This window comes from Drosophila busckii, chromosome X, assembly GCF_011750605.1.
Source record: "Drosophila busckii strain San Diego stock center, stock number 13000-0081.31 chromosome X, ASM1175060v1, whole genome shotgun sequence".
Classification (NCBI taxonomy): domain Eukaryota; kingdom Metazoa; phylum Arthropoda; class Insecta; order Diptera; family Drosophilidae; genus Drosophila; species Drosophila busckii.
Window position 1 is genome coordinate 8,862,747 of NC_046608.1, and position 138,327 is coordinate 9,001,073.

General features: G+C 40.6%; 20 protein-coding genes across 40 annotated transcripts in view; 10 read left to right on the plus strand and 10 right to left on the minus strand.

Moving 5' to 3' along the window:
* The window catches only part of LOC108606614, a 3,705-nt gene extending 3,427 nt beyond the window's left edge, over window positions 1-278 (plus strand). The window contains exon 2 of the mRNA XM_017996884.1: window positions 1-278. This exon is cut by the window's left edge and continues 1,116 nt beyond it. Coding sequence (XP_017852373.1) covers window positions 1-90 — 90 coding nt within the window. The 3' untranslated portion in view covers window positions 91-278.
* A 2,060-nt stretch (window positions 279-2,338) lies between these two features.
* Window positions 2,339-7,620, minus strand: LOC108606774 (DNA-binding protein Ewg). Of its 6 annotated transcripts, XM_017997191.2 has the most exons (7): window positions 6,650-7,620; window positions 6,267-6,521; window positions 5,611-6,132; window positions 5,076-5,201; window positions 4,881-5,016; window positions 4,673-4,791; window positions 2,339-2,827 (listed from the first exon to the last, which is right to left on the minus strand). In XM_017997191.2, the coding sequence occupies exons 1-7, from the start codon at window positions 7,337-7,339 to the stop codon at window positions 2,630-2,632; spliced, it is 2,046 nt and encodes a 681-aa protein (XP_017852680.1). In that variant the 5' UTR covers window positions 7,340-7,620; the 3' UTR covers window positions 2,339-2,629. The 6 variants fall into 6 exon arrangements, with proteins under 6 accessions (XP_017852680.1, XP_017852682.1, XP_017852677.1 ...); XM_017997193.2 differs by lacking the exon at window positions 2,339-2,827 and having other exon boundaries at window positions 3,965-4,791; window positions 5,767-6,132; XM_017997188.2 differs by lacking the exon at window positions 2,339-2,827 and having other exon boundaries at window positions 3,965-4,791.
* Window positions 7,471-13,405, minus strand: LOC108605030. The gene is made up of 2 exons (XM_017994597.1): window positions 13,099-13,405; window positions 7,471-7,840 (listed from the first exon to the last, which is right to left on the minus strand). Exons 1-2 carry the CDS (start codon window positions 13,137-13,139, stop codon window positions 7,471-7,473), a joined length of 411 nt encoding a protein of 136 aa, XP_017850086.1. The 5' UTR covers window positions 13,140-13,405.
* Window positions 13,406-16,692: 3,287 nt separating this feature from the next.
* Window positions 16,693-21,511, plus strand: LOC108607229. Its single transcript, XM_017997906.1, has 7 exons — window positions 16,693-16,778; window positions 17,446-17,623; window positions 17,699-17,920; window positions 17,978-19,183; window positions 19,243-19,649; window positions 19,789-19,960; window positions 20,027-21,511. The coding sequence occupies exons 2-7, from the start codon at window positions 17,453-17,455 to the stop codon at window positions 21,221-21,223; spliced, it is 3,375 nt and encodes a 1,124-aa protein (XP_017853395.1). The 5' UTR covers window positions 16,693-16,778; window positions 17,446-17,452; the 3' UTR covers window positions 21,224-21,511.
* A 734-nt stretch (window positions 21,512-22,245) lies between these two features.
* Window positions 22,246-27,222, minus strand: LOC108607258 (protein rhomboid). Of its 2 annotated transcripts, none has more exons than XM_017997943.2 (4): window positions 26,571-27,222; window positions 23,582-23,943; window positions 23,169-23,511; window positions 22,246-23,102 (listed from the first exon to the last, which is right to left on the minus strand). In XM_017997943.2, exons 1-4 carry the CDS (start codon window positions 26,808-26,810, stop codon window positions 22,794-22,796), a joined length of 1,254 nt encoding a protein of 417 aa, XP_017853432.1. In that variant the 5' UTR covers window positions 26,811-27,222; the 3' UTR covers window positions 22,246-22,793. The 2 variants fall into 2 exon arrangements, with proteins under 2 accessions (XP_017853432.1, XP_017853433.1); XM_017997944.1 differs by lacking the exon at window positions 26,571-27,222 and adding an exon at window positions 24,022-24,094 and having other exon boundaries at window positions 23,582-23,966.
* A 576-nt stretch (window positions 27,223-27,798) lies between these two features.
* On the plus strand, window positions 27,799-32,675 carry LOC108605584. The gene is made up of 13 exons (XM_017995355.1): window positions 27,799-28,185; window positions 28,273-28,322; window positions 28,393-28,588; window positions 28,656-29,691; window positions 29,754-29,888; window positions 29,948-30,159; window positions 30,227-30,298; window positions 30,400-30,677; window positions 30,765-30,945; window positions 31,006-31,254; window positions 31,390-31,842; window positions 31,899-32,075; window positions 32,138-32,675. The coding sequence occupies exons 1-13, from the start codon at window positions 28,150-28,152 to the stop codon at window positions 32,270-32,272; spliced, it is 3,210 nt and encodes a 1,069-aa protein (XP_017850844.1). The 5' UTR covers window positions 27,799-28,149; the 3' UTR covers window positions 32,273-32,675.
* Window positions 32,676-33,645: 970 nt separating this feature from the next.
* LOC108606606 lies at window positions 33,646-55,824 on the plus strand. 8 transcript variants are annotated; one of them, XM_017996869.2, is made up of 12 exons: window positions 33,646-33,692; window positions 34,156-34,416; window positions 39,329-39,475; window positions 40,467-40,538; window positions 45,415-46,195; window positions 47,713-47,809; window positions 47,872-48,787; window positions 48,901-49,413; window positions 50,553-50,651; window positions 51,855-52,130; window positions 52,191-53,420; window positions 53,486-55,824. In XM_017996869.2, exons 5-12 carry the CDS (start codon window positions 45,728-45,730, stop codon window positions 53,544-53,546), a joined length of 3,660 nt encoding a protein of 1,219 aa, XP_017852358.1. In that variant the 5' UTR covers window positions 33,646-33,692; window positions 34,156-34,416; window positions 39,329-39,475; window positions 40,467-40,538; window positions 45,415-45,727; the 3' UTR covers window positions 53,547-55,824. The 8 variants fall into 8 exon arrangements, with proteins under 8 accessions (XP_017852358.1, XP_033150511.1, XP_017852357.1 ...); XM_033294620.1 differs by lacking the exon at window positions 33,646-33,692 and adding an exon at window positions 33,855-33,987 and having other exon boundaries at window positions 34,156-34,420; XM_017996868.2 differs by lacking the exon at window positions 33,646-33,692 and adding an exon at window positions 33,855-33,987.
* A 2,587-nt stretch (window positions 55,825-58,411) lies between these two features.
* Window positions 58,412-59,265, plus strand: LOC108606049 (paxillin-B). The gene has a single exon (XM_017995898.2). It carries the CDS (start codon window positions 58,620-58,622, stop codon window positions 59,160-59,162), a length of 543 nt encoding a protein of 180 aa, XP_017851387.1. The 5' UTR covers window positions 58,412-58,619; the 3' UTR covers window positions 59,163-59,265.
* Window positions 59,266-59,678: 413 nt separating this feature from the next.
* LOC108607242 (mitochondrial import receptor subunit TOM40 homolog 1) lies at window positions 59,679-61,863 on the plus strand. The gene is made up of 4 exons (XM_017997921.1): window positions 59,679-59,999; window positions 60,280-60,542; window positions 60,623-61,040; window positions 61,101-61,863. The coding sequence occupies exons 1-4, from the start codon at window positions 59,795-59,797 to the stop codon at window positions 61,238-61,240; spliced, it is 1,026 nt and encodes a 341-aa protein (XP_017853410.1). The 5' UTR covers window positions 59,679-59,794; the 3' UTR covers window positions 61,241-61,863.
* Window positions 61,864-63,855: 1,992 nt separating this feature from the next.
* Window positions 63,856-69,282, minus strand: LOC108606612 (chloride intracellular channel exc-4). The gene is made up of 4 exons (XM_017996882.2): window positions 68,832-69,282; window positions 64,583-65,092; window positions 64,382-64,492; window positions 63,856-64,314 (listed from the first exon to the last, which is right to left on the minus strand). Exons 1-4 carry the CDS (start codon window positions 68,922-68,924, stop codon window positions 64,237-64,239), a joined length of 792 nt encoding a protein of 263 aa, XP_017852371.1. The 5' UTR covers window positions 68,925-69,282; the 3' UTR covers window positions 63,856-64,236.
* Window positions 69,283-69,480: 198 nt separating this feature from the next.
* Window positions 69,481-72,515, plus strand: LOC108606610 (nuclear pore complex protein Nup93-1). The gene is made up of 4 exons (XM_017996879.2): window positions 69,481-69,847; window positions 69,907-70,087; window positions 70,145-70,987; window positions 71,059-72,515. The coding sequence occupies exons 1-4, from the start codon at window positions 69,687-69,689 to the stop codon at window positions 72,406-72,408; spliced, it is 2,535 nt and encodes an 844-aa protein (XP_017852368.1). The 5' UTR covers window positions 69,481-69,686; the 3' UTR covers window positions 72,409-72,515.
* Window positions 72,454-75,397, minus strand: LOC108606611 (LIM domain-containing protein jub). Of its 2 annotated transcripts, XM_017996880.2 has the most exons (6): window positions 73,714-75,397; window positions 73,618-73,638; window positions 73,205-73,515; window positions 73,076-73,138; window positions 72,845-73,010; window positions 72,454-72,786 (listed from the first exon to the last, which is right to left on the minus strand). In XM_017996880.2, exons 1-6 carry the CDS (start codon window positions 74,969-74,971, stop codon window positions 72,539-72,541), a joined length of 2,067 nt encoding a protein of 688 aa, XP_017852369.1. In that variant the 5' UTR covers window positions 74,972-75,397; the 3' UTR covers window positions 72,454-72,538. The 2 variants fall into 2 exon arrangements, with proteins under 2 accessions (XP_017852369.1, XP_017852370.1); XM_017996881.2 differs by lacking the exon at window positions 73,618-73,638 and having other exon boundaries at window positions 72,456-72,786; window positions 73,714-75,396.
* Window positions 75,398-75,474: 77 nt separating this feature from the next.
* On the minus strand, window positions 75,475-86,847 carry LOC108606307 (AMP deaminase 2). Of its 7 annotated transcripts, none has more exons than XM_017996300.2 (10): window positions 82,543-82,903; window positions 81,184-81,331; window positions 79,521-79,846; window positions 78,897-78,932; window positions 77,846-77,964; window positions 77,694-77,788; window positions 76,718-77,629; window positions 76,359-76,653; window positions 76,176-76,286; window positions 75,475-76,110 (listed from the first exon to the last, which is right to left on the minus strand). In XM_017996300.2, exons 1-10 carry the CDS (start codon window positions 82,757-82,759, stop codon window positions 75,934-75,936), a joined length of 2,436 nt encoding a protein of 811 aa, XP_017851789.1. In that variant the 5' UTR covers window positions 82,760-82,903; the 3' UTR covers window positions 75,475-75,933. The 7 variants fall into 7 exon arrangements, with proteins under 7 accessions (XP_017851789.1, XP_017851791.1, XP_017851796.1 ...); XM_017996302.2 differs by lacking the exon at window positions 82,543-82,903 and adding an exon at window positions 81,452-81,608; XM_017996303.2 differs by lacking the exon at window positions 82,543-82,903 and adding an exon at window positions 86,352-86,847 and having other exon boundaries at window positions 75,477-76,110.
* A 646-nt stretch (window positions 86,848-87,493) lies between these two features.
* Window positions 87,494-88,183, plus strand: LOC108605029. The gene has a single exon (XM_017994596.1). The coding sequence runs from the start codon at window positions 87,494-87,496 to the stop codon at window positions 88,181-88,183; it is 690 nt and encodes a 229-aa protein (XP_017850085.1).
* A 69-nt stretch (window positions 88,184-88,252) lies between these two features.
* Window positions 88,253-90,655, minus strand: LOC108606445 (glycosylphosphatidylinositol anchor attachment 1 protein). Its single transcript, XM_017996559.2, has 5 exons — window positions 90,314-90,655; window positions 89,903-90,253; window positions 89,655-89,849; window positions 88,514-89,592; window positions 88,253-88,441 (listed from the first exon to the last, which is right to left on the minus strand). The coding sequence occupies exons 1-5, from the start codon at window positions 90,489-90,491 to the stop codon at window positions 88,313-88,315; spliced, it is 1,932 nt and encodes a 643-aa protein (XP_017852048.1). The 5' UTR covers window positions 90,492-90,655; the 3' UTR covers window positions 88,253-88,312.
* Window positions 90,656-90,853: 198 nt separating this feature from the next.
* LOC108606444 (dentin sialophosphoprotein) lies at window positions 90,854-94,209 on the minus strand. Its single transcript, XM_017996558.2, has one exon. The coding sequence runs from the start codon at window positions 94,151-94,153 to the stop codon at window positions 90,929-90,931; it is 3,225 nt and encodes a 1,074-aa protein (XP_017852047.1). The 5' UTR covers window positions 94,154-94,209; the 3' UTR covers window positions 90,854-90,928.
* Window positions 94,210-94,681: 472 nt separating this feature from the next.
* On the plus strand, window positions 94,682-97,000 carry LOC108606446 (CG18259). Its single transcript, XM_017996560.1, has 4 exons — window positions 94,682-94,857; window positions 94,954-95,462; window positions 95,531-96,284; window positions 96,355-97,000. Exons 1-4 carry the CDS (start codon window positions 94,778-94,780, stop codon window positions 96,434-96,436), a joined length of 1,425 nt encoding a protein of 474 aa, XP_017852049.1. The 5' UTR covers window positions 94,682-94,777; the 3' UTR covers window positions 96,437-97,000.
* A 112-nt stretch (window positions 97,001-97,112) lies between these two features.
* Window positions 97,113-103,301, minus strand: LOC108606447 (coactosin-like protein). The gene is made up of 3 exons (XM_017996561.2): window positions 103,152-103,301; window positions 97,428-97,751; window positions 97,113-97,363 (listed from the first exon to the last, which is right to left on the minus strand). Exons 1-3 carry the CDS (start codon window positions 103,200-103,202, stop codon window positions 97,247-97,249), a joined length of 492 nt encoding a protein of 163 aa, XP_017852050.1. The 5' UTR covers window positions 103,203-103,301; the 3' UTR covers window positions 97,113-97,246.
* Window positions 103,302-105,930: 2,629 nt separating this feature from the next.
* On the plus strand, window positions 105,931-119,024 carry LOC108605597 (cholecystokinin receptor type A). The gene is made up of 5 exons (XM_017995372.1): window positions 105,931-106,801; window positions 117,067-117,267; window positions 117,337-117,645; window positions 117,724-117,916; window positions 118,491-119,024. The coding sequence occupies exons 1-5, from the start codon at window positions 106,243-106,245 to the stop codon at window positions 119,002-119,004; spliced, it is 1,776 nt and encodes a 591-aa protein (XP_017850861.1). The 5' UTR covers window positions 105,931-106,242; the 3' UTR covers window positions 119,005-119,024.
* Window positions 119,025-119,094: 70 nt separating this feature from the next.
* Window positions 119,095-120,111, minus strand: LOC108605598 (maker289). Its single transcript, XM_017995374.1, has 2 exons — window positions 120,013-120,111; window positions 119,095-119,953 (listed from the first exon to the last, which is right to left on the minus strand). The coding sequence occupies exons 1-2, from the start codon at window positions 120,028-120,030 to the stop codon at window positions 119,198-119,200; spliced, it is 774 nt and encodes a 257-aa protein (XP_017850863.1). The 5' UTR covers window positions 120,031-120,111; the 3' UTR covers window positions 119,095-119,197.
* Window positions 120,112-138,327: the final 18,216 nt, after the last annotated feature.

Sequence of the window (138,327 nt, forward strand, 5' to 3'; positions counted from 1 at the left end):
CAGCCAGTATCGGTAATAACGATCAAGTCGTCAGGCGCTGTTAACATTGGCAGCGGTAGCGGCATCGGGAGCAGTAGTAATGGACACTAGTGCATTGGCTTTAATTATTTAGGCTTAGTAGCTCAGTATTCAGTGCATGGCTGTAGCTTTATTCCCCTTACCCCTCCATACAAATAGACGCCAAGAAACTCCCAGTGCGAACAGAGTACAAATTCAATTTCTTTTTAAGCAATTTACTCATTTAATTTTTATGACAACAACAAACAAAACAAACAAAGCAAGAGACAACATTAGCAAAAGAGAGTGAGAGCGCGAGATTTTATGATTTTATTTACATTTTGTTTTTTGTTTTTTTTTTTTTTGTAAACTAAGTGCTATTATTAAAATAATAATAGTATGTATTAATTGCCCAACTAGCAGCACACACACAGACACAGACACGCTTAGTAAAAGTGGTTTGCGGTCTCGATTTATTAACAGCGCAATTTAGTTTGCTCTTAACTTAAAGAGAGTTTGTCTGTCTGTGTGTGTGTGTGTGTGTGTGCTGTTAACAAGAGAATCTATTTATAACCACAATATTTAATACTCAACTATAAAAAGAACTAACTAACCAACATTTAACACAAACACCCAGCACTGTTAGCTGCTGAGCACTGAGCTATAAGTACACAAAAATAATGTTTTTTAACTAACTATTTTTTTTTATGTATGTTTATAATATTTGATTTATGGCTTTTGTTTGTAACTCCACCAAGTTTGTTCAATTATGTTTCGATTTAAACACAAAAGGCTTTAAGCTTTAACCCTCCACCCACTTTACAATGCTACCAATCACTAGCCCCCACCAACACCAACACCAACCCACTGCCCCACGCTAACACATCCTTGACATCTCTATTAACTTTGTGCCCAATTTGCAATTTTTTGTGTGTTTGCCTTTCCTTTTTTAATAGCAAAATTTTATTTTTGTTTTTACTGCTTTAGTTTTAATATAAATATAAATATTTTTTTGTTTGTTCGTTTTTTCTAGTGCGTAGCCGTAATGTTAATACTAATTTAAGCAAATTGTAGAAAACAAAAACTTATTGTTTAATTACGAGTTGTGCTCTTAAAACACTTTGGGTTAAGCCTATGTATATGTGTGTAATATACACACACATACACACACACACACAGCTGTTCATATAGATATACAACTGTGTCGTTTAGTTGTGCTCTTATTTTTTTTGCGTTGTGTAGAATTTTTGTACAATTTAATTTATAAAAACAATTTAACAACAAAAAAAAAACGTGTGCAAAATGCGTTAAAAAATTCTTAGCGTGTAATTAGTAAGTAAATTATTAATAAACAACAATAATTATTAATAAACATAAATAAACAAAGTTCATAAACTTCAAAAATTACAAAATAAATGGCATATGTTTTATTCTCACTCAGCTAAAGCTTAGCCGATTTAGCTGCTTTATAGCTTTTTATGAGAGCGTGGCAAACAAAATTAAAATGAATATAAAAATATATGATTCATAAATTAATTGGCAAAGTTATGAACAAAAGTGTACACAAAGCAACAATCTTTGATAAGCTCTAACTTAGCGAAAGGATGTCCGATTTTAGAGTTTTATGTCCATCCTAATCGAACTGCATTCAAATTTGGAATATTAAGAATTTTCCGTTTTTTGACAAAATTAAAAGTTGTAGAATCCAAAATGTAATGATGCAACTTTGTTCCCAGCATTATGACGTACATAAAACCGTTAACAGTTAAACAATCGGTTGTTATGACTAAGAAACCAATGACGTTCTTAATTTTATTTTCTTGAAGGGATGGAGGGATTGGCCTGGCAGCTACTTTAATAAATAAGACAGCATTTGCATTTTTGTATACATTTTTATTAATTTATTTTAATTAATAATTAAATTTAAAGTGACTTTTTGTTTACATTGCGTTTTATTTGTTTTGTAAATTTTCTCTTTGGCCTATAATGAAATATTGTATTGTATTCTGTATTCTGTATTTAGTTATTAATTTAAAGTAAATGACTAGATGATAATGATGCGAAATCCAAATGGAATAATAGATTGGTTTGCTTTTGCTTATGTATTGAAAGCCCATAATAACATATACATAAATACAAGTAACTCTTTTACACGTTCTATTATTTATAAATATATGTATGTATATAGCTTTAAATAGTTATATATACTATATATAGTACGACACGTTTACATAAAATTGAGTTGAGAACGTTTTTGCATTTAACTATTTATTTATAAATGTAGAATTCAAACAAAAAATATTCAAAATTAAAAAGACATTTTCATAATTGTTTTCGCTATGAATTATAAAAAAAAATACACATAGCTTGACTTGATGATGACTAGATTTGTTCATAGACTAGTAGACTAAAGCAAGCATATAAACAATTGAGAAATGCCATTGCTTGTTGTTTCTGTTTCTGCTTCTGTTTTACGCAACACCTTTCAGGTACTTATAAAATATATTCGTTTATGCGTTATTTGTTTTATATATGTTATATGCGTAATCATATCAAAAAATGTATTAATACTATGTCCGTTTATATGGTGTGTGTGTGTGTGTGTGTGTTGTGTGTTGTGTGTAGTTTGGGTTTATTGCTCCATGATGATTGTGTCCTCGGCCTTGACATTGCCCGAATTGATCGCCTCCATGGCCTTGCTCAGCAGCGTGGCATCCTTCAGGCTTACGACCTGCACCAGCTGCGGCTCCTGGCCAGGACCACCTTGTATCATCATCTGATGCATGCCAGGTGAAACGGTAATTGTCTCTATTTGATCGCCATTTTCCACCTGAGAAAAGAGTAAGCAGTCATTAGTTAAATTGCAGTTACAAATCGATCAGCAAGCTTGAATATTAAAAGTTTATTAATTGCATGTTTAAAATGAATTTTGAGTTGAGTCTTGCTACAAATAATATTTAAATAATAATGCAGTACTTACACAGTTGGTAGAAAAATGAATAGGCTGTTGTCAATAAATAATAATTGTTTAAAATGAAACAAGAGAGAAACATAAAATCACAACAACAAAGGATTTATTCAATAAATTTGTTGAGGGGTGTGCGTGTGTTTAGGATTTGGTATTAGTTGCTTTTCTAGAGCTTTTAACTTGTTTTTTTTTTTTTTTTATATATAGCAAATATTGCATTGTTTTATAAACGTAATTAAAATTTTAACTAAAACAATTGTAATAATATAAAATAAACATTAAACAATAATAATAATAATAATAATGATAACTAGCATTATAAATCAACATAAAAATTATTTGTATGCACTGCCGATATGTATATATAAACTATTCACAATAATAATTAAGTTTATTATAAAGCTCGATTGGCTGCTTGATACATTTTCAATGCAAATTGACTACAGGGCAGGGAGTTTGGTTGGTTGGTTGGTTGGGTGGGGGGTGTGTGGGTTGTGGGTGACTAAGTTTCAATTTGTTTGCACAACATTGAACATTAAGTTTACGAAAAATAACCTAAAAATCAATTCAATTCAATTAGGCAAAAATGGCTTTTGCGTTTCCCTGTACTAACTACGCTTAACTAAAAATTAAATTACATAACATCTTCGATTGTTGTTTGAAATTGCACACAATAAAATTAACTTAGGGCAAAGCAAAAGCAAAATTTAGCTATGTATGTTGTACATTGACTGTTGTTTAACTAAATATATTTGGCTTCAATTATATAACGGCACGATCAAAACAATAAGTAACTTAAAATTAATGAAATCAAAAATAAACAAATTGCAATTTGTCTAGGAACATGACAAAATTAAATGTTATGCATATTTTTTGTTTGTTTTTTGGTTTCAATTATCAACATGTTTATAAATTTGGGTTTTGTGCTCAAAATTAAATTCATTATTTAAGGCAATTGGCGCATATATGTAAATTGTTTGTTATTTTTGATTGTTTCGCGTTTTTTTTTTTTTTTTTTGGTATTATTTGTGTTGTTGGCATTCACAATTGTTTGTTGTGTAACTAAATGTAAGTATAAATGGCAAGTGTATGCGTGTGTATGCGTGTGTGTGTGTGTGTGTGCGTGTGCAGCGCCGCTTTTGACTAGATTAGTTGTGGGTGGTGGTGCTCTATGTGTGGCTGGGCGGGCAGCTATTCCAATTGCTCTAATTTTATTGTTTTGGCAGGCAGCTGCAGCTGCAAATGCAACTGCGAACTGTTGCCAATGGTCAAACTAGCGCTATCCACACAGCGTATGGCAGCAGCAGCAGCAGCAGCAGCAGCAACAGTTGCAGTTGCATTGCTGCTGCTGGCATCTGGCAACTTGTTGCTGTTGCTGCTGGGCAGCTTGCGTCGCTTGGCACGTCGCTGCGCAGGCGTAGCCGACGGCATGGGCAATGGCATTTTGATATTATTATTATTGTTGTTGTTATTATTATTGCTAACTGTTGCTGTTGCTGCTGCTGCTGGCGCTGTTACACAGACTCTTTGCAGCGGCAATGTTGTTGCTGCTGTCATGCGTCGATTGCCCAGCGTTGGCAACATGGCAAAGCTATGCAGATTGCTACTACTATTACTACTACTATTGTTGTTGTTGCTGCTGCTGCGCGTTACGCTGCTGGCGACTGTGTTGCTGTTGCTGCTGCTGCTATTAGTATTATTATCTACCTGCATGGGTGCTAGACATATGGTGCCATCGCTCGATTGTATCTGCTGCATATTTGCCATCACCGATTGGTACATGGAGACGGGCACTGAGATGACATTGCTGACGGACACCGGATAGCCTGCAAAACGTAGAGAGAGAGAGAGAGAGAGAGAGAGAGAGAGAGAAATTGGCAACTTGCTTTAACACTTTATAACTGCAGCTACTCACCTTGACCATCCTCGGTGGTTATATAGATTTGTCCATCCTGCGCATCTGTCAAATCCACTGTCATGTTCTCATGCCCATTCACATCGGACAGACTTTGTACCGTTTGTATAGTGGCGCCGCCTTCACCCTGATGCAGCTGCAATTATAATAAATGAATTAGTTAAATAAATTATTTGTGTTTTGCTTGCTTGTTACCGTTGCCACGCCTTGCACCTGCGCTGTTGTGCCATCGGGCAGTGTTATGATCGGATTATTGGGATCCACCTGTATGAGCGAGACGGTGCCATCGGCATTCTGGCTGAGCACAGTCTGTGTGGTGTACTGTATAAAGGAAATAAATAATTATTAAATTAATAACATGCAACATGTTTTCGATTTGCTTGAAGCACAAGCACATTGTGTATTACAAATTAACAACTTAAAATTGGCAAAACAAAAATGCAGCTGCAAACAAAAGAAAATATATAAAAACTAAAATTATGCATATAAATAAAAATAGTAGTACAACATACAATATTTAAGCAATTATATTTAACAAATTATAAAAACAATGCAAATCAAACATAGACAACAGATTTAAGCAAAAGCTGAGACTGTCGAACATTATGGCAGCAAATTCTTTAAAAGTGACTTTGCTAATTTTGAGGCTCCACATAATGCTCGACTGCGCTCGCTTGGTATTGGGTTTGGGTTTGGGTTTAGTTACAAAGTCAGACTGATTAGTACGAACATCAACGTCACTGATCGTTATGGGCTCGATGCAAACTTGAGCATTGGCAATCTGTTGAGCGGTAACAGTTTGTGCGGCATTCGACTGTTGTTGCTGCTGCTGCTGCTGCTGCTGTTGTTGCTGCGCAGCTTGAGCGGCTTGTGCGGCGGCACTTACTGCAGCCGCTGTGGTGGGCACAGCGGTGGCCGTCGCCGTGCCACTGGCCGTGGTCAGCTGTATGGTCTGTGGTTGTCCCTGGCCAATTGCCTGTATGTGCACCGTATTCGATCCCTGAGTATGATGATGCTGCTGCTGTTGCTGCTGCTGATGATGTTGCTGCTGCTGCTGCTGCTGGTGGTGCTGCTGTTGCGCTGGTGCTTGGCAGATTTCGATTTTGGTGGATGCCGGCAAGGTGGCCGTGGTAGTAATTTGCTGATTGTTCGTGCTCTGGATGATTGTCGGCGCCGGCGTGTTGCTCTGCGCCGTATGCGTGGTGATCACCGTGCCCGCACTGTTGATCTTCACCACATTCACCTGTTGCGGCTGTTGGCCATACACACACACATGGGTATTTACATATATATATATATATCAATTAGCAATCTATTCCACTGCCTCACACAATTCACAAAAGTTGTGCATTTTTTTTTTTTTTGTTCTTTTGGCGCTCTACTTACTTTGCTACTTACTTGGCTGTTGGCACTGCTGCTGCTGCTGCTGACGGTGACGGTGGCTGGCGTCACATTCTGCACGGCTTGTATGGTGGGCGTGTTGGATACCAGCTGCTCCATCTCCTCGTCCTCGTCGCCGGATTGTGAAATGAGCGCGTTCACCTTGTCGTCCTCGTCGGCGAATGTGGGCAGCAGATCCTCGCGTCCATGATACTTGTAGCAATTGATCACAATCTTGCGCAGCGCATGCGTCCAGCTGATCTGCTAGAGGGAGAAGATAAGAGAGAGAGAGAGAGAGAGAGAGCGAGCGTGCGGGCGAGCGAGTTGGGGGCTCGATTAGTATGGAATTCAACGATTGGGTGCGGCATTTGAACACCCACCCCACCCACCTTCTGCTTGTCGTCCTCGGAGCGCGCATCCATGCGCACATTCGCCCAGGGCAGCTCCTTGGGCCACCAAGGCGGTCGCGTCGACTCCCTGCCCCAGCCCGGCTTGCCACGCCCCGTCGAATACTTGAGCATCAGCGGTATGAAGGCGCGCAGCTGCGCCTGCGTCATCTTCTCCACGGGCGTCGGTATGCCATCGATCACCAGGCCGGGCAGCTCGAACAGCGACGGATCCTCCTGTGGCGGCGGCGGCGCCTGCTGCGCCAGCGCATTGTCCAGCTCGTCCATCACAATGTTCTTCAGATTGCGCAGCACATCCTCGAGCGGCTTGGCGCCAAACACTTTGTAGCTTGTGTTCGGCTTGCCCGGCGTCGCCACCAGCACCACCGCCTGCTTGCCGACGCGGCCAGTGAACTCGTAGATTATGCCGCGCAGCTTGCGTAGCAAGCGATTCTGCTGACGCTTGCGCACCGAGGGATTCGTTTCGAAGCAGTGCGGCCGCTTGCGCTTCTTCGAGCTGGCAATGGCTGCTGCCGCTGCCACGCCCACTGGCCCAGCAGCCGCCAGCTGATTGGCCACATCATCGTTAACCGTTATCGTATTGAGATCAGCGTCATACAAGCTGCCCTCGCTGCTAATCAGATCATCGTCCTCATCATCGGTGGGCAAGCTCTGGATATCGTCGTCGAGCATTTCAATTTTGTAGGTGGTGCCATTGCTTTGGCCACTGGACGATGACTGGGTCTGAGTGCTGCCACCACTGCGCGCAACACCACCACCACCACCAGCAATTTGAGTGTTGCCACTCGTGGTCGTTATTGTTGTCACATTGATGCCACCGCTGCTGGAGCTGTGATTGCTGCCAGCGCCGCCAGCGCCTGCGCTGACTGTTGTTGTTGTTGTCGTGCCATTGCCTGCGGCTCTTTGGCTGCCACTTGGCGCCACGACCAGCCGATAGCTTGTGGTGGCCAGCTTGCTAGCCTAATCCTCCTCCTGCTTCTGCTCCTGATCGTGTTGCTGCTGCTGCTGCTGCTGCTGCTGCTGGTGGTGGTGGTGGTGTTGGTGCTGCTGCTGCAAGTTTTACGTTTGTGGCTGCTTCTCTGCGTTTCCCACTTGTTGTGCAACTCAAACTCCAACTGAACTATCGAAAGCCTTAAACGCATGCGCAAACTGTTTGCATTAGTGTGAAGAGATCTATGGATAGATAAAAATATTATAAAGTTATAAAATAAATATAAATATATACTCATATATTATTTATAAAAGCAATCATAGCTCAAGATATATTTATTTCAAATTGATAATATTTGGTCTTGCACGACCAGTAATTGGAGCTCCTCAGCTATGAACAGCTGATCTAGGCTTAGTATTGTATTTTTAGCCTTGCACAGCGGTGAAGAAAGCTAGCGCGCTCTCTTCTTTGCGCTTGCACTTTAACAAGCTGTTCTTTGGGCGTGCATTCGGCACTGCACTAATAAAAGCTCTAACTTCTTTTGTTTTCGCACTCTCGCTTTCTTTTTATCTTATTTTATTATTCTCGCACTATCAATTATATTATAAACTTAAAGGGCATTTGAAACAGTCGCAAATAATTCTTCGTACAGCAAAGCAAAATCGAGTCCTATTGCTTTTGAATATATCAAGTCGTTGTCGAGGGCACAGACTAATTCGAGTCTGTCCGCCATCAACTTTGTCTAATTCGAGACAATAGTTAATAATTTAACACAGCCCAATTCGGGGCTGTTAGTTAATTATATTCGTCAGCATAATCGAATGTTATGAGTACATATATGTATTAATATGTACATTGAAAATATCGCTCTAGTATAATAAACTCTCGTAATATTACTCTCAAAAGACTCAAAATCTTGAGTTGTTTTTATTCGTAAAATAAACAAAATAGCTAATAAAAAAGCTTATTAGCTCAACAGATAATTTAAAATTTACAAATCTAATTACAATTTTCTTCTCATTATATATACTCAACTAATTATTCATTTATTACAACTTTTAAGTTTATTTTTTTATGAATAAATAAGCTATATTTTGAATTTTTTTTGGTGTTTTAATTTCAAGCCAATTAAATAGTTAATAAATTAAGCTATTTTTGTAAGATTTTTAAAAACGTTTGCTTATTATCCATAAATTGAATATTTTCTTGTGCTATTTATATGAGCACAGCTGCGTTTTTTCAACTATTTATACACTGTGTTGCTAAAATAACGGCACATACTGTAGTGTACTCAACACAAGTGTTGTACACAATGCCGTAAAAAAAGAACAAAAAACAATTAGTGCTGATAAGAGGCGAATGAATCAGGTCAAAAGCGCGCATGCGCAACGCGCTACAAAATACAAAAAAAAAAAGAAAAATAATTTAAGCACATAAAGTAAGCTATATGCTATAGTTTGTAAACTGTATTATATAAGCTATATACACTGATCAGACGCTACGTCTAGCTTTAGTTTATATGTATATTGAATTTATTCCAATAGGAGTCGCTTTAATTTATGCGCTCCTGGGCTAAACAACCCTCAGAAAAGCAAAAGCTTAGCACATAGCGTTGTCTCTTTCGCACACTTACGCTCTCACACGCACACAGTCATGCGTGTGTGTGTGTGTGTGTGTGTGTCTATAGGTAATTCCAACAAGATAACAATTTCTTGTTGGTGCTCAAATTCTAATCAGCAGTAAACATTGCTGATAATAAAATGTTGGCAAAAACAACAACAAAACACAATTAGCAAACAATTGTGCGCAGACGCGACGTCAGGTTAAAGTTTATTGAATCTTGAATTGTTCTAATTGAATTTGAAATGCACACATAGCGTTCAATTAGTGGGTGGGGTGGGGTGGTGTGGTGTGGGGGGTTGGTTCGCTGCCGCTGCACGTGCGCGTTGCATTTTAGGTATGTGCATAAATTTATAAATTTACATAGCTTTAAGTTTAATTTGACAACGTTTGCATTAAATATAAAACTTTGCTTGCCTCGTTTGCTGTTTATTTCACACGCGTTTTATATATAAATTTTACACTTTGATCAGCACAAAAACAAAAGTTTATAAAAAAAAAAATTGAACACAACACAATTGCAACTTTAAGCACAACAAATGGAAACTAACGTTGTTATTGTTTTTGTTATTGTTATTGTTATGCTGAGTGCTGCGGCGGTGTCTTTTCCGCCTGCTCAGTTGAAGTTCTATTTGCGTTTGCTCAGACGACGACGACGACGACGACGACGACGACGACGACAGAACGAAGCGGCGCAGCGCAGCGCAGCAACAAGAATAAGTGATAGAGCGGCAGCGCAAACACAGCGAGAGCGACAGCAAGAGAGCACGCAAGAGAGAGAGAGAGAGAGCGCGCGCAAAAGAGAGTAAGGCGACTAGAGTAAAGCGACCACACTGCGCCAAACCACCCCACGGATTGACACAGCGTGGTGCATGCATTTTCATTTCATTTTCATTTCACAATTTTTCGGTGACGGCGACGACGACGACGACGCAGACGGCGGCGTCGACGCAGTTAAAAATCAATACTGCGCCCATGCGTTGATGTTTGCCAAGTCGGTGAGCGCGCGCGTAAGAAAGCGCAGGCGAGCGAGCGAGAGAGCAGCACAACAGTGTGACAAAGCTAGCTATAGCTAACAGCAGTCTCTCTCTCTCTCTCTCTCTCTCGCAGCAGCACTTGCTGTATATACAACTATATATATATTTGTTTGCATGTGTGTGTGTGCTGTGCTTGCTACTTGTCGTCAAGAGCGCAATATAATGTAAATGATTAAGTAGTAACTAAACTAAAAACCTTTGATTTTTGCCAAAGCTAAGCTCCAATACAACAGCACAAAAATAAACTAAACAGAGACAACTATATTAAGTCTGTTGTGCATTTCTTTTTTTTGTTTCATTTTTAGATACGTCAGCAATGGCAACGTCGACGCTGCGCAGCAGCTAGCTACCCCCAAAAGCGCTACGAAAACATCCCCCATGGACAAGTTGCAACAGCAGCAGCAGCAGCAGCAGCAAAAAGTAATAATAATAGCAACGAGCGCACGCAAACGCAATAATGATTGTATAAGAACAAAGTTTCGAGCTGCATATGGTTACGCATGCACTGCTCTCCAGCTACAGCCCAACCCCAACAATCCACCACCATGACCACCACCAGCTAGTCACCATTCACCACCCCAGCAATAGCAACGTAACAGCTTCACCACCAGACTTGCAAATATCTAACAAAATCTAGTGCACAGCGGGGTAGTTACAGACTCTGGGCACAGCAGTGGGTAGACAAATAGATCACAGCAGCACGCACTTGTTTGCAATTGATAACAAAAACATTATAATATAATTTAATTATATTTAACTAGCAACTAAATTATAAGACTAGCATACATATACAATTTGAACTTCTTTCAACTTACTGCAGTGTGCATATAATTATGAACAGCACTGTTTTACAGCAATCTTTAACTCTTCGTGCGTGTGTGTGTGCGCAAAGTTTGCGCTGAAAAGCATGCTACAAGCTTTAAATCAGGACTAACTGTGAGCAAACGACACTTGAAACATTCGATTTAATAAGTGCATACATTTGTAGCTTTAGTCTATGCAAATTACTAACTAACTGTTTGGTTTGCATTTGGCACTTGGCGCTTGCGCCTTTGGCTTACTTTTTAAATGGCCTGCATCTATTTTTTACACTCTGTTGTTGCTTTAAGTAACTCGCGCTGTTTTGCATTGCATGTGCTTTGTTTTTTTTTTTTTTTTCAGCTGCGTGTTAGTGCATGCGCCCCGCCGCCTAGCCTAGCATATGGCTAGCATGTAGAAAAAAAAAAAACAAACATATATACATAGGTATATATACATCTCTCCCACTGCGTCAGCGTACTCAATGCGGCAAGCGCTCTACATCAAAAAATAATCAATAGCTATTGTCTTACATTCTTACTCTCACTCACTCTCACTCTTGCGCTCGCGTGCGCTGCTCTGCTCTGCTCTGTTGTTCTTTCATTCTAGCCAGGCAAGCAAGCGGCTGAGCAAGCGAGTGCGCAAGCTTTTTTTCTTGCTGTGCTTTTGCATATACATGTGTGCATGTGTGTGTGTGTACTTCACGTAACGTCTACAAACACAACAACAACAACAACAACAAGACGATAAACTAGCAGATGGAACAGCAGTTGGCATAAAAAAAATAAATAATGTACGCATGCGGCGGTCGCGTTGGTGGCGGCGGCGCACACAACAAAAAGCTTAACGCATGCCCCGTTAAACTAATTTGAAATTACAGCATATAGCAGTTCTAATAAGAACTGTACTTCTGAAACAAACAGACTTTAGCCTCTACACTAGCCTCGCTTGCTATCGAATTGCTGGGCGTACGTGTGCTTTCCATCTCTCTCTCTCTCTCTCGCTCTGTTAGCAAGGCTGCTGTGCAGACGCCCACACACATACACACACACATAAATATCTGCCCTTCTGCCAAGCCAAGGGTGGTGGTGATGGTGATTGGGTTTACCACCAACCCCTATAAAAAAAAAAAATGTACACATAGTATACATGGAAACACCCGCATAACATCGAATTGGAATTTGTATATTTCGTATTAGTTTTTCCTCGCAATCCATTGCTAATTGGACTAACTGCATTACGCATACGCCGCGTTTGCGGCCTTTACTATTGCTGCTATGGTTATCTCACATATGGCATGTGCAAAGTAAAAAATCGTTGCGCAGGGAACGGCGCATGTTTGAATTACGGACATTCGCAGTAAAACGTTTGGGCATTATAGCCCACAGCGCCGCTGCCGATGGCAATTGAAAAGTCAAGCCAAGCATACAATAAGGAAAACGCTTAAATGCTTTAAAGCACAAAAAAAGGCTTCTAACAGATTATCTAACATAAGCGAATATATGATGTACATATATACATACAATTCAAATGTTGTCTGTATGCATAGCGACGCCATTTTGTCGCAAGTACGTCCGTTGAATTCAATTACATACATTAAGTATGTGTGCACGTATTTGATTATTACAGACAGACAGACAGACTTGTAATTACATAAATAGCATGAGAACATCATTATTGGGGCAAGCACATGCAAATTTTTGCCGCATTTTCATTTTCGGTTGTTTGTCGCTCAATTGGATTTTGCGTGAAAAACTTTTTGCTTACTGCGGCTGTCTGTCCGCTTTGAAGCTTTTGCGTTGCCCTGCGCGTGCACACACATACATTAACACATTCATTCAACTTGCTGTGCATCGTTGTTGTTTGTGTTGTGTTGCTTGCGTGTGTGTGTGTTTGTGTGTGTCTGGCGCGGAGCAGGCCCAGTGCAAAATTGCAGTGGAAAATCGAATATTCTTCACGTCTGCGTGCCACTCACAAACACATGCATACGCATGTATGTTCAACTTTAATCTCATGCATATATACATATATTAATTAGTACGCACCTGCGTGTAAAGTATATGTTTAAATTGTTGCTCCAACACATTTACGAATTATTCTATTGATAACACATATTCGGCATATACATACACACACATTCCGTGTGCATGTAATATGGATACACGCACATATACACACGCACACACTGACAACAAAAAAATATACACACGCGCGTTAGGTTGCCCGCTGCCGCTGCGTCGTCCAGATTTATAATCACAGCCGCATTTTACATTTGCGCACTGATATATTTTTGGCTATTTATTTGTTGTCGTATTTTTTGTTGTTTTTCATTAAATTTTTTGTTCTAGCTCTAAGAGTTAGAGATGCACAACAACCGATTAGCCACTGTCGATACTATCAATGGCGCTGTTAGTACTTTATTATTCTTCGTAACGTGAGGAGCAAGCGCTTCTCGTGAGGAGCAATGCTGTTAACCAAACATAACTATGTTAGAGACGCAGAGTTGCAACTAACACTCACAGATGCGTGAGGTTTTGAATTTTCAACTGATTCTGGCGCGCGATCTTCTATGGATTACATTTATTTAATTATTCTGCAGTTTTAGGTTGTTTCACAATCACACGTAAGCCCTTCACAAGGCAGCTAGCAATATTGTATGAAAAATCAGCTAAGCAGGCCGAATGAGGGACTGACATGCATTGAGCTCGCACAAAAAAAAAAATAACACTCACTTAAAAAAAAAGGAAGAAAGAATTCTTGAATTTCAACTTGAAATTTCGATGCGGCTTGCTTCGACAAGCGACTTTGGCGACTGCTGCTTAGCTGAGGCGAACAGCGATTTTATACAACAAATCCAAGCAACGACAATTTGTGGCTTTGCATATTCATATTTCATATTTATTTTTACACTTATATGTATATGCATGTACTTATATAATACAGATTAGGATAAATGTACGATAAACCCCTAACCGTCGAGCAGCACAAATCTTTCTAAGAAAATATCAACTTTACCAATGCCGCCCGCACAATATATATAACAAACATATGTATCATACATATATATATATATATATATATAGTGGCTTTTGGCTTATCGGCTATGGCTGGGAGTAGCCCACATGAATAAATTATACATAAGTATTTTAAATACTTACGTTGCTTTGTTTATCGTCTTGTGCTTTCAATGCTAAAAAAAATTCTTAAATATGTTGTAATAAGTGAGTAAATTTATAAGAGTATACATTTGTCTACATGCCATCCTGAGTTATGCTGCTTTGCGTTTATCAGTGACGCTTTCCGACGCGTTTCCTTCAGCTCAGCCTAGGAATGCGTCAAACTGGTGGTTATCGCTTTTTACATACTACTTATGCTTATATGATGGCATGTGGGCTGGCTGCTAAGCTGCCCCTATATTCCATTTGAACATATATGTATACAACACCAAATACAACACACAAATTTTTAAAATTCTGCACATGTTGAAGAAAGCGATATAATGCTTACGCATCTCAAATCTGATACTACCTAAGTGAGCAAAGTGGTGTAATAATGATTCATTGAAATTTGAGAATTTGATTTTGAATAAGTTATTGCCAATTGATAAGTTTAGCTATAAATCAATTTTACAATTTCCATTTCCTTATCAGATTTGTTTGGCATGCTTTATGTTCTAAAATAATACTACAAAATAAAAGTACAGTAAATCTAAAATGTTCTATAATTTGCTAATTTAATAATGCAATTTTAGAGATTTATGTGAATCAACATTTTATTTGAACTTAAAATTATCTATGTAGATTTGCTAAAAAAAATGTATAGCATACTTTTCATAAAATATGGAGATAAAACTTGCATTAATCATAACTACGCGGGCTAGTGAGCCACTAAAATGGACAAGGGGCATGCATTGGAATTACTTAATCATTTTATTATTTTATACTGTAGTGGCATTAGTTGCACTTGCCATAGACAGTTGTGGTGCTGAGTGTTGATGAACGGATGTCGCTCACTGTCAGCGGAGTCTCAATACTTGTTATCACATTCACTTGAACCGATATAAAGCGCAAAAATTGTTATGAAGACAACACCGTAAGATTGAATAGTTATGCCGGCCGGTTACTAAAGCAACGTTATGTGTCAAGCGTGTTGAAAATAACGCGCACTTTACTTTCGCAGCAGCAGCAGCCGCAGTAACAACAACAACCAGAGGAACAAGCCCTTTTTGTGCAGCAAAAAAAAAAATGCGTCGACGTCGCCTCTTAGTCGCTGGCCATATTACAATAACAGGACAGTCAGTGGCGCCGCGAATCCGCTTACAACTTTCGGTTGGATATCGGTTTCGATTTCGGCTCCCTTAGACCAGGCCAGGCCAAGCCGGCCCCATGGTCATGGCCCCATAGCCAACTGGATGTATTGTGTGTTACCCATGCAGTCGACCCAGCGACCCAGTAAGCCCCGGCTTCTCTTTTCCCTTACGGTTGGCATGGCTCACTATCAAGTCAAACACATATACAAATACAAATACAGATACAAGTATCCATGAGGCGTATTACGAGTGAGTACTACGTGTCACACACACGCTTATACACAAATGTCGGCAACGTGGACAGAACTGCGCCTGCGTCTGTTTTGAAAGACATTGTACTGTTGGCACTAGTCCATTTGAATAAATAATGCCCTACTAATGAAAGTTGAAACGAAAATAATGAGCCAATTATACTTAGATATATTTTATTTGACATCATTTAACTTTTGAGCTTAACAATTTTATAAATTGATTGACTGATTGTTTGCAGCGTATAAACTATTCGTTCTGGGCAAATAGAATTCCTTCACGTAGCCTTGAGCTTGGTCCTTTGCACATTTCACGCTGTTTGTTTGGCCTTGGTGCTCAATGTTTGTTATTGTGCACACTCCCATACAAACGCACACGTGCATACCCCATACATACACACAGTCGCTACATAACCTATTTAACGTTATGCTGCCATTATTATTGATTCTTTATGTATATACATTTATTGAATTGCCACACCCCTTTTTTATGATTAGCACTGCAACGACAGAGCTTTTTGCAGCATAACACATTCTGACAGCTACCAAGTAAGCTTAGCACCCTGAAAGTTATTTTAAGATTTATTTCAAAAAGTTAGACATGTAGTCTGTAGCTGATGGTGGGCATGGCTAGTAAACTTAGTGGCCATTGGGTTGTCTTAACCAATGGTACCAAGTAAATTCTTTAATTACTTAAATCAGTTTTGTGCAATAAGAAGATTAAAAATGTAACGGCTGCAATTTAGGCATCCATTGTGCATTGAATGATTAAATTGTCTAGTCTTGAGTTCATATTATTATCTATTATTGCATTTACATATTAATAGTTTAAGAAATCGAATTTGGGTTGCGAACATTGTTGCCCAACATCATTTGAGTTTATGATTTAACAAAAGAAAAAATAAATGGACCAAATTTGAATAAAAACGTATTTGGCTCGATTTGAGTTTAACGTTCACAGATGCTATGTTAGATCCAATCGATATCTATAACAGACTGTTAGCCGCACTGTTAATAAAAGTATCGATAGCTAAATCGCATGTCATCTAGAGAAGCTTGTCGCGAAACACAAAACAGAACGTGTTTTTTTTTGCAATAATTTCGAAGTTTGGTTTTTTATTTGTGCTGTATAAGTTTAAAGCTTACAATAATTGGTGTCCCATTGCAGGTAAGTGTCGGCGCACCAAATACAGCTCAGATATATAGTTAATTAATTTGTATAAGCAATTGCATAAATTGAACATTTAAGTGGTGAGCAGGACGCTATAGCGTCAGCTTTACATTTTATTATTGTACATATGTGTGTGTGAGTGTGTAGCAAAGCACGCGCAAGTTTACAGAGCGCTGTTAATTAATAACGCTTAAAAACGTAAAATATATTAAACTATGCAGTGTGTTTTCAAATTATGCGCAATGCTACATTTGTTTTGAACTCCAAGGCAACAAATTTGCCGGTAAACCGGTGCGCACGAATACATGCATTGTGCGCGCGACTCTTCAGGTACAAAGGCATTGTCTTTGTGTTGTGTGCGTGTCTGCACACACATATGCATAGATAGATATACATGTGTATATACACCGCACGTTTGTATATTCTGGGATTCTGCAAATCGCATTTCCCTTGCACAGCCAAATGTGCATGTGTATGTGTGCATCTGTGTTCGTGTGCAACCGAACGCTGAAACCAAACAAACAACAAAGGCCAATGTAAATAAATAAATGACGCGACTACGTTTGCACTCTGTAAAATTTGTGTATTTTGATAGTATCTTAAGAAAAATGATATTATTAAAAATTTTAACTTTAGTAATTTTTGATCGTAATTTGCTTGACAGGAGCACAATGAGCACAACTGATGATGGTATCAACTCGGACAGCCAATGTAGTCCCCAGCCACACGTTGCAGAGCGCCGACGCGGCTCCAAGGAAGTGGCCTTAGCTGGCTGGAATGGCAACTTTCCCAATCTGTTGTCGACGCACAGTCTGGAAAGTAACTCGGATGTCGAACAAACGGTTAGCATAAAATGAATTCATCCACTTATTATTTATTTATTTTTTTTTTTTTTGTTATTGTTATTTGGTGTGCAGCAATTACCGTTAGATTTAAAGTCCATTTGTGCAACAGGCCTGAGCGTTTTTCCACGCGAGACACCCAAGCAGCCACAATCGCCAGGATCGGAGCCTGCTGTTAATGCAAATGAAATGAGTCTAAGCGGAAAACCCAACGACAAACAGAACAACGAAAACAGTAGCTCAGCTTCAGCTCGGGCGCAAGCAGTGTCAATGGCAGCAAATGATTTTGACGCTTCGGTAAGTGCAAAGGGACGCTTAACTGACACTTCCTACTCAATTACTACTTTGCATCAGTTTAAGTTGAACGACATCATGGCCATGGAGGATGCCTCAAATGCTTCCACGAACTCCAACAGCGGCCGCTTGTCAGCGCGTTTGTCACGCAAACGCAGCTTAACTTCACCTTCACCCAGTGAGCCCGAGTGGTTGCCGCATTTTAAGCGTAACAGACGTTTGAATCAAACAGGTTCAGGTCGCTTGTTGCAACGCTCCCAGTCGCTATACATACCGCTAGAGGAAGAGCCAACGCGTCGCATAACACGCTCACAGAGTTTAATTCTTGCTGCAGCTCGGCAAGTCGCAGACGAGCGTTCCAGAAGCGCTAGCCTTTGCTTACCGCCCATGACGGCGCCAATGGCCTGGCCGCCTGTCAAGGCGACGCCCAATCGCAGTCGCAGTCGTTCCGTTGCGGCTGTAAAGTTGCCGGCAACCGATGAGTTCTATTGCCTGCCCTTTAAGTACGGCTGGAAGCGTGAGCTCGTGATGCGCAGTAGCGCAACGTCAAACCGTCAACGCTGTGATGTCATCTTCACATCGCCTGGGGGCAAAAAGTTGCGTTCACGCGAGGACATTATACCGCTGCTCGAGGGAGATCTGTGCATTGATAATTTCTGCTTTCAACGCCAGCTCCAACAAGTTGGCGAAAAATTTGAGACGCTGCGTCAGGCGCAACCCGCCACTATGCGTCGCAAGTCGCAGGCAGCCAACAAGCAGCTAGCAGCACCAACACCTGCGTTAACACCTGCGCCAGCACCAGCGCCAATGCCAACACCAGCGCCAATACAAACTACTTCAACTGGACCTGGACCTGCTGAGCTGTCTAGGCCGCTCAGTGCTACGCCTGCTACGTCCGCTACGCCCGTTGGCACAAGTTCGCCCTCGCCTGGCTTAGTATCGGGAAAGCGTGTACCCAAGCCCAAGGTACCCAAGGGCGCCAGTCCACCGCCTGAAGGCTGGACCCCCACCATGGCAGTTAAGGGCAATGCACGCGTGCTGGCCGCCAGCAATGGCAACGCCAGCAGCTCCAGCTCCACTGGCGGCAACAGCACACGCAAGCGCAAATCATCTAAGACACCGACAGCATCGCCTGGCGTCGTCGCCGCCGGACGCAGTGCAGCAGGCACAGAGAAGCCTATCATTTGTGTGAAATGCCAGCAGCTCAAGGACAAACAGCAAGCCTACCAGGTGGGCAGTGGCACTGCCAACAATTATATCTGCAAAGTAAGTTTTGCCACTCCTTCCACTCCACGCCTAACTAATAATTAACTTTCGACTTGCAGCGCTGTGTAAAGCCGCCGAATAACAAACTGCCGACTAAGATGGCACCGCTAACCAATGGCAACAGCGTTAAGAAGCCGGTTGAGCAGCAGCAGCAGCAGCAGCCCATCAAGCCAAAAAATGCCAATGCAAAGCGAAAGAGTGAGGAGCTGCAGAATGGAGATGTTGGCGGTCATCTGATAGAAATTGGTGGCCAAATTGAGCTGCCCGGTGCATTGCCTCCCGATCAATTACTAAGCGAAGACTCTGCCGCTGCCGCTGCCGCCGCCGCAGCTGCATTGGGTGCTGTGGGTACTAAGCGTGCTGCTCCTCGCAAACTTATTACGCCCAGGCCTCAGGAAGTAGTTGTCATCAATGGCCGCAAAGCGCTGTCCGTTGCCATTGATCCGCCGCGTCCACGTTATCAAGTGTGAGTCGCAACAGCAAGAACAACAAGAACAAGAACAAAATGAGCCTTAAATATGTTCGGTTTAGTTCCTAGTCGCAGGCTATATGCATTGAATCTATTATCTATATAGAAAGTTTTAACATTTTCTTTTGTTTTTTAGCATACCACGTGCAGCGGCTCTGGAACTCATGGAGAAACACTGTGCCAATGCGACTGCCAATTGCAAGCGCCACAACGAAAAGGATCGACTGCAAGGCTTGGTGGACACGCTGGCTGCGGGACATTTGAGCTGCCAGCTTATAACGGCAGTAATGAAAACACTTGACCTGCATGTAAGTCATCAAAATAGTTCATGCATAAGTCGCGTTACTCATGTTTTTTTCATGCTTGCCTTGCAGGATCGTGTGCGCATGTCGAGAGTGTGTGAAACTTGGGCCATGATTGGACGCGAGCGCAGCGTGTGGCGCACATTGCGCTTGCGCAATACACGCATCACCAATTGGATATTTTGTTTGCGCGATATGTCGCGCTATCGCACACGCGAGCTGGACATGATGGGTGTGCACATGGACAATCCCAAGCAGCGGCTGGAGGGCGATTTGCGTGTGCTTAAATCATTGCGCATCCTGCGCACGGACGCCACAGAGGCGGACTTTATACAGCTGGTGATTAAGCGCTTGCAGCGTCTGCTGGAACTGCGCACCACGTGCACCAGTCGCTCGCTAAGTCTTGCGCACCTGGATAAGCTGCAGGAGCTGCAAGTGCTGCGCATTCGCATGATGGATCCAAAGGCCAATTTGTTGTCGCTGCAGCCGCTGCAAAAGCTGCAGCATTTGCGTGAGCTGAGCCTGCGCGGCATAAGCAACATGATGCAGTGGGACTGGGTGCATTTGGAGTCATTGCCGCAGCTGGAGACATTGGTGCTGGGCTCCTGTCGTGGCATGAATACCAGCACATTTGGCGAACAAGTGCTGCCCAGTCTGAAGCGTTTGCGTAACTTGCGTCTGGAGAATCATCATACGGTACGCTCGTTTAGCATTACCGATATCATGCACGGCTTGGCCACCAGCCAGACTGTGCAGCGCCTGGAGCTGATCAATGTGAATGTGGATGCCGAATTTAGTCGCCAGCTAGGCGCCTGCAAATCTGTGCACGAGCTCTTGCTTATGCCCAATTATCACAATAACACCGCCTACATGATGCACTACATCATGCAGGCCATCAATGAGAACAGCGAACAGTTGCAGCTGCGCGTCTTCCGCCTGGGCCTCACCCTGCAGCTGCTGAGCGTAACGCGCGCCCTAGTCGTCAGCCTGGACAGAGATTGTGTGCCAGTTGCGCTGCCCATACCTGGTGTGCCCGAGAATGACATACTTAATGATTCGGAGGAACAGATTGCCTACCTGCCCGTCGACAGACTCGAGTCCATACTGCACCACATGATGCCGCAGGCCTGGCTAACGGTCGCCAAGGTGTCACAAAGCGAAACGACAAATCTAAAATTCCTGACTGCTGCCACAGCAGCTGGCGTCAATGAGAATGTTGCAGCCGCAGCTGGACAAGGCAGCAATGCGCCGAAGTCAGCTTCGGTTTAATTTTATCTATATATAAAATATATATTTAGTAACTCTAACCTATAAAGGCGCATCAGGGAATTTGTGGGCGTGCCTGTTGCGCCCAGCTGTTCTTTGAGAGAATAGAGACTGAGTCTTCATCATCATCATTACCATCACAAACAGAAACACAAACATACACAGACGACACACATACACACACACACACACACACAAGTATTGGGAGTAATAGCTGTAAAAAGTTGTATTTAAAACACTTGTGCAGACATAATATATTAAGCGTATATTAATTATTGTTCTTTTACAAAATCACAAGCTAAAGTATATAATAATACAATTAAGTGTATATTCAACCATCTTAAAAATTATTTTCTTAATCTAACGTATAGTTGTACTATATACATGTAGTATATGTAAAATCAAACTTGTGAGAATCAAACTGGTATGAATTTTTTCCAAACTAAGCTAAGTTTTTATATAAAATGCATGCATGTAATGAAAAGAGGATTTTAACTTTAACTTTAGTCTACAACTATAAAATATAAAGCGTTCTAAACGCAGCATAAACTGCACCTAACCCTCAGTGAGCATATTTTTGTACCCTTTTTGCTAATAAACCAATATAAGTTGACTTTAATCGAAGAACGTACAAATCATTCGCAGAAATAATATACAACGACTAATTGTATTTAAAATAAAAAACATTAGCAGCACGCCCAAATTGTTTTTCTACTTCCAGAGCAGCTTACCTAACAAACTATATACATATAAAATATAATAATAAAACATAGAGTTTGCTTTGTTATAAAACATAAATGTTTATTTAAAAATATTGCATATAAAAAACTATTAAGTGAATACAAAATGTACATACATACAAAATTCCTTTTTCTTTTTAAATGCTTGTCTTTCAATTCACATATTGTTGTATATAGAGTTGCATTAAAATATATATATAAACTGTTAAGTAAATACAAAATGTACATACAAAATTATGTTTTGTTCAAAATACTTGTCTTTGAATATTTGTGCATTAAAAAATATATGTATACGTTATATTTTTGTTTGCAGTTCAGTTAAATTTGAATTTTAGTTGCCAAGTAAATAAATAAATAGTCAGCACTCTTGAACTTAAAACTAGGACTACAGTAGTTAAACTAAGTGCATTTTTTTAAATACTTATGAAAAGCGTTCCAAAGGCAAGCGGTACACGGTGAATACACATGTTGAAAAGAGATGCAGAGAGTGGAAGAGAGAGAGAGAGAGACAGAGGTAGTTAAATAGAGAGAGAGGAGCGACAATGCTGCTGACTACAAGCTAGATTAACATTTATAAATATGATTGGTATCAAAAATAAAGCTTGCATGCATATGTAAATACATTACATATATGTATGTATATATATATATAAATGTATTTACTTATGTACTGCAGCTAATGGCCTAGTTCAAGTGCACTTTGGGACATGCGCACATAGACAACAACCTGAGGCTTAAATATAGACTTAGATTTAGGCTATGCGCAGCAGCTTAAAGCTAATTTGTTGTGATTGTTCTCCAGGCGCCGCATCCGCATCCGCATCCGCATTCATTCAATTGTACTCGGCCTTGGGAAAATAGTCGGGCACAAAGACGTGTATGATGATGCCGGTGGTCATGAGCGCAAAATAAAAGATGACCGCCACCCACCAGAGTATGCGCTCCCAGCGACGCACCTCGAGATTGCGCAGCACACCAATGCCCACTAGCAGGCCAGCAATAGCTCCAGACAAGTGCGCCACATAGCCAATCTGATCGTGCTGATCGGTTAGATGGCGATATATCGATGTGCCCAGATCGGTGAAGCAGAACACCAAGAATGCCAGCAGCTGTACGATGGCGTATTCCATTTCGGAATAGTTCTGCAATGCAAATCAGTTATCGAATCAGTCAGTTATCATTATCCATTAGTTATCTCATCTACTTACCATAATGATGGTGGCAATGTGTGCTGTGATTAGCGCATAGACGCCGCCCGAGGCGCCAGCTAAAAAGATACGCGGGCTGGTCAGCGAGGTGCCCATGGAGCCGGCCAAGACGCCAGCCAAATAGACCAAAGCCACACGCCACCAATGATGCACCAGCTCCAGAGCAATGCCTAGGAATATCTGTATAATCAAGTTCATCATCAAATGCATAATGCCCACATGGACAAACATGTAGCTAACAAAGCGCCAGGACTCGTAACGCTTGTAGGGATTATAGATAAACAACGTGGCCGCTGGACCATTGGTGCTCTCGCCCAGACGCTGATTGTGGTTCGGATCATCTCTGCAAAGAAATAAAAAACAAAACATTAACATTGGCGGCATGGATTATTAAAGTTAATGCTATAGCTCACTGAAAATAGATCACATCCACTAGAAACATAATAATCTCAATGATCGAGAATATAACCATGGTCAGTGGTGGCGGGCACATGGACATCTGCTTCTCATAGGCACCATCCGGTTCGTCTCCCTCGAGCGGCTTCGGTGGTGGCACCACATAGCGACAGTATCTGGTCAATAGATTGCGTATCATCCACTTGTGATGCAGCGACATGGTATAGAACTCCTCAAAGTCCAGCTGCCCATTGTTGTCCGCATCGCCGCGTCGCAAAATCTGCTCCGCAATATACGCCGGAATGTCACGGCAATAGCCCGTGGAGATTAGCTCCTTCAACTCGTGTGTGCTGATCGCTCCGTCTCCGTCTGAATCATGCTGCAATAGAAGAGGTAAGAAAACTTTAATCAAAATAACATATAAATATACTATTTTATTCTTATATTCAATAGATACAGAAATTTTGAGAAATGTATCTTAGCATAATCCATAATGCAGTTTAGAATATATTTAGTTTATATTGGTAAGGGGGGTTAAACTATTTATTGCTAAAATTGTTCATCCTCAACAGTTTTGTGTTAAATTGAATTAAATAAGTTTATTTGAATACTATTTTTTGTAGCTACAATTCTTTACAACAATAGCAGCCTTTGTTGTTTTGATTTGATTTGCCAAATATTGTTTTTAAAATTTGACTGGCTTTACATCTCGGACTGCTCTTTCTCTACTTTTCTCCGGGTCTAAAAATTTCCAATTGACTTCCACAGCATGTCGCAGTTGTTGCAAGCGAGCAGGAGCTGGCTGTACTGGCTGCTGGGCCAGCAGTATGAGCAGTGCAACTGCGATCTATACGAGGAGGAGGGCTACGAGCAACTATCCTCGGGCATGGGCACCGTCATTGCCATACTGATGTCTCTGGTGGGACTGATAATCGGCACCAATCTTCTTGCCCATCGCATTGACCAAACGGGCCGTACGCCGAGATCGCAGCTGCAGCTGCAGACGCAGCCTCAGCCGCAGCCGCTCCAGCAACCTAAACTAAGTCGCAGCAAATTGGAGCAATCGATGCCACCAGCGCCCGATGTTTGGAACGACGTTTTGCCGCTTAGCGATGCGGAGGAGCAGGAGCTGTTGCAGCAACAAAAACAAAAGCAACAATCATCGCAGCAGCAGCAGCTCAATTTGGTGGAACGAGTGCGCGGCATTTATCACGATGCGTCCAGTGACCATGAGGAGTAAGAGTGAGGCAGGCAATCAGCACATCAGTAAAAATTAACACACAATTCTAGCACAAAATTGTAATAAATGCCAAATATAAAAATAAAAGTTGTTTGTGTTGTTGCAAGTTGCAGGCGGCAACACCAAAAGCAGCAAGTTGCATAAGCAAACTGCAATACAGTTGAAATGCCTTTTTGGGCAGTTGTCAGTCAATTGGCCAACAGCTGACCATTAAAGGAGTCCTAAGCTCATATACTATATACAAAGCCTGAGGCTAAGCTATGAATGAATTATTTATTCTATGATATAAGCTACAAGTTTGCATTTTAAATAGTCTCTAACGCTTAAGATTGGTTTATATTTGCTATAAATGTAATTTAGAAATTATATTGACCATAATAAGTGCAACATGTTTGCGATACACAAACAACACGTGAAGAAAAACAAAAAACAACTGCAAGCCATTTAAACATTTAAGTCTAATCAAAGTCAACTTTAATTATGACTAATTTAAAATGCAGAGACAGAAATAAACATTAGCAACATTTGCTTTAAGTGAATGAGCAATTCGACAGCAAACTCAAAGCTGATAAAGATTATCTGCCATGCCGAACATAAAATAGAAATTACAGCTGTAAGTGCTTATATATTTATAAACAATAGGCAAGTAAAATAATGAGCCGTAGGCTATAAACAATTTAAAGTTTACTCATAGCCAAATGCAGTTGCCATGTACAAATGCACATACATATATTACAGATATATATTAATGTAAACATGTACATATATATGCACGACCATGAATAGTTTGACGCTAGCTTTCGATAAGATTATTTAGCAATTTTTTGTTTTAGATACCGAGGGCAACAACTAAGAGCGCGAGAGCGAGAGAGCGCACTGACTAAGCTAGAAATGTTAATTATTAGAACAGAGAGCGAGATGTTTACATATCGTTGGAACTAAAACTGGTTAAGAAATGTGATGAAATGCAATTGTGTCTGTCGTCTCGGTTGCCAAGAGGCCAATGAACGAAAATGTGCCGGCAAAAAATAAAGAAAGAGCGAAAGATAAAGCAAAGCAGGGAATATACATAAACATGTATGTATGAATGTATGTATATAAAACTAATACGAATTGGTATATTAGCAAAAAAATGATGGGCGGGGGGAATCGAAACACAAACAAACAATGAGAGCTGTTGTGTATTTTTTTTTTATGTTTATGTCTGTGTGAGTAGCGCAACAACAATTACGTGCAAGTGACTAACATATCATAGTGAACCACACAATAACAACAAGTAGGAATTCTTTAAGAAATTTACAACCGGTTCTTTTGCTTTCGTTAAATATTCTCACATGATAATATTGTTGTTGTTGCAATTTTAAGCAAACCCTAAATTAATTTGATCAGCACACAGCCGCTGGGAGCTGCGATAAATGTCTAAAACGTGAGCGCCAAAGAGAAAGAAGAAGCAGCAGAACAGCCTGCCAAGCTGAGACAAGGCAAAGAGCGTGCGAGTGCTTGGGTGGGGGTCACCCCTAAGTCAATGATAAATGTCGCGCAGCCGCATAAAAATAGCAGCCAGCAATTGCATATTTCTGCATGAGTCACAAGTCAAGAGCGAAGAACAGCGCTCGGCGCAGCATGCTCAACTTTCACCAAGGGCAAGAGCATGGGCAGGGGCAGAGGCAAGGGCGTGGCTATAAGCAAATTCATTCATGCATAATTCTCTTGCCAAGAACTTGACTCGTGTGCGAGCGAGTGCGAGCGATATATTGCTTGCTTACCTTATCGAATATTTCACGCATTTTAATGCGATCCTCCGGCTCTCCTTGTCCATTCATCTGATTAAGTGGTATCTCCTCCATGTCTATAGTATCCTGTCGCAGTGTTTGCGGCCTTGTTGGCGTGCGTCGTTCCACTGGTATATTCGGATAGAGTCCATTCTCCACATCGCGCTGGTGTTGCTGCTGCAATTGCTGCGCAGGTGATTGGCTTTGTTGCCGCGTTACCGTCTTTGCAGGCATATTCGTGTCTATTCTTCTTTTTTCAAATAAATTCTTTCTTTCTTTCTTTCTTATTTCTTATAGATCGCAGGTTTGCGTTTCGTTCAATACTCAAGCCGTTATTTGTTAGCTGATTATAGAGCGATGCGACTCATGCTTCGCGGCTTAACTGCTCCGATAAGATTACAATTTTGGCCTAAACAGCACAAGAAATTGCAATAGATTTTCGCAAACAATAAAAAAAAAACCACAAAAATAGCACAGTTGTTCACACAATAAATATAAATAATTGAATGATACGGCCGCAATCGCAAAATGCGAGCAGGGGTTTTACTTAAAACGCGCAAACAATTTGTTTGCCAAACACACAAACTAAACGCAACCGCGACACCTGAACAACAACAACTTGTAATTTATTCTGACCAGGCTGTGGATGACAGTGTGTTGCTCGCAATGGCAGGCTAATAATATTTAAAATTATAATATCAATTTGTATACAAGTTACATAAAGGTTTATAAAAATTTAATTGCTTTGACTAGCAATAGTTTATAAAATGTATTATTTTGAAAGTTAAATCAACTATCATCTTATTGCGCTTAACAGCATATGTTAGTTTTTGCTGCTGTTATGGCTCATTGGGGCACTGTTACAGCAGTGTTCAAAATATACGTTATAATTGTGCGTTTGTTAATCAATAATTATTAAAATGTAGTGTTGGAAGTGAGGCAACGTACATGTTTAAAGCTTTAAGTTAGTTAGTGATAAAAGCTCGCTGCTGATTGAATTCGTTGAGTGAGTTCGGCTTACGTTCAGCAGCTGATGCAAAGCTTTGTCCTGTTGTCCACTGGCTGTTAGAGTATGTAGCAAGCTTTCCAAGAGAGCAAGACGTGGATGATAATGGTTGTGGTGGTGGTGGTGTTCAAAATTGTTGCAGTGCCCGTAGCCAGCTGCTAGCGGCTGCAGAGTTTAAGTTATTTTTGTTTTGTTAATAATAAGTAAGGGTTGCTGAAATAACGTTAAAGCATTCACAACCAGATACATAACAAATAAAAATTCACAAGTGCAATATAATTCTGCAAGGAAAACAAAAAACTAAGCACACATATCAGCGCAAGCACACTCACGCACACGCACACATATACATGCAAATTTACACATACATATGTATATAGCGTGTGCTTAAAAGAAAAAATAAATTCGGTTGTGTGATAAACATAGGCGCTATAAAATACCTGTACACACTCACACACACACACACGCACACAGCTACGGCATGGAGGCATGATTGTCGCCATGTAATTTTCACTTTGAGCAACAAGAGCAACGAACAGCAACAACAACAAGCAGAACTTGCTTAACATGGCACTGGAGCACAGTTTTCTGGGCACATGGGAGGTGAGCTTTGAGACACACGCATAAATAAATAATATATTCAATGGACTGCATGTGAAATGTTCCTTGTTTTTTCATATGTACAAACAGATTGTCTCCTGTACGTTCGAGGGAAAACCCGAAATTTCTGGACTGGAAGGGTAAGTTGGTTGGAAGCGTAAGCCATTACAAGTGTGTTCTCTCTATCTCTCTCGCTTTGTTTGATTGCAGCATTAAATTTCGCTTGGATGATACTAGCGATATAACCTGGTATAATGATCTGGTTAGTCCACTTCCTGAAACAAAAGACTGCGGCACTTGCTGTGACTCGGCAAGTGTTTTATTTAGCTGTGAGACTTTCGATGTGCACGAAGCCAATCCGCGCCTTATCTTTGGCGCCTTCGCCGGGCATAGCATCGAGTTTAGCGTGAGTAACCAAAAACATACGCATTTGGATTATGTAGTAATCACTGATATGACTGAACCACTTGCAGACAAACACGCTGCTGCCGACTGACACGCTTGTGCTTAGCTGCGAGAACTGGTATGCGGTGGAATGCAAGCGGCTGCAGGATGGCCAGGCAGCCGGCCAGGAGCGCCAGTTTAGCTTTGGCGAGGCACTGCAGGATGCCTACTTCAGCGATGTGGTTGTCATGAGCGCCAGCGGCATGGAATATGCGCTGCACGCCTCCATCTTGCGGCTCAACGGCTTCGACTGCAGCATGTGTGTCAACAGCGGCGCTGCCATGACCTTGGCTACGCCACCGCGCAAGCCCAAGAGCAATCAAGGCGGCAGTGCCATACGCATATCTGTGGCGCCGGTGGGCATTGTTGCTGCTGCTGCCGATGAGCTGGAGCAGCAGCAGCAGCAGCAGCAGCATCAGCTGCGGCCACGTCACAATTTATCGCCCATTTACTTGCAACCTCCGTGCGAATTAAGCCCTGGCACAATAACAACAATAGCAACAGCGCCCGGTGGCTTGGGTGGAGTGCGTCTGCATCAGCTTAGCAGCAGCTTCAATTGCCTGAGCAATGGCAATACTCAGGATGCCAACAATGGTGAAGGCAAGGGCCTGCTTAGCGTCGATGGTGGCATGCGCCGCTTTCCGCCCACCTCGCACTCGGACTCGCATCTGGAAACCACTCAGCTGCATTGCGAGAATATTTTCAACTTTTGCCAAGATCTCATGCTGCAACCAATCGCCTCGCCGGTGCATCCCACTGTTGGCATATCCATTTGCAGCACACGGCGACCACCACTGTCGCCTTATCGTGCGCGCAGCCCGTCGCCATTTCCCAGCTCCATGGATACGCCGCCATCGTCACCGCTGACGCCAGTTGGTGTGCTCTACAATCTACCCACGTTCCTGCTCAGTCCCATACTCCACTGGCTCTACACAGAGTCGCTGATGCCCGAACTGGACGAGGACATCTGCGAGAAGCTCATCAACTTTGCCGAAACGCAACCATCGCTGACGAAGCTCGTCGAGCCCACACGCAAGTATCTGCGGCTGATGCGGCTCAAGAAATGTGAGCACAAAATATATCATAAAAAAAAGAGTATTGTTTATAATATAATAATGCAATTTTAGTTGTCATCAATGTCACAATGGATCTGCATGGCATACTCAATCGCGTGCTGCAGCGCATCGATCCGCTCAGCATCTCGCATCAGCCCGCACTGCTCTATGCCACTTTTCAGGATGCGTTGCGTGAATGCGCCATCGGTAAGCGACAGTTGTCATTCAATTTAATATGCATATAAATATTTTAAAATATTTTCCAGGCTGCGCCAAGGTTCTGCAGTTTTGCAACATTTTCATTAAGGATGCCACGCATCTGGCGCGATATCAAAAGAACGAGATTATCAAATATATACGCACCAGGATACCGATCTTTATGACGCAAGTGCAGCAGCTGCTGCGCAATGTGCTTGGCGTCTTTGTAAGTCTAAACAATGATGAGAAGGCCGAGCTGGTCACCTATCTTGTACCTGAGGTAAGCCAAGCGCAGCCAAGCGAAATTCAATTTCTAAACTAAATGCATTCTACTTTGCTTCGCTTAGATTGAATCTACTTTATTGATTTTAACCGCTGTGATAGAGGAAATCAAAAACTCATTGGAATCAATGTGCAAAGTAAGTTGACAAATTGAACATTAAACTGAATAAAAAACTTCAAGCTTTGCTTGTGCAATTTAGTGCATAATTTTGAATTAAACTTTATATTTTTGTTGCAGGATTTGAAATGCTCACACTTGGACCTGTCGATGCAGCAACAGCAAACGGATGATGCCATTGCTATGCAGCTGCAATATGGAGATAGCGGTGTGTTGTCACCACGACCACGGCGTGGACCACCGATTGGCCTGGCGCTCTACGACAGTCCGGGCGAGAATCAACGCATTAACTCGGCGGAAAATGATCTCAAGTTTGTGCTCTATATGTATGAAGTGCGCAAGATGCGCGATATATATGGCCGCATAGCAGCTGCGCTGGAAATCATTAAGGATAAGAAGTGAGTGCAGCAGTAATATATATAATTATAGATTATAAAAAACATACTTTGAATTTAACATTTTAACTTTTTGTTCAACTGCCTTAGGAGCACATTCTGTGAAATGGACTTTCTTAGCAAACGCAGCACTATCAATCAAAATCTAGAACAGCTGATTGTGGATATACCCGCTTATATATTTATTATGGAGAACTTATCGGACCGCCTGGACGATAAGCTTGGCTGGAAGGAGTTTAAATTCTGCTTTAAGCTTGCCACCAGCCAAATTGTAAGTACAAATGTGCACCCCAAATGTGAATGAAATGAAATTAAACGTATGCGCATATAGAATGGCGTTATAGTCAAACTGTTGGATCATAAGACGGCATTGGGCGCTGCCATACAGCAGATATGCAAACTGGTGCGCAAATATGAGTTTACGCAGTCAATTATGGAGCTGGGGCTGCTGGAGAGCTGCAATCAGCTGGAGCACGACATGAAGCTGGCCGATCATGAGAACAATATGGATATGGGGCTCAAGGATATGGACGGCAGATCAATGGAGCGCAATGCGTACTTCGATTATAATAATATTAAGGTAAGGCTCTGCTTACTTAAATAACAAATGCCATATATATTCGGGAAGTGGTGGGTGGGTGGTATGGGTAGTGGGTAGTAAGTAGTGTATATGGTATTTGTTATTTAATGTCGCGTCTATATCTTTGTTTTTCAGCTCAACTTGGTGCGTCATTTATGCGAGCCACCCATTGCTGCAAACAGTTGCCTATCGAAGAACGCCTTGCGGCTGCTGCACTCGGCCCAGCTGGCCGACATGGAGTTTGAGGTGCATACCTATGCGCCCTCGCCCACGCCCACGCCTGCGCAGACGCCGACGCTGACGCTGGATGATGGTGGTGGACCTACCACCACCGTCAAGTTGCAAGTACATAACTTCAAGGCGCACCGCGTCATAGTTGCCGCCCGCTGCGAATGGTTCAAGAAGGCGCTCATGTCCGGCATGCAGGAGTCGATAAATAGAAAAGTGATTATAACCGATACTACGCCCGTTATATTTCGTCGTCTATTGTTGTATCTCTATGGTGCGCCCATTGATCGCACTGTGGGTGCCGAGCAGATCTGTGAGCTAATGCTGCTGGCCGATCGCTACTCCATTGATGATCTCAAGGTGCGTTTTGCCTAGCAATTTATATAATTCTTTATAATTTGTTTGTTTGCTCATAGGAGCTGTGCGAGAATACGCTGAATGCTTTAATTGATGAGGACTCTGTCGTCTGTCTGCTGGGCATTGCCGATCGCTACATGGCCACTGCACTCAAGTCCAATTGTCTGTCGTTTCTGTCGCAGCACTCACAGCTGACCAAGTGTGAAATGTTTAAGAAGCTGCCGCAAAGTTTACAGGTAAATTCGCTTACAGCTTTTGCTTGTTTGTTGTTATGATTTTGTTGTTACTGTTGCTGCAGCTGGAAGTGATGGACCTGATACACTGGTTTGGCCGCGTCTCAGAGCCTTGGAACGACCGCAGCTCGCGTCACAGCCTGAAGAGCCCCTCCAAGCCGCGCTCGAGATCTCGCAAGTCCTCGCCCTCCTACATGTGACGTCAGGCAAGTGCCAGCGAATTGTCAAATTGCGCAAATTTCCTGACAGCAAATAGAAATTGAAGTGAACGAATTACAAATTGTATGCCCTATAATAAAAATAGTTCTCATGCATAAAAACATAACATTTAGGTCAAATAATATATATCTATGTATCGTTTATTATACGTATGATATTTATTGTCGCAAATGAATTGTAAAACGTTTTTGAATATTTAAATGTTTATTAATAGCGTAACGTAACGTAACATTAACATACGTCATATTCCTGTAACGTCATATGCATCAATTTATTTCCAGACTCTCTTTGATCTCTCTTGAATTACTATGAACATACAAATAGCTGAACAATTATGAATGAATGCTAGGTTAATGTTGTTGTCATATATTTTTAATTTTTTCATAATAAAAGTGAATAAATTCATCATGTTGATGCAGAGCAGCTTTGTTGGTATTGCAATATTTTATTAATGAATCGAATGTTTGGGAAAAATAAATATAAAATTTGAAGGGTTTAAAAATCAAATTGGAAATTTAGTAATTCGAACTATAAATTGCTGTTGCGAGCTCAAGTAAATTTATATATTCAAATTTTGTTATATTTATTATGAACAAGCAAAGGGCTTGCACACGCATGCAAGCATATGTGTGTGTGTGCGTGGGTGGGCATGCATATGCATAAGTGTATGTACTCTGAGGCTTTTTTTGCATATGAGGAGCGCAAACAAATGGCAATACTTTCTCGATTTAAACTGTTGGAGCATTGCAATCACATATACATATGTATGTGTGTGTGTGTGTATACATATGTGCATGTATATATAGTGTACTTTATGTATATATACACAGAGACGTGCATTAAGAACGCACACAGATTTGAATTCGTGGAAATTTAGCTGTATGGCCGCCACGCGAGTCGTAAAGCTAAGCGAAAAGTTTGCGAGAGCGAGAGAGCGCGTCAAAGAGATAAGAGCGGCGAGGCAACAACAATAACAGGAATATTCATTCATGCTGGTGGAGCAAACTGCTCCACACACAATGCTGTGTGTGTTTCAGTGTCTGTGTGTGTGTGTCGAAGGTGCCTTGGCCTCGGATCGTCGTGCCGTAACCGAACTTCGCTTGGCCAGATACCAAAATTGCTAGGCACACACTAGCACCGAGTGTATGCATGTGTGTCTGCCTGTGTGTGTGTGTGTGTGCGTGCGTGCGTCTGTGTTATGTGTATGCAGCTCTCGCTAGCGCGGGCGGCTCTCTCTCTCTCTCTCTCTGCTCGCGCAATTGTTGTGCTCTGGGGCTCGCTCTCGACTGCGCAGCTGAGGCAGCAGGCACAGCAAACAGCAGCAGGAAAATCTATTTTCCACACTTTCTAACCGCGGACACAGGCTTTGAATGTCGTATGCGGCGGACGTCCTTGTCGTGCGTACGTCGTTTGCCCGTGCTAACGGCGTGTTTAGAGAAACACCACCGAAGGCATATAAAATATCAAAAAAAAAAAAGCAGCAGCACAGAAAACAGCAAAATAATATTAAACAAAAATCAAAAAAGCAGCAAATAGCAAACGAAAAACGCTGCAACTCAAAAAACAGTTCAAACCGCTAAGCAACAAAAAAAGGAAAAAAAAAAGCAAAAGGCGCAACCAAAGCTAATTTCTCTAATAAATAATAAACTAACAGCCCGAGCAGCGCATAGTTCCCATCCATACACCAACAACCAGTGTACATACATAAATAGATAAAGAAATATTGCAAATAACGCAAACGAAACGCGCTGTGTGTGCTAAAAGTGCATAAAATTTTTGTTACATTTTTTTTTTTTTTTTCGATACCAGAGTACGTATAATAATTTGATTTTACTTCTTTTTTTTTCTGTGCTGTGAATTACAGAAATGTATGATAAACAAAACTTGTGCAAAACTTTTTTGTTTCGTGAGCAAATTATAGTGAAATAACTAAACAGACAAAACCCCCAACACCAGCCCCACTCCCCACCCAAAAAAACAAAAAAAAAAAAAGTTGCAAAACCAGCAAAGGCAAAGGGTGCCCAACGCCAACAGCTCCCCCTAGACCACCCCCCAGCAGCCAACGAGCCAACGAGCCAGCCAGCCAGCCAGCCAGCAGTGGCGTATACGCAAATTATATACAGATGTACGTACGTAGTCAAAAAAAAAAAAAAAAGCAAGCAATATATGTATGTATATAAACATATACTCTATGTGTGTGTGTGTGTGTGTGTAGTTAAGCAATGATTTTTGTATGTATGTACATAAGGCAGAGCGAGTGGCTTTAGCATTGACAATGAATTTGTTTATGCGCGTACTTTACTTTGCCTGTTGTTATTGTTGTTATCTTTATTAAACCGTTATGTTTGCGCTAATCTATGACATTATACTATGTGTGTGTGTGTGTGTGTGCATTTTGTGCCTTTTGCCTTAAGTACAATATATACGAACAACAAATTTAAGTAAACGCGCGTGCTCATAAAATCTTTTGTTGTTATTTGATATTTGTTGTTTGACCCAACTATCTAGCGCCCCACTATATATACTGTATATATATGTGTGTGTGTGTATGTGTATACAGGTATGTGTGCGTGTTTGTTTGTTTAATGCTGTTTTTTTCGGCTGGCAGTGTAATATGTATGTATGTGTGTTTATAATTGATCAGCATCAACAAAACGAGTCAATATAGCCAGAGCACCCATAGAGCGTTCAGGCTCTGTCTTGTTTGCGTTTATACAAAAAATTTTGGCCATAGGCTGCACACACACATACAAACAAACAAGCAAACAAACAAACAGAGCATTTCTTTTGTTTTTACATTTTGAAATTGCCGCCGCCGCCGCCGCTCGCCCGTGTCAGCCGTCAGCGCCCAGAGCTGCCAGGCGAAGCGTCAAGCGCGCTACACTGCAAATCGATGAAAACGATTTACACCCACAGTCATAAAAATGCCTGGAAGACGCAGCAGCAGCAGCACCAATGGCTAGTGCGCATTTAGAGTCGCCCACGTACTCATACGCATGCAATTGCACTTGTTGTTGTTGTTGTTGCATACAAAGGGTATTTCATAGTCGTGCCGGGCGGGCTGCACTTCGGGCCTGTGCTAACGAAATTCGTTTTTCGGGGCAGCAGCAGCAGCAGCAGCAGCAAGTGCGTAATTTGAACAGGCGACAAGTTCGTCGCTAACGACTTTGACTTTGAAACGTTTGGCAAGAATGTGCAAGCTGTGGAACGCGCTTAATCCCGTTTCAAGAGCAGCACACAATGCTCATTTGAAGTTTGTTTGCTCTCTTGCGCTAAGTGTAAGTAGCTAAAAGCAAATTCAAAAACGTGCACAAATAAATATGCAAAGCATACATACAAACAAACACATACACATATACACACACACACACACACACACACACACACACACACACACACACATATATATGCATGCCTTTTGGCAAATCTGTGGGCTTATCCGAGCGGCTCAAGCATGGCTCATTATTTAAATGCCTTGCCCTTAATTGTGCAGCGTCAGAGACAGAGCGGCAGAGCGACAGCGCCTGAGATTATAAGTTAACAAAAAAATAAAGAACTATACAATGGCTAAAAATTCGTTAGGCTGTTGTCTTTCGTTCAACTAGATCAAGTTGGCGAGCTTAGCGCATAGAGAACGAAATCGATAAAAAGCGATTTATGTGCACTTAAGACGTCTTTGTTGCTTTTGGATGGCCTAAACTTTAAAGCTGCGAGTAGTAAATGCATCCGCATCGATATTGCAGCTCTGACAGCTCAAGGTTGTCCTGCTGCTGCTGCTGCTGCTGCTGAGCTTTGCTGTCCTGTCCGGCTCTGCTATGCTATGCTCTGGCTTTGGCTCTGCGGTGTGCTTCGGCTGCCGGGCCGCCTGGCTGCCTGTCTTGCGCGTTGAAAGTCACTCAGGCAGCCACCCACACACCAACACACACACACACACACACACATAGAGAGCACACAGAGTGAAGGTTAGTTTGGCAGTAGTATGCATGGAGGTAGCAGCTAGTACATGCATATACAAATACATATGTACATATGTACTTTGCTAGTTGTCAGCAGTGGCAGCAGCAGCAGCAGCGTTGGCAGCGCTGGCAGTGGAAGTGGCAGCAGTCTTGGGCAATTCTATTAATAGCCTGTGACGGCGCCTCAGCTGTTTTCCGCAGACTGCGGCCAACTCCCACTCTATATCTCTCAGCTATTGCTATCTCTGTTCTGCAATTGCCTGCCATTCATTTTGCCACTGACTCTAGGCTGCACAACAAGAACAACTTCCACACACATTGGACACACATGCACACACACACACACACACATAAGAGTAGAGCACTGAGCGCAGCAGAATCAGTCAAAACTTTGCCTGCACCATTGGCATTGACATTGATATTAATATTGAAATATATTCACATCCACATCACAGTTAGTGTTTGTGTTCAAGTCTGTGTGGGTGTCTCTGTGTGTGTGTGTGCGCTTTTCGGTATTTCAACTGCATGAATAATTCATATGAAGTAATTGATTTTATTGCAATTGCTTTCTCAGCAAAGCAAATTGCTTGCAAAAGTGCAGCTGCCTATGCGACGTATGCGCAATATTAAGTATACGCCAAGTGTAGTGTGCAGAAAGCGCAAATCAAGCCTCTGCAACAGTTAAGCTATTTATTAATTTGATTTGAGCTTGCAATTTGTGCAACACAACGCAAAGTGTCTGAGCTGCGTATGTACGTATGCGCAATATTAAGTATACGCAATGTGCACTCATTGTCAGTTTATTGTTTTGTTATATTTTTTTGGCTGTTGCTGTTGAGCTCCAATACATTGTTAATCTAATCTAATCACTTATGTGCGCTACTTTCTCTTCTCTCTCTTTTTTGTTTGTTTTTTTTTTTGTCTACTCTGCAGCAAAAATAATTGTATAAAAAAGGACTCAGTCTCTGTGTGTGTGTGTGTGTGTGCATGCATATGCATGCGTTTATAAATTTATGCACAGACTTGCGTCTCATTAACATACAGCCGCCCACACACGAACACACACACATACAGGCATAGGCACACGCACACGCACGCACACTACTGTGCTGTGGGGCTTTAAAATAGACAAATATTCGTGAAATTATGCACAAGCAAAATGTGAGCCAAGTCAAAGGCGCCGTATACAAATAAATCAACTTTTGCAATATGCGTTCGCGCTCGTGTATTTGTGTTCGTATGTGTGTGTGTGGTGTGTGGTGTGTATGTGTGTGTGAGCAAATGAGCAACAAATACATGCCCTAAGTACCGACGACTGACTACAGCAGCAGCAGTCGCAGCAGCAACAATAAGAACTACAAAAGCAACAACGAGTACTAAGGAAACGACTGCGACGTCAGGAAACCTCCTTCGCAACCGGAAACTCATTTGCCAACAGTTTGAAACCCGCTTCCGACCTAAAACCGACAACGCCGCGACTCGACTCAACTCTCCACCAGCAACTCAACTCAACTCGGCGACGGACACGATTCAATTCGATTTAGCTGCTGACGCTGACAGCAATGCAACAAATTGCTGCAGACTCCCGGGCATCGGGCATCGGGCACCGGCGCTCAGAGCTCAGAGCTTTGCATTGACCGCGCATCGTACATATATCAAAATAAATAAAAACGAAACAATCTGCAAGCAACAAGCAACAAAAAACAAACAACAACTTTGAGCTGCGTTAGCAGGTAATTTGCAAATGGAAACGGCTACGTGCCGTACAAGGAAGAGTGAAAACATAATTTGCGCACGAAATTAAAATCCAAATCAATTCAATTAAAGCCCTTGACGGCTGCCATTGCAACGGGGACAACTCTCACCTACACCACACACCAAGCAACGCCCGCTGGACACTACGTCAGCAAGAGCGACAGCTTCAGCTTGTCCAGTGCGTCGCGCGTCATCACACACACACACACACACACACACGCAGGCACATAACATATATAGATACACATATACATAGACAAACTGCGCTCTTGGATTTCGAGCTAGACTTGGATTTGGATTGTGATTTCGACTTGATGTGAAGCTGCTGCTCCGACTGCAACCGACTCTATCAAACGCTCTCTCTCTCTCACTCTCTCTATCTGCTCTCTCCTTTCCTCTGCTCACTCTTTCTCTCTCTCTCTCTGTGTGTATATGTGTGTGCGTGTGCCTGTGCCTGTGCCTGTGTGTGAGCGCAGTTCTGGGGAAAAGGCTGGCGTCCTATAAAATAAGAGCTACGGATCCAAAACTAAATGCAATAGTGAGTATTGTTTGAAATCATAGTTTAGTTAAAATGAAATCAATATAAGCAAATGCATTTGCGATCGCTGGCCTAGCACTAAAGAATGTGCCAAGCACTGTGTGAATTTCACAATTTGCAACATTGCGTTGCGCCCCCAAATTGTGTTGCAAACTAAATTTAGATATGCCTAAACACTCGGTCGCAGTTCAGGCAATCACAGCGGCAGTTTAAATAGTTAATGAGACACACACACACACACATACACGGGGACACACACACAGGCACAGCGACACAAATTGGGGGCTTGGGGTCGGCTGACAATAGAACTTAAGCTGCTTAATTAGCTAATAGCTATTTACAAGTACATGTGCTTAATCAACATTTAATATCTCGATCGATGTCGATGCCGTTGTGGATGTGGATGTGGATGTAGATGTGGATGCATTGTGTTCCGTTCTGCTCTGCTCTGTTCCATTCTGTTGGGGCCACAACGGCATCAAAGCAAAGACGCAACCCACAGAGCCAAGTCAAGCGGCCTTTGGGGTGTTGGGCGGAACTATTATGCATGCCACTAAGTACCGTCTACTTAGCGTGTGTGTCTGTGTCTGTGTGTGTGTGTGTGTGTGCACTACCTGGCTGCATTTGCGAGTAAACAGTATTGATTAAATCATAACAACTTAAGTGTAGGGGCAGTGCTTTGGTCACTGCTCGCTGCATTTCAATGACAAAGGACAATTAGGCTTTGTGCAATTTTAAATGCTGCATTTAATACAATGTCTAATAATAGAACCTTTTTACCTTTGCAGACAACAACAACAACAATAACAACAACACACTTTTAAGCAAATTGCATTTGTATGGGCTGGAAATATTGAAGCCTATAAATGCTGTTCGAACGCCACACACTGAAGCCATATAGCAAACAGCATAAAAATAGCTAAAAATGAAACATTGTAAGTTTTAAACAAATAAACACACGCTAAGAGACATGAAGCATACAATTGTGTCAACATTTAAAGAATTTGGTTAAGCTTGATAGGCAATTTTTCATTGAGCGTACATTAGTTTATTTTTTTACTTATTTAGTTACTCAAAATTCATCAAGCATACTTATCAGCTTGGCTTAGTTTATAATAATTAAGCAACAAAAGTCAAAACTGTTGCACACAAATCAAATCAATTTGTTAAGTTTCGATGTTCGATTTCGCTCATTCAATTATAATGCAAAACGTAATTAAACTTACTCATTATATAAGGCATAAGTCAGCTGTTTAGTAATGTTTGGCAGTCAATAAATTTTCATGCAGTTAGTTGCTTAGCTTGTTTCTCTTTGCTCATAGCTTATATATATTTAGCTTTTGCCCATTTTAATTATGCGTAGTGTGCAGTGCAGTGTAGCATGCAATGCAGTGTAAGTTGTAGACCGTGTAGTGCAGTGTAAAGTCTAATGGAAAGCTAAATTTAATATTCGCATTGCGCCGTCGCGCAGTAGAGAAGAGAAATGTGCCCGCAAGGTTTGTGCAAACATAACTGTTCTTTTTCGTTTCTCACTTACTTTCGGTTGTGCTCCCCCCTCCCCCAGCTACATCAAAAGCTCTGCTAGCTGCGCTGCCCACAGCTCTGCCCTTGCATAGAACTTTGAGCGCTTTGACTGCATTGACATTGACATTGCTTCACTCTTACTTTGCTATGCTCTCTCTCTCTCTCTCTCTCTCTCTCTCTCTCTCTCTCTCTCTCTAAGCAATAAAACTTGCAAAATAGTATTTAAGCTAAGATTTATTTGTTTATTTTATTTTGCTGCTCTATTATTGTACATAAATATGCAGCGCTAGTTGTTGGTAAACAATTTGCAGCGAGATAAGCTTTTTTATACATATTGAAATTTAATATTAGTAAATATCTTTCTTCAATATTTAATTAGTTATTTTTGTTTTCTTTTTTCAGAACAGCTGGACAGCAAGAACAGCCTAAAAATCTTGTTACCCTATCAAATATTCTTGGACAAATTGAAAACAGGTAAAATATCCATTAGATAAATGATTTTTCACTCAATTACATAAGATATCACGCTATAATGCAAGCCAAATAAGTATAGAAAGAAATAGGAATTAGAATTAACAAGACTTGAAATTTTATAAATTTCTATTAAAGTGCACTCACGAGTATAAAACTCTGAAATCTGATGCCATTTCGCTGAGTTACAGCTTGATATTCAACAGAAATTTTTCTTGTTTATTCACTCTTTTGTGCATAACATCGGTAAATAATTCTTTAAGGCATACATATACTCATTTTAATTGTGTTTTCAACACCAACATAAAATGGTTAAGAACAGTTAAATCGAATTGTTCTATGCTGAGTTATAGCCTCTGAAAACTTGAAAATAAACCAAAAGTAGCTTTGCAGCGTTGGTTTTATTGCCATTACTTGGTGTAAAGAATTTTTTTAATGACCAAACACAACAGCATATGTTTATTAACAATCTCATGAGTTAATTAAGCCTAAAATAACTACAGTACGATTTTTTTTAGCTGAGATATAGCTTCTCAAAGTGATATGAACGGAAGACGGCATCATTTTTGGCAAAAATTTAACATCACGTTTTTTTGCCAAGATATTTCGCCAAATTACGGCTTATCAAAGTGCGATATTTCACAGAAATTTGTCTTGTTGGTTTACTATTTTGTTCATAACTTCGCCAACTAATTTTTATATCATACAAATTTATACTCATTTTAATTGTGCTTTTAACGCTAACAATATGATGTAAAAATCATCTGGCTTGGATTTTATTAAGCTGAGTTATATCTTCTCAAAGTTGGAAAATAAACAAAAAGTCAGTCTGCAGCATTAGTTTTACTACCATAACTGAGTCTAAATAATTTGTTCATCAATCAAACACAACAGAATATATTTATTTAGAATCTAATGAGTAAATTAAGCTAAAATACTCTTTCCTCCGATTTTTTTTGGCTGAGATATAAGTTGTCAAAGTTAGAAAGTGATAAGAAATGAAGATGCCAAAATTTTTGACAAAAATTCAAAGGGGTAACATCACGTTTTTTGGCAAAAAATCGAAAATCTTAGATTTTCCAAATATGAATGCGGTTTAATTGGAATGCATCTCACGAGTCTAACAATGCATAAAACTCCGCAATCTGATGCAATTTCGCTGAATTACGGCTTATCAAAATGGCGATATTTCACAAAAATTTGACTTGTTAGTTTACTATTTTGTTCATAACTTCGCCAAATAATTTTTATATCATACAATCTAATTCATCATTTTAATTGTACTTTCCACGCCAACATATAGACGCATAAAGCATTTGGATCGGATTTGTTTTAGCTGAGTTGTAGTTTTGCAAAGCTTGAAATTAAACAAAAAGTTACTCGTCAGCATTGGTTTTCTTGCCATAACTATTTCAAAAACAATTTCTTATTAATCGAACACAACAGCATATATTTATTTATTCTCATGAGTAAATTAAGCCTAAAAACACTTCTTGCGATTTTTTTTTGCCGAGATATACCTTGCTCAAAGTTAAAAAGTACTTGAAAACCTTTAAATGCCCATGCCCATAAAAGGGGTTACATCACGTTTTTTGCCAAAAAACCTAAAATCTTACAACTTCCAAATTTAAATGCAGTTTAATTGAGATGCATCTCATGAATCTAACGGGGCATGAAACTCTGAAATCGGATGCCATTTCGTTAAATTACAGCTTATCAAAATTAGATAATCAACAGAAAATTGTCATGTTTGTTTATTATTTTGCTCATAACTTCGCCAAATAATTTTTATATCATAAAATTTTATTCTTATTTTAATTGTGCTTTCAATGCCAACAATTATGAGGTAAACAAACATCTGACTCGGATTTTTTTAAGCTGAGTTATAGCTTCTCAAAGTTGGAAAATAAACAAAAAGTCAGGCTGCAGCATTGGTTTTACTACCATAACTTAGTCAACACAATTTTTCTATCAATCAAACACAAAAGTTTATTTGCAATCTCATGAGTAAATTAAGCTAAAATACTATTTAGTCCGATCATTTTTGGCTGAGATATAGCTCCTCAAAGTTAGAAACTGATGAGAAATAAGACGGCTGATTTTTGGCAAAAATTCAAAGGGGTTACATCACGTTTTTTGCCAAAAAAAATCGAAAATCTTAGACTTTTCAAATTTGAATGCAGTTTAATTGGAATGCATCTCACGAGTCTAGCAATGAATAAAACTCTGAAATCGGACGCCGTTTCGCTGAATAATTGCTTATCAAAGTTGGATATTTAACAGAAATTTGCTTTGTTTCTTTTGCTTATATCTTTAGTAAAAGATTCTTAAATCAAACATGCTTATACTCATTTGAATTGTATTTGAAACGCCAATATAAAATGGTCTAACTTAGTTTTATCGGGCTTTTTGTCGCTGAACTTCAACCTTTCAAAGCTTGAACAACGCAACCGCTTGGTATTGATGTTACAAATTTTAGTTATTGATGTAACTCTATTTTTTTTCTCCAGTTAAGATTGTCGTTCGCTGCAGTCTGCCAATGAGAAAACACTTACCTTACTTACCTTGTTTGTCCACCAGACTTACCTACGCCTATTATCCAGCTTTCAGTTATACCCAATTCGAATTAAACTGTTACATTCAACTTGAACTTAGTTCTTTTCCTAATACGTACAACTCAACGATTTGTTGTTGATGTTCAAAGCAACCATTGGTTGTTTGCTTGTACATCAACAACAATAGGTTGCTTATTTTGTACATCAACAACCATAGGTTGTTTGTTCATACATCAACAACCATTAGTTGTTTGTTTTGTACATCAACAACCATTAGTTGTTTGTTTTGTACATCAACAACCATTGGTTGTTTACTTGTACATCAACAACCATTGATTGTTTACTTGCACATCAACAACCATTGGTTGTTACCTTGTACATCAACAACCATTGGTTGTTGGTTTGTACATTAAAAACCAAAGGTTGTTTGTCTTGTACATCAGCAACAAAAGGTTGTTTGTTTTGTACATTAACAACCAAAGGTTGTTTGTCTTGTACATCAACAACCTTTGGTTGATTATTTGTACATCAACAACCAAAGGTTGTTTGTCTTGTACATCAGCAACCAAAGGTTGTTTGTTTTGTACATCAACAACCAAGGCTGTTGATTTACATCAACAACAATACGTTGCACGTTAACAATAATTGTTGTTGTTAGAACTAAAGGAGTTGATCTACATCAACAATCAATTGTTTCATCAACAACCGAAGGCTGTGTTGCATCAAAAACCGTTTGGAACAACCTTTTCTTATTGGTGTAACAACTGTTTGTTATTTGTAACAAAAGCAAGTTGTGTGCATTGGTTTTTTTTGTCATAACTTCTTTAAAAAATATCCGATTCTTTATGCTCGTATTGAAGTTAAAAATAAAGTTGTATCATTTTGTTTAATATATTACAACTTTTCGCATTTTTAGCAAGGGGCAACCCTGCATTTTATGCCAAAATATCGAAAATTTCCGTTTTAATGCTGCTTGGTTATGATGCAGCTCACGAGTCTAACAAGGCATTAAACTTTGAAATCTGACTCCATTTCTCTGAATTATAACTTATTAAAGTTGGATATTGGACAGAAAATTGTCTTGTTTGTTTACTATTTTGTTCATAGCTTTGCCAAATAATTTTTATATAAAACAACTTTATACTCATTTGTATTGTGCTTTCAATACCAAAATGAAATGGTATATAACAATATAATCGGATTTTTTTTAAACTGAGTTATAGCTTTCCAAAGATTGAAAATAAAGAGAAAGTAGCTTTACAGGGTTGGTTTTGTTGCCATAACTTTGTCCAAACCATTTTTTATTGATCAAACACAACAGCATATGTTTATTTACAATCTTATGAGTAAATTAAGCTAAAAAACTATTTTGTCCGATCACTTTTGGCTGAGATATAGCTCCTCAAAGTTAGAAACTGATGATGAGAAATGAAAACCGCCTGATTTTTGGCAAAAATTCAAAGGGGTTACATCACGTTTTTTGCCAAAAAATCGAAAATCTTACAATTTCCAAATTTGAATGCAGTTTATTTATGATGCATCTCACGAGTCTAACAATGCATAAAGCTTTGAAATCGGATGCCGTTTCGCTGAATTATTGCTTATTAAAAAGCGATATTTCACTGAAATTTGTCTTGATTGTTTTGCTATTTTGTTCATAACTTTGTCAAATAATTTTTATATCATACAATCTTATACTCATTTTAATTGTGCTTTCCACGCCAACATATAGACGTATAAGCATTTGGATAGCTTTGCAAAGTTTGAAATTAAACAAAATGTTACTCTTCAGCATTGGTTTTGTTGCCATAACCATTTCAAAAACAATTTTTTATTGATCGAACGCAATAGCATGTATTTATTTACAATCTCATGAGTAAACTCTGTACACAGATTTTTTTCGGCAGAGATTTAGCATCTCAAAGTTAAAAAGTTATATGAAATGGCATCAATTTTGGAAAAAATTCAAAGGGGTTACATCACGTTTTTGCCAAAAAAAAAAACTAAAATCTTAGATTTTCCAAATTTTCATGCAGTTTTGCTCAGATGCATCTCACGATTGTAGCGAGGCATGAAAGTCTTAAATAAAAATGATATAAAACAGTAAAATTGAATTTTATGAAATTTAGCGAGAGCATAGCCCATACATTAACATGCTGATTGATATTAATATAACTGAGCAATAACGTAAATATGCATTTAGTTCTGTGCATTTAAGAGTTTGAATTTAATTTCCAATTGAAATGTTGCATAGACCAAACAATATTGCCAACAGACTGCTGGTTGATTGACGTAAAACTTAAAGCAAACATTTTTATACACAGGAACATGATGGGATTTGGATGACCACAAGAAATTGCAAAGCCACAAGTCCGTAAGCTGCAAACGTAAGCGTTAAGTCGTCAAGCTCAGCCGCTAAGAAGAAGACACGAGGCAAGAACTGCAACAAGTTGAACAAAGAATTCAATTAAACTAAATAAGAATAAGACGCAAGGAGTAAACTACTACGAAGAGTAAACATAGATTAAGTGTCAGCGGCAGCGACAGACGCCAGCAACAGCAACAGCAACAGCAGCAGCAGCAGTTGTCAGAGTTTTTTTTCTTTAGGTTTGCCAGCTTGGCAATTCCTACGCTGTTATGGAGCCACACGGCGGTTTGCCGCCGGATAGGGACCGGCAGCTGGTGTTACGTCAACAGACAGTTGCAGCTGCAGACGCGCAACAAAAACAACAACAACAACAACAACAGTTGGCTACGCAATTAAAGCCAACCACGCTCAGTCTACAAAAGCTGGAGGTATCCAGCGGCAACAACAATGCAGAGCACAGCGGCTGCAGTCCAGCGCTGGCCGCCACCGCGACGGCCATAAGTGCCACAACCCAAGCAGCGACTGCGTTTAGCGGCAGCTCCGTGGGCCATCATCATGCCCAGCATCATATGCATCATGGGCATCCACAGCATCCGCAGCATCCGCATCCACAGCATCTGATGGCAGGACATCCGCGCCATCAGCATCATGGCTCAATATCCAGCGCCAGCGGTCTGCTTGCCACAAATCCGCAGCAGACAATTGAGAAGCTATCGCGTCCCATGGCCTTCGACAAGGTGAGTTCAATATTTAAATTTAAAGTTGCAATCAAGTGCGCCGCCGTTGTTGCATGCATGAGTTGGGCGTGATTAAGTTGAGGTATTGATTTACGCCACTAATTAATATACGCTCGTTAGCCAAGCAACTTGGGCGTCAATTAGTGATTGATGTAATTGACGCTGCTGCTGACTGCAGTCGGCATTTTTTAGAGCTTGCATAAATTTACTTGCATGCATTGAGCTTAGGCCGTTGCCATGACGATAGCTAATTAATTAAATATTAATAGAAGCAGCAGCAGCAGCAATTCATGAAATTTGCAGTCAAAGCACAATGCATTTTATTCTAACTCTGTGTGCTGCATTTATGTGGATGCATTTTAATTTCTGTAGAATCAAGAACCAATTATTTTCACATGTGCATATGTAATCGCATTTGATTTCCTTTTTCATTTGAATTAACTCTTTGCTGTGTGTTCGCCTTGATTTAAATAAAGCTTAATGTATTTTGCATTCATTGCACAATTTATTTGGAATTACGATATATGTGTGTGTGTGTGTGTGTGTGTGTGTGTGTCTCGAGGGTCACACCAATTAGCTTATTAAATCCACATTAAGTTTGTTCCTTTGTTTAAGCAGCACATACATTATACGCAGCCCACGCTTCCTAGAACGGCTCGTGTTGATTTGCTTCCCAGAATTTAAATAAAGGCAACAAGCATATTTTTCGCAGACGGACTAATGAGCTGTTTTTATACACTTTGACATTTTTGTAAAAAATGGAAAAAGGGTATTATGAAGTTGCTCAAATGTATGTAACAGGGAAAGGAGGCGTGGCAGCCCCTATAAAGTATATATATTCTTGATCAGCTCTACGAGCTGAGTCGATAAGGCCATGTCCGTCTGTCCGTCCGTCCGTCCGTCCGTCTCTCCGTCTGTATGAGTGCTTCCTCAGCAACTATAAGAGCTAGAGCAACCAAAATTGGTATGGAGGTGCTCCTATATCCAGGACACTACCGTCTTTTATTTATTTTTTTTTTTATTTTTTTTTTTCCCTCCCCCCCCCCTCCCCCGCAAATCGAAAACAAACGATTTTTACCAATTAAAAATTTTTTAAATAAATAACAAAAACGACTGGTCAGTTTTCGACCGATTGTGAAAATTTCAAATCGATCGGATAAAAACCTTAGGAATTATTCACATTTCAATTTTCAATATAGACAGCGGGTGCACGTGCTGACGCGCGCCATAAAAACGTCGCTGCCGACGCAGCGGCGCACTTCGCTGCTGACGCTTACAGCGAAAACGAGCTGTGACGCGGTAGCTGTTTTGTTGTGTATGTGTTTGGTGGAGTGCATTGCGTGTGTGCTGCGATACCCTACTCTCAAAGGTATTTAAATGTTGGTGGCGCCCAACTTTAACCTGTCCACTTGTTGTTATTGCTTAGCTGCTTAAAATATTTATGTTGTATACATGCATAACATGTATTTATATATTTAAGTTTGTTTACTCAGCCAATATTTGTGTTACTTTGACAGATGGAGATGCTGGTGCGTGAGATGCAGGATCAGGAGCATGGTGTGCCCGTGCGCCAGCAAAAGATGTTCCTCACTTCCATACCATATGCGTTTATGGGTAAGGCCACACACAACAACATTGTTGTTGTTAACCATTGCTTCGATTTGTATTGTTTTTAGGCTACGATTTGATCGAGTGGCTCATGGATCGTCTGACCGTCGAGGAGTCGGAGGCATTGAATATTGCAAATCAGTTATGCCTGCATGGCTACTTTTTCCCAGTGAACGACTCCAAGACGTTGACTGTCAAGGACGACTCTTCGCTATATCGCTTCCAGACGCCCTACTATTGGCCATGGCAGCACAAGGCGCCGGATAATGTCGAGTACGCCATCTATTTGGCCAAACGCTCGTTGCGCAACAAGCAGCGCCATGCGCTCGAGGATTACGAGGCCGAGGCGCTCGCCTCGCTGCATAAGAATCTTAAAGGCAAATGGGACTTTATCTCAATGCAAGCCGAGGAGCAGGTTCGCCTCGCCAAGGAGCGCAAGAAGGGCGACAAGATCGTTGGCGACTCACAAGAGCGCGCCTATTGGCGCGTACACCGTCCACCGCCCGGACAATTCACACCGCTGGAGCCATGCCCAGTGCCATCGCGTGATCGTCAGGGCTCGAAGCCAAACAAAAAGAAGACCGTCGACGATATACAACGCGAGGTGGACTACTTGAGCAAATCGCTGAATCGCACACGCATGAAGATGTCACAGGCCTGCGAGTCTCTGGTTCTATACTCTGAGACCTTTAGCGAATACGATACCTTTCTGCATGCGGCTCTGCCCTCGAATCCGTGGGTGACCGAGGACATTGCCTTCTGGCAGCAGAACAGCAACTATGTGGACGTACCCACCGAGAAGCGCGTCAAACGCTGGGCGATATCCATAGAGGAGCTCGTCTCCGATCCCACTGGGCTGCAGGAGTTCACCAACTTTCTCGAGAAGGAATATTCGCATGAGAACATCAGATTCTGGATTGCTGTCAATCGCTTGCGTCGCTCCGCCCACTCCCAAGTGCCGTGCAAGGTCAACGAGATATTCGAGTGAGTAATAATCGCCCAACACACAAAAACAAAAACAAAAACAAAATAAACAATTGTGCGCTTGTGTGCATCATTTATGTTTTTCATTAATCTCTTACCTTGCATCCTTGCAGAGAATTCCTCAAGCCGGGCGCTCCCTGTGAGATCAATATCGATGGCAAAACTATGGAGAGCGTGCTGCGTGGCTTGAAGCATCCGTCACGCTTCACATTTGATTCCGCCTCGGAGCACATCTATATGCTATTGCTAAAGAAGGATTGCTATCCACGCTTTGTGCGCTCCGAGCACTTCAAGCGTCTGATTGACAGCGGCGTTCAGCCGTCGCATAAGAAGCGCTTCTTCAACTTTGGCGGTGTCAGTGGCGCCAAGAAAAAGATGACCGCTGCGCTATCCAGTCAACCCAATCTGGGCGACATGGTCAAAGGAGGAGGCGGCGGCGGCGTTGGCGGTGGCTCCATAATGCAGCCACCGCCACCAGCACCGGGCAGCCTGGCACGTCGGCGAGGCAGTGATCGCAGCTTGACTGGCTCGGCACATGAACTTGCGGTCATTGGTGTGAACAAAGATGCAGGCTCCAAGGTGCCACACTCGCACTCGCAAAGCAATCTCAGCGAGATTCCATACAGGTAACAATTAAGTTAAATTTGCAATAGCGCAAAGTCTTCGTTTGCTGCAAACCATTCTATATATAAAATTGGCTTAGTGCAGTTCTAAATTTGTTGTTAAATGCAAATTTTGTTGGGCATACATAACATTTGCTATATAATTATTTTCAATTCCTTTCTACCACTTGGACGCGTCGCTAGCCTTGAAAGTTGGCAGCAGGCCGGCCGGCCGGTCGACTCATAAATTGCATTTGAATTAAGTTCTCCCACCCATCGCTTATTTTTTATATTTATACATTTATACATAGCTAGTGAGCATTCATAAAATGAAAACTTTGCTTCTTCATTTGCGTCACTGCACTATCAAAATAGCATAAAGAACTAAGCAAGGTTAGAGATTAGGTTGACTCAACCCAAACCCAAACCCAGCCCAACTCAACCACGCATCCCCAAGTGCTTTGTCCGTGTCCTTGCAACCGAATCTAGCAAATTGCATAAGCTCTGTGTGCTCTCTGCTGGGTTTCGGTGCAGAAGAATTTGCTCCAATTAAAGACAATTTTATGCAATTTCAGCGACGCAAATAGCATTTGATGCGAGACTGCAACAAAATAGGGAATTTCAAGTTTATAGCATATAACGAATTCATTAACCAAATTATAAGACTTTTGTGTGTTATACAATATATATGATGGAATGTAGCTAATTGGATTGTTGTCCCAATTAGTGACTGCTGCAGTTGGTTGCATGCAAAGAGACGAAAAACAAGCGAGAGAGACATTTGAACATTTGAACAAAGGATATGTGTGCATAAATTTTGTGTGTGACAGATGAACAGAACAGAACAGAACACAACAGTGATGTGTGTGTATAAAAATGCAAATTTTTATTTAAGTTTATTATGCGACTCGACTCGTTGTGTAATATTAAATTACATATGATTTCAATATTTGTAATTAATTGTATATTTCCTTTTTCAATTCACGCAACGCACCACCACAACAACAACAAAAACAAAACAAAAAATAATTATGTATACAAAATTTAATGCGAATTGACAATGCATCTCACTTCACTGAATATTGTACAAACATGACAAACACATGTCATATATATATATATAAAATAATTGCGTATATATACATATGTCATGTTATATGCAGTAGCGATGCTATATACCGGGGCGATATGCCGCAGGGTCATTTGGATACCGGAATATATGCTGCTTACGGCAAGCGTGATAGAAGCATACATACGATTCCGTAAGATATTCATTTTGATTTTTGCCTCGTTGCTTTTACTCCCACCACCCACCATACACACACACACACACACAGCAACAAACTAAAATTTGACATATCAATGTGCTCAATGTTCAATGTTTTCAATTAATTCTAAAACTTTGTTCTCTGTTGCGTCGCATAGCAAACAAATTGTTGATTTTATAATATTTTATAAACTATTGCTATTGTTTTTAAAATTACACTTATCTATGTATATTGCTCTACTATATGTGTTTCTATATTTCTTGTGTCATTTTTTCTATTTGTAAGCTATACGGCTGTTATTTTCCCTATCTAAATGTTGAGCCTACCCCAATACTCTAACACTCACATGTCTATGCTGCATTTAAATCCTTTGTTGCCAAAAAGCTTTTCCAGGCAGGCTCTCTCTCTCTATTGTTTAACAATTTCAATTTTAAAGCGAACTATCGAGTGAAAACCATTAAAATATATAAAATATGTTTCGTGGAATCGTTGTGAACTTGAAATTGAAATTGAATTGAGGAGCGTAAACTGATTTAATTACAATTTCTCAGAAATAATATATTTTTCATAAACGTAAGTGTTTCTTTTTGTTCATATTTATAAATGTTGTTGTTGTTGTTCGAAAACACAAATCAAATCATTTCGTTTCGGTGGTAAGCACACACACACACACACACACACATATACACATAAAGCTTTTCACTTTTCATATATTTTGCCAAGCCTTGGTTGAACGGGTTAGAGCGCAGGTTTTCATTTCTTTTCATTTCTCTCAACAAAAAACATAAAACTTTCAATATGCATTAATTTCAAACTCTCCAAATTGTTAACTGTTGTTTATTGTTAGGAATGTGTGTTCTCTCTCCCACTCTCACTCTCTCTCTCTCTCTCTCGCCCCTACTCCTGCCATACATACTACAATATATATTTCAATGTAAATACATAAATGTATTCCTCTATACTTCTATACTGTACTATATAATTAATTAAATATAATTAATTGTTGCGTGATCAAAACAACATCAACAACTCCTACTATCGTATATCGTATACCGTATGCCGTATATCGTAATATCGTATCGTATTGTTGCTCTCAAGTCTCTCTCTCTCTCTCTCACTCTGTCAAGACCCTTTTTTTTGTCAATCAGCCTCAATCAAGCAATTGAGCTAACAAATTAATTTGTACGCTTCTCGCAGAGAAACTCCCAATACAAAGTTTGTGCATCTGGAGACTACGGCGGAGAGCATGCCCGTGGCCAATGCTAGTGCCGTCTGTCCCTGGGACGAGCCGGCAACGCCACCCGCTCAAGTGAAACTCTCCATCTGTCCTTGGGAGCAGGAGAGCGACCCACCCGCAGCCCCAGCCCCAGCTCCAGCTCCAGCTCCAGCTACAGCCGCAGCTCCAGCCGTACCACGTACAGAAGTTACGCCCAAGCTCAGCAAATCTGGCGCACAGCCGTTGCGTCTGTCCAGGTAAGTGGCTGTTTATCTATGGCTTAAGCGTCTGCTCATGCTTTGTTGCTTCTTTTGCAGCACTTCGTCGGATACGTGCGATGTGGCCGAGCGCATGCATCGCAATCTTGGCATACGGCATCAGAATACAGTGGACAGCGGCGAGGCAGCCGGCATGAAGCGTCTGATGCCCATTACGACCGAGCAGCGACGTGCATCGGTTTCCTTTACGTCCAGCGGTGGTGGTGGTGGCAGCAGTGGCACGGATTATGCCTTTGGACGCGGCAACTTTCCATCGGCCAGCACCTCGCCGGTTATCCAAAGCAGCTTTCCGCCGTTGCAAGCACGCGAGGCTTGCATTACCAGAACTGAGAGCAGCAGCAGCGCCAGCAACATATTCAAGGAGACGCCGCCGCCGCCCAAGATCAAGGCACAGGGCAATGCTGAGCTCGAGGAGCAGACGAAACGCAGCAGCATGTCCCTGGCCACAGAGTTGGCTGCAACGCCAACGCCAATGCCGATGCCAGCCATCAAGCAAATTCCAGCGCCGCCCGTCACAAAGATAACGCCGCCACCCAAAGATGCAGCCCGCTCGCCCGGCGGAGTGTTGGCCAGCCAGCGCACGCCCACGTTTGCGACCGTGACAGAGCTATGCATGGAGAGTCCGCTTACACCCAGCAACATGGTGAAGCCAATGATAGAGCTCGAGCCGGATTCCGAGCCGGAAGTTAAGGAAGTGCAGATTGAGCTCATCGAGACACAGAACTTTGGCGGCGATGTGGAAGCGCAGCCAGCCGAACTAAAGACAGCAGCAAGCAGCGTGGAGCAGCCAGCTAAGGATCATGATGATGATGATGATGATGATGATGATGGCGACATCAAAGTAGAAGTGGAGCTAATGGTGCAGGAGAGCGGCGAAGGCGAGCTGTCGCCCACTACCGATGAATACCAGGAGGGCATGCACTTTGGCGACGATGATCTAGCGGATACCGATAGCCAGCTGGGCTACATACCGCCAGCGCCGACACCAGCGCCGTCGATGGCGCCGCTAGCAGTGCTCGATATGGATACAGTGGATGATGAGCTATACGAGGAGGGCGCAGCAGCTGCATCAGAAGCAGCAGCGACAGCAGCATTAAGAACGCCCACAGCATCGGCTGGCAGCGAGGAGACGCGTCGTCGACGCAAGAAGCGCAATTCAGATGTAAAGAAGCACAGTTCGCTGGATGAGAAAGACAAGGAGAAGGCCAGTGGCTCAGCTGGTGCAGCTGGCGCAGCTGGAGGCGATGCTGTATGTCCCTGGGAAGATGAGTAGGTTGAGAGTCACGACTGTGTTTTGCATATTTAAACATTCTATGTTTTCTTCTGATTGGCAGCAATGTGAGCACTAGCGATGGCACTTTCGTCAAGACCTACGCCACCTTGGGGTACTTATGAATAAAGGCCAACGTGTTTAAGTCCGTTGTCAATAAGCTGCTGAAGAAGAAGAAGAAGCAGGACAAGCAGGAGCAGGACAAGAAATAGGCACAACATACATACATACATACCCAGCATACATTCATAACTATGCACACACACACACACACACCTACTAATGATGATGATGATGTACGCTAATCTCTGTACATGTGATTTCAATCCAATTTAACCCACTGTACATATGTATGTATGTATAAAAGAAAAAAACCTAAGCTTAAGCTAAGCATAAAGAGTAACTATCGAAGCTATAGCAAACTGAAATTGAATGCACAAAGAGCACGACACATGCAAACAAAAAGAAAATACAAATAAATACAAAACTAAAATGAAAGTACATAGTGCAAGCACGTACAAGAGTAATTGTCAATAATCAAAGCATTAATTAAAAGAAAGCATTCACCTGAAAGAACGAACGAACGAATGCTCATGTTCATGATCGATTCACATACATATATGTTATATGTTCTACATCGGCGGCTGCTGTTGCGGCTGCAGTTCACTTAAGTATGTGTTGCCTATTTCTAGGCTGTCAGGTGATTTCAAATTTCGCGCACAAACGTATGCAATGCATTCATATTTAAGCTATATTTGCTATATCAGCCAACGCACAAACTACTTATGATACATAATGTGTATATGTTAACTACTACTTTGTGTTTACATCATGGCTATACATATTCGTATCCGTATTCGTTATTCGTTTAAATTCACGCGCATGCACGCAACTATTTTGAAGAAAGGCCCCAAATTGCTATGCTATGAAAATTTGACACACATACACATGCATCAAATGCATGTACACTAAATTTTCATTGCCATGTCAATCTTTCTATAACTAATTCCAGGCATGCAATCAATCTGCTTTTTGTTTAACTCTAAGTCAAGCTTAAATGTGCAATTAATCCATGAATCGACATTGATATACTATTCATAACATAACATATGTATGTATGTTTAAAACTACAACTAGTAAGCAGAAAAGCAACTCCCAATATACAAAAACATACTGCCTAAACAATCAGAACCAAATGAGCTATGCTTTCTAAGTATGTTAGTGTATAAAGCAAATTAAAAACAAATATAAAAAGTTCTGTGCAACAAAACGCAAAGCGAATCAAAGCGAAATGTAATGAAACAAAAAAAAAAAAAAAATACCCAAAGATGCTTAAGGAAAAAAACAAAAGAATAACTACTGGTTGTTTGCGACAATTGAAAACTTTACAAAACCCAAAACCTAAAAACTATTAAGTGTAATCAAAGCAAATAGTGTGCAAGATGAATGGAGATAAAACAAAAAACAAAAACAAAAGCCAAACCAATACTATGTGTACCGTGAGCCATTGCCACATGCAAAAGGTTTTATTAATGTTTACTTTCAAATTGCCCTCTAACTTCTCTTCCAAATCGCTTGACTAATTGTTGTTGGTACAGTATTTGGAATTAAAACAAAAACAAAATACAAGTAGTGTTCGTAACTCGTAACTATAACTGTCTTTATGCAAAACTAATTAAGTGTATAAAAAACAAGCTTCAACCAAATATGCTAATCAATAATGAATGCTAACGAACGAACGAACAATTGATTGATTGAAGGATTGACAAACTGAAAAGTTGGCATACAAAATGTGGAATCAAAATGTGGGTACGTGTTTGTTGAATGAGAAGAAGAATTGATATGCATGCCATACAAACTACACAACACACAGCCAGACACACACACACACACACACACACACCCACACACGCAGACAGTCTCACACATACGAATACATACAGACAACAGACAACATCACATAATTACAGGCGCAGCACTTATGTAAACAAATACCTATATTAATAATCTTAATAACAAGCAGAAACATTGAAGATGAAGTTGAAGTTGAAGATGTTGTTTATTATAGCCGTTAGATAAATAGCGGCATACTCATACATACATATGAATTTGAGAATAAGTATGTGTACACATGAAACCACCGTTAACTTTTTGCTTTATGCGATCCGAGTAATTTAAATTTTATGAAAACTAGTTTAACACAACAAAAAACAAAAACCAACAGCAGACAACAACTGACAACTGTTTGAAACTGTCTAAAATAAATACTTTAAGATCATTTTGAGATCTGCTTACGGAGCAAAACTAAACTACATAATTTATATAATTTTTGCTCATTTATTTGTAACTACTTTTTGTGTTTGCCTTTGTTTCTACAGACTTTACAAGTCACAAATTGCCAAAAAAAAACAAAAAAAAAAAAAAAGAAGAAAATTATATATGCATATACATATGTATAATATTATATACACAAAGAAATTTATTAATTTCAAAGAGAGTTTTAAACAAAATGAAAAAAAAAACCTATAAACTGAAAATACAGGCAAAGATTGATTACTTTAAAAGCACTAACAGCGCAGCAAAAAACATAAACATAAAAGTTTAAAACAAAAGTGAAAGCTCGTACTTGACGAAGCCGCAAAACTTAATAAATACTTATTAGAAGTTCCGTACATGTTATTGATAATTAAAACTAGAGCAACGCACTTTAAAGGCAAACAAAAAACGCAAAAAAAAATGAAGATAATTGCATGATAATTGTAAGATTTTTTTGTTAACTATATTGTATTTGTAAAGTACAGTTAGCTCTTGCTTTTGGGCAAAGCGCACTAATGTTTACAGTTGCAGTTTATGTATGGCTGGCTTGACGTTACTGAGGAATCAAAAGATAGAAACGCTAAGGATATGTTCTACAATAAAAACAAATCCAAACTAAGTACTTGGTTTGATGCAGAGAGCTCTCCATTTTTATAGTAATATTGCGATCCATACACAAAGTTACAAAATAAATCTAATAACTTATCTAAATGTAAACCAAAGTCAAAAGCAGCAGAACAGAACATAACTAACTATATACAAACAAACTGCAATACACACAAACATCTTGTTGCGTGTTGCAATTGCCATGAAAATATTTACTTTAATTTCTATTGCAAGATAGAAAGTTTCGAAACAAAGCGCGTACACTTAAAACACAAAAATTTAAGAACTAAGAGCGTCGCAGCTTCTACATAGATGCAAAAGCATATACACATAGACAAAAAAAAATGGGAAATTCGAAACCAAAAATGTTGTTATTAAAATCGTTCTCTTATTGAAAAACAAAAAGCAAAAAAAAAAAGCAACACAAAAAAAAAACGCGATACAGACCATTTGTCAAATTGCAAAAAAAAATTATAACAATAATTTAAAAAAGGCAAACAAAAAACCAAAAAGGAAAAAAAAACTTATGTACATTCAATGTTATAGCAAATTTATTAACTAAACATTTAAAGACGTAAAAAGGCAAGACAGTGGAAAGGAAAATTCGACATAAATTTATTGTCTAATTTTGATTTAAACTGTACGACATTATTGAGCTTTTTGTATACACCACCACCACCACCACCCGAGAATCACACAGGCCAGCCAGGTTAAGCAATTATGAATTATGTAGAAGATGCACGTTGTGTTTAACTCTGAGTGATTAGTGGATCGCTTGTTGTAAAGCTAATGTGTTTTCCAGCTTGGAAATATTCTCGTTTCATAGTTGCATTTGATTTGACTGTGGGTGTGTGAAGTGTGTGTGTGTGTGTGTGTGTGTGCGTATATATGTGTGTGCGCAGTGTTGTATGGTAATATATATGCCTATGTGTGTACCATTAAATGTAAAAATTACATACATACATACATACTATATATACTTATATATATATACATAATGGATTTATATAGATGTACAAATTACATATGTATGTATTTTGAATATATACATTTGTATGCAGCTACGTTTGAAAATATGTTTACAACAATTGGCATTGAATTCAATTGGCATTGATATATATTATATATTTTTTAGTTATAAACAAAATTCGAAATTTATACAACATGGGAAACTTTAGTCATTATTAACAATTAAAATTTCAAATGTATATAGTATATATATACATATATCTATATATATATATTATACAAATAACTGTAGACTGTACGCAAAACATTCAAAATTGAAAAATGTAAAAAAAAAACTATGAAACAACAAACAAAAGCCACACACACAACTAATGGTACATGCATAGAGGAAATTATTCTGCACAAGGCAGAAAAAAAACCGTGTTACAAAAAAAAAAAAAAATATTTTAAAAAACGTGTTATTATTATATTATACATGAAAAAAATATATATGTATTACATGAAAATACTGCTGATGAACTTACAATTCAAGATCATTTATGAAACAAAACAAGATTTAAATGAAGTACAATAAAGATTCAAGTGAAGTACTTGTAAAACTGTCTATGTTGCTTAAATGGAAACTTTAATAGTACTAGTAGGCGCTGTCATTGGTTAAACATTTCTCATACAATAGAGCTCGCTAGAAATTGTGTTATAAGTTTTATAAAAACTCTCCTCGAGTGCAGCGTGTGTCTATAAATTCAGTCTTTAAATTATTGAACATGGCCTTTGAATACTCTTCAATAGTGCGCCTGGTGATGCAAATTTACCGGGACAAGTTCTATTGGATGCTTTTTAAGAGCTTTTCAGTTTTCTTTCTCGGCGTACATCTGCTGGGTGAATTCGAAGGTGTGGACTCAATCTTAACTTCTTAATAGTGGATAAACAAACGAAGCAATAAGGCTAAATAAATTGAAAATTATAGTCAAACTATATAAACTGCTTATTTCATTAAAAGTCTTGTATATTGAAAAGTAGAAACATAGACAGTTTTAGTTCGTTTTACAAGCAGTAGGCCTGTAATTTAGTTTTTGTTTTTATTATTTATAGCTTTTGTCAAAATTTAGTCTGTCTCGAAACCGAATTAAAAATTCTAAATATTCTTAAAAGCCATCAATTGTTTAGGGGAAGGCAAACGGTTTCGCAAATAGTCTCTAAATATTTTAAAATTTCAAAGTGCACGTTGCTTTGCAGCAAATTCGTATTCGTTAATTTTTTCTTTTTGTTTAATTTGTCTTGGAGGTAATTTGTACTTGGAACGCACTATGTCTGCCAAAGTTTGCTGCAAGTGCCATGAAGCCGTGTCCCGTCGAGCGATCAATGCGCTGGGCAAGATCTATCATCCGCATCACTTCACGTGCAAGGAATGCGATAAGCCCATAGTTGACGCCGTGTTCAATGTGCAAAAAGGCGAGCCGGTGTGCCAATCGTGTTACCAGGAGAAATACGCCAGCAGGTGTCATTGCTGTGGCACGCTTATAATGGAGCGTGCTATTGTCGCCGCCAAGCGCAAGTGGCATGAGAAGTGTTTTCGCTGTGTACGCTGTCGCAAGTCATTGATAAAGTCAAATTTTTTCGAAGTCAACGGCTATTTATTTTGCAAGCACGACTACCGGAAACTCTTCTCGTCTCGTTGCGCCAGCTGCGAGCAACCAATTGGTGGTAATGCCACCATTGCCCTGAATACCAAGTGGCATGCTGAATGCTTCCGGTGCCTCTGCTGTCAGCAGCCGATCGGTGGGGATTTTGCTATTTACAACGGAGATCCTGTTTGCGCGAATTGTGTTAATCGGTTCTCTGTATATTAGTTCTCAAGTCAATACAACATTTCATTATACCCATACAAAACAAAATCATACCACCATTATAAGAATACTTAATTTTACTACGCACGAATAAAAAAAAAAAACATTTTAAGAGTCTAACGGCCGCTACAATTAACGTTCACATGGGCGTAATATTCTGCTCGATATATAATCCTATCGATACTCTATCGTGCTCAAAGCTTTCGTATCGAGCCATAATTGGAGATAATCGATTGCATGACATTCACGGCGACATCAGTCGCAGTGACAAGTTTTCGTGACTTGATAGCTTACAACTTTGAGTTTTCCTTAGCCCTAAAAATATAATTGTCTATAATGTAAGTTTGCATTTAAAAAGTACACCATTTCGCATTTACAGAAATTAGTTTAGTCGTTGCTCGCCCAGTTTATCTGCTACGACCGTGACAAGTGATTTTTAAAATACTCATTACAAGTCACAGACGAGTAAATTATCGTTCAACTCTAGCCGAAAGTATCGTATCGACTTTGCTGTCAAAAAAAAAACAGTCTTTTTTTTGTAGTGTGTAACACACAGATACTTCAGAAAGCGCGTGCCACTTTAAATTCGACGGCTAAACACAAAAAATTACACAAAAAACTTTGGCTATTATAAAATGGGTAACGTGCTAGCGGCATCATCCGGCGTTGAGCCAACGTCAGCGCGCAGCAACAGCGTAGCTGCCAGTTTGGGTCTGCCGGAACCAGCCACAATACCCACAGAGGTTTCGCAGTCTATTGCGGCCGAAGCGAGCGATGCGGCAAAGGATAACACACTTGAGAATCCCGGCACTGTCGAGGAGTTGCACAAGAAATGCAAAGGTATGTAATGTCATTCATGAATACGCCTATGAAAACACCGCAAAGTGGCTCAAAAACGCCAACAGCCCAACTGATGACATAACCTACAAGCATGTGAGGGGGTCGGTCGGTGCCCCGTTTGTCTGTGTGTGTGTTTATGTGTGCGCGCGCGTGTGTATGCGTGTGTGCTGTGCTGCGTACTGCGTGTGTGTGTGCGTACCTTATTATTGTCTTTGATTATGTATTATCAGTGCACATAGTAGTCAATGTAGAATAATTAAATAAACGTTTTCTCATTCAGATGTACAGGCCATTACCTTTGAGGGCGCCAAGATAATGCTGAACAAGGGCCTCAGCAATCATTTTCAGGTATCCCACTCCATCAACATGAGCACCACTGTGCCAAGCGGTTATCGCTTCGGTGCCACCTATGTGGGCACCAAGCAATACAGTCCAACTGAGGCATTCCCGGTGCTGCTCGGCGACATCGATCCCTCGGGCAATCTGAATGCCAATGTCATACATCAGTTCTCACCGCGTTTGCGCTGCAAGTTTGCCTCGCAGGTAATGTGCTGCTCCCACTGCTGGAGCTGATACTTGTCTCAAGATGTATACAATGAACTACTTGTTGTGAATATTTACAGATACAAGATTCAAAGGTGACGGCCACACAGCTGAGCACAGATTATCGAGGCAATGACTACACCGCATCTATCACGTTGGGCAATCCCAGCATATTCACCAATTCCGGCGTTATTGTGGGCCAGTATTTGCAGTCGGTGACGCAGCGCATGGCTCTGGGTGCTGAGGTGGCCTATCAGTATGGACCAAATGTGCCCGGACGACAGATTGCCATTGTTTCGGCTGTGGGACGCTACTCCACCGGTGATTCCATTTGGTCTGGCACCCTGGGACCCAGTGGACTGCATTTGTGCTACTATCAGAAGGCCAGCGAACAGCTGCAGATTGGCGTCGAGGTTGAAACAAGTCTGCGCATGCAGGAATCTGTTGCCACCATTGGCTATCAAATTGATTTGCCCAAGGCAGATCTCGTCTTCAGAGGTTAGATACGCAAGCATTTAAGTAAACAATTACTATATATTAATTATCAATACTCAACAGGCTCTATTGACTCAAATTGGCACATTTCGGGCGTGCTGGAGAAGCGTCTGCAACCACTGCCGTTCTCGTTCTCTCTTAGCGGACGCATGAACCATGTAAAGAATCAATTCAAGCTCGGCTGTGGGCTGATGATTGGATAAAGCCACTTAACAAACAATAACCAGTCAGCAATCAACAATAACAGCAACTTCAACAGCAGCACCAGCAAATGCCGGCACCCAACAACCAACAATAGCAACAGATAGAGCAGCAAAAACAAACAGTTATCAGAAATGCATTATCCTAATTATCATCATCATCCTACATACATATACACAGAACACAACACACACACACACACACACACACAGCAGCAGCAGGCAAAACGTAATTGTTCATTTGTTTTAAATATGACCCACTTTTGACTTTAACTCGTCTCTCAAAAAATTGCAATTGTAAATGTATAAATTATAAAGCAAACAAACCAAAAGGCGAGCGACAACAAGCAAGAGGAGTAAATAAACAGCAAGTTCAAAAACAAAAGAAAAGAAACCTTAAAAAAACGAATTGTAGCTCCATGTATGCCATTCTTTAGTTCGTAGCAAAGAGCAATTGCTTTAGTATAACATTTTAATGGACATGTATTGCTTGATTTTAGCCATATACAACTGATGTACATACATACAACTACATTAATATAATGAAATTATTGCATTGTCATGTCCTTAATACCTGTCTCGCTCTACACACACACACACACACGCCTGCAAGCATAGTATATGTTCAAAAAAAAAAAAGAAAGCATAGAATTCCAATTCCAAAAGCCTCAGCTAAATCATTTTTTACACCTAAGTTGCTTTCCTACCAACAAAATGTCTACGCATTTAAACGTATGTACAACAACAACAAACGCTTTAATTTCCCCTAATGCAACAATGAGTAGTAGAACAACTAGTTGTTGAAATGAAAAAGAATGCGTATAAATTTGCTTAAAACAAAATACACTGCTTTAAGTTTATAATTCTTAAATTATAAATTAGTTTCTAGTTAACAATGACAGAAAATTTTTGTTAAACATTTTATTTTATTTGGCTCTACCGTTGTAGACGCCAAAGATGCTGTGGGGAAACCAAACTAAACCTAAAAAAGAAAAAAAAAATAAAGAACAAACTGTATATGTTATAGTAAGCCTATATTTTATTTCAACTTGGAATCGCAAAGGGCGTTGCTATATCTATATCTGTCTCACTCTGTGCCGCCGCAGGCTGCCAGCAAATTGTAAAGCAATTTTAAATAATGTCTGAAAAGCTACACAATAATTTTTGAAATCTTTGGCAACCAGTGGCCAAGGATAAAATTAAAAACAAGCGAAAGTTCTCCAACAAATTTGTTATACAATCGGTTAAAGAGCAGCGTTGTTATCTCTGTTGTTTAGATAAGAAAGTAAGCACACACATATTTATAAATACTACAAGCTGTAAAAGACTGACACAACTGGCGCAAAATATGTAATTGGATCAGCTGCTGAAATTGCGTCAATTAAGTGACCTCCAAAGTACTGAGCTGACGCTCCATGGAGCAGTCAGAGACTTTAACGGAGCAAGCGTCGTTTTACTTTTTATATACTTTTAACGGGCTATTATTATTTAACATTATTTTTATATTATCTATTATAACTATACATTTTATGTTCGGTAGTCTTATTGTTTCCTGCTAAATAAAATTAATGTAACTTGCAAAATAAAATGCGGTTTCATTTTATATTGGATAGGAAAAGAGATCGTAGGGTAAGTATTTTGTCAATTGAAGACAGTCCTTGAGAATTCGAGCTCGAAAGCTTTATTATTCCAACCACTTGCTACTGATCTGATTTGACTGCATGCAACAGCAATTTTAACATTAGGATTAATAATTCAGCAACAGCAATAATTACATCAACCTCATATAATTGCGTGCAAAGTAATACTCCTTAGTGAAACCCTTTATTTATTTTCTAGCAGCCTAATATAGTCTGCAGTAGACTCCAAGATGCAAACCTATGACTCATGACGTTTTCTCTCCCTCTCATCCAAGATTATGGAATTATAGATGATTACACTCAGGAACTTTCTCCGTAGAATAAATGCAGAAGAGATTGTGTTTCAACTTGTGTGTTTTTTATATATTTTTTTGTTTGTTTATTTATAAATTTTCACTTATTACAAAAATACTCTTAATTTCCTTTACTCATTGTATTTTCAAGTTTTAGGTTATAAAATAAAATTAAAAGCAAACAAAATGGCAAAACGCGTGCCAAGGAGTCGGAAAAAAAGCGAAATCATAATTATAAAACCAAGTTAGAGGAGTTGTGTATATATCAGATCAGAATATGCTCAACTGTGACACACCCTGCGTGAAGAATATACATATATTTTATAGGGGACACGCTCTCCAACATAGATAGATACATACATAAAAACATATGTACAAACTTGAATGTTGCTTTTTTTAGGCGATCGGCTTGCGATTCTTAGGAAAAAGGCTGTAGGATAGCGTGTGTGCTTTGCAAGGATATAGATTAAAGATCGTAATTAAAAGAAATTTTTTGTACAAGAATTGAATTTTTGACTTGAACTAAACACAAAATAAGTAGTTTTGAATAGCTCTGTTATTAAATGCATATTGTCTATGCACATGTTCTCAATCAATCAGTTTATGTATATCAAATACATAAAGCGCTCTTTAATAATACAACAAATTACAAAAAAAAAAAACTCATAATAATAAAGAATAAAATAAAATAAAATACATTCAGGCGGGCAATTAAGTGAAAATTATTACAAATTACAAATCAAATGATTTTTTAGCTCTTAAAGAAAGGCAACGGTGGCTGCTAAAATATAAAGATTTGTTTGTTGATGTACTCTCGTTTAGATTAGGTTAAGTTAAGCTCCACTATATATGCTCTAACTAGCATATATATATGCTAAGTATATAGTATGTGTGTATATATGTAAATGTTTTGTATACTTTGTAGTTGTAGTTGCTTGTCATTCAAATCGATTGCGTTGATAGGGAGGGCTGGAGCTCTTCTAGTGTAAAGTTGTCCAAAAAAAAGGTAGTTATATATATATGTATATTATATGATAATAATAACTGTGCATGGCTCGATAGAACACTACTCCGAAATATCAATTGGAATGGATGTGGTAAATGTCGGCGTCTCCAGCTCCTCATGCTTTTTCATTTTGAGACTCTGCAAAAGGCGAAAGCGAGAGAGTGCGTAAGTAAATAGTTAGTATGGATATAAGATAATCTCCTACCTGTTGCAGCTTATAGTGATTGATAATGTCCTGATCGGCTGGGCATGATTGTGTAAAGGCATCCAGTTGATACATGTGATACATATAACGCCAAAGCGCTGTCAAGTGTGTCTGCAATGGAAGAAGTAGAAACAAATTTCGTTAGCACTAATTAACACCTATCTCTCTCTCTCTCTCTCTCTGTGTCTTTCTGTTGCTTACCGGTATCTCAAAGTCCACAAAGTACTTGCCAGCCACACGTATATGCTGCAAACGTGGCATCAGCTCACAGTCGAAGCAGCACATGGTGTCGCCGGTTAGGAAACGTGTATTGCGTGCAACCAGATGATCATTGATCTTCTTCAGATGCGACATGAGCGCATTGTTCTTTGCCTCATCCTTCTTCACCAGCATCAGCTTCAATTTCACATACAAGTTCTCAATCAGCGTGGCCACCTCCTTGTCCTGCACAAACAGATTATAGCCACCGGGTATTGATTTCATGATATGCCTTTCGATTTTCTCATTCTCCAATATGGCCAGACCATTATCAATCAATATGGGTGGATGTGTTGCCTCGAAGTTGGTGCGAAAATCTGGTGGCGGCTTCTGCATATCCACTGTGGTCACCTTCAGACTGATCGTCTTCAGCTCGGCCAGCAGATACAGATCCATAAAGTACTCCTGACAGAACAGGCAGGCGCCCTTGCGTCGGCCATCGATGGTCGAAGCCTAGAAATAAAAGCATTTCATAAAATTTTATATTGGCTTTGAATTGCTTTTGGGCACTTGAGCCCCACAAATGATAATCAAGTGAAGCATGTGACATCATCAGTATCTACATAATTGAATTGAATGCGAGTGAGTTCGTCGCATGATGAATTGTTGACGCAACGTCTCAAACAGGCAAGCAAACAAACAAAACTAAACTACAGCTGGAGCGGAGCGGAGCGGCATTAACGTTAATCCTGCCTGCAACAGGAAATGCCGTGCCCTCCCAGATAAACTAAGCGGGCATCCGCTTCGGTCACGCCTGCGTGCCAATGCCGAAGCGTCAGTTACTATTTAAGGCGTGTGATGTCATCATATTTTGTGCCTTTGCCTTTAACTGATGTTGTTAACTTGTTGATTTATCGACAGCCGGCGTTAAGTGCTTGCGTGTGCGTGTGTGTGTGTGTGTGTGAGCGTTAGATAAAAACAAAATGGCAAATATGGTTAGCCAACTGCATTTACAGCTTGCCACACCCACAATAGCGCCCACTATGATGCACTGCAGCATGGACAAAGCTTTAACTGTTTATATTTATCTCTATTGTTAGTTGCACAATGCCAGGCAATGTCAAAGTTCAGCAGGCGACAAGCCTAGATACATTTGTATCTATTGCTATTTGAGTTGCAGTCGCATTTATTGACGTATATGGCAAAATGACAAAAAGCTAAATGTCAAATTAAATATATGTGCATATATAGCTGCCAGCTATGTGTGTGTGTGTGTGTGTGCGTGTGTGCATGAGAGAGCGAGAGGGGCATAAGCATTAGATCATTAGTTGTGCGTTCTTACATTTCACAGTTGGTTTAACTGTCAAGTTCTCTGCTCTCATTTTATATATTTCTTGCTTTTGCTTGCGTTTTGATCTCGAGCCAAGCAATTAAATAGAAATAATAGTGCGATAAGATTATACAAATATGTATATATATATATATAATATAGCAGAGCAGAGCGCGGCAGACTAACAATCATAAATAAAAGCGAAAAGCAAACACACACACACACACACACACACACACACACATTGGCATATGCATGTGTGTGAGATACGTTATTTTTGGAACCGGTTAGCAGCAGCGCTGACAGCTGCAGCGGCATTCAAAACTACAAAAAAAAAATACAGCACGCATACATACTTAACATCTGTATCTATGTACATTGGTATGTATCTGTAAAATTTTGCATTTCATTTTCGGTTGAGGGCGGCAGACAGACAGACAGTTTGCCAACCTTGAGATCTTTCTTTTGCCCCATAACCAAAACGCCCTCAATCGTTCCATTTACACACACACACGCACATATAGATACATATGTATGCCTATATCTTATCAGCTATAGCAGCGGAAACATTTCAACCTCACCTCATCATAACAGCCGACAACGGCTTCACTTATAAATGATGAAGTAATACCATAAAAACAAAAAAAAGTAAGAAATAAATATGTACGAGTATTAATAAAAAAAAAAAGAAAAATAATTTTTATTATCAAGTGTGTGTATGAAGTAAGAACGCAAACGCGAACGTGAGTTGCCTCGCTTGGTTGGCTGGTTGGCTCGTCGTATCTTGGCCTAAATTGGTAAATGGCTAATGAGTTTTGTATTCTCTGCTTCTCTCCCCCCTCCCCCAACACTGCTCTGCTTTACTCTCATTATTATTATTGTATTTATATTTATGGCGTGCGGCAACGTCAAGTCAACGTCAATTTCATTTAGAGCCCAACTGAACTGACTTAATTGCTATTTTAGTAAACGAAGATAGCAAAGTGAGAAGGTTTAAGTCTCATGTATAAATTAATTATTTATAACGCTGTGCCACACACAACAAATTAACACATGTAACAATAAATTTAAAATTTTATTTATATATGGGCAATAGAGGCATTTAGTTCAAGCTTAAGTTATGGCTAGCCATAAACAAAAAAAACTTTGAATAGATTTTACTAAAGCAGCTCCAATTTAAGAATTAGTGGCGTGAAACAAATTTGATAAAATATTTTTTAAATTCTAAATAATTGAACAAATTTATTTCAGCTAACAAGCTAAACAGAATTAAAACTAAAGATAATATGACTGACTGCATATCTTTTGTTTGAAGCTAAATTTTCCCTAATTTTCGTCACTCAAAACAATTAAAGCAACTGTTGCAGTTATAACTGTGTATGTGTGTGTGTAGGTGTGGGAGTGTGTGTGGGGGGCCTCTGGCCAAGGAGGCGGAAAAGTGCAACACGAGAAAAACCAGTTTTTGAGTTCAATGATTGTTTGTTGTTTTTGATTGTTTTGTCTTCGTACTTGCTTTATACATATGCATGCAAGTTTGTATGTGTATGTGTGCGTTTTGTTTTGTTTGTTTGCTGGCCCGGCTCTGGCTCTGCACGCCAGGCAGCATACCGAGCTCCTATGTTTGTTAGTTGAAAAAAGAGTGAATGCTGTTTGTTATTGTTGTTGTTTTTGTGATTACTACAGCTGCTTTCTTCAGCTATTTGGGCGCACACACACACACATGCCACATGCATAGGCCAAATTGAACTTTCACTTTTTGCTTAAACGCTTTATTTGTACATTGTATGCGCATTTAGTTTTGCGCTTTGTATTTTTTATTGTCGGTTTTCCTTTTGCTTTTTCTTTTCCTTTTCCTTTTCAATTGTAAATGCCAATGCCTGGGCATAATGTCAAAGACGCTTCTCTTACTCAGCTGACAGCGCAGCCGCAGCGCTAAGCACAACAGGTGTGCGCAGTCAGGAAAAGCCACCACCAACTGCTGCTGCGGCTGCTGCTCTTAAAGGGGGAATTGGGGGATAGTGGAGTTTTAGTTGAAGTTGCATTAGTCATGGCACTTTTATTGTTTTAGGGCGCGGCATACTGACTCAAAGTATGCGTATGTGTGTGTGTGCGTGGGCGGCAAACGAGGATTGGCCATAACAATTGTTGGGCTTACTAATAAAGTCAACATTCGACAATTAGCGGCGCAAACAAAAAGTTGAAGAGCTAATGACGAGCGCGCCAAAGAGATTTCGAAATTGCACACACACACACACATAAAGTTTGTCTAAATGTGTGTTGTGTGTGTGTGTGTGTGTGTGAGGGAGAGAGCAATTTTCAATTGCGCTCATTGTCAGATAAGAAGTTATTAGGCAACGCTGCTGCCAATACCAATGTAAATTTACACACACACACAGACATACAAACAGTTTGCAAGAAGTTCTTAAAAAGCAAAGGAGAAAAGCGCAGAACGCTATATTGTACGCTTGAGAAACCAGTTTCAGCGATGCTTAGAAACAACAACAACAAGAGCAAACATACAGATATAGATAGATAGATAGACAAGAGCGCGACGAATAAATCCAATAAAATGATGATGTGATAAAATAAAATTGAAATACGTACATATCTACATATGTATATGTATGTCTGTCTGTATAAATTTGATGACGGTGAGCCAAGAACCAAATGGAACTCGTGCATGCATAAGTGTGTGTGTGTGTGTGTGTGTGTGTGTGTGTGTGTGTGTGTGTGTGTGTGTGTGTCTGTGTGCTTGTGTTTGTGCAGTTGTTGCAACAACAGCATTTTCACTTTGTTGCTGGCAATGAAAATTTTGCATCAACATTTGTTCAAACACACACACATACTTGCATTTGCATTTAGTCTGCATGTGTGTGCATAATTTGTTCATGTTGCTGTTGTAGCCCGCGACTTAAGACTCACCTTTATAATCAATTCGATCTCGGGCACATCATATTTGCCAGTTCCATTTGTCGTCTCCTGTTGCGGCTGTGTCTCAACGTCGCTGGCTGACATGTTGTTTTTTTCTTTACTTTACTTTTTTTTATATTGCTTTAGCAAAGCTCTTTTCTCTTCTAGCTTTCTTATTCACAAACTTTAAAGTTTTACGTTTTGCTGCTGCTTCTTATCGTTGTCGTCGTTGTTTCTTAGCCGTCCGCGTGACGTGCGTACGTGTTTTTCGTATTTTTCTCTTTCCTTAGCTGCCTGCTGGAGCTATTTGTTAATTTATTTTGCTAATACACACGCGCACAACAATAACACAAATCTACAAAAATATACACTGTTCTATCGTTCACTTAGTAGCTTGTGCATTAATGTATAATCGGCTGCCAAAAAAAATTCGACGTCTGTCTCTGCTCGCAACTTAGTTAAAACTAACAGTGTGACCAGCCGCTGCCTGCCTTAAAAATAAATTTAGTCAAAACCAGTGTTGCCAATTGATTTTCGCAAAAAAGACAACAAGACAAAAAAAACGACAAGAAAAAAAGCTAAAAGGATTTGTTAACATTCTCCCACCAATTAAATTCGCCACCAATTAAATTAAATCTATGACAAGCAAGATTTCTACATGTTTCAAATTTTTTTCGGCTGAAGCTGTTTGAAAAAGCTGGAGTAGACCAAACTTGCACAGCTCGTGTATATCGAGTGGCAATAATTTATCGCCGGCAAGAAAAAAAAACTGGCAACACTGCTATCGGGCCGGCGTGCCCATATTTATATGTCACTTTGTTACAACAATTTAATGCATGTGCATATAGAATATAAGATTTGTTAAGCATGGATTTAAACGAACTGTTGCAGCAGGCACAACGCCTGACAAATGAGACCAAAATGGATGTGGAGCTGCCGCGCGTAGAGCGCACGCTCTCCCAAGTGCTGCAAGCAACACAGGAATTACATTCGCGCGTCACCCAAACGGGCACAAACGATCTGCAAGCGTAAGTTAGCTCAAGTCTGTTATAATTATACGAAAATCTATGTACATTATTTACTACAGACACATATTGCTGGGGTCGCGAGGCGTAGATTTGCCCAAGCTCGCACAGAAACTGGAATTGTTAAGCGCGCGTAAATCTTTCGAACCATTGAATCCCATTGCTGACACCGATGTGCTTGGGTATTTAAAGAATGAGCGCGAGAATGCTATTATTGCTGTTATTGAGGAGACAAACAGAAATGTAAGTTAAACACACAATAATGGCGAATATACATTAATGGCAATGCTTTCGTTGCAGATATTCAAGACTGTAGAGCGTAACAAGATACGCAGCATATTTGCCGAGTGGGGCGATGAAAAGGAGCGTTTACTTAACGCTTTAGTTGGTCCCGATCATGATGATTTCGGTGCTGTGCATCGCCAAATGGTGCCGACAGTATTGCCGCAGATACCGCATCCGCGTTCGCGTCTCAGTCGGATGGAGACGCTCTACGCCAAGGAGATAAGCTTTTACAATCAGCAACAAAGCAGCAACCAACGTGCTGGCCTGCTAAACAAGCTTAACCTGCTGGTCAAAACTGACACCGATGAGTTTGACGTAACGATTAGCGAAATGTGGGCCGTGCTGGCTTATATGTCGAATGTGGCGCCAGTTTCGCGCAATGTTGAACCCATAAAGTCTCGTCAATCGGGCCACAAATTTGCGCAGCAGGCGCGCCAATATCTGGAGCAGCGCTACAAAGAATACATGAAAACTATCATACAAAAGAATCGCATTGTGGCTCAACGCGGCGGCATACCCAATGTCTACAATACGGTCGGTTCGTATGTAAATATTACTTTCCAGAAGGCGCAGTCGTTGCTAGGACTACACGATGTGGCCGATGGACGCCCGCTGTGGGCGCTAGTCTTTTATTGCTTAAGATGCGGTGGTCTTGATGCTGCCATCCAGTACCTCAGCGAGGCTGGCAGCTGCTCCGAGTTGATCAAGTTGTTGCAGCATAAGAAGCAGCTGCTAAAGGAACGCTCCACGCAGCACGAGCTGGGTGATTTGGAGCGTCCGCATGCCAAGCTGGAGGGTCAGCTAAAGCTGGAGTATTGCAACAAGCTTCGTAACTGCACTGATCCCTACAAGAAGGCGGTAAGCAATTACATTATTTTTCAACGCCTTAATTTTCTTACTCTCTCTCTCTCCCTCTCTTTTACATTTAGGTGTATGCCGTTATCTTGGCCTGTGATCCGCATGAGCAGCATGCGGATATTGTGCATAACATCGAGGACTTTCTCTGGATACAGCTGTCCGTGCTGCGCAGCGACGAACACACTGATTATCACGGCGATCGTCTTACCTACGGTGGCCTGCAGTCGCTTATTTTGGAAAAGTATGGCGAGAGTTATTTCAATGCACACGAGAAGGCGCCGCTCTATTTCCTGGTGCTCGTGCTCACGGGTCAGTTCGAGTCCGCCATTGAGTTCTTGGCGCGCACGGAGAAACTACGCGCTCATGCTGTGCACATGGCCATAGCATTGAATGAGCTTTCGATGCTGGCCACACCCAGCAATGTGCAACAGCCGCTGCTTAGCGCCGAGCCCACTGATCCCAAGCCCATGCGTCGTCTTAACTTGGCGCGTCTCATCATCATGTATGCCAAGAGCTTTGAGCAATCGGACACCAGCCTGGCGCTGCAATATTATTACATGCTGCGCCATTTCAAGGCCTCCGATGGACGCAACCTCATGCTGACTTGCGTTTGTGATCTGCTGCTGGAGCATTCCGATGAGAAGATGGTGCTGTTGATCTTTGGCACGCCAGATCCTCATGAGCCGAATCTCTATGTGGGCGGCATCTTTTCACAGTTTCCGACTATGGAGCAGGACAAGTATGCGCTGGCCGGCATGGCGGGCGATGAGCTGGCAAACCGCATACAGTTTGAGGCGGCGCTGGGTCTCTACATCATAGCTGGGCAGCTGGATAAGGGATTGCGTTTGTTGTGCTCACTGCTTACGCAGGTGGTGCATCAACCTATGCGTCCCGGTGGCATGCGTGAGCAGCTGCTGCCGCTGACGGAGCAAATGGATTTGGCGCTAACCAGGCGCAAATGCGATATAGATGAGCAACTGTTGTCGATGTATACACGCTTGATTCAGCTGCGCAGTTTCTTTGACTACTACCATGCAGGTGAATCGCGTAAGGCTGCCGAGACGCTAGCCAAGCATCACATTACGCCCGATAGCTGCAATGATGTCGATGACTGCATCAGCAACTTGAAGCAAATCGGCGCCGATGTGATTAAGGTTATGCCCGATGTGCTGCTGGCTGCCATGAGCATCATCTATGATGAATATAAGACACTCAAGTCGAATAGATCCAGCATTACCAGCAGCAATGTTAGTCTGGCCCTAGAGGATGCCACCCGGTCACAGAGTCACGAGGAACTGCTGCAGTTGCAGTATCTGCGTGGACGCGCCAAGGCACTGACCAATATGGCTGCAACACTGCCCTATCGCATGCCGGCCGATACCAACAATCGCCTTGTGCAGCTGGAGATTTTGATGCACTAACCGTTCTTGCTTTGTTTACATAAATGAAGTTCGCTTTTATTAAAAATTAGTTTATATAGTATATGTATATGTGTGTATATCAAATGGTTATTGGAAAATTTTGTGCGTATATTGCATAAGTGGGCGTGGCTTAGCCCATATACTGATAGGATGCGCATACGGGCTCCTGGTGGCGCGCATGCGGTGATGATTGCAGTGCCAAACGCTGCAAGTGGCAGCCACGACATAGCAGGCGGCCGTCCAAGGGATAACAGCGCTTGTCGGGCTCATCCGTCAGCTGCATGCCGCACTCCTCGCAGATGTAGCAGTCCACATGGAAGTCCCTGTCCATGGACACCACACGCACGGTCTCGTCAGTGCCCTCAACGGGCGTGATGCCTAAAAGAAAATCATTAATACAAACAATTGCTAAAGCTATTGAGCGGGCGGCACGCACCTTTGCCGCAGCTGGCGCACTTGGGCGCAAACATGCTGTGATAGTCGTTGACGCAGTAAATTTTGTGGTCCACATCCACGGTGAAGGGCACGCCGTCCAAGCACTCGTTGCAGATGCAGCAGCGAAAGCAGCCCGGGTGATATGACTTGCCCATAGCTTGTAAGATCTAAAACCAAATAGCATAAATATGAATTAGAGCGAGATAGCTACAGCGATTGCAGGTGACGTTACCATTTCCATGATGAGATGACCACAGATTGCACACTTCTCGGCTGTCTGCTGGAAGCCCGAATACTGCAAAAGAGTTGGAGCAACATGAGTCTATAATATGAGATTTCTCAATATAGAGGCAGAACCTACCATATAGTCCTCCTCGCAATAGACACGCCCATGGACATTGTAGAATGCTTTGCCGCGTAGTGCGCGTCCGCAAGAGCAGCAAATGAAGCAATTGGTGTGATAAAGATTGCCCATGGCCTGGCAGGCCTGTCCGGCACCTTTGACCTTCTCGCCGCAGGTATGACAAATGCCAAAGTATTCTCCATGCTCTTCGCTCTGCTCGATCTCCTCCTCTAGCTGACGTGTCAGCTCCTCGATTTTGCGCTGCGCCTCCGTCGGACCAGCCGGACGCGGCGGTGTGACGCTGTACGGCAGTAAGTTCTTCGTTAGGCCTAAATAGAATGTAAATTTATAAGTATTAATAATGAAGACAAGAAATCAATAAAGATTAAAAATAATATTGCTATGCTGTTTTCAATTGGTTGGTTAGTTACCTCTCCTGGGCCGCAAGGCGGCTGTGTATGCATTTGAGGGATTAAAGGAAATTTAGTAAGCGCTGCCTTTAAAGCTGCAGACTTGGATCCACTTACCTGTGCTGCTTTGCGAGGGTGTTGGCGAGGTGGCCACCACCAGCGGTGCCGTGGGCGCCATGCAATTAGCTCGCAATTGTGACGTTGCTGGCACTGCTGCTGCTGCTTGTGCCGAGGCTGCACTTGTGATGGCTGTGAAGACATTGCTAGTGGCCAATGCCGTTGTTGGCGCTACTGCTGCGGCAGCGACTGGTTGTGGATTGGCTGCGCTGACTGCAGCGATGGCGCTGCTCTTGTGTAGATTGGCCGTCATGCAGACATAGTCGGAGCTATTGATATCCTCTATATAGTTGGGATTAACGGATACATTGATGCCGGCATGTGCAGGCAGTTGCTTAATTGGCGTATGCTGCTGCAGTTTGGCCATCTGAGTGGGCACTGGCGATGACAGCGGACTGCTGAGATGACTCGGCAGTGATAGATTGCGATAACGTTGCGTTGCACCGCTAGCACCACCGCTGGCGATGCCGCCATTGCTGTTATTGCTGCTGCTGCTGCGCTGGTGCAACGGCGAGGCAAGCAGCAACGTTGAGTTTGGTTCCACACTGGTTGGCGTGGGCGTGGCCATTTCTGTATGCTGATAAATGCTTGCTGTGGCTGGTGATGCTTGCGGCTGTGCACGTTGCCCGGAATGCGGTATGATGTTCTCGTAGATGGGCGCCGCCGCGCCCATGCCCATGCTGGACGAGAGCTCCTCTATGGTATTGTGATTATGGTTGTGATTGTGGTTGTGACTGTGCTTGGGCGGCTCCGGCACGGGCGTGTGCGCAAAACGACCGCCACCAATGGGCTGCATTAGCAGATAGTCATTAAGCATGACATTCTGCCTGCTGGCTGGACTCTGCGGCTGCGCGCGCTTTTGATTCGAGTCGAACTGGCCATAGAACTCAAGATTCTCATAGACCGGCGAGTGCTTTTGCGGCGCTATGCGTTGGCCCAGTATTTGCGCTGTGGGCGCATAAATGTGCGCGGCGTGTTGTGTTGCAAGCTCTTGCGCCTGACTGGGCATGGCATTGGCTGCTGTGGCGGCAGCATATTTGTTGCGCTCATATAACTTGTAGTCTTCGCTGTTGGGCAGTCGTTGCAGCTGCGTTGCCTCGTGCATGTAACTCTCTGGTCGTTGCTGATAGCTGCCGATATGCAGGCGTTGCATTAGCTGCTCATAATCTGAGTCAGCAACTCCACCTGGCGCTGCACCTGTGGCAGCGCCCACCATTGCCGCATTGCTGGCATTTCGATGCGTTCGCTGGGTGGTCATTATAAATCAATGCACTTATATACACACACATACGCACACATGCACACACATGCGAATGACTTCAACTTCAACTTCAATCTCCCTAACAAATAGGTATCGGTATCGAACACTTCTCTTTGTTGAGAGAATTTTCTTTGAATAATTCAACAAATGCCTGATTCACTCTGCTTGCGTTTCTCTGCAACGCATTCAGCTGCTGTTTATCAGCTTTGCAGCGGCAACATTTTTTTGTTTAATTACTTTGCGTTTTTGTTTAATGCGCTGAGTAGCACTCCCAATACATATGTAAATGTTTTTTTTTTTTGTTTTTACTAGTGATGGTAGTAATGGCAGTATCGAAGTTAGCTCTGGCACTGCGCAACTGCTCTATTGCAGTTGCGTTACCGATACTTACACAAACATATCGATTGGTAACTAAGCCGCCAAGCTTTTGAATTCTGATTTGAAAATATGAGGCCACAGTTTTAGTAGGTTATAATAGATTTTATTAGAGGTTTATAATTCATATATGGATTTAAAAAGTTTTAATATAATTTTTTGCTAGTTCGATTGCAAAATAGCTGCAACTTGCAACACCAGCAAGGCTCATAAAAAAATAGACTAACTACAAGTCAGATTGAGGAATATATTTTTAAGAATTTAATTTTTTTTTAGAATAATTAATGCGCTTGCTTTAGAGTATTGCAGTTACAGCTGTTGCCAGCCAATGCGCCCTGTATATAAGTTTGTAAAAACACACACACACACACAAACACACGTATAAGTACAACATACACCAAATGTAAATAGAGCTTTGATGGGTTTGCTGTTTTTTAAATGGTTAGTTAAGAACAGGAAACTTTAGCATACAGAATATATATAGCCATATGCGTTTATGCATAAAAAGCAATCACTATATGTAGTGTACTGTGTGTATATGCATATTATTATTGGTTAAAGTTGCAATTGGAAACTCTTTTAATTTATTTGGAATCATTCACAACATGGCAAGTCTGATTCACTTTGAATATATTAGTGAGTTCATCTAACAGAGTCTCATATCGGTAGGCCACGCGAATTTCGGGCACATTGGTGCGAGTTATATCGTTGCCCATAATGCCATCCTCAAAGTAATGCATACCCAGCCACTGTTGTTTAATCTAAAATAGAAAGTGGAAAGCAGCGCTTGTAAGAGTTTTCAATTAGTGTTCGCAAAGTTACTCACATGATGTGGAAAACCACTCATAGTGACGCTATTGCGCGCCAGCTCGCACATGTCGCATGAGCTGAGCTTCCACACCTGCGCTGCAATGCTGTATTCCTCCATAAGAGGTTCCTGTGATTATAGAAAATAAACCATATTATAATTTTATCATACGCCGAAGCGGAAACTCATCTCGTAGCTTACCTTGGTGAAATGAAATTGCAGCGGGTCATCGGTAGACAAAGAGATAATCAAACCACGCGCTAAATATTCGGGCAAGGGATTGCGATGATAATTAAGAAACAGCGAATTATTCGAAAGCGGTGACATTGCTATGCCGATCTGTGTCAGATAATAAAGATACTGCAGCACTGGCACCTTGCGCAGCAGCAAGCCATGGGAAATGTTTTCGGCCATGAGAAAGCCACACACCAAATGCTGTACGGGTCCAGCCTCGCCACAATGTGGGCGCAGCACAAAAGTGTTCATGCCGCGTTTCCTAATTAAATTAAATAAAGATTATTAATACAAACATCTTGTGTGTGTTGGCCTCGTCTACTCACTCTCTAAACTTGTTCAACACAGTCATATTGGCATACATATAATAGATATAGTAGGCATATGGCGGATTATCCTCGATGGTCCATTCCTCGGGTCTCAGCACATCGCTATCAAACAGTGGATTCTCTGGCTTGGACTCATCATCCACAGAATCAAAGCCAATCACATATTGTAAGAAACGATTCAAGTTTGGATTCTCGCTGGGCTTATTGGTTGCTTCGAAAAGCGGCAAGAAAATATTATTGAGAATCTCCTGGAATGATGTCATCATTTTGTTGGATCTAAAGATGTCGAACAATCGAGGTATCTGTATTAGCCAACGTATATTTGTGCTATAGACATCATTATCAATGGCCCATTTGGCCAGCTTATTCCATTCATCTGGAGATTTGCCATAAATGGAAAGACGCAGCTCAGCGTTTTGATACTTTGACTCTTCCAGATCGAAGGCCACTTCCTTGATGATTTGTGCAAAGTATTTGCCATTCAAATAATTATCGGTTTTGAGAAAAACCTCACGCAGCCTGGATTCGCCAATGGGATTGTATTTGGAATTGAATTTATCAAAACGATGGAACGTATTGCGATCAGCATGCACGTCCAGCATATCAACGGTCAGATCGTAGGTAGTCAAGTTCATTGATTGAAAGACCTGTGCCAATGTCATGGGCTGTCCATTTGTAAAGGTGACCACCTCATCAGCGTTATTCTTCAGTGTCTTTTTAATGAAACGCAGCAAATGCTTCTGATTCATGCACGAGGCCGCGTGTATATGAGTATCCACCTTTCTGGTATTGTAGAAGTCCCGATGGGGCACAGCCTTCTGGGCGGCCAGCTCGCGTAGCTCATTGAGCAGCACATGCATTTGGTACTTGGATGACAAATAGCATAGACGCCGATAGCAAAACGATTTACTAATCAAAAGGAATGCAATATGAATGGGGAAGACTACTTAAATTTTAACTCAACATTACTTACAGTGGTCCATCGGCTATCATATTACACATGACCTGCATGTCATTAACAAATTCATTCATATCCGGATAGGGAAAATTCAAATCCTCTTTGCAATCCTGTTATAGCATAGAATTTTTATAAATCGCACTGTAATCTCAATTTCAAGTACATACCTTATCTACAAATACATGAAAGACGCCATTTACTGGCTTTATGACGTAGGTTTCATCTGGCACATATTCCACATCCCAGACATTATCCATTTTTGGATGCGGCGTCTTCGGATGCTGCTCTGCATAGTTGAAAGTAATGTTTCGAATTATTGTGTGTTGATAACACATTTGCATTTTTAGTGAACGTGCGTTACGTGCATTTTATATATAAAAAAAATGTACATAAATAAACAGTACATTAATATATAAGTATGTATATATGTATGTACATAACAGACACTTGCAATTAAGAACCAGTTAGTTGATTGTATACAAACTTGTTCTGATTTCAAGTTAATTAATATTTAAAAATGCTGGTTCTTCTTATCAAATGCGTCTATTATGCATGTACATCTATATTTGTCTGATTTGCTCGTTTTGCAGAGTTGTTGGTGACTATGTATATAACTTATTTTTGAAAGGCATTTCGTTTATACACTAACGGTAATGGTGTTGTACAAACAAGTGCTAGAATTTGAGTTGAATTTGTGAGAATTATGCTAAAAATCTATACAAAGTGCATGTCCTTTTCAGTAAGGATTATGCAGACTTAATAACGTAAATATTTTCTACAACAGCAGGAAACAAGAGTGGAAAGCGAGAAAGCGGGAAAGTGGAAAGCGCAGAGAGAACAACAAGCAACGGTAAATTATATTGTTAGTTGTGATAAACACACAAAATTACGTGCAATGCTTAATGTACAAACTTGAATGCTACGACACTCACACACATCAACACTTGTGAGCTTTTAAACATAACGGAAATTGTTTACGGTTTATTGCAGCGGTTATAAACGGTTATTAGCGGTAAAAACAATCATACAGAAAACAAAACAATGCAATTTAATGCTATTGAACCAAATATAACAAAAAACATTTCGCATTTTGCATTGATTATAAATATGTAACAGAGATAGATAGAAAGAGAGAGACAGTGACAGAGTGAGAGAGCGCAAACAAAGGAACATAACGATTTTTTGATTCGAAGCGTTTTGCAGCGGCGCTCGAATTACCTGTTAAGCTCGTCACACTCATTTTGCGAATTATGTCTATAAAAATATTAAAAAATAAAGTATAAAACAATATTTATGTATATATGGTATTCTATATGCAAGAAAAATATATTTATAAAGCAATAAAAACAACGAAAATAAACAATAAATAGAGCAGGAAGAAGAGCTGAGCTTCGCATTTGTTTGTTGGCGACTTGGGAATTTTATACAAATATACATACGTATAGACTACTTATAAATAAGGTACATATGTAAATGCAAACCATACAAAATAGAGTAGAATAAGACATGAGGCAGGAGCTAATAAATATTTATTGAGTGTGGACACGGCCGCAAATAGCGAGCAAGATATAAAAAAGAGAAACATACATAGGAGCTCTGTATGTAAAAATCATATATAAATATATATACGGAGAATAGATATAAAAGAGAACTGCAGTTCTGTAGTTCTGTAAGCGCATACAGCGCATAGTACTAAAATATCGATATTATCGATAACAAAGCAAGAACTGTAATATTTTTGTTTTGGTGCAACACAACACTGTCAAGAACTTAAGCTACATACATTCAGTTTGACTGTACAAGGGCAGGCAGAGCTGTTAGTTATTACTATGGCAGGCTTACCGGAAACCGATTTGGCTGGCAGGCGATCAAAGCGATCCTTGAGACGCACAGTCTTGAGAAAGCGTGATGTTGTGGTTGGAAATGATTGATCCGACATGGCCATGTAGTGAGCGCGCAAGCGCAGTGCCTCAATGAGCAGCGTGGAGGCACGCTCCAGATCCTCCAGCGGCACACCGCTGGTGTCCTCGCCCGAGACGGAGACACGTTGAAAATTGATGTCGGCATCGGTTTTGGGTGCTTCTTCGCTCGAGGCCAAGGCATCAAAGTCTGAGCTGCTGCGCATCAAAGGACTGGCCAAGCCTTGCGCGCGTGTATTCGTTGATTGCCTGTGAAATGGAAGAGAAAGCAAAGAAAGTTTTGTTATGCATATTTCATACAAATTGAATATTTGTTAGGTGTGCAGCATACTTAACAAATTGTTCTATAATGGGCTGATATTCGTAGGCACGACAGAAGCTATAGCCATCGTCGAGGAATGACATGTTGCACCAGAGACCTGGCGAACGAATGCGGCGTCGTTTGGTCTGCTCTACGCCACAGATCGATTTACAGTCGATACACTAATTCGACAATTGACCAATTGATTTATGAAAGCGCTCGCTCCGCCTTCGACTGATACTGATACTGATAGTGCGTTCTAATTTGCCAAAAGGGCACGCGATGCGCCTTTCAAACCCCCCGAACACAAAACAAACTTCACTTGCAACTTCAAGTGCCCACACAGCTGAGAAGGCGACAAAAGTTAAAACTAAGTTTGTCTACCGCTTGGCGTGTGGCACGAATAACAACAAGAGAGTGGAAGTGGAAGTGTAAAGGAGAGGGAGTGAAGTCGGCCTGGCTTGATTGCAAGTACTCAATGTCAGGCGTAGGTCGTTGGACAACAATTTGCTTAAAGACGCACACGCAAATGCAAAATACGTTAGCAACGCTTTAACCGGGCAACGGCTTGACGGGCACGGGCACGGGCACGGGCACGCGGGCGGACACAAGTTAAAAGGTAAAAGGTACGTGTAATGCAACAACGTTTGCTTTTGCTGTCGTAATGCGTATCGACAGCTTTATATGGATGCTCAAATTGTACTAAAAGGTGACGGCATCCGAAATACTCAAAAGCGTGGCAAGCGCGAAATGCCACGTTTTGTGGCGCTGCTGCTGCCCGAAATGGAAATGGAAATGGCGATGGTGGTGCTTTTAGCATTATGCCATAAGCTTCAACAACCAATGCACTGCTGGACAAAGCCGTCAACCGTCACCGTTGCCAACGTAGCCGTCGTCGTCGTCGTCGCTGTCTCTGTCACCGTTTGCCTAATGCAGTTCCATTCAAAATCAAAACGTGTCCAGCGTCGTCGTCGTCGTCGTTGACGCTTTGGCCCACTGGCTAAAGCAGCGGTGTTGTCTAGACACATACCTCCATGCCACGCCCACCTGCCTCTCTGTCATTCTCACCTCGGTAGGGTTGGCCCTGTCCTTGTCGTAGTTGTTTGGATTAGCAGCATGTCGAGTGTGTATATGAGTTCCCACTTTTGCTTTTGTCTCTACCGTAGTCTGGACAACACAATTGTCGTTCATTAGAGCGCTATACAAACGCTATGAAATATGCGCTCTGCTCACTGTTCGCTAATTAATTTATAAACAATACCGTACCGTCCCGTACCGTACTTACTTTTCATTTAGTTGTCGCTGTATTTGCAATTTCTTTTCAATCTGTTCAATGGGAAACTGCGGCACTTCATAGGGCGCCGAAATCTCATTGGTCAGCTCAGTATCAGCATCGGGCTTATCAGCGTCTGAGGCATCCGTTGTCGTATCACCTGTAATGGAAAAAACAACAATCGACATCATTAACATAACATTAAAAAATTAAAAACTATAGTAAATAGTTCTAGTCTATTGCAACTATAACTTGTGGCTGGCTGGCTGGCTTAACCTACTTATCGGTTCAAGCGAAGGCAACTTGTCTACATTGTACATGGAATGAATCGAATTGCTATTCATTTGCTCCATAACATTATCGCCAAAGAGCTTCGTGTCTACGCGCAGGCGATGCGCGCTGTCCATTCGATTGAAATTCATAACTGCAGTGACAGCAGTGCTGCTTGTGCTTTCTTTCTATATGTGGTCTCAACTTTTAACTGCAGCGCGCTCTCCAGTAAAGTAAACTGAACCTAGCACCGGCGATACATAAACTGAAAGCCGAGATTGCTTGCTAGACGTAACTGATACGTCCGTCGGCCACTTTAAGCGCGCGCGCGTCGAGTCGACGAGTAGTCCAACACTCAATATTCAAAACAAAATGAAAACAGCAAAACATGAAACAGAAGTTATAAATAAATGACGTTCGACTATGCCCAAAAGAGAGTGAGAGACAAGACATTAAAATGACAGGCGATCAGAGATAAGGCCCCGAACCTATAACTGGAACTGCATCGATAGTCAACACGAAGTTGCAATACTCTGTGCTTAACACGTAAACAAAAATGGAAACAAAAGTAAATGGGACTTTCTTTTTTTTTGCGATTTTCTAGCCACATTACGGATAAAATTCCGCCAAAAGCAGTTCAAATCACCATTTATTCCGTTCGTGTGCGAAATCAATTTGAAATTGTCAACAAAAACAATTGACAATATGTTAGAACTAAATTATAAACTATGGAGCGAAAGGCAATATCAAAGATTATAGATTGCAATCTTTGCTTGAATTCAATTTACATATGTATGTTCCTCACTCGCTCTCAACTTTCTCACTCTCTTTGAGTAGTTATGACTGCCGGTGTCAGACCGAGGAACAAGATAAAGAGTGTTGGGCATCAAAAGTTGTTTGAAACGCTGCATGACGCCAACTCAAACAGACACAGAGACAAGTATCCCGCTGATAAACAGCAATAGCGATAGAAAAAAAGACGTTAAGCGTTTATCCGGCTAACATAAACTGTTCCGCGGAGAAGACGTCAGAGGAAGCAAAGTGTGTGAGATGCGTGTGAGTCTCGTTGTGTCTGCATCATTGGGATGCGGATTCACTTACAGTCACAGAATTCGCCTTGCCTAATGGGTGGCTTGTTGGTTGCTTTTGTTGCTGTTTTGGTTGGCATGGGTCTGTGCAAAAGAGGAGGCGTCTCACTGACTGTGCTGGATGCCTTCGAGTGTCGTTTGACAGTGGTTAGGGGACCGTCATCATAGGAATCTTCCGTTGCACGTCGTTCCACATTGTCGGCGTTGCCAATGATACCACGAGATGCCATCACGGTAATCAGCTGATCTCGATTGCTAATCACAGCAGCTATAATAACTCGGCTATTGGGTACTCGACTGTTTGTGTGTGTGTGTGTGTGTTGTGTGTGTGTGTAATTTTACATAAATTTTTGCAACATTAAACAATAAACATTTGAATGAAACACTGCGTAAAATTTATAAAATATTCAATTTAGCCAGCTATTTACTATTGTTACTTCTCTCACACACACACACAAGCACATATATATCTATATATAGTATATATATATTTTAAGTCGTAGTAACTTGACAATATATTTATTTTTGTTCGCAGTTTGAAACGATTTTTGATACTAATTGCAACGCAATTCGATTAATGTTGTTCGTCTTGCTTGTTGGGAATGCGTTTTATTGTTGTTGTTCGTTTTTTTTTCTTTTTTCTTTTTTTGGCACCGGCAATATGTTTTCATCCAAAGTTTATACACCGTCTGAAGTTGAGCAACTCAAGTTTGTTTTGTTTTGGCTGGCGAGAGTGATAAAATAAACTCACAGAGCTTTTTTCGTTTCTCACAAATACTCAGTGATCCCATTTAGAAGGCAAAGCTTTTCTATTTTCCTCACTCATAGACGCACACAAGTTACATATATATAAATTAGATCAACAAAAAAATAAACATGCATATAGTATACATATATATATATATGTATATGAACATATGTTGTCCAGTCAAAATGCTGATCGTGCGCAAAAAGCTAAAGTCGGGTATATGTAGTGGAAATTCTTTAAAAATAATTTTGAAAGTGAGCTATTAATTGTAAATTATTGTAGTCAGCAGTTTTAACAATTTTTAATAGTTGCAACATTTTTGAGAATTAATCTACAGGCTTAGAAATTCGTTAATACTGATCAAAGTATTCTTTTTGCTATTATTTATTAATAATATTTATTGATTGAATTGATTTTAATATTTATAGAACTAAAAAACGTTCTTTGAATGAAAATCAAAATATTGCTATATGATTTAATAAATTTAATGATATTTATATTTCAAGTGCTTTGTGCTTTAAATTCTTAAAATTGCTAAAAGAAATATCTACTTAGCAATAAATTCTAGTGCTTGATAGAGCTTTTGAGTATTTAGTAACCAAATCAATGCTAATAGCGTTAACTAAATAAAAAGTCATTGTTAAAAGCCAGAGACGAACATTTGTCGGGTCTATATAAATTAGCATTGAGCTGTTAACGAGCAGCGCAGCTGCATACAGAGATACAATGCATGTATGTATGTGTGTGTAATATATGATGACTCTATAAGTCAAAAACATATTCGCAGTTCAACTTTTGCAAGTCATTGGCAGTTCATTTGCCTTGTTTTGTTGTTGAGCATTAATATTGATATATACATTGTACATATATATTTTTATTCTTATGCACATACATGCAAACATATGTATAATATATATTATCTGCTTGCTATTATTGTTGTTCTGTTTTATTTTTGGCTAAGCAATTTGTTGGCGCCGCACATGTTGTTGTTGCTCTTATTAAATTTATTGACCGCACCTCAATTGATATTTATTAAAATGTCAACTATTGCTTTCATTTTTTTGCATTGCATTGCATAATATTTGTTTAAGCTATTACTATATATAGCAGCTTTTGCTACTTGGTGTTTGCCTAGGCACTGATATTTGTCAACTGAAAATTAATTTGGAGCATTTGACAGCAGACAGCGCTGCTTATTACTCTTACAAATATTAGCAACTTTAACTGAACTTAACTCAACACTGACTTAACTACTCTGCATAATTTTAATTAAAGTTGCAACTAATACTATTCATTTATTTACTTACTGGCAATACAGTAAAAATAATTTTGAAATTAATAAACAATTAACAATAAAAAAAACGAGTAAGCAAAACTTTCCTATGCAAATTCTAGGGTATATCGCAATTTAGAGCTAAGCAGCGAGCACTAAACAATTGATTTGAGCGTGACTAACTGCCGTTAAATATTTACAAAGAGCACACACACACACACACATACAAAAGAGCGCGGAGATTAGCACAAACGTGAGCGTCATCATCAAAGAGTAGTAAAAGTGAAAGAGAGCGAGCGCGACTCTGCTTAAGCTTAAGCACTAATCAGCTTTAAATACGAAAACAAAAGAGCATACGTATAATTATTGTGAGAACTTTTTTCATTATTTATTTATTTATTGTTGTAGCTAATGTTTTTATTATTACGGGCAATTGAATCCCTGACCTTTACCAAGTGACCGATTTGAAATATTCCGGCAGCAATTACTCATCGGTTTATTTATTTATTTGCCATATCACTTAATTGTAGTGGACAGCACAATTATGATGAAATGCGTGTGTAAATAATAGACAAATATGTAGTAAAATGAATTGCAGCAGGTGGACAAGATCTCAAAAAGAAAAGTAAATTCATATATGTATGTATTACACATAAAATAAAATTATACAAAGCATACAACACAAATGTTTCAATTTTATACTGCGTAGTGCCTATTTATATCAAAAAGTAAAATTGACGGCTAAATAAACAGCTTGTTGTTCAAAGTTGTGGCTTCGGCGACTATTTGCATTATACTTATAGAATTGATTGCTATGATTATCAAGTACTATAGTTAACAATGCTGTCTGCAAAAGCTAGTTAATTCATATAGTGCTTGCTTTATTTCTAAAGCCGTCAAAGAGCTAATGATAAGCTGCTACAAATTCAAAGGGGCAGATAACACACACACATGAACACGCACACACACATGCACATGGAGTGCAAAAGAAGGCAACAAAGTAAATGAGAACATGAATGGGAGCTAGGGAGTTTAAAGGCCACGTAATGTTGCTATTGCTTTTTGATTTGACGTGCTGAAAAAAGATTCAAAATCAGCTCATTAAAAATAAAAGCCAGCAATTTGTGCTTGTTAAAGTTGTTTACTTAGGCTTTGGTTCAATTTAAATTTAGAACGCATAATCAACAGTATCTAATCTGCTACTGTAGAGTTAAATTTTGTTTTTTAAAGGATTTATGCCCTACAGATAAGATTATAATGACTTAACGTGTTACTAAATATCAGCAGCTTTGTAATTTACTTTAACTACCTGCAAGCAAATGTTGACTCACACACACACACACACACACACAGTCGACTGCATTTTCTTAGTCAGCTGTGTTTGTGTGCTCATTGACAACCAATTAACTAAATGGTTTTGTCTGTTGCTTCTTCTACCACATACTCTCGACTTCTTTTGACATATAATACGTGCCTGTCCGAGATGTTGTATGCCCAACCCAAATGGCAGCAAATATAACATTTCGCAATTGTTGGAAATGTTTGCTTAAAAATAGCTTTAATTTGGAAAGTGCTGCACTGAAACAGCTTTTCTAGTAAACGAAGCTACACACTAGGCTAGGGGATGCGGCATGGGCTTGAGGTAAATGTATGTACACACCCCCTCATTAAAAAAAAGAAAAACGCCAGCCGCTTTGTCCGGTTTTTAGTCTGACTTTCTTTCAAGCATTCACACACTCACACACACGCACACATATCCATAAACGTATGTACATAGTAATTGTCCATTATTTGCACTTACACGTTTTACGCTTCTCTATGGTTCTCATACTGCTCATGTCCATGTCCATTTCGACATCCGTGTCAAAGCCAAAGCTCTGATAGCCCTTTGCACTCAATGCATCCTCGTAGCTTTGCATGCTGCTCCTACTTTTGAACTTGTAAACACACACTCACAGGCACCAACACACACATACACCCACGCGCCGGCTTTGTCTGTTTTGTTTGTTCACTGCGTTGAGCTTTTTTTTTTTTGTTTTTCTTTTGGTTTGTGCGTTTTTTGTGCCTTGAACTTGGTGCTGGTGTCGTCACCTCAAAGTGTTCCAATTTCCACCTCCTCTCTCCTTACACACTAGTATTATTGCAATTCGCTTAATTGCACACTCTTTGTGAATGTAAATAATTGTATTGCACTTATAGCTTCACACACAACAATGTATAAAAAACAAAACAAAATTCAACAATAATACTGCCGTGTAATATGCGCAATCAAATAAACACTTTGAGCTGCAATGTAAAATACGTTGCTTCAGCCAAAGAACTTTGTGTTTTATTTCATTTTTTCCGGTTTCAATTGCCGCGTGGATGACAGTGTGTTGCTCGCATCATACCAACTAACGGCAAATGCAACTTTTTGGCGCACAGCTGATATTTTTAAATTAACGACATGACAGCTGAGAATTCAAGCAATTCGCGCTGCTTAGCTTTGTACTTTGCTGATATTGGTAATACTTATGAGCGTTAAAAATATTTGAGATGGTTAGGTCACAACTAAATTCGGTATGTAAATGGAATTTAGCTTTTTTGCAACATGTCACAAGCTAATTGCTATATTACACACATGCTTCTAACAAACTGTTAACAGTTGGATATTTGAATCTTCAAAAAATGTATGCTGAATTTTTATGAATCTCTGAGGCTTAGCTTTATCATAGTCTCAGTTGTTGTTGTTGTCATTGAAGCAACCTTTTTCGAAAACTTTACATTTCTAAAAGGGTTAACTTACAATCCACACGTTATAGAAAATATAAATAGTTGAATTCTAATAAAAAAAAAAAAATAAAAATACAAAAAGTAAATATAAGCAAAATTGTACGCGTTTCTTTAGCTTTAGTTAATTATCGAGCGGTATCTAACAACAATTTCTGAGTTTAATAACAAAATATGAGCGATAATCAGTACCAGGTGAAGATAGGCGCCGAGTCGGCATTGGCTAGCCTGGTAGAGCATGCCAGACGCCTCCAGCTGAGCAGCGTGACCAGCATACCAGCTCATATGGGAAGGCTTCAGCAAGCGGCTGCTCGCGGAGTGGGCGTTGAAACAAACGATGCAGCTGCAAGCTCCAAAAAATCGAAGGCGTCCAGTGGCTCCAACTCCAATCAACGCAATACGCTTACCACGTTTAGGAAAGCACGAAAGCAAGAAACTGAACCAACACCACCGCCGCCATCGCCACGCGATCAATGTCTAATAACTGAGCTAAGAGATGAGTATATGGAGGTGGATGAGCTGCTTGACAAAATGCTAGTGGATGCCACACGCCTGAACCAGGAGGTGCTCTACTGCTCACAGCATCAACGCGATCTGGCACTGGTGCAAGAAATTGAGCTGGAGACCACCACGCGCTCATTTGATTCTATATTCGAAGCCATATGCGCTGAATGCTCCAGCTCAGAGATGCAAGAGATGATGCAGCGCTGTTACTCTGTACTCGAGCGCTCCAATCAGCGTGCGCACAAGCAGGCAGATCTGGGACCATTAAGCCAGCTGCCCAATGAGCTGCTCGACATGGGCAGCTGGAGTGAGAGCACCAACTCTGAGCCGGACAGTTCTACTGACAAAGAGAACCATTAGTTTATTTGTCAGATTTGGTTGTCTTTCACATCAATAAATAAAAAAAATAAACTAACAGATTATATTATCTCGTTGCCAATTGGGCTAAAATGTATTAGTTATAAACAGCTATTAATTTTTTAAATACGATTAGTTTGTCTTAAGCTTTGGTTGCAGTGTGACCAAGTGACGACGCCTGGATAGCGCCAGTGTCCAACAGATGATCCACAGCGGCAGGAATACAGTGCTGACAGCGAAATAAAGCCAATTGCCATAGATCTGCAAATACGAACAATTTATAAATATAGTAGGATGTAGTCAAATTGCATCTCAGCTTGCTTGGTAGTTTACCACTGAATCAATAAGCGCATAGGTGGTGGCGTCCATAGCAGCGGTGCCGGCGCGAAGCAGCAACTGCTGCCAAGTGAGCTCTGGAAACTGATAGAAACTCATGATTAGCACAATACCATAAATTATCACCAGCGGGTTGAGCAGCAGCGTCCAGAGACGCGTCAGCTTGTTGAGACTGAATTTGCTTTTGGCGTCTGTGTTCAAAGCAATCACAGCTGGCATGGAGATCACAGCTATAAAGAAGCCCAGCGAAAAGTTGAGCAGACCCACAACAATTAGAGCGCAGCCATAGATGAGTAGCAGGCCCACGTGCAGCAGCTCGAGACCGCCAGGTGGCAGCACAACGATGAAAGGCATAACAAAGCCAATCAAGGTGAGTGCGACCAGTATGGAGGTGGTTAGTGGTGCTGCGCTTAGTGGCATGTCCAGAAAGAATTGCTTTAGTGGCAGCACATTGCCCAAATAGCCCGTAAACAGAGCAGCAGTTAGATAAATCAATACGGGACCATATGGCAGCGACAGTTTGCCATTCTCTGACTCGGGCTCAGTCTTAGCGTCTGGGCTTACGTCAATAGTGGACCATATTAGGTAGGCCTTGATGAAGCTGCAGGCGACAAGCGCCACCAGCGCTGGCATATAATCGCCTATGGATATATAACGATCGTTATGCACAATCACATAGAAAAAGAAACTCTGATGAAAGCGCTCCAGCAGATTGTTTAGACTGCGTGCAATGCCTTCAATAGCTTGTAGCAGTGGTATAGCCGCTGAGCCGGGACTGGTCTTGACATTGGTATTAGTGACACGTTTGGCAGCCGCTATGGTCAAAGCATCAATGCGATAACGATGAAAGAGTCCATGATTGCCATTAGGCACGCCAGTTGACTGTGAGGCCAGCATGGTTAACATTTGGCGTAGGTTCTGCTCAAAGTTGGACAGATTGCTGCGGCGCTTCTTACGCGGCGTTTGCTTATAGCCCGAGCTGACGCCCTCGCGTGCCATAATGCGCTGCACCAAATTGAACATATCCAGATTGGGCAGCTTGCCATTCAAGCCCTCAATCTTGACATCAATGTAATCTACATAATAACATAACATGAGCACAGCACAATTAAATAATAATTGCAAATTAACAACAAACCAATTTCAAAGTCCTGCACTTCAATATTCAAAGCAGCCTGCAACGAGCCAGCGCGTGCAGGCAAGTTGCCTGGATTTAAGAAAGAATGATCCGCAACGTTGTCGCCATCATGATAGGCCTCTAACCAGGCCTGCATGCCCAGCTGCTCTTGCTCGGTGACTAAAAATATCAAGTCCTTGGCCCAATAGTTTTTGCCTAAAAAGCAAGACTGTAATTAAGCTTCAGAGTAAAGTATTATGTTAACTTACGTCTGGCAAAATCAGCAAAGGCCAGCAAGAGCGGCACGCTGGGCGTTATGTCGACATCCACTGAGTTGGGTGCACGATAGGGTGCAGAAAACACAATGCCCTCAGTGGAGCCAATGCGTGGTGCACGTAATATGCCATAGACATTCTTGCCATGGAACTCTTTGCCATTGCCAAAGGGATAACGCAACGTAAAATTATGCACATGTGTCTCAAGGCCAAACTCATTAAATTTAGCTGCAATCCAAGCATGCGGTGTAGTGGCCTGATGATCCTTGCGCTCGCGTTGCAGTTCCTCCAACAGCTGCACCGCCAATCGATTGGCATCTATGCGTATTTCAGGATATACCAGACCTATATATGCACAACTTGACATGATGTATGCACGTATATTTTCACACAATATCCACTTACCTGGCGATAGTGCATTCTCTGATAAGTAGGTGCCGTGATTGAACTCGGGAAGCGCCAGGCAGAGAAACCAGACCACGCCCGCTGTATAGAATGCGTAGCATACCTTACGCACATGCTTGGCGAGATTATCCACAAGCTTGTTATTCGACGACAGCGACGGATCAGATAATAGACCCATTTTTCGAACTATAACTATATAGTTGCCATAAAACAAGACAAGCAACAAACGAAATTCAGCCGGTTCAAACTAGGGCTGCACACGTTAAAGGCGACAAGTCGATAAGCACAACTTCAGTTATCGGGTACTATCGATACCTTTGTCGTGTTTCTTTTTAAATTGAAGTTAAGCGGCACATTGTAAGTTGATTAAAATTATGGTCAGACCCAAATATAATTAAATTGACCCTTCAATTGACGCCCTCATTAATAAAATGAACTCTAATTTTGGGAGGTCATTCACACATTTACTATGTTCATTGTTAAAAAACGAAAACTATATTGCTGTTTAATAACAAAGCCAACTTTAATTTATTTCTCTTACTCATCATATTATTATATTAGGAAAAAAAAAAAAAATTGTTGTCTATTTATACCTTTCCACGAACATAATGGAATCTAAAACTCATCAATAGCATTTGTCTTAATAAGCGCTTCTGGTGGTGCTGGTAGGATTGGTAGCGGCGTTTGTGGTGGTGTCTGCCTGTACTGAGGAGAACAGATGGCATGCACAGATTGAGCATTATGTGGCTTCCAGACCAGAAAATTAGAATCTATAGTTAGCTTGGGCCGTCTAAACTGCGGCAGCCTTAGATGATCATTAATGGTCTTTGCAGTGACACAAATAACATGCTGACCCTTCCAGTATTTGATCATTTTCATAGACTGCAGCGTATAGATGATGTCCTCCTGGGTAATGCCGCTGGCCTCACTCAGCTCCTTGATAGTGGTGGTCTCAGCATTGCAGCGTCGCTTCATCAGGGCCAGCAGCGTATAGGCCCAATAGCTGCGATAGCTGAGGCGACCCAGATCTGAGAGAGGATTCTCTGGACTGCCAATAATGCCCTCTTTGCGTGACAGCTCGTAGCTAAAGGCAATCAATAGCTTGCCATAGCCTTTGCGCTGATATGGCGGCAACACCAGAATGCATGCCACATTATTGTTCTCCAGTGATTTCTTCTCCTTGGAAAAATAGCCCACAATATGGCTCCCCTGGCGGTCAATCTCGCAGAGGACATAGAAGAAGAAGGGGTCCATATCAAAATAGAGCGCCTTGTGATCCAAAAACAGTTTGGCCATAAGACACAGCAGCTGACAGTAGAGCTGCTCCTCCATTCCATTTACCTCATAAATGGAAAGCGTGCCCTTGCGATAAATCTCTTTCCCAGGCGGATGTCGTCGCTTACAGTTGGCAAGATGCAGATTATAGGTGTCCTCAACACGCATGTACTTTAGACAAAACTCGCAGACATATAATGTACGCGTCTTGCCATATTCACCGGGATATGGACTGAAGTACCAGGTGTCGATCTCAAAAGCTCCAAATTGCAGCTTATCAATGTATTTGATTTTGGTTATCAGCTCATGCTCCTTCTCCAGTGCCGCCTGCGAGGCTGTCAGATCTGTATGGCACCTCTGCACATGATTAATGGCATCATAGCGTCGCTTTTGATAGCGTGTCATCTTGCGATCGCTATAATCATAGCCATTGTTCTCATTGGCTGACAAATAGTAGTCCCTTGGCAGTCGCCTGCGTCGGCGATGTGGGACGACCGCCGTAGATGCTTTAGCAGCAGCAGCAACATTGGCAGCGGCGGCGGCGGCTGCAAACGCCATCTTCTTAGCCTGGGAACTTGTGCTGGCCTCCTCGCTAAGCGGAAAGTCATCAAGGTTTATGTTAACGCCACCCAAATCTTCGGCATTTGTTGAAATACGATGGCGAGCAACCCACTCATCCAGGCGGCGATTGAGACCCACATAGTGCACATAGAATTCATTGGGTGAGATGCAATCATAATCGGTGTTGCGTGACTGCAACACTTGGCCGACATGCACGGTGCCATCGGATCTGCGTACATAGTAGATTTTCTCTGGATCTTTACTTACATCCTTATAATCTGTGCTTTCATCGCTGCTGCTATCGCTATCGTTGTCGTCAGGTGGCACATATCTGACAAGCGCCATTGCAAGGTTCTCATCTGTCTCTTCTTTTACAACTATCTCCCCTTTCACAGCTGTCCCCTCTTTCCCATCATCTTCATTCTCTGTGGCCGTCATAGTGTCATGCGATGAGCTGTCGTAGCCTATAACGCTCTCGTTATCATCACTGTCGCTGTCGCTTCCGCTGCCACTGTCGCTGCCACTACCACTGCCGCTGTCGCTGCCACTTCCACTGCTGTCGCTACCGCTGTTGGATTCATCGCTGCCACCCGAGATGCTCTCAACTTCCTCGTTCAACTCATTAATTGTAGTTTTTTGCTTTTGTTGTTGTCGTTGTTCGAGTTTCTTTCGTCTCATTCGTTCTTCGTATTCTTGCTGCTCAATTTCATATTGCATCTGCATCTCATTATGCTTTCGCTGTTGCTCCTCAAGGAGCTCAGCTCTCATTTCCCGGTAGCTTATCTGTTTGTTTACCGGTGGCGGCGTCTCGACACTGCTGCGTGGCGACTCGTCAAAGCTGCGCAGCGATTCGTCCACGCTGCGTGGCGATTCGTAGCAAGTGCGTTTTGCTGGCAGCTGCTCAGCTTCATCTTCGCCATCATCGTCAATGCTGCGCGGTGATTCGTAGCTAGTACGTTTTGCAGGCAGCTGCACGGCTTCCTCTTTGACCTCATTTGTCGCAACCTCTGGCGAGGCGGGCATTTCGGCCACGTGTTCGGTGTCCGCTTCCACATCTGACTCTGCATCAGAACCTCCATCTGATTCTGCATCTGAGCCTCCATCTGAATCACCATCTGAACCTCCTTCTGAATCTCCATCTGACTCTCCATCTGAATCTGCACCTGAATCTTCACCTGAATCTGCACCTGAATCTTCACCTGAATCCTCACCTACTTCCTCATCTGCATCTGCATTCACATCAGGTTCCGGAGCGACATCCAACTCTACATCCGCACCCACATCCAACTCTACATCCGCACCCACATCCAGCTCTACATCCGCACCCACGTCCAACTCTACGTCCGCACCCACATCCAACTCTACATCCGCACCCACATCTTCATGCAGATGCGGATGCTGATGCAGATGCGGATGCGGATCTATATCCATATCATTTTGTTGTGCTTGGATGGGAAAATCCTGTGTGACTGTGTCGTCATTAGCACTGCTAGAATCATCGACTTTAATATCACTGCTACTGCCAATAATGTCACTCATGCAAAGCACTGTTTCCGGTGAGTGCTCATCGTTGGGGTCGGAGCCGGATGATGATGTGCCGCTGCGCTTGCTGCTGCCAGAACTGCTGGTGCTGCTATCCTCTTCCTCCGTATCATCCGAAATTGGACTGAGATTAGGTGCTAGTGTGACCTCAACGGTGCTCGGTTCGGCTGCTAGCGTCCTTTCCATTTGCTCTGGGGTCTCAGTTATTTCCATGGACTGCTCTCCCTCATTTGTGCCAGTATTTTCTGGAGATATATTAGTTTCTGGGGATATACTACTATTTGGAGATATACTCTCTGGGCTACTGCCTTCCTCCTCAGGCGATGAACGTTCGTCATCGGCTGCCGGCGTGCGCGGCGCATTTTCATTTTCGTCAATTACGTCGTTGTCGCTCTCAGGACTGCTTCCTTCTGATGACGAGGAATGCTGCTCTTCGACTGCATCCAACTCCGTGTCAGACATTTTATAAACGTGATTTACTTTAGTTTAATGGTTTCGCGAAATAAACAAACTTTTAATGCAACGCCAAACTAACAAAAAAAAAAACACAATAGGGATGGTTGTGTGTTATCCATTGGCGGCGTGTCGATAACTTTTAGTTAGCAACGTTGCATGGCCAATAGGGCACATGAAAAGAGAGAGCCAGCAATAGCTTGCAGTGCTGTCGTACTGCTTCAATCTATGCAAAGAGGTAAATTCACAATAGGCAACAGCAGTAGTAATAAAAAGTTGACACTGCCATCATTTCATAAGCTTTTATGGTTTCTTCTTGTGAATTTTCCCACACATTCCCAGAATAAGCTAGATACAAATCAATATATTTTTGGCTAAAGGCACACAGCCATTTTTACACAGTATACTAGATCTAGCCAAAAACAGGCTGAAGTGTCAGCACTTTTATTAGCATTCAGTTGAACAAAAAACTATCGCAAAAAGTAATATCGATGGTCGATGCATCGATGTTTTTTACATTACTAGAATAAAGCGATTTGCAACTAGAGTATAACGCGTTAAGTTTTGTATGGCTTTGAAATAAATTATAATTAAGTAAACTATTAAGAGAGAGTAACAAGCTATTTTGAAGACATGGATGTAGATCTGAGCCTTGACGAAATAATTGAGCGCAAGCGTCATAAGAATCCACACAAGAATAATGACAAAAAGATGTAAGAAAAACTGCACACACAAGTCCAAAAGAAAAATGGCGTTAATTTTCTGCAAACGTTTGTAATATTTTTTTTAACCCTTTATTCAACTCTTAGCTATAATGCTAATTTGAAGACACGCAAGACTATAACCAAGCCGCCTCAACCATACCGCACCTTCGATGCCCGCAACAAAATAATAGAGAAGACGCGCGCTAAGATTTTTGATGCACGCGAAATTCTCAATCATAACTTTAGCTTACGTGAAAACGACAAAGATGCACGCCACGAGGTGCTTGTGCGTCAGCCCAACATGTCCAGGCCCATGAAACCTCAAAGAAGCGCAATGTCGGAGTCACGTCTAGGCATTAGTGGCGGCGGTCGTGGCCGTGGAGGAGTACATAAAGGTCGCTTTGGCCAGCGCATCATCACTATGGGAAATCGGCCTGGAGGGGGTGTTGTGCAAACACTGTGGGATCCCAATGATGAGCCGGCTTCACGTGGATACAAACCTGGCGGCAGCGCTGGAGGAGGAGCATATACGCCAAGTCGTCTGAATGCCGGCGCCAAGCCATTCGTGCCACGCGGCTATGTGGACCACGATAATATGCAGCAGCTGGAGGATGGTAAGTACATTAGACCCCTGGACAATTGAATGCTTTACTCACGCTTGCATATCACATTTTGGCTGCAGAGGAAATAGCGCGCACGCTGCACTTGAACAGCTACAGCAATTCGCTACAGTCAGTAGGCGGTGGGCGGCAACAACGCATGGGACGCAACTATATTGACTATGACATGGATGTAGAAAGTGTGGAAATTCAAAGCCAAAGCGTTGACAATGATCCATTTGCCATATACGAGGCTGCACGCAATCGTGTATCACGCCCCACGCTGCCGCCAATGCCACCGCCGCCGCCGCCATATGAGTCGCGCGTTGATAATGGTGAGCCGATGTTTGAGCGCCGACAGCGCAACATGGTGGCATCCTCCAATTTGCCAGAGTCGCTGCGTGCACGTCTGTTTGGCAGCGAACCAGATCGACGCGTCTCGCATGGAATCTATGCCAATGAGAATGGCAGCAGCGATTTGTCCAAGACTGTGCCAGGCCTAAGCTCGTTGTCCATGCGCCAGCGTCGCAGTCCTCCGCTACCAATGGGCATACCGCTGCCACTAAGCAGCTCAAACAATAAGCCCGGCTATCGATTGTTGGTGAGCAATTTGTGTGGAAATGTAACCACATCGGACATACGCGAGCTATTCAATGACATTGGGCCCATGTATGATGCCCATGTGGTGCGTCCTGGCACAGCCGAGGTCATTTACAAATCTCTGGAGCATGCCGAAATGGCTGTGGATGCCTATCATCAGCGCGAATTCGATGGCCAGCCGATGCACTGTGTGCTGGTTAATCCGCATTCATCCAATCGCTCCACACACTCTGTTAGGTGAGTAGGCCAGCCAATTAGGCCGCACTGCTGTCTCGTCTCTATAACTTTGTTTTCTATTCTCTTTTAGCGCACGCACTGTGACTACAAACTCATCTGGCGTCGAGGTGGACATTGATGCGCTGCATTCGGTGCTATTTCGCGATCGCTAAGATTGCTTAGATAACAAATGCAACAGCAAAAAGTATCTATAACTAATAGCGCATCACACACAAACACACACACAGACACAAATTCAAACAAAAGAGACTCAACTATATACTGGTCAACATCCAATCATGTGTCGCAACTAGTTTTAAGTTAATTACTACTATCCAACTACAATGTGTATTTTGTATGCGGCTTGTCGTGTGATCGTCCCGATCAGTAAACAAATAACAGTAGAAATAACTTTTTATATGTTTTTCTCTTTTGTTTTATATTATTTCCGTAGGCTTTGTTCTTAAAGCTGCTCGCTCTTGCTCACTACTATTCCAAGTTCTTTGACAATTTTCACCCTTTCACTTCTCCATTTGAGTTTATATCTTACACGCAATTAAAAATAACAAGACCTATGCGCATACTATATATTGGAAAAGTTATAGCATTAACCATATAACACATACAGTTTAATCAAAAATCATAAGTGTTCGAAATTATTCGATATTTAATCAAATGTGTGTCTATTAGGCTGAAAAGCTATTTTGATGATATCGGAGCTTGCATTGTATGTCTCCCTCTCATCATTGTCAGTTTAATATAAATCTTGATCTTGTTGTTCATTCTGTTTGTTTAATGTTTATTACATATTACATAAAATGTACAGTAAGTATTTTAAAATCGCATAAAATTAATTCATAATAATTAAGTAAAAAAAGAGAAGGATTGTAGTAGCAGGTTTAAGGTCAGCAATTGAAGAGAAGGTGCACAAAAAAAAATTGTTTATAAAAATAATAGTGTTAAGCAGCAATTGGAACATGCGCTCAGTTGTCGCGAATGCCAGTGCCATAGTTGGCTCCGCCGGCGCGATTGAGAGCCTCGCGGAAGAGCTCAATGTCCAGTTCGGCCTCCACGCCCGCTTGCAGCTCAACGGCAAAGTTCTAGAGTAGAGAGCAATGAGTAGAGTGTAAATTATTTGAGCTCTCGCTTGCTTAATTAACTTACATTGAGCACATCCTTGATGATCGCCTTGTCCGTGGACATTTTGGCACGCTGTATGACGCCAACCTCTTGGCCAATCCACGTCAGAAATATGAACTTCTTGCGCTTGGACATCTCATCGCCCATCTGTATGCGTATGTAGCCAAAGGCGCGCTCCGAATCCCCAAACTGCTGACGGAACTCATCGAAGCATTGGCCACGGGCATGCACAACGATTTGCGCGCCATCAAACTTGAACACCGACCACTCCGTATCTGTGAGATCGCTGCGCACATCCTCATACGCCTCGCGTATGGCATCCTTATCCAGTGACGTAGCCATGGGCATCTAAAAAGATTTAAACATACAAAGTACTGTCAGTTGTAATCAGTGCAAACAACGGAAACAGCACATTGCCCACTCCCCCCCACCCAACTACCACCCACTTCCACTTTGTATGCGTGTCGGGATTAATACTACGCTTAATTTATGTGGCTCGTCTGCTCACTGAGGCAGCGCCAAGTGCTTACAAGCCATCGGATACTTTCGCTTTTGTTTCCGTGCCAAGTGCCAATGTTATAGCATTAATAACTTTTTGTTTTGTTTATAAATCAATCACGCCAAGTGCAACAAATTGCTTGAAATCTGTTGTATAAGTTTTGATTAAAAATATATAACGAATTTCCCTGTTATTTCATTTTGTTGATTCATTTCAAATATAGCGAGAATATTATTTTACAAGGCTTCAGTGATCTCATAGTTGCATTTTAGATAATGACATTATATAGCGGCCTGGTCTGGCATTAATTCTTATCATGCCACAGCCTTATAAAGTAATACACAAAAATACAAATAATTACTTAATTTATTGCAGTTAGCTTATATAAATTTTTTATATTTACCCATTAGGTAATTATTGTATTTTTAGCTGCTTTCTAAATAAAATTTGCAAATTCTGTAAGCTTATAAATTTTTTATATATACTCTTTAGTTTTTATTTAAATTAATTAAAATACAAATTTTAAAAACTGTTGCGAGCTTATACATTTTGTTTAGAATTATTATATTTTTAGCTGCTTTTGTTCGAATTAAATCTGAAATAAATTCCAAGTAAATTTGATGCTTCAGGCTGCAGCCATTTAGCAGCTTGAGCTCAATTTATAGATCGCTGATCCGCTGACTTTTAACAAGATTTATGAATATTTATTGTTGCGCATCATTTAAAACAATTAAAGCGACACAATTTTCAATCAGCCAAGCTCAAAAGAAAATTTATACAGCTTTTGCTTATACTCTGTAATATTCTTTGCTTTTCCCCCACACACACATTTCGGTTTGCTCTGAAGGTTGCTATCAAAATTGGAATGGAGCGATATCAAAACAAAGCTAAAAATGTCACCATGGGCCCCACAAGCTGAGCTCACACACACACACACAGAGATACACACACACACACACACACACTAAGCCGTTTGGCTGCTGCTCGATCATAATGCGTTCATTGACCGAACTGATTGTTGTTCTTTTGGTTGTTTGTTGTTTCTCATGTGGGAAAAATCAATTAGAAAAGCGCAAAGCGATTTAAAGCAGATAAAGAGCAAAAGCGTCGAGTCGGGAGCAATTTAATAGATGAACGAAAAATAATAAGAAAAATTAGAAAGAGAAAAAATAGATTATTTAAGCGACGACTTTCACGAGCAACTGTAGTTGAACTGAGAATTGACCTGAATTAATTAAATCGAATAGAATAACAAAAAAAATAAAACACTATAAACAAACAAAGAACTGGCACACAGTTTCGATATATAGATATATATGTACCGTTGTCATAATTTGTATGCGCTAAAAGCGAGAGATATACCAAATACATTTAAATATACAAAAGCCAAAACAACGCTAACTGGCTAATAAAGTGAACGGCATCTTGGCTTGACTTTAAAGTATCTGTGAAATATAAATGGGCCTGGCCTGGCCTGGGTCTGGGCCTGGAACAGCAACTTTAGTGTTAATCTTTATTTTATTTTATGTACTTTTATCTCTGCTGATAACAAAACAACACACACACGAGCCGTCAAAATTGATATACAAACACGCCTTTTATTTGTTTAGTTATTAATAAATATATAGTGTATGCTTTAATGATTAATGCTGCACACATTAATCAACTTTGTTTCAGCGAAATCAAAAGTTGCTGATAAAGCCAATTGCTGTATTGTGTTGTCTAGTGTAGCACCTTGGTCTAAATGCGCTTGTTAACTTGGTTGCTATCTGCACTTTATTTTGTTATATCTTATCTTAAATCCAATTATAGCAAGCAGCAGCAGCAGCAGCGAATTCAGCTGATCCAAATGACTTTCGTCAACTGATCATGTGAAGAAGTTTTCTGTTCTATTGTTTAACAAAAATAAAAAAATCATATGAGGCGCACTAATGAATTTATTGAGAATTTCTTATCCATACATGTGTATCAACAAAAGTATTACAAGCAAATATAATAAACGTATTTGTTCTGTTTCAACTTAAATGTTAAGAGCGCAAAGTTTTTGAACTCAATGCTTGGAAAAATTAGAGAAAATTCTAAACTGTTTAATAACAAGTAAGAAAAAATTGCAGAAATAGTTTGTGCCTTATCAATTTTTATAGCAAATTGTCAGAGCTGCATTTGTATTATATAGTGTATATATAATTTATATTAGTCTTATACTGATACCACATAACATATATAGTTAGCTAAGCCTTTACGCTTTTTTCTTTATAATTAATTTGGCAGCGTATTTAAAGCTTCGTTGTCTTTTCATTTTCAGCGGCTTAATTGTTCTGTTACTTTTTTTTTTGGGTTGACTCAGCTAAATAGGCACGCAGTGATAAATACGCAGATATATATAATATATAGTATATACTAGTTATGTTTTATAGGTATTAATAGATATTAATAACACGCTATCAGCAATGACAGCAGCAGCAGCAGCAACAAAACAAAATGTAAGGAATTTATGAAAATGGAGCGCAAAACTTGCAAATTGCTAACGCAAGCAAAATTACGTATATATATATATATATGTATATATATGCTTATACATATGTATTAGTATTTAATTTTAAATGCTGCAATCGTTAAATGTTGAATACTGCATTTCAGATAAGCATAAAAAAGAAACATATATGTATATGCTTGTGTATTTATATATTTGAGGCAGCCAAATGTGTGTGTGTGTGTGTGTGTGTGTGTGGCAGGCCTGGGGCAAGCTGAATGCCGCAGATATTTAAGTCAATTGTGAGTCACAAATTGTTTTGTGTGCATCCAAAAAAAAAAAAAAAAAATTAGCACAATACGGAAGTTTTTTATGCTATCCAAGATCTTTAGACACTAAACATAGTCAAGCCATTAGTCAAAGCTGCCAGCAAACCAAAGTGACTAAAATGATTTATTTAATAAAGCAATAGATGTAAAAAGCATATAGATCTATTACTTTATAAACAATAGAACGCATAATTTAATTTATCAGTACTATTTCTAAGTATATTTATTTATTTATCCATTTATATTTAGCAATCATTAAATATTTATTTTAATAAAAATTTAGTATACTCATAAATAAATTTATTTATATAAAATATTTTCTTTTACTTTCTGCATAAGCAATAAATATTTTAAGAGTTTGAGATATACCTTCACTTCAACTGCAACTTCAAGCGCATTAATAAATTATTTATTTTTATTATTTCCACATATAATTCATAAAAATTATTAATTTTGAATGCAACACACACACACACACACACACACACACACTAAGGCACAAGCAGTATGAATAATGTGCAAAGCGTAAAGGATTCAGAGTGAATGAACTTATTGCTGTTGACCTTGTTTGTGGCTGGAGCTGGGGGCAACATGCAGCTAAAAATCGTTGCCAATAACTCTCGATCCACAGTTGATCCGATGGCGGCACAGCTGTTATATATTTATTTTCATGTTTTTTTGTTATTATTATTTATTTAGTTTGCTTTTGTTTGCCTACTTATTTGCTGCTCTTACTGTTGTTGTTGTTGTTTTTTTTTTTTTTGTAATATATACAAATTGCAAACTGGGTACAAAATATGCATGAATCAGTAAGGTGTGCTGCATATTTTTATTTTAGTATATATTGCTGTTGTATTTTTTATTTTTATTTGACTGCATGCTAAATAATTCATCGAGTATGTTTCTTTTTTATTATACAGCTGGCAGCTGCTTTGCTGTTGTTGTTGTTGGGTTTGGTGTGTGTGCGTGACTCACAAAAGACAGCGCATGAATTGCATTTAGCATATAAAAAAAGAAAACAAAACGTGTACATAGCTATATAAAAGGAAATGTGTGTTTTAACAAAATTGGCGCATCAGGAAGTGCATAACAAAAAAAACAAAGAAAACCAAAAAAAACACGAAACACGCGAGAGCTAGAAACACTTTTGCTTGTTTTGTCTGTCTGTCTGTCTGTCTGTCTACTGCGATGCTATCATTTACAATTTGTATTTGTGGCAAGTGCAACCGTTAGTTATGCCATTGATAATACGGCATTGCGCATACGACGCGTTGACGCTGTCGTGCATGATATTTAATATAATTTATTAGATGTGAGCTTAATGGCATTGATAGCAGCATTGCTATAATTCGCGCATTCTGTTTCACGGCTCTTTATCGATTGAGCTATAACTATAACCGTAAATGGTTTGTTACTGTTACAATAGATTTCACACACAACAAAGCAAATTCTGATTAGATTTAAGCGCAAATTTGAGTCATAAATCAATCTATATATACATATTTAAAGCTAAGCAAATGCTGAGCAATGAAAAAATTAATATAATTGAGCTAGTTACTACATATTTTGTCATTGAGTTGAGCAAAAACCGCAGCAGCAATTACCCGATACACTGCATGCTTGATAAGAGAGCACACAGTGACTACTACAAGTGTGCACACACTTTTTGTTTTTTGTTTTTTTGTTTTCGTGTTAAGTGTTGTGCGCACAAGTGCTGCTGAGACGCCCTCGCGCACTTGAACTTGATATGCAAGCATTGGCCCAAGTCATTGGTCTTGACAGAGACAGAGAGCGAGAACGAGAGCAAGAGAGTGGGAGGACCAGAAGAGAGCGGCGCGCGTAAGAGCGGCAGGCGCTTTACTTTGCCTTAATATAAAGATAGCAATGCTGCTGCTGTTGCAAACTCCCCCGCAGCAAAGGCAAAGACATGCACGCATCATAAATACACACACACACACACACACATGCATACATCTATATGTATGCATGTATTGTAAGTTTACTTGTTTCTTGCGTTCTTTGTTTCTTAAACTTCTTTATGCCGGCATTCGTGAGTTTCTGTCTCTACATGTGTTATAGCCTGTGTGCCTGTCTTTAGCCCTGGCCGGTTCTTTTTGGCGTCACAGTTATTTAAAGTCCAACACTTGCACACACATACACACACACACACGCATGCATATATACACATTTTGACTCTGGGCTTTGGGCTCCAACTTCACAACTGGCTACACTCTCGCTCTTTCTCGCTCTCTGCTCGCTTTACCCTTTTTGCAATTGCGGCGGCGGCGGCGGCGACGGCAGCGACGGCGGCGCTCTCGTCGCATCTTTCAAAAGTCAAATTCTGTACATTTTATTTTTTGTTCTTTTTGCTTTGCTTGTGTTGTGTCTTTTGCCGCATTTAATATTTTTTCTTAATGTATGTCTGTATATGTAAAAGTAGCTCTCACCCTTCGCGGCTTGCTCTCAACGATTTGTTCAACTTCAATGCCGTCTGACATGTTGCTGTTGTTGTTGTTTAGGATGCTGTGTTGTTGCTTTGTTTTGAGTTCTCCTGCTGCTTCCTTTGCTGCGCTCTTCTCTTGCTGCACAACTCTTTGCTGTGAGAGAGTTCAATGAATTTTTGCCGCTTTGATTTTGGTGAAAACTTTTTGTTTAAATTTGACAATTTGCTGCTGCTTTTTTTTATATTTTTTTGGTATTTCTTTTGATTATTTTTTTAGCAACTTTTTACACGACGCAACGTACGATCACTTTAACGATAAACAATAATTAACAGCAAAAAAAAAAATTGGTGTACTACTAGTATATTTATAAACAAAGACAATGGCAAAAAGGCTAAAATCGAAGAGACCAAAAATATATCTACTATATAGTAACAGCCAACCGACTTCGTCCGACTCGCTCGAATTGTTGTTCACGAATGCGGCAGCCCCAACGCGTGCAACTCCAACGAAGTGGCTGACGCAGAAGCACAAAGCGCAAAGCGAAAGAGCAGCAAACAGAACAACAACAACAACAACGAAAATATAACGAAGCTGGCAGCGCTGAGCGTGCAAGTGGAGCAGCCGCAATCAATGCGGTGCGAGCGAGATAGCGCTATGGCGATGACGACGACGGCGACGCCACCGCATTTGGTTATATTTTCAATTTCAGTTTCAGTTGTTCTGAGCGACAGCAGCGACGTTGGCAGCGACGTTGACAAAATTTTTAGCCACAGCTACACACACATACGCGTCTGCTAAGTGTGTGTGTGTGTGTGTGTGTGTGTGTGTGTGTGGGTTTACATGGGAGGATGCAAGGCAATTGCATTTTTGATCAATGACAACAATTTCTAAATGCGTCAGGCACGCTATAAGGGTATTACTTATTTATATGTATGTGTGCATGTGTGCATAGCTACGGGTACTGAGACTTATAGAGTTATTACTATAGATGCGTTTTTTATTAATGAAAATATTTGAGCAGATTTAACCCACTGTGTTTCGTATACCCTTAGCATTGTTTTTAACATAACTCTAATAACAGCAGCGGCAGCAGCAGCAGCAGCAGGGGGGACAGGTCATAAATTATAAATAAAGCATGGTATGGTATACAAAAATAAATGCATAATATATGCTCATAATAATAAATATTAGTTGCTTATCAAACAATAATTTTAACAGCATTCAACTGTAACTGTATCGGATTTGTATCTGATATTGATATGCCGGAAATTTGGAGAATTTACTATTACTGTAATACTAGAAATTTTATATTTATTATTTTTATTTGAAATATTAGCTTAAGGCGGGACTGGCACCTTTTATAAATAAATGTTTCAGCTTGACTTAAATTTCTGTAATTGTAAATATTATTATAATATTTTTATTTATATTATGGTACGAGTCGATGGCCTTAGTAGCTAGCACTCACTATCTTTAGGTATTATATTAGTTTGTATAATAATTAATATTGTAAATAAATAAATATATTATTGTAGCTTAAAATTAATCCTAAATTCCAATACGTTTTTTTAGCCAGATCAGCCTCAAGGCCTTTGGATTTTTATATTTTATGACGACTGCTTTTAACACTTTAATTACATTTTTACATAAATATGCCATGCTTTGGTTTTTTTCATACACAAAAATTCCATTTACTTTTATTTTTTTTTGCAAAACATGTGTTCATAATGGGTTAAAGTGCATGCGGCTTGCGACGTGCCAACGACGGAGCTCTTTTCTTTCCTGTTTTTTATTGCATTAAGTAAAGAGATTAAGAGTGGAAGCGTCGTGTGGGGTGGGGAGGGGAGGGGGAACTTTGTTGCAGACGCTTTCTTAAGAATAAAGTCTTTAGGCTTTTGTTGCAATCGACCGGTTGGTTGGTCGGCTTGCAAATTCAGGTGTGGGTTTAACGGAATCCTGTGCTAGCAATCAGTGCCGAATCAGCCTTGACGAAAGAGAGAGGGAGAGCAAGAGAGAGAGAGCATAGAGCAGAGAGAACAGCAAAAGAACAGAGCTGGAGATTTAAAGAGTGACAGACCCAGCCGGACGCATTGCAATCAAGTGCGCACGTACTAACCGACAATGTCAAACATTTAACAGTGTGTGTGTGTGCGTGTGTGTGTGTGTGTGTGCGTGTAAAACAAGTACGAGGCGACTTTGAGGCTTATCCGGTGCAGGGCTTATCGTCGTCAGCGTCATCCACGTCGTTTTTATCAGGCAGGCTAGCATTGCAATGTGAATTAAAAGCAAACTGATTGCAGCCGAAAACCGAAAGAAAAACACAGAGCACACAGCATACGAATTAAGAATTGAGAAAGAGAGCGAGAAAGCTAAAATCTGAGCTATCTCGATAATAACATACGGCGCTAAGGCTCAGCTCAGCGCAGTTATTAAAGTAAGTAAAGCGGCCAACTTTAATTTCAAATGAAATTTGTAATTAACAAAGTCAAGATTAGATTTTTTTTTCAAAACGAAAACGGTAAGTAAGTATATTTAATTATTAAGTGTGGCAAATTTGTAATTCGATTGCAAATTGTTGCTTTGGCAACATTTGTTTGCGCGCAACATGCTGCTTAGCTTGCCATGTTGCTGCAACATTGTTGCTGTGGTGAGTTTCGGCTTACGACAGCCAGCGCTGCAAATTTAACGGGAAAAACGCGAATTTGGCCAACACTGGACGCCTGTGCTAACGACAAATTGTTTGTAGCTCCAGTTGCCAACGACGCGTTCAACCTAACGGTAAGCGTGCCAAAGCAGAGCAAGCAACGTGGGCGTGGACGTTGCCACCAACGTCAACGCGCGTCCTAACGTGGGCGTTCTTCTACGTCAATACGTTAAGCTTTACGACATTTTTGTGCTGCATACGAGCAGAAGGAGCCGCCGTTGTGCCTGTTGCGCGCGCGTTTAAAATCAAATTCAAATTGAAAATTGCAAACATTTTTCCATTTTTTGTTCAGTGCCCGCACCACACACAGTCAAGTGCAATTGAAAATGCAATCGCAGGCGAACTGGTGCCAGTTAATACGATACTGTCGGCTCTAGCCCGCTGCTGGCGATGTCTAGCAGCAGCAGCAGCAACACCAGCGCCGCCGCCGCCGCCGCCCAACGGGCAGCTGCCTACAAGGCGTTGCTCGATTATTATGCCAACACAAGCAGCGCTGCCAGCCACATAGTCTCGCTCACGCTGGGCACGATCAACGACACGCTCAGTGGCAACAACAGCAGCAGCAGCCATAGCAACAGCAGCAGTTTCAGCTATGAGGAGGACGCGCTGGCCGCCAGCAACTATAATGTGATCACCGAGAGCATTGCTGCTACAGATGTGGCGGCCACTGTAGCAAGCACCAGCACCAGCAGTGCTACCGAAATGCCTGTTTGGCTTATACCCAGCTATAGTGTGATCCTTTTGTGCGCCGTGCTGGGCAATCTGCTGGTCATATCCACATTGGTACAGAATCGACGCATGCGCACAATAACGAATCTATTTCTGCTAAATCTGGCCATATCGGATATGTTGCTGGGCGTGCTCTGCATGCCAGTGACACTCGTGGGCACGCTCTTGCGTAATTTCATCTTTGGCGAGTTTCTCTGCAAGCTCATACAGTTTGCCCAGGGTAAGTTTGTGAATTAACAGTGAACTCAACTGCAAGTGAACAAATTAGCAACAAGTTTTTGTTTTTTTTTATACGTGCTGTGCAATTAATTTAATTAAAATTCTGCATAGGCAGCATTAATGTTCATTTTTTTGTAGCATAGCTGCGGGCGCTGTTGTTAAATTTATTGCACTTTTATTTGCCAGCAGCGTGAGTGACTGTGGCAATTTCAAATGTGAGCATAATAATTTATCATTGCCAAATTTTAGCTGTCATCTGATTGAATTATATGAGCGAGTTAGCACTGTATTTAGTTTTATTGTAATAACAGCTTTAAGCTACCAATCAGCACATGGCTGCGCTCTTGGGAGCATAGCATAGCATGTATATATATATATATATTTGTCTGTGCGTCTGTCTGCATAAGTATCTGTGATAATATACAGCATAATATGGTGCTTACTTATGGTATATGCCAGAGACATAAAATAGCAAAACTTCAGCGCTTGCCATGTGGTAAATTAAAGCCCCCAAGGAGCTGTGCACAAGTTTGCTTAGCCTCAAGTCAAGCGCAAAGGCAAAAAGCAAATGCTATAAGCCAAGTAGCTAGTAGCATTGACTTTAATGTGAACATAATATATTAATTAAGCAGTGCAGCAAAGCTGACGTTGACGCCATTTGCTCATTTTGTAAATAGTTATTGTGGTTCATTAATTATAAATATTAAACACGCAGTGGCAACCACAATGAGCGCATTGTGAATACTTTTGTTAATTAAATATGCTATTTGTGTGTGTGTGTGCGTTAATTGAGCGCAAGTGCAATTTGATTTCAAACACACTTTACACTTAAAGTGGCGCTAACAAATATTTATATTTAATTAACTTGGATTTTCAAGTTGACACTGAGGCTTGTATTACAGCAAAAATGATTTTAAATTTATACATATTTTAGCATAAGCTAACAGACAGCTACCAGTCGCTTTCGATGCGTAGGATGCTATTAACAACTTGCCGCTTGGCTAATTGTACATTTGAAAATTTATCCATTTGATATGTTTGCTGTCAAGTGCCTTGCAGCTCTCTGGCTGCTTTTATATGCTACGTTCTTTATTTATAATACACACCCACACACACACACACACACACACACATATACACAGTGTACTTGAGGGCGTTTGTATGTAATTGTGACCTGCCGACACTTGTGCGTGTCATTTACAAATTATTTATGCAGATACAAAAGCGCGTAAGAGAATTTTCATGCAGCATACTTTCGAGCGCAGCAAATAACGCTAGCACTCAAAAGCAGTCTGCTACAATAGCGCCAAAGCAAAGCAAACAAGCGCGCGCGCATATTCATAAATTAACAACTATATACTATTGTTGCTGCATATTTAATCTTTAAATGTAAATCCAAGTCATTTTATTTGCGCTCTATTGTCATGCACAGCAATTGCGAAGGCGCGGCAAATGAACAAAAACGCAATCAAATCCCCAAAACCAAAACCGAAACCAAAACAATGACAAATTGAAACTGAGCGGCCACTCTCTCTCCCTCTCACTCGCACTTTTGTGGCACTAGCGTCCTGCTGCTTACTATATTTTTTCGCTTATTACATGCCATAATTTGAACCCCAGATTAAATCTGTACGCGTATTTTCTGTATTATTACAGGCTGTGCACAGCAAAACAGCAAAAACAAATCTTTTTACTTTTATTATTATTATTTAGTTGTTGTTGTTGCTGTGGCCGTTTGTTTGTAATTTTTTTCTGTGTAATATTTTGTGTGCTTTAGTAGCCATATGAACAAACGCCCACAAATGCATAAATATTTATTCTGCGTGCTTCTCCTCAAAATAAAGAAATGTTGTTTTGTACTTTTATTTTGCTGTAGTTTGTAAATTATGCAAAATATTCAGCAGTATTTATTTAGTATTTATTTAGGGCATCTGCTAGTTGAGCGCATTCAAGTTTTTACAGCTGCGGTAAGTAAGCTGTCTATTTATGTGTGTGTGTGCGTGTGTGTGTGTGTGATGCTGCTAATGCGCCTTACAACATAAATATATATGTATATATATGTATACATAAGCAGCCAGCTAGCAAACTAATTCCAGTTAATTGCCTTGCCACTGACACAAATATTGTCCAGTGTTCTTTATTTTATCTTTTAGTTTTTTTTTGTTTTTTTTTTGTTGTTGGTTATCTCTGTCCCTTTGCTGTTGACAAAAGTATGTGTGCCGCCAAATTACTTTGCCCGCACGCCAGCAAAGTTTTGTTGTAAATGTCTTTTTAATAGAATCAAACATTGTTGTTGTAGTTGTTGTTGCTGCTGCTCTTGTGTTTTCTTTTTGGCGTTTGCTTTCTTTTGTTGAAGCGCTGACAAGTGTTTGATTTGAAGTTATGTCCTTATCCACACACACACACACGCGCGCGCATACTTATATATATATATGTGTATAGCGTGCCTACGCACACATGCTTAAATTTTGGCTTCTGCTGTTTGCTTATCCTCGGCACTATAACGCGCGTTATCCGTCGGCAACAGGACTATAAAGTCTAACAAACAGCAGCAAATTCTTGTTGTCGCTTTGAAGCAAAAATACAAAAGTCTATAAAGCAGATTAAGTGCGCTGGAAATACTCTGAAATAATATACATAGAAGTGACACTCTTAACTGGAAAATATGTTTGTGTGTGTGTGTGTCTCAAAAATTTCGCATACAGGCCATTGAGTTTCATTCAAAACGAAAACGAAAATTGTTTGCTTAAAGCGCAGCAGCTAAATGTAGGCTACAGTTTCTATACACACACGCACATACAGTTATTTGTTTGTATGTGTAGCTGGTGCTTGGCATGCCAAATGAAGTTTCGTGCCAGCAAACGAGTCAATAAAACGATTCACATGCAATAATAATCATAAAAAATTATTTTAATGCGCCTACACACATGTATAAATATAAATATATATACATATGTATGTATGTATGTATGTATGTGTGTTTATTAGCTACTTTAATTGTGGGCACTTAATGGCGTCGATAAACAGTTAGTCTAACCCTATGGCCTGCCCATAAGCCGTTAAAACTGTCCTTGAGCCTTGAGCTTTGAGCTTTTTTATAATAATTGGCCTAATGTAATTTAGCTGCCAACAAATCTAAATCGGATTAACTGATTTAACTGTTTCGTCTGACGATATGTTCATTTGGCAGCGATCAAGGCAAAAGTTTTCAAATTTTTCATTGCCTTTTAGTGCTAATGGGTCTCGATAGTCAGTTTTATGACCCTAAAGCTGCTCTCTGGTTATAGAATGTCAATAAACGAGGGCGGCGCCTTTAATTTCATTGAGAGATTGCTGCTGTGCAACGAAGTATGCCATTTGATTACAGTTAATGTTGCTCACTGGCCACTTGATTTCAAGTCTTTTTTGAACAAACATAAACTCAAACACTCGCAATCGCAATCGCAATCACAGTCCGAAGTCCGAAGTCCCAGTTACAATCGTAGGCTGTTGTAGTAAGTACAAAGTAAATGCACATATATTTAGGGCGCCCAACGTGGGGCGTAAGTAATGAGTTGGCCTGCGGCTAAATCATTGTGAGAGACAGACAAAATAGCTATTTTCCCGTTAGATGGGTGTTGCCATTGGCGGAAAAACGATTTCGAACTGGAATTAATTAAAGCTTAACTATTTGAAGTATAAAATTAAAGTAACAAATTAAATATTTTAAGTGAGCATGCGCTGCCATTGCCATTACAATTTCGAATTTCGAACTCGAACTCGAATTAATTAAAGCTTTGCTATTTGAAGTATCAAACTAAATGCTTTAAGTGCGCATTGCTTAAGCCAAGCGCTGCCATTGCCATTACAATTTCGAATTTCGAACTCGAACTCGAATTAATTAAAGCTGTGCCATTTGAAGTATCAAACTAAATGCTTTAAGTGCGCATTGCTTAAGCCATGCGCTGATTGCCATTACAATTTCGAATTTCGAGCTCGAACTCGAATTAATTAAAGCTTTGCTATTCGAGGTATTAAACTAAATGCTTTAAGTGCGCATTGCTTAAGCCATGCGCTGCCATTGCCATTACAATTTCGAATTTCGAGCTCGAACTCGAATTAATTAAAGCTTTGCTATTCGAGGTATTAAACTAAATGCTTTAAGTGCGCATTGCTTAAGCCATGCGCTGCCATTGCCATTACAATTTCGAATTTCGAACTCGAACTCGAATTAATTAAAGCTTTGCTATTCGAAGTATCAAACTAAATGCATTAAGTGAGCATTGCTTAAGCCAAGCGCTGCCATTGCCATTACAATTTCGATTTTCGAAATCGAATTATTTAAAGTTTTGCTATTCGAAGTATTAAAGTGTGCATTGCTTGTGGCATTCACTAGATCGTTTTGTACATTAACAGCGATCTATCTTATTTTTCGCTTGACAACACTGCCTGTGGGCGAAACTGTGTGGGCGAACTGCAAGCGACTGCGTCTGCCCGTGGCCAAAAACTCATTAAGCAAATTGTGAAACCGTCCAAGGCCTTGTTTGCACACGTTCTTGCTGTTGCTGTTGCTCTGGCTCTGGCTATTTGTGTATTGTTGTGTTCTTTTTGCCAGCAACTAAAGCGAGCGACACAGTGAGGGAGCAATAAAAACAATTGTCATAAGCAAACAAGCTACTGAGCTAAGTGCTGGCTGGCAAGCCTTCTCTTTTCGCAATGGCACCTTTAATCCGCACACAAACACACACACACAAAATGCATTCCAGGTTCAGATCTTTGTTTCGCCCAAAGGCTCCACATACACAGACACAGACACATGTGTCATATATCTTTCGCTCTCTCTCTCTGTGTGTGTGTGTGTGCCTGCTATGTTAACAAGAGATTTTTGCATTTTATGCTCGTTTGGCAGGCACTAAAAACTTTTGTGCTTCACATACTTTTAACTTTGAACAAATTTTTACAGCGATAGCGGCAACGTCGCTGCTTCTCTTTTTTATGTGCGCCATTAAAGTGGCCTTTACACACTTTCATCTGCCCGCCAGCCTGCTCGCCTGCCTGTCTGGACATGAAAGGGACATTAATAAATTATGGCCAGCTATGGTTTCGACCAACAGCAGCAGCAGCAATTGCTACACATGTTCAATTGGCTGTGAATGTGTTTACAGTTAAGACACGTATAAAACATTTGTAGTATTATCTCAACACTTGTTACCCAAATTGCCCTTTAAGCTCTACATTTTATTCGAAGCGATTGCGATAGCAACAGCGAAAATTTCCTAGAAAATTGCTCTTCACTTTTCCAAAAGCAGTCGAAAATTTTTAAGCCTCACTCTATGCGCATTCAGTTGAAACTTTTGTGGCATTGCTTACAGCGGTTTTCATCAAAAATATGTTGTTAGCATTTCCATGTGCTTTTGTCTTTAGCAAAACATACGCACACATTAGTGAGCCAAAAGTATTTTGACAAGCAATTTGTTGCCACTTTTTATGCTGGTTAACTTTAGTACGAGTGTAGCCATTAGAATAAATATTTCATAAATAGAGAGAGCCATAAGCATAAGCCTTAACCTTTAACCCTTGGCTTAAAGTACATGCTGCATTCGAATTCAAATTTAGTATTATGCCAGGACGACTTACAAATAAAAATATTATATAAATAATAATACTCACATGCTTATTCGCTTTTCCGTTGAGAGCTGCAGATATTAAACACTGATGCTTTAGCATTTTTTCATATTCGAATTAGAAATTCATATTAATAGAAATTAACTTTAGTTTTGAAATAACAAAGCACAAGAAACAAAATGAAATCTATAGTTTATACAACTGTTATAGTTGCTTAAACAAGCTAGTTATTGCTTATTAGTTAATATATTGGAATTATTAATTATTATTATGCTGCGAACTCACTCACTCGCTTCACTGCATGTTCAATCGCCAACAGAGCATAGACAACTGATCTGACATGGCCTCGCTTGCTGGCTTGCCCGCCAGCCTCCCACACATTGATAACAGTTGAGAGATCGAAGCTGAGAGCGTAAGCCCCACAGAGAGCATGAGCGACAAAAAACTAGCAAAAACTAGCGACAGCAGCGCTGCTTTCGTTTGTATGCGCTCAATCGCTCTCAGCTGAACGAGAGCGTCGCTGCTTTGTCGCTTCTCGCTCTTGCGTCATTCGCTCGATCGCGCTCAGCTGCAATGCAACGATTTTCTTGAGGGACTCTAACCTCAAGCAATGCTCCGATTTCCATAATTTATAAGTGGTAATATTTCGTTTCTTGTCTATTGTTGGTAGATGACAGTAAATTTCAAAAATCTGAAATCTTTTTAAATTGATAAATAAAATAAATATTAGGCTGTTATGAAATCAATTATTTTATTATCTTTTGTTATTTGCCAGCAAACAAACAGCGGCTTAAGCTTATTAGAAGTGCTCTAAATGCTTTGGGGTTGTCTAAAACAAATGCCCAATATATTCAGGCTTAACGACTTAGCCAAACAAACATTCTGTGTGTGTGTGTGTGTGTGTGTGAACAGCTGTTCGGACTGCACCTCTGGGGATCGAAAGTTGGAAGGTGAATAGCAGCTTTGCTCGCATTTGTTTGATTGTCTTGGCTAATGCTTCGCACCAGGGCAATAACATATGCAGCAGCAGCTCGGATTGTTAACCAAATCTCGCCGACACTCTCGTTCAACTAAAGAGTCTCATGTTATTTGATAAAGCAAAAGTTGCAGCCAATGCGATTTGTTTTAGCATCAAGTTTTTAATGAATGCACATTGGAGTTCAGCGACGCACTGTGCGTGTGTGTGTGTCTGTGTGTATGTGTGTGAGCTTCAAGGACAAAAAGACAACAAATGCAAGCAGAGAAGCATCAAACACAAGTTGACAAACTCTGAGCTTTCATCTGCACACACATGAGTTTTGTTTTCAAAAGCAGCTCGACTAAGCCCGGCACGCACAACTGCACACACACACACACACAGTAACACACACACATGCACAGTTAGAGCAGCAGCTGTCTAAAGAAATGCGAAATACCTAGACAATTTAAAGTACTTACTTAATTTGATCAAAAAGTCTGAGGCGTTGCGCATTTTTGGCCAAGTTAGCTGCACTTTCAAGTTAAATACGATTTGGTCATGCTCGAAATAACGGATTTCGTTTTGCGCAAACTTTTTGCACACTCTCTCTCTCTCTCTCTCTCTTTATACTATTTCTGTTTCTGTTAAATCCAAGCGAAATTTCAAAAAGAATTTTCGTCGCTGTTTATTCCTTACGGTTTCGTTAAAACTTTGCAAAAGATTGTTTAATGCAAGCCCCAGCATGTGCCCGTAGAATTTTGTTTTTTAAATAGACGGCAAATAGTAGATTGAAATACAATTAAAAGTAAATGAGAAAAATAAAAATATATGCACGAATGGATGGCACATGAAGTGAAAAGCATTTACACAACAAAATAATTGAATAAACAGCGCAGAATATCGAGTTGAAATTGAAAATGCCTAAAAGCGAATTCACAAATCAATAACAATGCTTCAGAATCTATGAAAAATTGTATATATTTAAGGCCTAGACCAATGCCAACGCCACCGTCGCACTTCATTTCTAATTGCACTAATTCCACAAAACAACGACCAGGCGCGCTCGACTATTTTCAATTACAAACAATTGCTGCCGCTGTTGCTGCTAAATAAACTCGCACTGGCCACAGCTATTTAAACTATGCGCAATCTCTACTTTGGAGGCGTCTCTGCTACGTGCTTCAGACGCAACTGGGCGGCTGGGGGGCGGTGGGCTTGTTACTTTTCATCTTAGGCCAGCTGCAGGCGCCCAACGAAAACCAGTTAAATGAAAACTTTTGTTCAAACTTGAGTGTCAACGCGCGTAAAGTTGCCACTACTGCCACTGCTCAGCCTGAGATGCTGCTTGCTGCTGCTGCTGCAGAGAAAATTTATAATTTGTCTTTTCTCAATGTTTCTCAAGTTGCAAGTTTAAATGCATAAGCATTAAAATTGTAACAGAGCAAAAACAGCAAATTGCACACTTACTGTCCAAAAAAAAAATTGCATCACTCGCTGTGCAACGTGGGTAATTGCAGCATTATTAGTAAAAATAATATATAATTTTATAATACATATGATTATAGTTAAAATGCAAGCGCTTGCAAAATATTAAATCGCTTTGCAATATATTAAAGTGTAGCTGCTGCACCATAAACAAATAAAAATATAAAACGCTTAACACAAAATAATTTTATGCTGGCAGCCGACAAAACAAACTGAAATTATTTTTTGTTGGCTGTGCATTTTGATTTTTATTTATTTATTAAAGTGCGTGCTGTCCATAGTGCATTGTAGAAGAAAAAACTGTTGCCTACTTTCAAGCTGTCGCTTTAAATAATGTGCGAGAGGAATTCGCCAGCGCACGCACACGCTGCAAAGCAGTTGAGCCTGAAATATGAAGTCAAATAAACTATAAATAACATGCAGCTAGTGAATGTCTGCATGTCTGTGCGTGTGTGTGAATTTGTTTGTGTGTGTGTGTTGTGAGCTTGTGAGCGCGATGTTTAACCCCAAAGTCGTGAGCTTAGGCGTTTGATTGATTTGCGCAAGACGCCTTGACAACTAAATCATTTTAAAATACAAACACAATTTGTTAGCGTCTTAGTGTTGAGTTGAGTGTGTTTTAGTGTTTATGTGTCTGCGTGTGTGTGAGTGTGTGTTGTGTGCATGTAATTCAATTGGCAAAATGCAAAACTGACAGCAAATAGGTTTGGCAGCAGCCAAAGTCGAATAAGCATTGAACACGAATTCAATTTCATGTTTTTCTTACCTATTTATTTATGTACATATACACACACACACACACCCACACACACACACACATACATATGTCGCTGTTGTTGATTGAATTTGATTTGCGGCGAGTACGCGCGCACAGCAAAAAGCGGCGGACGCTTTCAGCTAACTAAGCACGCCCACAGCATAAAACCGGTTGCGGATCCTGGCAACACAGCTACGGATTTCAAATCAGTTTCACTTGGCCGACGTGTTAAGCATATTACGTATACGACAGACAGACAAACGCAGTCTTTGGGCTGCTGCTGCTCTCGCACATAAATATGCGTGGCTTGGCGCTTGTCACAGGGCCCAGCAAAAAAAAAAAAATTTATAAGCGTCAGTTGTGCTATAAAATTTGATTGCCACAAATAAAACGAGTGGTTGGGGGGAGGGGGGAGGCGTGAAGGATTCCAACGAGCAGCAAGTACTAGCAAACAAACCACAAAAAATTTGCTTAGCCAGCCAAAAATACAAACGTAACCGTAACGTAACGCATACGATTATAAACACACGCACACACATACGCATGTACGCATAACAACTATAAAGGTCCTAACCCGATGACATATGGCTAGAATGTTTGCGTGTTGCTTAAGTGTAGTCTTGCTTTCGTTTCTCTGATTACAACTTTCAGCAGGGGCAATTCTTCAATTCAGTTTAGCCTATGTTTACACGTGTGTGTATGTGTGTGTGTGTGTGTGTGTTTGTGTGTGTCCTGCAATTTACTAATAGAACATTTGCACGCCCGCACATATTTACCGTTACATTTGTTAACATACATTTATGTGCATCAATTATTTAGTGGAACGAGCAAAGCAAGAAAACTAGTAAACTTAACAAAAAGTTTTGCTTACCTGCAACTAACGTTTTATACAGTAAACATACTATATATAAGTCAATTCAACAATGCTCTTGTCGCAATCTCTGCTTTTGTTGATACAAATATTTTTCTTCATTTTACTCTAGCTGCTAACAGAAAAGAAAATGACAAAAATGACAGAGTATCAATTTCATTGAAAAGCAAATTGAAATTGTTTTTATAAGCAAGTATATCTCGTTTCTCATTCATTAATATGCACAAACAAAACAGTCTATTTTTATATATACGCATAAAAATAAAAAATTTGTATTTAGCTTTATAAGAAATTCAATTCAGTCGTATAAAAAAGCGAACTAAAATAAATAAATTATTATTGCGCAAAAAATTCAAAATAAATATATTAAATGCATTACAGCTGCGTAATCAAAGCAAATGAATATTTAAGATCGATTATTGCGATAGGCACGCGCTCAAGCATCGATGCTAGCGCTGTTAACATGAACTGTTAAATTAACATAACCAAACTTTAGCTAACAGCGCGGCGTGCATTGTTTAACTTTATAAGCAAACACTGTGTGTAAATGCAAGTTGATTAAAAATTTATTGATCCTCTGTGTGCTTGCAGCTGCCTCAGTGGCTGTCTCATCCTGGACATTGGTGGCCATCAGCTGTGAGCGCTATTATGCCATTTGTCATCCTTTGCGCTCGCGCTCGTGGCAGACAATAAGCCATGCGTACAAGATAATCGGCTTTATTTGGCTGGGCGGCATACTCTGCATGACGCCCATTGCCGTTTTCAGCCAATTGATACCCACGAGTAGGCCGGGTGAGTAACCTGCGAGAATCAGCGAATCAAGTGAAGCGCAACGTTCGAGCGACGTTTTTTATTTTGCAGGATATTGCAAGTGCCGCGATATTTGGCCAGATCAGGGCTACGAGCGTATGTACAATATATTGCTGGACTTGATACTGCTGGTGCTGCCGCTGCTGGTGCTCTGCTTTGCCTATATACTCATCACGCGCACCCTCTACGTGGGCATGGGCGTTGGCAAGGATGCGGCCAGAGTGGCGCTGCCGGTGCAGATACAGGTGCCGCCTGCAGCGACGACTGCCATGGCTGCCACTGCCACTGCCACTGCCACGCCCGGTGGTGGCAGCAGCAGCAGCTGTGTGCTTGTGCTAAATGTAACCACGGAATATAATGGTGGGTATTTGCTTGGCTGCCAACCGCTTGTCGACAAGAATGTTGCAACGAAATTTTCGCCACTGGCGTTCTTTGCAGCTGAGAGCAGCAACAACAATAACGGAGCAACAAATGCCACAGCGGCAACAGCAACTGCAACAACGACAACGACATCATCATCAACAACAACAACAACGACAACAGCAACTACAACAACGACAACAACGGTGGCATTGGCTAAGCTGCCAGCATCCTCGCCCAGTCTGCGGCTCCATGATGCTGCTTTACGTAGGTGAGGGATACGTTTCAATAGTGCAAACAACTATGCGTTTAATTACTTAAGTAACTGTTTAAATAATTGCAAGCAACTTAGTTTCAACTTTTAATCAAATGTAATTTAATCTATACAATTGGGATTAACTTTTGCTGTTCTGCATTCGCTTGTTGAGATTCTTTATGTTTCAAATGTAAAATTAACTGTTAGCTTAATATGATTGCTTTTAATTTTTGATTTTGTTTTAAAGATAAACTTTTTATAAAATGTAAAATTAATCTACCGATTGCATGTTCATTTAATTGTCTAAGTAATTACGATTAACCTTGTTGCTTGGCATGTATTGAATACATTTTTCATTTGTATACGTTATTTCACTTGTATTGGATGCTTAATCAAATGTAAAGTTAACTGTCAGTCAGGACATTTGTGTATTACTTAAGCAATTGTTAAAATTGTGTTGCTTTGAATTTCAATTGAACTTATTTAGGCATCGGACTGATGCGATTGAATACAAAATATTTCTTCTATGCATATGACCCTTGACCACACATATATATTTATATGATTTCATTTGTTGCACTTGCCATAGATCGAACGAGGCCAAAACGCTGGAGAGCAAGAAGCGCGTGGTGAAGATGCTGTTCGTGCTGGTGCTGGAGTTCTTCATCTGCTGGACACCGCTGTATGTGATCAACACGCTGAGCATGTTCATCGGCCAGGCGCTGTACGAGTATATAGACTACACAACGATCAGTTTTCTGCAGCTGCTGGCCTACAGCTCCAGCTGCTGCAATCCCATCACCTACTGCTTCATGAACGCCAGTTTCCGACGCGCCTTTGTGGACACATTCAAGGGCTTGCCCTGGCATAGACGCAACGCAGCTGCCGGCACGCTCTCCACGGCGAGTCAGGCGGGCGCTTGTGCAGTGGGTGGCGTCATCGGCGGCGGCGGCTTAAGCACAGCGGGCGGCATTACAAATGCCCATGCGCCCGGACTGGCGCTGGGCATGGATACATGGCGCACGCGCTCGCGCCATGAGCAACTGCTCAACTCGGTGGTTTATACAAACAGCGCCGCCGCAACGGAGAGTCCACAGCTGTAAATCAGCTTGCTGGCTGAGATGTGTGCTTAAAATTCAGTTTTTTGGCTGCGATTGATTGTGTGTGTAAATATTATGTGTAAATTTATTGCAAATAGCCTTTTTTTTTGACTAGTTTTTTTTTACAATTAAATCTAAGCTATGTCTTTTGATGTTTCAATTGAATCAAATAAATCTAATATAAATCACAACACACTTAATGTTGCAACATTTTCAGCTTTAGTTTCTCCAGCCAGCCCCACAGCATGTTGCCCACGGTCTTGAAGCGAGCGCGCAGCCAAGTCCAGAGCTCCGATTGATCATAGATGGGCGGTGCGCAATGCTGGCCCAGGTGGTTCACTGGCTTAACAGTCTCGGAAATGAGGCGCCGGGGCTGTCGCGATTCCAACTGCTGGCCTGGGCGGCTATTAGGCCACATAGGGTCGCGCCTGAGGCGTAGAGGACTGTAATCGGGAAACTTCGCCAGTTCCTTGCGTAGAGCTTCGACTTCCAACTGCTGGCCCATGCGGCTCAAAGGCCAGTAGCGGTCGCGCCCCAGAGGACTGTAAGTGGAAGACTTAAGTAGTTGCTCGCGTAGAGCTTGGAGCTCCAATTGCTGACCCAGGGGGGTCAAAGGCATGATAGGGGCGGCGGTCCTGCGGCGCCGGGGGCTGTAATTGGGCGTCTGAGGCAGTTCCTCGCGTTGAGATTGCTGACCAAAGCCAGATATGGGCCCAACAGGATCGCGCCCGATGGGCAAGGGATTGAAAATGGACTCTATGGGCCATAGGGGCTGGCGAGTTGGCTCCGCCGGCAAATAACTGAAGTTATTGCGCGCGGCTTGGAGTGCTCGGCGGCGCTTGCCTTCCTCACTATTCATGAAAAGATCATCAATGGGTCCACCCAGATAGGCTGGATAATAATTGGGCGGAGTGCGCTCATACCAAGAGGCAGCAAAAGCTTCGGCATCCATCTGCATAGTCACAGGCATAGAAAAAATAATTTACATACAAGTTTTGTTAATTTACTTACTATATATTTATTTTCCATTTTTTCTAGTTTTTTAAGCACCAATTTTTTCGTTTCGTCACACTGAACAAATTTATTCGCTTTGACACTGAACAAATATTTTTGTTCTGACGCTGAACAAATCAAAAGCAACGCCAACTGTGCTCAGCTGTTAAGCAGTCTTAGGCTATCGATGCCGATAAATGATATCGATGCTCGATGCTTTCAAATAGCATACGGTCACACTTACTTTTGATATTTAGCTATGCGCTTTATTTACTTAAGCTAAACTTATTTTTATTACCTTATTATAATTTTTTATTGGCTCGTCCCAAGTGTATGCAAACTATTTACTGTTTACAGTTTATTTTTAGCTAACTCCACTTAAGCTGACCCAAATACACACACGTGGTTGTTCTTGGAACTTTGTAAAAGTTGTTTGGCTGTTTATACAAACCATAGAAACCTTTCATTTTACATTTTAAGTCGTTCTGCCAGGCGGCAAGTGCTGTTCACCCAGTCGGGGCGGGCAGACGGGCAGACGGGCTCTTATTTATTTTATTATTAGAGTTAGGTAAATTCTTAAGCAGCCTGCTGCCTACTTAGATAAAATAAAGCGTAAAACTACCGCATCTAATTAAAACAGATTACGTAAAAGTTTATTCATTTAAGTTTTGAGCTGCTGCAAGTCAGCATGTCAAAAAAAAAAAAAGAAAAATATAAATAAAAACCCAAAACCAAATGCGAAATGCGAATGCGAATGCAAAATATGCAAATGAACATTTCTTTTCACAGCTCACCAAAACGAGAAACGAAAAGCAACTGCAATGTGCGCTGCACTGTGTGAATTCCAAGCCAGAAATGAAAGCATTTAAAGCTTGAGCAGTGGTCGCTGTTAGCGTATACGTAATACGTATTTACGTATACTTAATGGCCATGACCAAGGCCATTTGATGAATAGCATAAAAAAGTGCGTATTTGTCTGCAGCTCTGGGGATTCGATGGGGGCAACTGTTACATGTGGCAAATGGGAGCGACAGCCACAGCTGCTTAAGCAACTGATGCATGGATAAGTTAACGCCAAATGGCATTACTATCTTCATCATCAGCAGCATTATCATGATTTGCATGCCATGAAATTTGTCAAGCTGCCAACTAGCTGCAAACAGTGGCAGCAGCAGCAGCAGCCACTGGAGTGTGGCCCCCACTTGGGTGTAGACATGAAATTGAGATGAAGCTGCAATGGAGCAGATAAAGCTGCGCTGAGACAACGTAGCTGCAATTTGTTTTATTCAAGCAGCAGAACTTTTTTCTTTTGTTTTCATTTTTTCGCTTTTCTGATTTGTTTTTTTTTTTTTTTGGGGTGTGGGGCTGCCTGCCGGACTGTTTCCTAACTCTGCTGCATTCAAAAGATAGATGAGCTGTTCCCCCTTTCTGTTGTTCGTTTGTTTGTTACGCTGCCTTTTGCTTTGCTTTAAGTAATTCAATTTATGTGCTGCACAAATATAATCAACAAAAAAAAAAAATAAACGAAACAACGTTATGTGTGCCACACATAATAAAACTCCAAATATTCCACACAGCACAGCTGACCAACCAGACCAGAGTGTGAGATAACAAAAAAAGAAATGAGTAAGAGCAAAAAGAAATCTTTGCTTATGATTGTCAGCTCTTTTCATTCTTTCACTTTACTGTTTTTCTTCTTTCTTTTTTGTACTGCTACATTGTGCTGCGTAGTTCGTGCGTGCTTTCTACTCAATTTATTTTATTTACATTGCAACTTTGATAAAGTAAAGAAACAGAAAACTTAACTGTAACCAAGCCGGCAAAGCTGTTATGCACTGGCAGAAATTCTGCTTAATAACTGAGCAGCTAAGAATAACTAATTAATAATTTAAAGCACCAACAAAATATTTCATAAAAGTTAAGCGCATTACTATCAACCGAATTAAACAAATAAATCTGACATATTAAATAGAAAGAAAAAATTAAATAATTTAAAAAATATATTTCAATTTGGCAGTACAATTTATTTCGAATTTTCCAAGTATATGCCAAAAGTTATAATGGGAAACAACTGAATTAAAAAATAAGCTGGCTATTTTATTATTTAATATCTTAGACTAAGCACTAAGCACTAAGCACTTTTGTATTATTGACAACGCTTTTTAAAAATAGTTTATCAATTGCAGTGTAATTTTTTTATTCAAATATTTACAAATTCTCCGAGTGTGCATCCAATAAAACTCAAAGTTCGTTGTGAGCGCAACAGGATGTAGAATGCTGACTGCACCTGGCTTCCTATTACTTTAGTTGCACCCATGTTAAACCCAGAGAGCAAGAGCTGAGAGTTCATGTTTTTTCTAGATACAGATAGTAGTTGTCTTTTTTTTTTTTATCCCCAAGCACGGCACTAAGTTGTGAAGCTGCTGAGCACTCGACATTGAGATGCTGCTGCAGCTGAAACAATTTTGTTGCAAGCTTAAAGTGTCGAGCAATCGAGAAACTGTGAGCGGAATTAATCAGCTTAAAGGCATATTGACTGCCTTATGAGTTAGTTCATTAGCTTTAGATGTTGCTCATCAGCCGTATCGAGTTGTTCTCCATTGCCTTGAGCACTCTTCACTGCTTCTCAATTCTAATTCATGTCAAATTATTAAATCACTATGCCAGCTCTTCACACCCCACACACACACACACACACACACAAGCAAATGCGAAGTGGCAGTAGGAAGTCCCAATCAAATGCAAATCAATATTCAGGGCACGCTCACAACCGGGCTCCGCGATTAAAGGCGGAGGCGAAACGAACTTGGCTTGCCAGGTTCCTGATGAAGACAACCTGAAAGCATGCGGCTGGTCAAACTTGCCTGCCTATAAGCACTAATGACTCTTCAAGGAGCCAAGCATTCAATTTGCGTATCCTGGTCATGTCCTCTGCGCTGCTTATTCAGTTACTCGGGCACTTGCCAAGCAGCCGCAGCCGCTGCCGCAATGCCGAATGTGGGCCAATGGGCGATGTCTCGATGATGAGCTGTAGGTAATGATGGCATATTCATAAACAGTTTGCATTCAGTTGCATTTGTCACACGCCCAACAGGAGGGCGTGTCCTCGCAGACGCAGAGCAGACATCCTGACAAATGCGAGATGAGAGCGCTGTTCACCCCACGTCGACAACAAATCTCATCAGGCAGCTTGTAAATCGATGAATTTATCTTCGATGTGCGAAATGGCAAATCAAACATTACTCACCGCTCACTCCTCCCCCACCACCACCCACTCTACCCAATGAAGTGTCACGCCAATCTTATGGCGTATTACCCATCAGCCAGACGTTGCCTTATCGCTGGAGAATTGTCGCAAGTCTCAACATGCAATTGTGTGACAAATTTTCCCTCCCTCTCCTTTCTCCTCTCTTCGCTCTTCTTGTTGCTCCATCTGCTGTCCTTGAAATTATTTCCTATTCCGCGCATATACCTAATTTATTTTTATCTCCTGCCCACTTAATGTGCGCCTTTTCAATGACCTTCCAGCCAGCCATCGAGTCAGCCTTGGGACGCATTCTTGCAAGCCCCCGACCACGCCCCGCTCACATCCGCCTTCCGCTTCGCTGTCTGCAGCTCTTCATCTGTAATTTGATTGTTGCGGATGTCGTTGTTGTCTGCTGTTTATGACACCGAGACGTGCTCCCGTCTAAGACATGTCCCTGCCCATTCTATTACTTGCCGGCGATCCTCTGGCAACCGCAGCTGGCGTTGCGCTTTATTCCGAGCTGCCAGCACCACCAGCACCAGCAGCAGCTCCAGATTATGCCAAGCAAATGCCCAAATAATGCCCCTAATGTCCTGCTTGTGCCACTCGACAATTACCGAGTGGCAAGTGGCGGTCCGGTTCCCGGGTCTTGGTGTCCCGTCTGGGAAGCTCGTTACTTTTGTGGCTCACTTGGAATGCCAAATTGAATAAACGCCATAAAAAAATATAACTCAATAGTTGACGCAAGGCCAAACAATTGAATTGAATATTCCATGGGCAGTCCGTGACGCCACTTCCGCCATTTGGATCGATCCAAATCCGAATCAAGGCTCAGTTGCCATCTCCAATTGATGGCAGCCGCTTTGTTATCATGGCGAAGGCAAGTTTAAAGTTTGACACTGTTTGCCAGTTTGTCAGACTTTGTCCGACAGCAAAAAGAGAGAGAGAGAGAGAGAGAAAGGGACAAGCTGACAGCTGGAGAAATTTGCAATTCGCAATGTCAAGCTTGTTGAGCTCTCGCATATGTGGCAGACAGTTTCCGAGGAAAACTATAGGAAGCAAAAAGGAAAATGCTGTTTAATGTTGAGGAATGAAGGAGGAGGAGGGAGACTGTGACTGGGACTGGGACTGGGACGGCAAGTGCATTGAAGTATCTGTGGTCGGGTGCTTTGACCCATTGGCAATCTGTTAATTGTGCGGCAAGTCATTGGACTGTGGCCGGGCCAGCCAGCACATGCGGACGACGTAGGACAACGACAGCAATTACAATTTGATTCACATTCGTTGATAGCAAGAGCAGCAGCAGCAGCAGGAGCAGCTTATAGTAGTAGCTTACGCTTGAGCGCTTGTGCAATAAATTTGCGGCACGGAAAATGAGTTTTTAATTTGTCCAGCAGTCTCGTTGACTAGACACAGACACGGCGATTAGCTGCAGTCTATGCTTTTTTTCTGTTTTTTGGCTTGACAGAGCGATTAGGCTGGGCAAACAAACGCCAAAGGCGCGGTCAGAGCCAACAATATTAACTGTAGCCCCGTCGACAGCTTTTTGCTATGCACACAATGCAAAACAATTTCACCTTTTGCTCTTGCCACAAGCGGCGCCCAGCTAAGCAACGCGCAACGTTGCGCGTTATGCGCTTTGCGGCTGCAACGCGAGAGCCCGCGAGGCTAACACCGATCAACGTAAATGGGCAATGCTCGGTTGCGCTTGAATGCAGCCAGCAACGTGACTCTGCATTGATTGCACTTGCCGCACACCTGGCGCGCCAACAAATCCAAACTGCACTGCTGCTGCGCGCTGTCAAGCAATTTAATTTCTAAATTATCAAATTGTAATTTGATTTTTGTAATTAAAAATGTAATCAATTCAATTGTTGTTATGCGGCATGTGGCTTACATTTCAGATTTATAGTGTATGCCATATTCGATTTAAGTTCATGCCACTTGTCGCGCTTTTTGTTGCGCTGCAAGGCTTCAAAGTTAAAATGGCCAACAAGCTTTGGCGTCACGTAAATTGTTGTTTGCACTCGTATTTAAATGACTGTCAACAGTGTGCGTGTTTGTGTGTGTGTGTGTGTGTGTGTGTAGGTTGGCAGGTGGCCAAGACCTTAGACAGCGAATTGATATTCTGGCTGCGTTTTTGCTGCTATTTTTTGGGACTTGAACCGTCGTTGGCAACGGCCTTCAAGGCAGGCGATAGTTTGAGCTGGCTCAGCATTAAGGCATTGCCAAAATATTTGCGTTTTATGGTATGTCTGGGCAGACAATTAGCTCTCTGCCATTAAAATTGCAAATTAATAAGCAAGCAAGCAAATATTCTATTCTAAATTAAGGCACACGCCAAAGACCCAAAACAGAACATTAAAGTCACGCGCGCGCAAAAGTAGGCAATGAATTTCTCTTTTTGAATACAAAGCAAACAATTCAAAGCCAAAGAGTTGAAATTTTGATTTCATTAAGCGCATAAACCATAAACGATTTTTCATTTCAATTTTCAGCTTAATTTTTATTTTCATTTGCATTTAAGACAGCGCCACGCGTAATTTCAGTGAAATTTTAAACAAATGTGATTTATATACACAGCTTTGTTGATTATTTACGAGCAACGCGTAACGCGCAAATGCAATTGTTTATTGTGCAATTTCATTTGTTTAAATATAATATGCTCGAATGGGTGCTCCATTATGGCGCTTAAGTAGAAATAATTGACATTAGATTGCTAAAATATTCATTGCCAGCCAGGCAGCCATCCAGTAAGCAATTGCGCTGCTTTTGTTCGCCCTCAAGAGCAGCAACTGTACCCAAGGACACACACACACACATATATATACATACAGCGAGGCATGTGCATGTGTCGCCATGTATTGTTGAATTTACGAGACTCTGTAGCGCGTTTTGTAACCAACAGAGAGAGAGAGTCACATGGGTACATAGCGACCACACACAGTTTTATTTGATTTTTGTTGCCACTCTAAAGAGCTGAAGAGCAAGAGACAGAGAGTGGGGGGAGGGGAGCGACTTTCGCTCTTCAAGTTACGAGCCTAAAGAATTTAAAGCATTTAGTTTATAGGCTTCGTTGCTTGCGCTTCAACTCGCTTTTGTTTTACAACATTTTAATGCTTTTCGGTCCACAAATATTTCACACAATCGAACGCAGTGGTGCGGAAACGGCAACGGCAACGGCAACGGCAACGGCAATGGCAACGGGAGCAACGGAAACGGCCTAAAACCAAATAAACTGGCCAATGCCCAATGCCAATTTTTTTTTTTGCGTTGTTTTTACTTTTGTGCTCTTTGCTTTTCTTTGTTACTTTCTGCGCTGCGTTGAGTTGCGTTGCGTTGCGGGCGTTTTCTTACAGCCCAATGACTGCTTTGTAGCCAGCACATGGATATATCAACATCAACATGAACATCAATATTACGCCCAAGTTGAAGCTGCTGCACGCCTCTCGGCTGCCCTCCCCCTTCTGTTTTTTTTTTATTTATGTGAGTGCTGTGGTGTGGTGTGGCAACAGTTATAGCATCATTTAAATAACCATCATGTGTGGCAAATATTTGCGATTGCAATATATTGAACTGCAGGCAAATTGCGCTGGCCACAAGCAAATATATCAAAATGAAAATGCTATTACTTTTCACTCACCTGCTTACAGTTATTAATGAAACTGTGCCATTTCACGCACAAGGACTCGCCAAATAAATAAGCTGAGCTTCGCCCATTTAAATTCTGTGGCAGCAGCAGCGAATTTGATTTGCATCAACAATTAGCTTTGAATTTCCCATTGATCTACAACAATTCAAGCAGCGTTTTTGCAGCTCAAATTAAGTAGAAATGGCTTAACCTTTGATAGCATAATTTAATTATATTTAGTGTAAGCAGCTGCTCCTTACACAGATTAGGGTGCGTCGTTTGAGCAGATGAAAGAAAATTCTAAGAATGTTGTAGCCCAAATGTAAAATGAGTTGCGCATAAATCGAAATCAAAATTTCTTGTTTAATTGTTATAGAATTCTTCTTAGAATTAAGCAATTTTCAAATGCTATGTCAACAATAGATTTTGTAATTAATTGAAACCTTTTAATGTTTCGCATTTAGCTTAGCTTACAATTTTGTTATGCCAATTTGTTTATTTGTTTGCACCTGTCAAATCGAGACACCCTAATATGAATTGCTTTGCATTTCGTTGGCAATTTGACCGCCCTCAGATAGCGCTAAGTGCCACAATTTGTTGCATGAACAAACGCTGATGCCGCACAATTTATAGATATGAGGCACGCAAATATAAGTGTAGGCGCACACTGCCTTCTAAATGTATATGTACATGTGCTTTTTGTATATATATAAATCGATTCGATTAAAGCAAAGTGCTGTGAGTCACTTTAAGCGCTCAAGTCGCTTTCAACAGTTGATTAAGCCCAGCAGGACACACATGAGTCAAAAACAAACAATGCACAATGACAACAAATGTATATATAGATATAGCATATATATGTAATCATTGTCTTTGATTGAAGTCAACAAAGACATTGCTATTTATTAAATTTACAATATGCGTCTGCTCGCAAATATTTGTTCGGCTGCCACAAAGCGAACGTAAAGCATTCCACACTCGACTCACACCCACACACACACACACACACACATACTTACACACACTCAGCTGAAACGAAGCGTGAGTATAATGAAAATTATCTATTGGAATGTTTATTGCCTTTGTTTGGCTTTGTCAACCAGGCAAGAGGCAAAGCAAGCAAAACTCAGTTTTGCGCACTAATCACATTTTGGTTTTGCCAATTGACCACCCATACTACCAAACATATGTCTGATAGTCTGTTAGTCCGAACAGCTGAGCTGTATCAAATCGTATCAAATTGTATCAAATCGTATCAATTACTGCGGCTGATGCATTGCTAATTGAATTCAATTAATTTGTCATATTATCCACAGCAATGCGAGTGCAATTGATTAATAATGCAGCTACTGCATTTAACTAGCTTTTGTCATTTACACTTAATAGAAAGCGAATTAGCAAATGAGCGCTAAGCGAAAAAGAATTAGCTTGTAATTTAAATTTAAAATTGAATAAATTACATTACAACTTTGCAGCTTTAGCAACTGAAATGTGCGCTCTGCTCAAAAACTTTGGTAAGCTATTGATGTAGCTATTCTAAATATTAAGTATACGTCACACTCAAAAATGTATGCAAAACAATCGCTAACAATTGTTATATATATTAATTCATGTTTAATTTATGTAGTGCACTTATTTTTATACATTTCAAAACTATTTATTTGCTGAAATTACGCATATATAATAATAATTATTAAGTATACGTCACACTAAAGAATTTTAATGAAATGAAACATTAGTTATAAATTTAAAAATGATATATATGCTGAAATTATTCATACAGCATATACATTAAGCTTATTTCATTTGTTAAGCGCACTTTGTGTTTGGCTTTGAATTTGCGACTTGGAATAATATTAGCCATAAATTTGATGTTGGCTTAATTAAAAATGCGACAACTGGCAAATGTTGATAAAAATGAACATTCGAGTCTCCAACAAAATGGCGTCGCGTTGCCATTATATGCCCTGTAATAATAGAAATAAGGTTAACTAGCAAGTAAACCAATAATTAAGCCACATAGTAAAATTTAAAGTGCTTGCTTTTATTTTTTGGAAATAAAGCAAGTTTAGTGAGCAAGACATTTGGCTAAACTTGTTCTGCCCCACAAGTGTGTGCGAGGTATAAAAATTAAGGCAAAAGCCCAACTGTTATTATTGGGGTAGTCAAGTCAAAACAGCTGGTGGCATTAGCTTAGGCGCATCCCAGAGTTACACACACACACACACACACAGAGAGAGAGAAAAAAAAAGAAAGAAGAATGCGGCAAGAATGAAAAAAGAAACCCAAGTGGCATACAACAAAATGCCAGTTTGAATTTAATAAAAACGAGCAACAACTGTGCCAACAACAACAAAAGCAACAACAACAACAACAACAACAAAAACAGCAGCAGCAATCAAGGCTCGCATAAGTGCGAGCATAGCAAAGTGGAATCAAATGTACCCCAGTTAACCTACAGCACACACACACACACACACACTGTATATGTGTGTGTGTGAGGGCAATTATGCCAAAATTACAAACTTGTTATCTCATTTATGGCGCCAGCTGTTTTGGATTCTTGATTTCCTGCTCATTTATACGCTTACTCTACCAAGCTCCAACTCCGACCGCCGACCACGCCCCCAGGCCTTTGCCAAACTCTGTATAGACAGGTGTCTGTTAGTGTGTGTGTGCATTTGGGTTTGCATAAAGCTTGTAATTAAAATTTTGCAAGCACTACTTACGTTACAAACTGATTAGCTGTCAAATATCAATAATCCGCATATCCAGCCAATCACACACACACACATATGCAGTTCAATAATTTTCAATTGCAGCATACACGTCATTACTAATAAATTAGTAGCTGATATTGCTTACCACAAAATGTGTTTCAATTAAATTACATCATGTATCAATTTTTATTTGATTTTTGGCATTTTACATTTTCCACTTGCCGCAAGCTTCACACACACACACACACACACACACTTGTGCGCTTTTATATTTTCATTAAATACCTATATTTAAATATTTGACAACACAAAATGCAGTTTAATACAAACTTGAAATTTGTTAACTATTTATGGGCAAAAACTAAAACTTTTTGATATTTTTTGCATCTGTGTGGCTATCATAGCCATATATTAAGTTATGCACAAAATTTACTGCTGTTGAGTCCTTAAACAATTTACAAATAAATTCTAACTTAGTTAGATTAAAGGCTATGAAATATTTGAACTATAGATCAAGAAATGTAAATGTTTGTAAATTAATATAATAAATTGAATAACTTACACTTCTTTGTTACCTTTATATTTATTTATATTGAAAACATTGCCAACAAGTTTTATTTGGATTCAGCATATAACTTAGATAAGCGCATTAGATATTGATTAGAAAATAAATGTTGTCGATTTTTGGTGTTGTTCTTGTTGTTGTTGCAATCTGTGAGTTTGGGGCTTGGCAGCTTTGGTTGAATTTTTGTTCATTTGAGCTTGAACAAGTTATTCGCATAGTTGTTGCTGAATTTCAATTTCGCATTCGTTTACAGTTGTTAGCTTCGATTTGTTCGCATTTTTTAGCTAAAATAGTTGTTGCAACAGCTGCGTGTGTTGTTTGCACATTGTGCAACATTTTGTGAGCTCTACACTCCACGCAACGCAACTTGCTGGAGCTCGCCACTTGACCAAATGCAATGGCCACAGAACTGGCGCCATCTACAGTTCAATCAACAGCCGAAGAGCTCCAACGATTTTATTGCTGTGCTTGGCAAGCGACAAGCGTCAAGACTAAATTCAATTTCCGCTGAGCAAACACACGCACACACACGCACAAGCACACGCACACACACATAAGCAAATATATAAATAAATATGTATACTAAATGTATATGCTGGAATTTATATAAGGTGCACTTGGTTATTGACTCAAAATGGATTTCTCTGCTCTTGTTGACAACCGGAAATACTCGAGCACTTTGTTGTCATTGACCTGTTGCTTATCTGCGGGAACTTTAGAGCCGTCTATGTGTCCATGTCCTGTCTGTTTGCCTCTGCGCCCTGCGGTCGTCAGCGCTTCAGCTATTGAATGAATGAAATTACGTTGAATTCGATTGAGTCTGCAACGATTTGATGGCACATTTGCCCGCCACCAAAGTTAAGTCAATCAAAAGACAAATGCCATTGCCACTGCCACTGCCACTGCCATTGTCCTGCCCGCAGGCTCAGTTCAACGACTCACTGAAGCAGCAAACCAAACGCCAAAGCTAAAGCGAAAACCCTTGAGCCATTGCGCGACTCGCCGCTGTCAGCAACAATTAATATTGACCACCTATAAACTGAACTGCCTTCCTCAAAAAACATCAACGTCGCCAATAGCAACTACAAGCTGCTTCTATCATCCTCTTTGCCTATTCCCTTTATTTCATCTGCCACATATGCGAGAGCTCAACATGCTTGACATTGCGAATTGCAAATTTCTCCAGCTGTCAGCTTCTCCCTCTCTCTCTCTCTCTCTCTTTCTTTTGCTGTCGGACAAAGTCTGACAAACTGGCAAACAGTGTCAAACTTTAAACTTGCCTTCGCCATGATAACAAAGCGGCTGCCATCAATTGGAGATGGCAACTGAGCCTTGATTCGGATTTGGATCGATCCAAATGGCGGAAGTGGCGTCACGGACTGCCCATGGAATATTCAATTCAATTGTTTGGCCTTGCGTCAACTATTCAGTTATATTTTTTTATGGCGTTTATTCAATTTGGCATTCCAAGTGAGCCACAAAAGTAACGAGCTTCCCAGACGGGACACCAAGACCCGGGACCGACCCCAAACTTGCCATCTCGTTAATTGTCGAGTGGCAAAGCAGACTTTATAGGATTTTATTTGGGCATTTCTTGCATAATCTGGAGCTGCTGCTGGTGCTGGTGGTGCTGGCAGCTCGGAATAAAGCGCAACGCCAGCTGCGGTTGCCAGAGGATCGCCGGCAAGTAATAGAATGGGCAGGGACATGTCTTAGACGGGAGCACGTCTCGGTGTCATAAACAGCAGACAACAACGACATCCGCAACAATCAAATTACAGATGAAGAGCTGCAGACAGCGAAGCGGAAGGCGGATGTGAGCGGGGGCGTGGTCGGGGCTTGCAAGAATGCGTCCCAAGGCTGACTCGATGGCTGGCTGGAAGGTCATTGAAAAGGCGCACATTAAGTGGGCAGGAGATAAAAATAAATTAGGTATATGCGCGGAATAGGAAATAATTTCAAGGACAGCAGATGGAGCAACAAGAAGAGCGAAGAGAGGAGAAAGGAGAGGGAGGGAAAATTTGTCACACAATTGCATGTTGAGACTTGCGACAATTCTCCAGCGATAAGGCAACGTCTGGCTGATGGGTAATACGCCATAAGATTGGCGTGACACTTCATTGGGTAGAGTGGGTGGTGGTGGGGGAGGAGTGAGCGGTGAGCAATGTTTGATTTGCCATTTCGCACATCGAAGATAAATTCATCGATTTACAAGCTGCCTGATGAGATTTGTTGTCGACGTGGGTTGAACAGCGCTCTCATCTCGCATTTGTCAGGATGTCTGCTCTGCGTCTGCGAGGACACGCCCTCCTGTTGGGCGTGTGACAAATGCAACTCAATGCAAACTGTTTATGAATATGCTCATTACCTACAGCGCTCATCACGAACATCGCCCTATGGGCCATTTGGCATCATTCGCTGCGGCCGGTCTTGGCAAAGCAGCGCAGAGGACATGACCAGGATACGCAAATTGAATGTTTTCACTGGCACACGTTGGACTTGGCTTCGATACAAGTTTGAGCAGTCCGGGTGGGGGGGACCGACTGAGGATGTAGCGCTTGCCTATTGAGAAGCATCATCAGTGTTTATTGGCAGCGAAGTTTGACCAGCCACATCCTTCCTGCCTGGTAAATCAGCAAGAAGCGCAGTTTGTTTGTTTGTTGACTGGAGGGTGAGAGTATTGGTTACTTGGCCGGATGCACACCAGCCATGAATGGCATAGTTTGGGTCAAGTTGTAAGCGTGCCTTGAATACTTATTTGCATTTGATTAGAGCCGCACCGCATGTTTTCTTTCATTTTTTTGTTGCTGTGGTTTTTGGTATTTGGTATTTGAATTGGGCTCGTGTGGTTGGGCCATGTCTCATTTGAATGCCAAAATGGGCGGAGGAGCCAGCTGCAAGGGTTTGCCTCGAGAGACGCAACTAGAGAGAGACGCATCAATCTCTTTGGCTGGCCGCAGGGCAAACTGAATAAAAATGCACTTAGGCACATTGCAAGTTCATCTGATGAGCAGATGAGGCTGCTTGCAATGCCCTGAGTTTTTAGTCTATGAATAATGAGTGTGCTGTGGCTACTTTCAAGTGGCAATGATGAGCCATGGGGGCGGCTGCTTCATTTGCATGTGGAGCAGCTGTTGTTGGGCTCCATTAAAACTCAATTACACGGCTCTGCGCACTTCGGTTAAGGTCCGGGGCTACAGTTTATTAAATTTCTTGGACAAAGCGCAGAGCAGACAAAGAGTGCGACACCTGGCGGCCAAATTGTCAACAAAGTTGCCGGCCCAACACACACACACACACACACACACACACACACACACACACAAAATGAAAACAAAAAAGCTGAAATTGAAAATATTTGTGAAAATTGTGTGGACAACGCGCAAAACTCAAATTGCTTACCGAATTTTTCTTTGCTGTTGTTGCTGTTACTTTTTATTTTGTTTGTGTGCGTTGGCCTGGTCATAACCATAAGCCGCTTGTTGGTCTTTCCCTTCTGCCCATGATTGTTGGTCCTTTTGCAGTCCTCAGCAAAAACAAACTGCAGACAAGCCATTAGACCGAGAGAGGGTCTAAAAAAAATATGGATTTTTTATATAGTAGTTGGCCAAAAAACAACTGTGTGCGTGTGTGTGTGTGTGTGTGTGGCCAACTGTGCTCATCATCATGACGCTTTTATGCTGCCAATTTGTTAAATAAAAATCATAAATATTTGAATACACATTCGAAATTCGATTTATTTTGCATCCATATTCATGTTGTCAATAAGCACAAAACTCTTTGCTAGTGCCAAAGCCAAGATGAGTTATGAGTTATGAGAGAAAGTGTGCACACATCAACTTATGATAATCGTAAATACATATATTATTTATTTGTATGCAAAACTGATTTAATTTAACAATGACTTATATTTTATATTTTTGTTATAAAGTTAATATTTCAGCATTAAGCAAACATTATGCTTATGATTCTTTAAAATGATTACAATAAGATAACTACAGAGAAGATTTTGAATTAAATCAGTTAGTTTTTGTGCCTACAGTGGTTTATTTATTATTATTATGCTGTCAATTCACGCGCCTCACTGTCAACAGTGTCCACATACAACTGATAAACACGTGGCCTCGCGAACTTGCCAGCCTCACACACAAACTGATCACACTGTGCAAAAACAGAAGGTGAGAGCGCAAGCCACTCAGAGAGCGTGCGAGCGTTGGGCTTACAGCGCTGCCCTTCCATTGCGTTCGCTGCTACGACTGAACGAAATTGTCACTCTCTATTGCTTAGAGCACATGTGCGACGGGCCTACGTGCTAGCGACAGTAGCGCTCTCTTTTGCTTAGAGAGCATGAGCAAATGGCCTGCGTGCTGGCGAATCAGCGCTGCACTTGTACGAAAATATCGCTCTCTATTGCTTAGAGAGCTTGTGCGATGGGCCCATGTGCTAGCGACAGTAGCGCTCTCTTTTGCTTAGAGAGCATGAGCAAATGGCCCGCGTGCTGGCGAATGAGCGCTGCACTTGTACGAAAATGTTGCTCTCTATTGCTTAGAGAGCTTGTGCGACGGGCCTACGTGCTAGCGACAGTAGCGCTCTCTTTTGCTTAGAGAGCATGAGCAAATGGCCCGCGTGCTGGCGAATCAGCGCTGCACTTGTACGAAACCGCGTGCTGGCGAATCAGCGCTGCACTTGTACGAAAATGTCGCTCTCTATTGCATAGAGAGTATGAGCAAAGGGCAGCGCTGCACTGTCGCTCTGTACTGCTCAGAGAGCATTTTGTTTGTCATGGAGCGTGAGCGACAGCGATTGCTTGTCTTATCTTGCACTCAGAGAAAGCAGCGCTGCTTGCGTCTTCCGTTCGCTCCGAGCTGCTGCTTTCTGCTGATTTGTGTTTAGTTAAGGTTTGATTGCCGGTGGAAAGCAGAGCATCTTGCAAAACAATTGAGGCAGCTGAAGTTATGTGTCCAAGTGCAAGTTTGCGTTGAATATTTGAATCGGTAAATAAATTATTCTTATTTGAAAAAGACATAAGTTTTTATATACATATTTATAAATATATATGTGTGTTTCTTTTTGCCTCAAACGCTACGAATTGAAAAAAGTTGTACATTCATTCAAGGTTTGATAGCTAAAGAAATTATATGAGAGCTATTTAAAAATATTGCCTTTATATTTGCCTTGAGTCTTAAAATATAATGAACAAGCAGTAAAGTAAAATTTTCCGCCTGCAGCTTGTGGTTAATAAAAGGCATAAGCAAAAAAAAAAAATAAAGAATGCAAGCTTAAAGTTAAAGCAGAATTTAATGCCAACTTTTAGTCAAATATATGCATATAGGTATATCTAAAAAGTTTGATGCTTGAAGTTTGAGTTTACACGTGTGTGTGTGTGTTTTTGTATATTAAATCAATATTCCCTAAGCTAAATTAATTGGTTATTGCATGCGGCCATGTCATGTTCAGTTGCCTTTTTGTGTTGTGTTTGGGAAAAGTTCGTAGCCTTAAATTGCCTTACATGGCGCCTTGGCATTTAATTAAGAGCGAATTGAACATGGCATGCCGGCAATTTGCATGCACAAATGAAATTTTCCATGCAATACTTATGCCAAATATGCTGGACACAATGTGGTAGGCAGCCTTGCTTATCCCTCTGCTAAACCAACAGTTGCAGCTCAGCTGGTCAACAGTTGCAATTTGATTTGTCAGGCAGACAGACAAATGCACAAAAGGCACTTGGCCAACTGCATCGCAGGCAAATGTGGTAACATGACAAAAGCTACAGCCGTCTGCTTGTTTTTCCAGCTGCTTACATGTGCCATTCGTGGAACATTTTGGAAGACAACACAGCACATTTAATGTTGTATTTATGGCACACAGGCACAGAGTCAAAGCCACAGATGCTCGGCTGAAGTGCAGACACTTGGTTAGCGAGGTTTAGTGCTTGAGTGAGAGTAAGCTACTAAATTCAGTTTGCTAAGCTACCTCGAGTAAAAAAGGTAGCCAGTCAACTACAAATTTTATGCAAACCTAAAACAATTGTGGTCAATTGCAGCTTATGGCACATGCGACATACTCAGCGTATACGTAATTCAATTCAATTCATTCAATACGCCTACATAAGAATCTACTAACTTATTTTGCTTAAAATAGCAGCAATCAACTAACTTAGTTTGATAAAAATATAAATTTATTTTTTTATAATCTATATCTTGGGCGTATACTTAATTAAATTCAATAAAATTTCAATGAAAGGCGACTAACATATTTAGCTAAACATAAGACATAAAATAGAGCCAAATTTCTTTTGATTTATTTATTTGATTGCAGTTTTTTGTTATCATCATGGCCATAATCCAAACTCCAAAGCCCAAAGCTCAAGCGCTTTTTATTTTGTTTTAAACTCAAAGTTTGTTCAGACAATTCCTTTGCAATTGTTGCACTTTAGTTTGTTTTAGTTGTTATGTGTGTGTTATTAACATCTTGCGAATAACAATGATCGGTGGCGTATACGCAATTTTTAATAGTGAATTTTGCTTAATGAATATTAATTGCATTAACGACAATAGCTATTAATTGTTGGCATGTATTTAACTATCGATAGCAGTTTATTGTTGAAATCTAAAGCTGCTTAGATTACCAATTGCAAAACTGACAAAGAGAATGAGCTATTGACATAAGCAGCTTTGTTGCATTTTAATCTGCAAATGCAACAAAATAAATGAAACTGCCGCCAGGCATGCGCAATTTATGTGTGTGTGTGTGTCTCATTACTATGCATAATTATTTACATTAGTTTAGCTTAGTATTATAAGCTGTATTATGACCGCTGGGCTTAATAGGCTGGAAAAAAGCTTTAATGTGGTCAAAATGATTGAAAACTTTAAGCATACAACTTAAATTGTTGGTAAAGTAAATCTTGCAATGATTATCGAAGAAAGTATAAAAACATTAATTACTTTTGTCTTTAGCTTATTTATTTATTTTGTTTTTACTTTTTGTTGCGCTGTCAGTGGCAATGGCAAATTATTAGCACTCGAGCACTTGACTTCGCTACGCTTGCTACACTTGCCACACAGCAGCAGCAGGAGCAGGAGCAGCAGCAGTAGCAAAGTTGCAGCAATTTGAGCGCGGTCACCAGGCGGATGAGCTAATATACAATAAATACTTTGGCTGATTTATGTCTGACCCTCGCACCGCAGTTTCCAGCACAGTGGCAACAACGTAACGTAGTAAGTAATGCTCCATCTATCATAAAATATATATTTTATGAGGCCATAAAATGCCAAATACCAAATGCGAAATACGAAATACGAAATATCAAATTCCCAAGCTAAAACATCTGCAAGCAGCGGCGCTCATTCAATTAGCCTGCTGTTGTGTTCTGTGTGTGTGTGGCGATAACGATAACGATAACGATTACAGTCTTAAGTAGCTCAAGTACACAAGCGGCAGTAATTACGCGCCGCATTGCAAGAACTACGTACGTGCCTGTAATGCTCAATTATGTCCTGCAAAGAGATTTTATGCTTATGCTCAGAAATTCGCTGTTATTAATGTTGATTAAACAAATGTCAAAGCTGGACTGACTGACTGACTCACCGACTGTATTTAAACTTGAAATTCATTTAGCAGCCACACGTCGTGTGTGGCTCAACTCAGCAAATCGTCTGGCAATTAAGAAAAAGGCAAACCGAAATTTAATCAATTTTGTGATGTCGCCTGCCACTTGATTTTAAATATTAATCCGTTGGCGCTGCCGTATGCCGCCAATTACGGCTAATTACTCACGTTCATTAGTCACACACAAAGTACGCATGTTTGGCACCCTTTGGGTGGGTGGTGGACCACCCTTTATGCATATTTAAATGAACGAATGTCAGAACGATTTTGTTGGTTTAATTAGGCACACGCACTCGAATTTGTCGCATTATCAAACCAAATGAAGTCTGAGTTTCGTTTGTTACATAAAATCGAATTAATGACTTATGTTCCAACAACACACACACACACACACACACACAGTCCACAGTTTGTTCTACAATTTACAAAAGCATTTAAATAGCTTACTTTTGTTTCTAAATTGCAACTGCACTGCGCCCCACTCTCTTAATTCATTTAGATGCTTGCTTGTCAAATGTTGCATTTAAATTAGAATTTAAAATTTAACACTCTTGGC

Excerpts from the sequence above, each read along its gene's own strand:
- LOC108606774 (XM_017997188.2), bottom strand. The coding sequence starts at position 7,339 with ATGCTCGACGACGATATCCAGAGCTTGCCCACCGATGATGAGGACGAT. Across the intron at positions 5,017-5,075 it reads AGGTGCAAGGCGTGGCAACG|CTGCATCAGGGTGAAGGCGG; the intron begins GTAACAAGCAAG and ends TTATAATTGCAG. Across the intron at positions 4,792-4,880 it reads AACCACCGAGGATGGTCAAG|GCTATCCGGTGTCCGTCAGC; the intron begins GTGAGTAGCTGC and ends TACGTTTTGCAG.
- LOC108606444 (XM_017996558.2), bottom strand. The coding sequence starts at position 94,153 with ATGTCTGACACGGAGTTGGATGCAGTCGAAGAGCAGCATTCCTCGTCA.
- LOC108606612 (XM_017996882.2), bottom strand. The coding sequence starts at position 68,924 with ATGTCAGCCAGCGACGTTGAGACACAGCCGCAACAGGAGACGACAAAT. Across the intron at positions 65,093-68,831 it reads AGATCGAATTGATTATAAAG|GCTTCGACCATCGATGGCCG; the intron begins GTGAGTCTTAAG and ends TTTTATTTCTAG. Across the intron at positions 64,315-64,381 it reads ATCACTATAAGCTGCAACAG|AGTCTCAAAATGAAAAAGCA; the intron begins GTAGGAGATTAT and ends CGCCTTTTGCAG.
- LOC108606611 (XM_017996880.2), bottom strand. The coding sequence starts at position 74,971 with ATGACCACCCAGCGAACGCATCGAAATGCCAGCAATGCGGCAATGGTG. Across the intron at positions 73,639-73,713 it reads ACCCTCGCAAAGCAGCACAG|CCGCCTTGCGGCCCAGGAGA; the intron begins GTAAGTGGATCC and ends ATGCATACACAG. Across the intron at positions 72,787-72,844 it reads GTGCGCCAGCTGCGGCAAAG|GCATCACGCCCGTTGAGGGC; the intron begins GTGCGTGCCGCC and ends ATTTTCTTTTAG.
- LOC108605029 (XM_017994596.1), top strand. The coding sequence starts at position 87,494 with ATGAGCGATAATCAGTACCAGGTGAAGATAGGCGCCGAGTCGGCATTG.
- LOC108606447 (XM_017996561.2), bottom strand. The coding sequence starts at position 103,202 with ATGTCAGACGGCATTGAAGTTGAACAAATCGTTGAGAGCAAGCCGCGA. Across the intron at positions 97,752-103,151 it reads TTGAGAGCAAGCCGCGAAGG|ATGCCCATGGCTACGTCACT; the intron begins GTGAGAGCTACT and ends AAATCTTTTTAG. Across the intron at positions 97,364-97,427 it reads TCATCAAGGATGTGCTCAAT|AACTTTGCCGTTGAGCTGCA; the intron begins GTAAGTTAATTA and ends TCTCTACTCTAG.
- LOC108607258 (XM_017997943.2), bottom strand. The coding sequence starts at position 26,810 with ATGCCTGCAAAGACGGTAACGCGGCAACAAAGCCAATCACCTGCGCAG. Across the intron at positions 23,944-26,570 it reads TGCGTGAAATATTCGATAAG|CATGATTCAGACGGAGACGG; the intron begins GTAAGCAAGCAA and ends CTTCTATTGCAG. Across the intron at positions 23,512-23,581 it reads GTGGATGTGATCTATTTTCA|AGATGATCCGAACCACAATC; the intron begins GTGAGCTATAGC and ends ATTTCTTTGCAG.
- LOC108605030 (XM_017994597.1), bottom strand. The coding sequence starts at position 13,139 with ATGTGTTGGAGCAACAATTTAAACATATACTTTACACGCAG. Across the intron at positions 7,841-13,098 it reads AACATATACTTTACACGCAG|ATCTCTTCACACTAATGCAA; the intron begins GTGCGTACTAAT and ends ATCTATCCATAG.
- LOC108607229 (XM_017997906.1), top strand. The coding sequence starts at position 17,453 with ATGAGCACAACTGATGATGGTATCAACTCGGACAGCCAATGTAGTCCC. Across the intron at positions 17,921-17,977 it reads CAAATGATTTTGACGCTTCG|TTTAAGTTGAACGACATCAT; the intron begins GTAAGTGCAAAG and ends ACTTTGCATCAG. Across the intron at positions 19,961-20,026 it reads TGAAAACACTTGACCTGCAT|GATCGTGTGCGCATGTCGAG; the intron begins GTAAGTCATCAA and ends CTTGCCTTGCAG.
- LOC108606446 (XM_017996560.1), top strand. The coding sequence starts at position 94,778 with ATGGATGTAGATCTGAGCCTTGACGAAATAATTGAGCGCAAGCGTCAT. Across the intron at positions 94,858-94,953 it reads AAGAATAATGACAAAAAGAT|CTATAATGCTAATTTGAAGA; the intron begins GTAAGAAAAACT and ends TTCAACTCTTAG. Across the intron at positions 96,285-96,354 it reads CGCTCCACACACTCTGTTAG|CGCACGCACTGTGACTACAA; the intron begins GTGAGTAGGCCA and ends ATTCTCTTTTAG.
- LOC108605584 (XM_017995355.1), top strand. The coding sequence starts at position 28,150 with ATGGCACTGGAGCACAGTTTTCTGGGCACATGGGAG. Across the intron at positions 29,889-29,947 it reads GTTGCGTGAATGCGCCATCG|GCTGCGCCAAGGTTCTGCAG; the intron begins GTAAGCGACAGT and ends AATATTTTCCAG. Across the intron at positions 30,678-30,764 it reads GAAATCATTAAGGATAAGAA|GAGCACATTCTGTGAAATGG; the intron begins GTGAGTGCAGCA and ends CAACTGCCTTAG.
- LOC108606307 (XM_017996300.2), bottom strand. The coding sequence starts at position 82,759 with ATGGCATCTCGTGGTATCATTGGCAACGCCGACAATGTGGAACGACGT. Across the intron at positions 78,933-79,520 it reads GCCAGCCAAATCGGTTTCCG|ACATAATTCGCAAAATGAGT; the intron begins GTAAGCCTGCCA and ends ATATTTTTATAG. Across the intron at positions 77,789-77,845 it reads TTCATGTATTTGTAGATAAG|GATTGCAAAGAGGATTTGAA; the intron begins GTATGTACTTGA and ends ATGCTATAACAG.
- LOC108607242 (XM_017997921.1), top strand. The coding sequence starts at position 59,795 with ATGGGTAACGTGCTAGCGGCATCATCCGGCGTTGAGCCAACGTCAGCG. Across the intron at positions 60,543-60,622 it reads GCTGCAAGTTTGCCTCGCAG|ATACAAGATTCAAAGGTGAC; the intron begins GTAATGTGCTGC and ends GAATATTTACAG. Across the intron at positions 61,041-61,100 it reads GGCAGATCTCGTCTTCAGAG|GCTCTATTGACTCAAATTGG; the intron begins GTTAGATACGCA and ends AATACTCAACAG.
- LOC108605597 (XM_017995372.1), top strand. The coding sequence starts at position 106,243 with ATGTCTAGCAGCAGCAGCAGCAACACCAGCGCCGCCGCCGCCGCCGCC. Across the intron at positions 106,802-117,066 it reads GCTCATACAGTTTGCCCAGG|CTGCCTCAGTGGCTGTCTCA; the intron begins GTAAGTTTGTGA and ends GTGTGCTTGCAG. Across the intron at positions 117,268-117,336 it reads GATACCCACGAGTAGGCCGG|GATATTGCAAGTGCCGCGAT; the intron begins GTGAGTAACCTG and ends TTTATTTTGCAG.
- LOC108606610 (XM_017996879.2), top strand. The coding sequence starts at position 69,687 with ATGGATTTAAACGAACTGTTGCAGCAGGCACAACGCCTGACAAATGAG. Across the intron at positions 69,848-69,906 it reads GGCACAAACGATCTGCAAGC|ACACATATTGCTGGGGTCGC; the intron begins GTAAGTTAGCTC and ends TATTTACTACAG. Across the intron at positions 70,088-70,144 it reads TTGAGGAGACAAACAGAAAT|ATATTCAAGACTGTAGAGCG; the intron begins GTAAGTTAAACA and ends CTTTCGTTGCAG.
- LOC108606049 (XM_017995898.2), top strand. The coding sequence starts at position 58,620 with ATGTCTGCCAAAGTTTGCTGCAAGTGCCATGAAGCCGTGTCCCGTCGA.
- LOC108606606 (XM_017996869.2), top strand. The coding sequence starts at position 45,728 with ATGGAGCCACACGGCGGTTTGCCGCCGGATAGGGACCGGCAGCTGGTG. Across the intron at positions 48,788-48,900 it reads AAGGTCAACGAGATATTCGA|AGAATTCCTCAAGCCGGGCG; the intron begins GTGAGTAATAAT and ends GCATCCTTGCAG. Across the intron at positions 53,421-53,485 it reads GTATGTCCCTGGGAAGATGA|CAATGTGAGCACTAGCGATG; the intron begins GTAGGTTGAGAG and ends TCTGATTGGCAG.
- LOC108606445 (XM_017996559.2), bottom strand. The coding sequence starts at position 90,491 with ATGGGTCTATTATCTGATCCGTCGCTGTCGTCGAATAACAAGCTTGTG. Across the intron at positions 89,850-89,902 it reads CTTTGCTGATTTTGCCAGAC|GCAAAAACTATTGGGCCAAG; the intron begins GTAAGTTAACAT and ends CTTGCTTTTTAG. Across the intron at positions 88,442-88,513 it reads ATGCGCTTATTGATTCAGTG|ATCTATGGCAATTGGCTTTA; the intron begins GTAAACTACCAA and ends TCGTATTTGCAG.